Consider the following 144179-nt stretch of genomic DNA (forward strand, 5'->3'; position numbering starts at 1 on the left):
GAGAGGGGTCAAAGGGAAGGATGAGAAGGACAAGAGGGATGAGAAGAGAAGGGATGAGAGGGGATGAAGGGAAAGTTGAGAAGGGAGAGGATAAGTAGGGTCGAAGGGATGGAATGATAGAGATGAGAAGGGTAGAAGGGAAAAGATGAGAGGAATGAGAGGGATGAGAAGAATGAGAAGGGTTAAAGGGAGGGGATGAGAGGAGAAAGAACGAGGGGAGTCGAAGGGAAAGGATGAGAAGGGTTAGAAGAGAATGGATGAGGGGGCCGAAGGGAAGGAATGATAGAGATGAGAGAGTCGAAAGGAAAGGATGAGAAGGATGAGAAACGTCAAGGGGAAGGGAAGATAGAGACGAGAAGGGCAGCAGGAGAAAGAATGAGAGGAATGAGAAGGGAAGGGATGAGAAGGATGAAAAGGGTCAAAGGGAGGGGATGAGAGGGGAAAGAATGAGAGGGGTTGAAGGGAAGGGATGATGGAGATGAGAGGGGATGAAGGGAAAGATTGAGAAGGGTTTGAAGAAAAGGACTGAGGGGGTCTGAGAGAAAGGATGATAGAGATGAGAGGGTCAAAAGGAAAGGATGAGAAGGATGAGAAACATCGAAGGGAAGGGAAGGGATGATATAGATGAGAAGATCAGAAGGGAAAGAATGAGAGGAATGAGGGATGAAAAGGGAAGAGATGAGAAGGATGAGAAAGGTCAAAGGGAGGGGATGAGAGGGGAAAGAACGAGGGGGGTTGAAGGGAAGGGATGAGAAGGGTAGAAAGAAAGGATGAAAGGATGAGAAGGGTAGAAAGAAAGGATGAAAGGATGAGAAGGGCCAAGGCATGAGAGGGGTGTAATGTAGATTAAATGAACCCAAGGACTGAGACTCATGGAGGAGACACATCTCAGGAAGCTTTGGCTCCTGGTTCCTCTGGTTCCTGTGATGAAAAATGAAAGAGGAAGAAAAGAAAAGAGGAGAGAGAGAGGGATGTGGAGGAGGGCAAGGGCTAAGCTATAACAGCTACATTACGGTCAACACTTATAGATCATCCTACGAGTTTAATTCTGTGGCACGAACCAATGAAATGAGAGGCGGAGTTAAAACCAGAGAAAACAAACAGGATGACAAACAGCTCTGAGTCACTCTGACAAGAATGATGTCACTGTTGTGAACACGAGGACGAGTGTGTGTGTGTGTGTGTTGTGTCAAGTATTCTGGCATACAGTACGTGTGTGTGTGTTTGTGAGTGTCTAATTATAGTGAGTGCTTTGTGGTGCGTCTCAGTGTGATTGGTCCTCACTGACTCTGACATTCACATCAATAGAAGCCTGACGATGATGGATTTCCCTCCGCAGCGATGCCAAACACACACAAACACACACTTTCACAAACTCACTCGTGCACTATCCCTGTGTCCCTCAGGTACACACTCGCACACACACATTTGCTGCACATGTGCACATCAGACCCGTGCAGAGTGTTCTCTTTTCTGCCCCTCCCTACCTACACACCTCCACAAAGGCATCACCTTAATTAGAATTCGGCGGTGTTGCTCCACAGAGGACGACTGGCAACTGCTGAATGGTTGGAGAGAACCAGGGCAGACCTGCACACACATCGTGTTTACAGTAGCAGAAGTGTACAGTAAGCCTCTCGCAGGCTAAACATAGTTTTGCTGAATTGCCTCTCTGTTGCTGGCAGGATCGCTTTGAGTTTGTTTTCAGGTGCTCGCCGTCTCTCTTTGGTTCAGTCCTCACCCCCCCCATGAAGCTGAATCGTTTGGTTTGTTCCGTCTCTTCATCCCAATTTATTAGCTGTTATAGCCCGGCTGTTTTAGCATTCACCTTGTGAGGTGTTTACATGTCAACATGATGGTGTCACGGCTCTGAGATGATCTCACTGATAGAAGGGTGAGGTCTGAGCATCCATGCAAGACGGCCTCTTGGTCTTTTTCTAGATTAGACTGGTTACTAACCAAGACGACAGCTGAAAGAGTAGTTAAGTCATCAGGGGTCTTCACAAAACACACATACACCGATCAGCCACAACATTATGACCACTGACAGGAGAAGTCAATAACATTTAAACCATCTTGTGACAGTTCAATGTTCTGCTGGGAAACTTCTGGACCTGGCATTCATTGGTGTGGATGTTACTTAGACATGTAGCACCCACCTAGACCAGACCAGGCACCCCCACCCCATAGCAATGACACTCCTTGATGGCAGCAGCCATCCCCAGCAGGATGCAGCCTGACACAGACACACACACAAAAACACTTTAGGAACAACTAAAAAAAAAACATGAAGAACAGCACAAGGTGTTGACCTGGCCTCCAAATTCACTAGATCCCAAACTGATCAAGTATCTGTGGGATGATCCACAGAGGCCCCTCCCCTCAAAGGCCCCCCCCCCCACTAACAACATTCTGTTGATCAGCTGTTATACCATGAGGTGTTTCAGTTTAACAGAGACATGTTTTTTAAGTAAAAGCTTCCTGATTCCTTTTGTTTCTAGTGTTTGCTTTCCCTCCCTCGTGATTCTTGTCCAATCATCTCCATCTCCTGCTGCACTCCAGTCTGCACACCTGAAGCCCATGTACCTATCAAACCCTGCACTACATCTACCAAGGTCTCTCACCCACTCCTCACCAGCTCGTTGTTAGCATCTGCGCTGGTAACTCACTGTTTCTTGCAGATTAAGAACTAGAGTTTTTATCTGTACCTCTGTACCTCATGAGCTCAGCCACCAGCTCTCCAGCACCGCTCCACCTGCTCACGGCCAGCCAATTCAGCCTGCTCCCTACCTGCCCTCGGCCTCATCATTACCTGAGATTAAAATAAATATCACTCTTCACCGCTGAACCGTTCAGCCCGGCCTTGTGACAGACAGAGAGCCTTCACTCCGCCTGCTGAAGAGCCTGTTTTACCACTCGAACACTGATGAGGTCTGGAGGACGCCCTGCGTTTTACTGCGTCCACTTAGACGAGTACTCCGCGTCCTCACAGCTGTTATCTCGCAGTCAAACCCTGAGCCGTTCTTCTGAGGACAGCTGCCAGCGGAGAGGACCACCGAGCCGTTTGTTAGCACAGATTATTAAATCCACTCCGCTTGTTTGACGCAGCTGTCAAGGGCAAAAGTTGCAGCGTCTTATATCTCCTTTTCAAATATGAACAAGGGTCCCCCCCGTGCATGGGTGTGTGTGTGTATAAAATGAAATAAAACCGACACAGTGAGTAAACCTGTTATGTAATTCTTGCTGTCTATTCAGCTTAAGCAGAGGAAGGGTTTTTGACTAATAGCCATATGTTGCTTGGAGAAAGATGAGGCATGTGTGCAGAGAGATGAACTCTGTGGCTCGTTAAAGGGAAGAGGGAGTCTGTTTTCTCTTGACCTGAAAACAAACACTGGAAGTCCACCGCCGTCGTACAGTGCAGATAATTTATCTTAAAGGTAAAGATAACTGTGCGTGACTCCCAGAGCAGAGCCGGCGACACGATGACGCTGATGACAGGCGACAGATGACGAGGGCCCTCATTAAACGCCGCTGCTGAGGTGCCCTTGAGCAGTGCGGACGGTCCTGTGGGTCTCGTGGAACGCACGGGATGAAGCTGTTGTGATGCCTTCACGTCAGTCACTCTGGAGAATTGCAAAAATAATAGACTGTCTGTTTATGTGAGTGGCGTGCGTCGGCAGAAAAACATGTTTACGTTGCGTTTGCACACGAGGCATGAAGATCAGGGGAGTCCACTTTTAACCGTCCCGCAGCAAATTCTAAACGCGTAATGGAACATGGTCCACACGTGGAACTTGCACTTGACTGTACTGCACTATTTATAACAAGAGACAGGTAGAGGAGGACTCAAGTGCATGACCTAAGGCTAGAAAGTCTTTACTTGTGGAAACAGGAAAGAGACACAATCCAAAAATCACAAGATAACAGTAACTAAGTACACATGAAACAGGCTGTCACAGGAGAACAAAGACAAACTGGCAAAGTAGGAACACAAAGGCTAAATACAATGAGACACAGGTGAGATACATCAGGGCGGGGCTAACAATCAGAAGAAGCAACCACAGACAGAGAGTTTAGTAGCATTCAAAGTAGAACAGAGAAATGCCCCCAAAATGAGCCAGAGTTAACCATGACTACATGCAGCTGAGATGGATGTGACACTATTTGGTTTTAACAGAAGGTTTAGTTAAATACATGGTTGATAAATACCAGATGTCCGTTTCTTACACGGCCATGCTAGCGCAGTTCACTGTCAAGATGTAACTCAGGTTTGTCTTAGGCTAAACACAAAACTCATCTGTTAAATCTTTTGTTAGTTAAGTCCATGGACTGTATATAAATATGGACAATGTGTCACCACGGCCTTGCATCGGCTAAAGTGACGCTATTTCACTCACTTGTGTTTTAGTTTAATTAATACTACGCTCTGTTCTACCTCCACCAGTTACAAGGAAATGTTCTTCTTCGCCTAGTGCTCCTTCGTGGAGTGTCCAGTTGTTTCCATGTCATACCACACTGCTTGATGTCAGCCTCAAGGTCCCTGTGCCAGGTGTTCTTTGGTCTGCCTGCCTGGTGTTGTGCTTTCTGAGCGTGTGGCCCATCCATTCCCACCTCCTTCTCTTGATCTCCTCTTCCACTGGTGGTAGACCAGCTTTCCGCCAGAGATCTTTATTTGTTATGGTGTCTACGTTCGTCAACAGCTGCCTGAGGAGAATCATGGGCATCCGCTGGCCAGACACCATAACAAATAGAGAATGTTGGATTATACACTGGACTTATTTTTTTAATTCTCTTTTAATTGAATTGAAGCTTTATTTGTCATTGCATAAAATACAGAGTATCAACACAACGAAATTCAAATTGCCACTCTTGGTCAGTGCTTTTTAAAAAAGTGCAATAAATAATAAATAAATAAGTAAACATACAGAAAAACATCCCCTAAAAGTTCCACACTCACTCTTCCTCTCACACCCCCTCTCATCCGCCCAGCCCCCCAACGCAGCACAACATTTACACACAGAAATACCCTCCAAACCCTCCCAAACTCTCAGGATTCCAGTGGGACCTCTTTATGGAGGGGTTGGCATGGCAACTGGTGGTCGCCATTATGTTACATCCTGTTTCTATAACGTCAAATAACTAACTAAAATGAAACTTAGCCGAAAAATTGACTACCTAAAATGACAGAAACCATCCTTGAAAACAATATGTGACGTGTATTTTAGTGTTTTATTTCGGCCCAAGTCACTAACATGGAGGGGGTGGAGCTTATGATCTATACTGCAGCCAGCCACCAGGGGGAGCTCTACTTGATTCTAATTCACTTTTGAAAAGTTGTTCCGCCGTCCATCTTTATACTGTCTGTGGTTCAGTCTTGTTGATGACCATTCAGGACATAGTCTAAGGATTTTATGCCTTCATCATATAATCTTCTCAGATCCGTCATCCATTGTATTGTTGTCTATACAGGTCGGTGAATCTGGTCTTGTCGGTTAAACCTTTTCAAGTAACACTCGTGGTCTTGAGGAGTGAGTGACTGTACATATTCAGATATAAAATCTTGTGTTTTTTAACAGAAAGAGGGTTTCCTGTCCTCTAGAAAGAGATGGGCGATGTGTGAATCACTTTATATGTGAACGGGGCTCTTGTTACCTGTAAGGTGTGTGTGTGGGGGGGTTACTCTCCATGAGTCTTCCAGATTATCTTTCAGTGGAGTTGGTGGAGACCAAACAGTTCAACTTACATTCATCTTCCAAACAAAAAACCAATTTAACCTGAAAACTAATCAACTTCAGTCGTTAGAGACGTATTTCCAGCAGAGAGAGGACACCAGGCTGAGGTGCAAGTAAAGGACAAAGTCAGAAGAACTGATTTAGTGGAGGGAGGGATGTGAATCTCCTGAGCAGATTGGTTCCCTCTCCTTCTCATAAATACACTTTTACAGTGAATTACACTGCGACCGGCTCTGCCAAGAGCGCACCCTGTTAGCCTCCACTCTGGCTGCGACTTGTCTGCTGGAAAATTGTACATTGTATAAGCAGCTGTCTGCATCCACGTACCATGACGTACAGTTAGCCTCCGAGGCCCCGAGAGAGATGTCAAGAGGAGGGCGCCTGTTCCTGCGCTGCGACAATAAAGAAGGGAGGGGAAGAGACAGAGAGGAGAAGACAGAAATGGACCTGAAGGACAAATTAAAGACATGCAACAAACAGAGGAAAGCTGCTTGAGATGCTAATTGAGTTAAGAGCAGGTCTACAAAAAGAAGGTTACATTTAAAGACATTAGTAAAGATGAATCGTCTTAGGAACCTTGCTGTGTACCAATACACCGATCAGCCACAACATTATGACCACTGACAGGAGAAGTAAATAACATTTAAACCATCTTGTGACAGTTCAATGTTCTGCTGGGAAACTTCTGGACCTGGCATTCATTGGTGTGGATGTTACTTAGACATGTAGCACCCACCTAGACCAGACCAGGCACCCCCACCCCATAGCAATGACACTCCTTGATGGCAGCAGCCATCCCCAGCAGGATGCAGCCTGACACAGACACACACACAAAAACACTTTAGGAACAAAAACAGAAAGCAGCACTTCTGCAACTACACTACCGTCAAAACATAAAAACACAAATTGGTGGTACAGATAAAAGGCAACGTCCTTCAAGGGAAATATGAAGCTCTCAAATGATGGTCTGCACGTTATATGCTGTAGTACTGGTTAATGATGATTTCTCAAGGCAGCAGTTATCTATGAGTTTCTGAGAACTAATCCATGAAGCAGACACAACAGACATATACAGTATACTTTCAACTTGTCGCACTGAAAACATTATGATAAATAAACAGAAGAAGAAGTCAAAAACTCTAAGCTCTGGTGAAAAATAAAACTACAGTAGAAAAATGAGCAATTACCGAGGGATCTTTGAGATGTAAAGTTTGAATCCTGCATTAAACGTCACCTTTTTGCAGACTGGTGCATCTCTTACTCAGCTGTCGATACTCTTTGACCAGATTCAGTACTCTACAGCTTCTAATAACATTTATTTTGTATTAGTTATACCTTGTTTTCCTGCAGGACGTGCAGCTCTGCAAATTGTCAGCAGATCAAGCTCCTTCAAATTTTGTATTCAGGTTGAATCCCATGAAGATTTCGATGAATGAAATTTACAGTTTTATACCCAGCATCTGTTAATTGTGCAGACCGTGCATGCAGATACTTCAGTAACATTTATCTTTCTGGTTGCAGTACAGAACATCTAACCACGCGATGCAGAGCACCCAGCTACCAGCAGAAACTTTCAGCTCTATAACTCTATAACTTTCAGCTTCTCTGTCAGCAGGAGTCTTGTAAATGAAGCCATCACACTCTGAAGAGCTGGATCTCTGACATGTGCCAGCTCGTTTGGGTCCCAGACAGCAAAGCGAGCGACGGACGGACAGACAGACAGAATGACTCTGCAGAGTTTCTGCGCTCGGAGCTGCCAAATGAGGATGCATCCCACAAACACGGCGGCATCTGCTGCGTTGTAAAAACGCCGTTATTGCTCTCTTTTATGGCTTTTTTTTTGGAGGGCATACAGCAACGGCTGAGGGCTGACAACATCAGGGAGAGAGAGAGAGAGAGGCGAGAAGGAGAATGACGTTGTTGAAAGTCCCTCTGAATGACTTCAACGCCTTCAAGGGATTTGACTTCGTTCCCTCGTTAAGTTTCTCTGCTGAAAGACGCCAGATACATTTTTGACTTTTTCTTTTCAATCTGGCAGCAGTAACCACATTCTCTCTTCCACTATCTGTCCTGTATTAGTGCTGCAGCTATTATTTATGTGAATACCCTTTATGGGTAAACATTACGCTCAGACAGATCAAGTCTCTGCAACAAAACAAATGTTCAGTCAGACTTCTGGATGCTCGAGGACATTTATGTTCGTCAGCAAGCTGCTCCATCTATGACGACGTCTCAGTCATAAAAAAGAAAGAAAATGGTGCTTGACGGTAAACGTTAATTGAGAAAGCAGGATTTGTTACCATGGCAACACCTCAATTTGGCTCCTGACTCCAGCAGCAGCAGCAGTAGTTGGAAACAGTTTTTGTTCCTCTGTGTTTTTCCCATTTTTACGTCCCATCTGCCGTCATCACAGAAAACAACAACACAAAAAAAACAACTGCCCGTGAAACGCACAAATCAGACTCTCAGTGTTTTTGTTTTTCCCCCGTCCGAGATTCAGGATGAGACAGAGAAACCGTAAAATAGATCCAGGAAGGTTTATGATTCAGAGACTTTTCTAATGCGTCAAGTGAAAAATGCAACAAAAACAACAAGGGTTCAGATAAACTAATCAATTACCCCGAGGGTGAAACTCCACGCTGTTACAAGAAGAAGCATCAGTTTGATTCAGAGAGAGGAGCAAAGATACTCAGACAGAATAGATACAGAGATATGGAAATAGCACCATGCATGAAATGAGCTTTGGACGAGTGTGATACACAAAACTGACCAAAACAAGATGATTTACCACCGGTCATCCTCTAATATCTGATACTTCATCACCTATATGTCTTACAGATTTCATATATATCCTAATATTGTGCAGGTCTCCCTTGGTGTGACTCATCAGAGAATGGACATGGGCCTTCTGAGGGTGTCCTGTTGTTAGTGGGGGGCCTTTGAGGGGAGGGGCCTCTGTGGATCATCCCACAGAGACTTGATCAGTTTGGGATCTAGTGAATCTGGAGGCCAGGTCAACACCTTGTGCTGTTCTTCATGTTTTTTTTTTAGTTGTTCCTAAAGTGTTTTTGTGTGTGTGTCTGTGTCAGGCTGCATCCTGCTGGGGATGGCTGCTGCCATCAAGGAGTGTCATTGCTATGGGGTGGGGGTGCCTGGTCTGGTCTAGGTGGGTGCTACATGTCTAAGTAACATCCACACCAATGAATGCCAGGTCCAGAAGTTTCCCAGCAGAACACTGAACTGTCACAAGATGGTTTAAATGTTATTCACTTCTCCTGCCAGTGGTCATAATGTTGTGGCTGATCGGCGTATGTCTGATATCAAGGGTTTATACATGCACACTTATATAGAGAGGACATAAGTAAGTGAAAACCAAATTGCAGCTACTGTATCATTGAGCCTCCACTACATCCATCTCCAGTCTTCAGGCGTCTAATTCAGATTCATTTGGAGCCACAGATTATTATTTGCACATGGAAACTGATCAGCTGTGTAGAAATCAGTGGATTTCTCCTTTTAAGAGTTTTCAGAAAACAGCAGTGCAGACATGACTATTAAATTACGTGGCCTCCAGATATAAAAATAACCTCAAACCTTTAAATAATAAAAAGATATTTTGAAGACGGCGTGCCTGATGTTTTAACTGGCCTTGAAACCAGACGAATCTGATCTGAGCTCGTGTTTCATTTGCTCTGGTTAAAAACAAACCTGAACGCCGTCCTGTTCAGACAGATTTAGCTTCCAGTGTCGGGTCAGTCACAGACATCTGAGTGAAAAATTGTACTAAATTGAAAATTAAAAAATAAAAAACAAGTTGCAAAAGACAGGGCCTAGTGAAGAGAGAAGTTAGCACAACATATTTCTGTGCTGCTCACTGTTAATGTTGGTTCATTTCACTTTGACAACAATTAATGTTCTATAAGAATCAGTGTGAAGATCAGATTTCTTTTTAACCTCACATTTGCAGAGTAAACTCTTTAACCATTTATCGATTCCGTTAATTACATTGAGGGCCTCTGGTGCATAATCAGCAGCTCATCTGCATTTTCTCTTTGCTCGGAGACGGACGTGTGGACGGGACCTCGTTTATCGCAGACTGTGGGGAATTCTGTCGTCTGACAGCAGGAACAGCAGCAGCAGCAGCAGCAGCAGCGTTTAGGATCGATGGGACATGAGCGAGGAAGGAGTCGTTTCCAAATGATTGATTAATCTTTTTTTTATTTATATGATCACCGATGCAGCATCGTAACGTTTTGGAGAAACCTGAAAATGCATTTTTATTCAGCTGTTTGTGGTCTTCACTGTGGTTTCCAAAGAAATCCTGGAAAAAATTATAAGTCTGTTCAGCAGGTCCACAGCTCCGCTATAATCAGGAGCTAGTTGCTAACAATAATCATCTGTGGTTGGACAAGTAGGTCTGTAGTAGGACTGACTTTTTAAACTTGGTAACTTCCCATTGCCGAAAAATCCTAACTTGTCTTTATATATATTTATGTTCTCTCTATATAAGTGTGTATATATATATATATATAAAACACAGTGTGTATCAGACATAAACCGATCAGACACAACATTAAAACCTGATGAGTCACCACAAGGGCGACCTACACGATATTAGGAAGGTGGTCATAATGTTATGCCTGATTGGTGTATGTAACTATATATTGTATATTCAGCTAATATTTACCCCATACTTTCATATCCTTTTACATTGCATATACATACTCTTGTATATTATATCCTTATACATGGATATAATATAGAAGAATTAAGCTGCAGATGTTTCACTAAATGTTTTCACGTTGTCGTTTGATGTAGTTTTACTTTGAAATATTCACTAAAGCTCCTTCAAATGAGTATTTTTAGCAGAAAACAGCTCCAAACTGACACTAATGGGGCTTTTAAAGAAAGCTGCGTGTTGAGATTGAGCATCAGATCGTTCCCACATTAAGACAGTGCCGTTAGTGTAATGGCTGTAAACAACTGTAACCATCAGTAAAGACGAGTGCAGCCGGCAGCAGCGTGAAGCCGGAGCACGGAGCCGGCGTCGCTGATGAGACTCCTCCGGTTCAGAAATAGAAAACAACTTTAACCTCGACAACGAGCAGCAGCCTCCATCCTGAACGCTGAAGTTGTTTCTATGATTTGGGATTGTAAGCATGCTTGCACTTTTGTTTTTGTGGTTTGTGCACAACAGAGAATATTTTTGAGGTCACTCCGTCTGAGATTAATGAGCAGTTTCTCTCTGTGAGATAATTGCTGGAATCACACTTTGGATTCCTTTCCTATTTTTTTACGTCCATATACGATGCAGATACACATTCTCACACAGTAAATACACAAAACTCAGAAAATCACAGCCAATATTTCCACAAAGCACTTCATACTTCATTTGGACTCTATTATTAAATGTTTATTGATCATATGTTGGAACAGAAAAAGCTAAATTGTGCTTTTAGGAAAGATGCAAAGAAATCCTGTGCTGGAGTCTTAAAGTCCACAGTTCAGGAAAAGACATCAGCCTTCTGTATGAGACAGGACCAAACTGGCAAACTGCACCCAGCTCCAAGTTACCGTGTGACAAGACTTTTAAATCAGGCTGCATCACACAATTCACTGATGTTCTTTGTCTCTAATCTCAAACTTGCACACACTACAGGATTTGAAAATAACACTGCAGAACACAAGATATTATTTTGAACAGGGGTGCCCAGTATTTTGATCGTGGTTGACCAGTAGATCGGGAAGGTAGGGCGAGTAGCCATTCAGTAACAAAAAGTATTTTAGATGATAGTTGTCACGACTGTCGGTTGGGATAGGACACAGATTCAGCTACAGACCAAGAACCCAGAGGTTGTGGTGATTTAACCAGTTTATTGCCAAGACAGAGGTAGCAGGTGGGAGAAAATCCTGGAAATCCTGACAATAGTCTATCATCTGTCCTCACTGTGGCATTGACTTGGTTGACATACAATACAATGACAGATTAACGGAGGGCCAGTCATTAGAGCTAGTCATCTTAGATCTTCCTACGCATGCGAAACTCTAGTGAGCTAAGTAGTTAGCCTTCCAGTTTATATTGACTAAAGAAGGCGTATAAAGCTGAGTAGGTGCTGGAATATGCTGACTCCATGCACATGACAATAAATGACCTCAAATGCAAGGTGTCGTTGTCCCTGTCGTTGTAAAAGTAGCTTGCAAGCAAAAAAAGCTTGGGCAGGCGTGGATCAGGGACGACTGAACGCACCACCTGACCAGCCTGTTATCAGAATCAGAGTAATCAGAGTGGTAATATCAGGATTTCATTACGGGGCATATTTGAACTGATACAGAGAAGAACACACCTGCATGCAACTGGACAGTCCTCCAACCAATCATTAAGCGATTAACTGTTCGTCCTCCAAAGTTATTTCTCTGTTGGTATTTTTTACAACAGGCATGATAGCTAAGCAGCTCGTTGGAAACTAATTCAACTCTATGCCACTGTATATGACTACATGACTACTGTTTCTCCTCCGTCCATCATGTATAAACCCCCGCCCCAAATGATTTGACTGGGCCGAAGGATAATCAGTTCCCAGCGGAGAGGTTCCAGATCAGAAAAAAACTGTAGGCAGGGAAGTTGGTCTTGTTTCCAAGGTACCACCTGACATGATTTCGTCTTCTGAGCCACACTCCCGTCAGGCAGAGGGAGGTAATGCACCTGCAAGACCTGCAAGTCTGGATTTCTGATAAATCAGTTAAAGATGATGTTTTCTTCTGATAAGCCAAAGAAGCACATTCTCCCAAAACATCAAACTGTTGCTTTAAGTCCTTCCCACACTCCTTCAACTCTTTATCGCCATCTCCTCCTTTTTAATTATTACAAATTTAATGAGACAACTTCATTAAGAGTCATGGCTCGTACCTGGATCTTCCTCATTAATGTAACTAATGGAGTCAGTGTCTGGACTATTTTATACGGCTGTACATCATCTTTAGCGTGGCAGTATTTTATATTAAGCCCTTCATATTTTATAACCTTGCAGATTCATTAGAGGAATCGATAAACGGCTTTTTATACACGCATGCATCGAGACATGCTGTGACACAAAAACGCCACGTCAGCCGACCGCACGGCTTGAATCTGGGGCCCGTGGAGTGTGTTAAGGCTAATGTGTGGGTGGACGCCTCAGAGTGTTAATGTAACCTTGTACAGGGTGATAGTTGGCTGATGATTTGGCTCAGGTTGAAGGCGAGGCTCTGCGTGAGGCAGGCGCCGTGCCGCTGCAGCCCTGCACAGGGATGAGCAGGAAGCACATATCAAGATGGAGCTTTTGGCCACTGACCAGATCCCCATCACACAAACCGGTGTCTCTATCTGTGAAAGGACTTCCCATTGATATAAAGCATTCTTACTAAGAAAAGTGCTCTGGAATGCCACTTGAAGCCAGAGGTCCTACTAGCGAAGTCGGGGCAAATCGATCCACCCCGACTTCACTGAGATGAAGCAACCCGACATCACAGAACAATGGCGGCGCCCATGGAGATGCACACCGTGAATGGTAAAACATAATTTACTAGACTATAAAATGCATTTATCTGTTTTTTGGGGGGAGGGTCACACTAGATATCATCATATTACACAACATGACTGTTGCGTGACGATACGTCGCGATAATTTCTCTGCATAAAGTTAATAGATGAAGTGTAGCCTGAAAAAAACAACAACAAACGAGTCTGACAAAAAGAGAGGAGGTTTGTTGAACGTCTACCGTTAGCTTTCAACACAGAGAGAAGTACATTAACTATTGCTGGTGGAAAAACTTTGGGAGACATCAATTTTGATCATTGTCAGTAACAACCCTAACCCCTAACCCTAACAAAACAAAGATTATCTTATCGTGGTCGGCCATGTTTATTGTTTATGTTCAGCTTGGTTCTCCTGCAATGCTTTGAAGTCGCATCCAGTACACTCCAAGTAGGATGAATCAGACATCCCAGCTTTCTGGAATGCAGCATAACCCTAACCCTAACCCTAACATGTAGCCCTAAACCTAACCCTAACCCTAATACGTAGCCCTAACCCTGTCCCTAGTATTGGGGCCTAGAGAAATGGCTGCAAGAGTCTGGCTCCCACTTTTTCATAAAAACAAGAACACACACAGACTCACTCACAAAGCGCCGTAGGTGGCTCTTAATCATATTATCCCTGCGAATGTGGCGCCCAGCATGATGCCCTAAGTACACTTCAGCAAGGTGTGTCATAATCAAACACACTGCGCGCTGAGCTACACACACACACCTACACCTGCATGCAGCAAACACACCGACAGATTCAAACAAACACATATAAATGAGAAACATGAAGATACTGTGTCCATAAGTATGGACAGCTTCAAGCTGTGAAGGTTTTTCAAGTCCTCATCAGAAACAAAGACACACATTTTCATACCATTGTCACCTTTCATTTGGGATTGAAATGACCAGGAAGAGTTTAACATTTTACACATGGTGACCTGTACATGCTCTGTAGACTGAACGAACCAGTAAAAGTAGGGAGAACTCATCTTAAAGCATCTGTTTGTGTAAGCATTCAGGGCTCTACTTTGTGTGCTGAGCATCTGTTCAGTTTCTGATTTAAGAGCATCAAAGTTGAAGTGAACCTGTCTACAGGCAGCTGGTTGGATTTGGGTTTTCTGGAGGATTTCTTTCGCTCCGTGGCCCTTCACTGTGGAGTCTAGCTGTAAGACGGTGAGACGTATCTTGTGTTGCCTGAATCTTGCGAAAAACACCAGTGACTCTTGTAAGTCAGTCTGAAAGTTTCCTTGATGCCCTCTCATACCCGTACTCATCCCTTACTCCTTACAAGAACTGAAGAAGCTGCTACTCTTCAAGACGCCCAACAAGTCCAGTTGTCCTTTTTTTTTTTTTTTTTTTGTTTTTTGGATGACAGAGAACCTTCAAGGACAATAATGAAGAGTGCTGAAGAACTAAAGCTGAACATGCCCACAAAAACAGTTGGGTTTCCAGAAGATGTTTCATCCAAGTACCTTCTTCAGTTCTAAAATACTTATGGGGAGTTGTAGGATGACAGAAACACAAATTTCTTTCTTTACAAACAGGGTATAACATGGTGCACTAGGACAACACCATCACACACCTGGATATCCAGGAGAAGTGGGTGAGGAACCTGTTGGATAGGGGGCTTTTTTGGTTATACCATGACCTGGTTGACTAAGAACCTTTACAGAGAAAATTTTGCGTATTTTGAATAAAACATTTTTGTTTATTATATCCATATCTTATCCTTCATGCATTCTAATAAAATACATTGATAAATACATTTGTAGTATCTTTGAAACTTAAATCTGGCTTGGGAAAACCTCAGGATAATCCTGGAAGAACTGGAATGTGTTGCTAGGTAGGAGGACGTCAGGAATTCCTTGCATAACCCGTTGGCACCACGACCCCATCTCAGATATATGTGAAAGAACATCCTTCAAACAAAACATTTAAATACAAAATATGATGAATAATAAGACGTTGAACGTTGTGCTTACTTTTGACTTTTAAGTTGGATCTATCTTTATTTTTTATTTTTGTTAAAGAATAATGTTTCTGAATCATGTTTGTAGTCATCGAGCACAATCCTTCAGCCAAAGAATCTAAATGCGTATTTGCCAGCAAGTAACATTTTATTGAGAGGACAGCGGTCTCACTTGGAGGCTCCCAGGATTTTCCCCTGATCCCCAGAGATTAAATCACACATACAAACAGTAATAAGTGTTAAATATCGCCCAGTGCTGCAGCTGCTGCTGCTGCAGTGAAAGATGTCGGCAGGCAGTCTGCTCAGGTGGAGCAGAACCGCAGGAATTTGATCATCTCTTCTCAGAGAAAACTCAATAGTCAATTCACCAGCTCAGTGTATTCCCCCTGCACCCGTCCACGCTGCCAGATCAATATGTAATTTATCGGCGATAAAGCTGAGAGCGTTGCCTCGGGCTGGGTGTGTGTCATGTGAACACAGACACACTCTTACTGTGACCTGGTTAGCAGTGCCGTGGCCCGTTATCCCGGTCAGCGGGGTGTGCTGTGAGCGTACAGGACGGCTGAACATCTGAACTGAGGTCAGATTGTTGGGTTGTAAATTAATCCCTCTGAGGATCTGCAGTTGAAGAACTAACACCTCATTAGAAGATAAATTGTTGTACAGTTTTAGTAGCTCTTTGGGAAAGAGATCAAACCGGAGAAATCAATACGATCCAAATGAAAACTAGAATTACGGTTATATGGATCCACCAACAGGTCAAGTTGTAGTTTACACTGTCACGTGAAGTTGAGTTTTGATCTTGTGGATATATAATCTCACAGTTTCATAATTTTATCTGAGATTATATTTTTGAGTTTGTGTCAAATTTTAATGATTGCGTGCACAAGCTTGGGACGTACAACTGAAAAACATAATTCGTCATGGCTCTTGGGACGAATTATTCCGGACGTCGCTCCTCCTGACAGATGGCAGAGGAATCCAGTATTGACCTGGCTTGGTACCGAGGTTCAGATAATCTGGTAATGTTCACAGATATGCTCTTAAACCTCCTGAACCACTTGCAGACTCATCAAGGCCCGCCCTGATTAATACGAATATCAAGTCTACGAAGACACAGAGCAGGTGATGGTGTTGGGAAGCAACGGTAAACATTCTAGCCTTCTAGGCTAACGTTAACTAGCATCCTAGTTAAAGTCTAACCTTGAGTTTTGGCTGAGGAACACACCCAGACATTTTATAATCTGCAAAGTTACAACCAGTACTTCTTATTTTTCCTCTTTTGGTTTGATCGGTGAACCAGCTTGCGTGTGCATTACTGCCACCTACTGGGCTGGAGTGTGGATCACGAGATGTAGCCAGGTACTGCATTTGCATTTTCCTTACATCAATTCCCCAGTGAGATTCTATGCTCCCTGATGTGGCACAATAATCTTAATTATGTCCTGTGTGTCGTGCTTTTATTAAAAATCTTGTAGTGTGTGCTACTTTGAGATTAGAGAGAAGAACATCTGTGAAGTTTTTCCCGTAAGTGTGAGATCAAAGAGCTTTTTAGTGTCATTTCAACCCTATATACCTGGTGCAACACATAGTGAGATGAGAGGACGTTCCGCCAGGACCATGGTGCTATATGAAGACATAGGACTAAGTACAATACAAGGGATCTGTGCAAGCTGATGTAGACAATACAAAACAGTGCAGATGGTGCGAACAGTGCAGACGGTGCAGACAACAGTGTTAAAACAAACCAACATCTTTACTTGTTTCTGCCTCTCAGTCAGCATTTAACCTCATTCTGCACATCTAACCAACAATCTCCAGTGATAAAATCTCAGTATTTTTCTTTTAAATTGTGTTTGAGAACGGCGGGAAAACCGTTCCAAGTTAAAGTCAATCAAGACTCCTTTAGGAAGCAGCTGACACAAACCAAGAACCACAATGCCCCTGGTTTGCTTCTGTCTGGGGACTTTTGTTCATGTTGCTTTCCTCATTTCTTGTTGCTGTATTTTCAGCTCTCACATTCATATTTCTCAAGCTATTTCCATCATGTATCCAACTTCTCCTTAATTCCCATCCCCTAATTCACTTTTTCTGGTTGAGGGAACCAACCAACTAGACCAACTAAACATAATAGCTCTCTCTCTCTCTCTCTCTGTCTCATTCAGCATCTTAGCCTCCTGTTCCTGCCAGGCAGCTCGACTCTATCAAGCTGTTTGTTGTGACTGTATTATGGGAGGAACCCATCTCGCCTCAGCTTTCAGTCGGGCTGTTTGGTGCGTGCCATGGCGACCCGACGGGCGTTACGTGATTGATCGCACCGTTGCAGGGAGGATTACTATGCCATGATGCAGAGGCAAATTAATCATTCTGACACCGTGGCTGACATGTAATTTCTCCCCTGCAGGCGTTAGCAGGGTGAAACCTCCAGCAGGTGGAAGGCACAAATATGAGCAATGTTTACCCCATGGAGGTGGAGTCGCATTCAGGCCTCGGTTATTTACATGTGGCATTAACTTTTAAAGGTAAAGACAAAGAGGTAAAGAACTTTATTGTCATTGTAGCAGAGCAACAATGAAACTGGAGTGGCGTTGTTATCATTGGGAATATCGGGAAATGACAGAGACAAACAAAAATCAAGGTATAAAAGGTAAAGTTAAAAAGAAAAGCTAAGTTAAAATGTCAATCTTTAAAGCAAGAAATAAACATGTTAGGAATCTGGTGCATGAAATGCTTTTGGTCTCTGAAGCTAATTTCTCCTTTCACGACATCTGTACGGGGGAGAATCTTAATATAACCTACCTGTTTAAATTATATCATAGCTTAATGTTGCTGTTTGAGAGACAGGTGGGTGTGTCAGCCTCAGCTTCACCTCTTTAACCACTTTTGAATTAGCTGGTAGTTAGGTGGAGTCAGGTGCTGACGGCCGGAGACGCCACTCTGAGCTTCAGAGTTGATTTTCAGAAAACCTTAGAAGTCTTGTCTAACCTTCTGGGCATTTGTGCAACTTTGTTAGATAAAGACAGTAGTTTGAGTTTGGGACGTATATCGTTTTTAGGTTAGAGGACATTGTAAGGGAACAAGGTTGCCGTGGTTAAAAGAACTGGAAGAAAACTGTTTTGGCAGAAGTTTATTTGAAATAGTTTTGAATGTTTGCATTTAATCTTAAGATGGTCAGTAAGGGGGCGGAGATAACATTTTGACTTTGGGACTTTTAAAATCAGTCAAGGATATTCCATAACACGCCCAAGGAACAAAGAAGAAAAATGTGCTGCTGATAGATACTGGCAGGGCCAAGGGCCTTTTCTGAACCAATCAGATTATATTTTTCTTTAGTCTATCACATACAGAGGACCAGTAGCAGAGCTCTGTGATGTTGTCTTTGTCCTCTCAGCTGTATCGTTGATAAAATAGAGCAATGTCTTCTCTTGGTTTAATTCTGCCAATGAAACGGTCAAAAACTTTCACTTCAGAGGATTTTCCCATCATTCTTATATGCAACGTGTTCTCCAGTAGAGTTTCACTGACTCAATGTCATTTGAAAAGTCAGCAGCGTCTTCAGAAAACGTCTCTGTCTGCCGTCCTTTGTCACAGCGTCCCCGGCACTCAGCAACAATATGATAAAACGTCCCTTCCTTTCACCAGCCTGTCACAGAGTTCCTGATACGGGCTAACAGGGCCAAAGGCCACATTCAGACCAATCAAAAACGATTGTGCGTCCTGTCCGTTAGATGGGAGACGGCTTGTATCGGTTGGTACTGCGCCTTGGTGCGGCTGGTCTGTTCTCGGGTGAAAAATCACTGTCATTTTCACTACGATTTGTTGCCTGAAGCCTGCAGCGTCGCTCGTTCTTTATTTTGTCTGGTTGTGGAATGAGGGCAGCACGTGAAGGGTTGATCCTGTCAGACAGCAGTAGACGGTAAAGCAGAGAGAAAAAGACGTTGAGAGCTGAGATGTTTCAGATGGTTTCATGACCTGAGGTGATACAACTCCACGGAGGACGTCAGGTGAAGGGATGACATTAAAATCACTGCTGTTCATTGACTGGTAGTCAGCCAATCAACAGCAACAAATAGCCAGGAAACTAATCAAACTGCCACCAAGCACTCAACCAACAAGTAAAACGGCCTCTCAGCAAACCCAACCAACACTCTAGTAAACACACCAGACTGTAATCAATATAACCAATAAACTGACCATAAAAATGTTGGTGTACAATCTAGTTTTGTCTCAGAGTCTTGAAGGCAATGACCCCATTTAATAGTTGCACTTTGATTTCACTTAATATTTCATTTTTCTTACCCTTCAGCAGAGTAAAACCTGCTGGAAAACTGGCTTTCTTCTACATTACTGGAAATACCAAAATAAATGTATCGCTCAGGTATACTGGTTGGTTTTTCTTGTTATCTGTAAATGTCACAATATATATCTGACCCTACAAACCCATTTTTGAGAGAGGTAAATAAGGAATACCAAGGGATAGTGTCTCAGTGGGCAATGGGAGGTTGGGTTGAACCTAACCAGCATGTCTTTGGACGGTGGGAAGAAGCTGGAGAACCTGGAGAGAACCCACGCAGACACAGGGAGAACATGCAAACTCCACACAGAAAGGAACCAGTCAGCCTGGATTAGAAGTGCTGTGAGGCATCAGTGCTAACCACCACACCACTGTGCCGCCTATTTTCTTCATAGACCCCAGGTGGACAAATTAGGAATAGGTGCCAATTTTATTGAAAAATTGCAGTTAATGTTTTCTATGTAATTGTATAATTGTGTTGTATGTATTTTTGCACTTTGCAATTTCATCCAGTGGGACAGTATGTTTGACAGCCCTGATTCAGACGCATCAAAAAACTGAAAAAAGAGGAGAAAACATCTCAAGCATTAAAATACCTCCATCTCCCAGGAGAATGAATGAACAGACTAAACCATTATCTTATCTTCCCACCTTTTCTACCCATACACCTGGTCTCTGAGGGCCAATCAGGGACGTCCTCAGGAATTAGTGCCACTTATAACCAGGTGAGAACTTTTAACCCTCATTTGGAACAGAACAGGAGTAAATGCTGTCAATTGTTCAAATTTGCCCTTTCCAAAGGCAAAATCAAAACGCATTCATACAGTAGATAGCAAAACAAGCTACAGCATGGACTAACAGAGCATCATTTTATAGGGACAGGCTGCCCAGAGAATTCAAAAGTCAACATTTTATTCAAATATCAAAAGGTCCAGATAACCTTTATATGAGTGACAGGAACGTGCACCTTCCTCTTGAGATACACACTCACAAACATTCAAGGAAATTACTCTTTAGGAATGGAGACAGCTGGCTCTTTGACAGATAAACAAATACGAATCAGTGAAAGAAAGGCTAAAGAGAGAGGCTAAAGATACAGTTAAGGATGAAACAGGAGAGTAAAAGAGAGATAAGAAATGAAACATCTGTTTCAAAGACGGCTCTGTGTGCAGCATGTCTGCCTGAACACGAAGCTCTCCAACAGCATCACAGATAAATGCACACGGTCATGCACATGGACAAACAGACAACATACACACATTTACAGTCACACTCCATCGCCTGTTCTGAATAATAGTGTACATGTGAGTATCATGCTACTGCAGCTACAGGAATGAGGAGCTTCATTTAGAACCGCAGACTTTAGATGAGAGAAACCTGCTGCGTTCACTCGTCGTTCATCTCTTCGTAGCCGACAGTTGGTCTCTAATGGACATCCCAGGCAGGCTCTGGTTGCCTAGGTAACCCCCTCATGCATTTTGCCATCCCAGATGTTTCCGATAGAAACAAGCGGAACATAAAACTGCTGCTAGCGTATGGACGGGGCTAGCTCTGGCCGTTGGAATCAAAATCGTGGGTGGTGTTTCCGTGTGGTAAACGGTAATTGCTCTTGCATCATGTCAATCAACCGCATCCGACACTCCCATTGGTCATTGCCTCAAACTTGAGATTGGTTGCCCTTTAGGGTTTGCTACTGTTTTCTTTGTTGGTCCCTCCATCCACCCTGACCTCCTCCCTTTTGTCTTAATGGCTCTATAACAACGTCACACCATTTCCTCCTTTGCTCCCAACGGACCGGAGTCATAATGACTTTGTCACTTCATGTATGCATGTTGATTCGGGGGCATTTGCTGAAATGACTGATGCTTTTGTTTTACTTGGGGGCGGACGACAGCGCCATAAATTACGCCTAAGTGATATAAAATGTTAATTACATTAATATTGTAACACTTTCAGAGTTAGCAGTTTCTCTCCTCATCTGTTTCCTCATTTCCTCTTCTATAACACTCTTGCAGTCTCTCTCTCTCTCTCGTTCTCTCTGTGATATATCAGCGTCCCTGAGAGAGGCAGCAGAGCCCCCAAAGTAATTTATAGATGCACAGAATCCATTCTGCTTTCGCTGAATACATATTTCCTTCGTAAACAGACCACCCCATTAGCATACTCCTACAGTATTTCTTACTTTCTCTTTGTTCGAATCTTTCTTTGTGTTTTCATTCAGCTGTTGTCCGTGCAGCCACACACACACACACACACACACACACACATTCATGCAGGCCTGCACGCATCACACATGAATGTATGAAATCCCCATAAATATGCACATGCATGCATAAAAGGTTAATTTAGTCAGGGGCAGTGGCATACAAATGAATCCGTGCACACAAACATACACAAACGCTCGTCGATAAGTAATTACACTGCAAGAAAATTATTTATTTATTTTTTTCTCCAGGAGGTCATAATTCAGTCGAGCCTTTCTAATACACCACCTGGTTTGTTTACAAATGTGTCGGCTCGTAAAAAGTGGATCGGTCAACGGGACGCCCCACGACGCTGAACTGCGTTCTGGGTGGGGTTTCAGGGGGAAACGACATAGCAGTCTCAGTCGGACTCACCAGTTAAACCCAATCACCATTTTTCAAAGGTGCCTTTCGTCCTTTGAGTGTCTGCAGATCATTTGAGATTCTGTCATCATTTCAGGCTTGGTAAACAAACAGCGGCTGCAGCAGATGTTCTGAATGACAAATGCTGGTGGAGGTGTGTGTGTATGTGTGTGTGTGTGTGTGTGTGTGTGTGTAACTGTGTGTTCTGAGCATAATATAACCATTTGTGACTGCCCTGGCAGGCTGCTTGGTTTGTTAGGATTGGGTAATTTGTTTCAGTTAACCTTACTGTATGACTGGCTGGGTGGATGTTTTGATGTTCAGTTGATCGCGATGAAGTCTAAGGTTGTTGAAAGGTTACAGATAGTTTTGTTTTTTGTTTTTGGTCTTTACTAACCTTTATATTCAGGCTGTCTCTTTAGCTGTTAAGTTATCCGCCTCCTAAACTCTCTGTCTGTGGTTTATTGTTTATTGCTGGGCAGACATTTTTGAGCAGATGGGAGCTACTTCAGGTTCAGGTGATCATTTTCTGCGGGTTCCTCACTACAAGCCACTTCAGTTGACTTCTTGACATTGTAACTTGATGCATTGTTGGTATAAAAATACTGATTAAATATTAACCTAACTCCTCAGTACTGGCTCTTAAAACCAAACGAGACCAAGATATAAGTAGAGAAATTAACAACGAGCTATGGTACAAAGGCCAAGCGTAGTCTAATCCAGTGTAAAATCATATACCTCACTCACTGGACGAGACTCTACCGGGTTTATTCTGACATTAACCCAATTGGTGCCAGGATGCCTGAACTTCACTGATCTGGTCTCGCCCCTTTCTTTGTAATTATTAGTCCAATATATTTAAAACACTTTCACAGGTACTCCAGTTCTCTATATTGCTCTGCTTGTACAGCACTTTGGGTCAACTGAGGTTCTTTTTAAATGTGCTTTAGAAATAAACTTGACTTGACTCTCTTGATCCAGTTGCATCAACAGAACTTTTGGAATAATACCAGTTGCAGCAATTTTCCTACAGATTAAAGCTGGTAGTCTTCCTGACCCTAGTAAAGAGACAGCTCAGACTACTTCATTAAGACACTCCTTCTCTTACATCCTACGAGAACACAAATGTTCTTCGTTTCAGTAAATTGGAAAAGATTAAATGCACTTTGCGGGTGTTCACGGATCAATTTTATGAAGTACTACAACCCCTTTTTCTTCATATCAAATCTCTACAGCTGGTCCAGATTCAGTGAGGTGTATTTATTCACTTTTTGTCAGTTCAATTACTTGCTGAATGTAGCCCTGAGCTCGTAGCACTAACAGTGACACGTTTTTTATTTATTTTATTTGTATTATTAGTTTCTGTACCATGTCTGGTAAAGGTATTTCAATTAGTCTGACTGCAGTTGGACTGCTGTGTAGTAGGTCTCCATTCTTAACATTTAGCTAGTCACTTGGTCGGTGTGGTGGTTTTTTTGGGTTTCTGTCTAAAGGTAGGAACAAACCAAACCGGCTTTAAAGAACTGCCAGCATCAAAGGCCAACTGTGACAGTGTGTCATATCCTTGGGTACTTTGCTGTTTCCTTTACTTCACCACTTCAGTTTCTGTCCTTGTGCACTAGCTCATTAAGCTGATCCCCAATCAGAACTCTTTGACCATCCTGTTCTGCTGCCGATGTAACATGAATGCTGAACGGCTAAAAAGCTGCAGACAAGGGGTCCAACAAGTGCTAATTTTGCAGGACACACAACCAAAACAAGAGTCATAGATAATAGAAAATGGCCGACTTACAGCTTGATGTATGAAGGCCCTCAATGTTTGGCTGTATCTGATATTAGCCTCAGAACAAGGCTAGGTTTAGTCTTCTTAGCTTGCTGGTTTCATAGTAGACTGGTTGGTTGGGTAGTTGGTAAACTGTCTTTCTGGTCATGAACTATGGCAAATGAACAAATGAGAAAAAAACTCATCAGTTGTGTTTAAACAGTGACAAAAAATGGTTAACAACTCATATTCTAGCTCATCTCTAGTAGCATAGACAGACTACTCCTCCTAAAACTCCTCGCAGTGACGCCGGGCGTGCTCGCTGATATAACAGAATCAAAACTTATTTGTAACTTTGCTTGAGATTTAAACTGAACCAGGGAAGGGTCAGTGATTCCCTCGAGGTTGTACACAATCACGTCGCAGCTCACAAAGACTTGAAGGCGTGGAGACGAAGGAGGAGATGAGGATGGATGTGTTTTATTTGAAGAAAGTGGAATATGAACGTGGAATGTGACAGCAGCGTTAGTCCGGGGTCTGACTGGATGGCAGCCTAATTGGCTGTCTGCTGGCTTTCCTGCGTGGCTGCAGGCTGCTTGGTTATCTGGTTCCTGCTCTAGTCGGAGATGATGAGCAGTGTCTTGAGAAAAGATTCTGGCAGCTCTGAGTGCAGCACAGCGCAATCTGACAAACCTGCCTCACGGAGGAAACTGATGTCGCTAGGATGTGCCGCGCATTGCTCTCTCTCTCTGTCTGTCTGACACCATGGCAGCAATAGTTGATCGGTTTCTGTTTATTCTGGTGACTCAGAATTAATCCAAAGAGTCATCCTGAAAGTTTGGCTATGACTCAGTGTTTTCTTGTTTATGTTTGTGCACAAGAAAAAGTTATAAAACTTCCATCATGCACGCCTTTAGACCAGCTACCTTACCTCAGCAGAACCATATAAGACAAAGAATAAGAGCAACATTAATGAAATCAATGAAAGTCTGATGTTTACACCATTAGAACATAAATGCTGATTCAGGCAGTTGTCAACATTATCACATTTGACAACATTAGGCCATTTCTTCTTCGTGGTACCGTTATGCTCAGCGTTCACGAGGTGGACCTTGTAGACCACATTTGACCTGAGGATGTTGCTATGATCTTCTCTGATTGGCTGAGAGCAAACCACATGCTTCTAAACCTCACTGGTAAAAAAAACGTCTCTGATTGGTTGGAGGACTCAACTCCATCAAATGTGGAGTTAACAATTATTAATTCAAAAAATAGACCTTTTTCACAGTAGATAGCTTGACTTGTCACAGCAGACCAAGGCTTAGGGTTGGGGTTAGGGTTACAGACCACTTGTACTCTCTCAGTTCCATTTAGTGTTCCAGTAAACCATGACAATGAACTAGCGTGTATGAAAGCAGGACCTCCTCTAAGTCCACAACAAAGATAAAGCTAATAGGCGGTTTAGACTTCTGTGTTAGGTTGATGCCGTAGCTATGGCGACAGTGCAGACCCTACGTAGACCCTAGCGTGTAGCCTGAAGTGCACCTCCCCAAAAAATGTAACTATGCATTGCAGCGACGCAGTTTGCAGCTCTTCAGTATTTCTGTCTGCTTCTCCATCTCCGCAATTTTCGAATTGATTGTTTCGGATTAATAAAGATGGAACACATGGAGGAAAGGTTAACTGAGGAGGTTCAGATATACAAACATTTGTAGGAATCTTCTTCAGTCTCCATTGTTGAAAGTGAAACAGGAAGTAGAAACAAAAATGAACCTGACAGGCAAAAAAGACACAGCGCCAACTAGTGTTTGGGTGGAGTTGTTACAGAGCGAGACAGACTGACGAGCGCACAAGTATAAATCTATGTCCCGTAGTACTTGAAAAGAGCCTTAAAGCTTCTGGACTTGGTTGGGTTCTCTTGAAGATGTTTCATCCATGTGGCTTCCTGGTGGATAATTGGTGAAACATCTTCACGACCATGACCCGGGAGACTGAGAATCTACACAAACCTCCTCAGACTTAAATGCGTCATCATTAACACGCCTGCACTATGCTCCCGAGACAAGATTAATCTTTAATCTTGAATATTGCAGCCTTGTTTCCATCTTGTGAACTTCTTTGCTCTTGTTCAGGGTTAACCCTAACCCCTAACCCTAACCCTTATTCAGACGAGATACTAAATCCACAACTTTTGATTTTACAAACCCAGTTACAACTTTAACCTCATGAGGTGAAACGTTGTGAAGCTTTTGAGACTAAACCGACCGTCTAAGAGTAGCTCAGGTTGCTAAAACGAAAAACTTTATCATATAGTTTTATATGTAAGTCAATGTAAGCTTTGCAACGTCATAAATCATCCCAAACTTTAATTCCTCGTTCTGTTTGTTTCACCTCAGGAGTCAGATCGTGTGTTTAACATTGCAGCCTAGTTTTTTTTTTTTTTTTTTTACCTCGGAACATCACAGCCTCATTTCTGCGAGCGAAACATTATTTCCCCATTTGCATGCTGTAACCTCGTTGGTCCATGACGGATGAAGAGTGTATCCGGGTCACATCCTGGAGGGCACGCAGAGCCAATTGCTGACATATATACGTGTTGGGGAGAGATAGCCGAGGCCCCAGGTTGGCTGCAGATGAGGCCCTGGGCTCCTGTATAGGCAGACGGACGGATTGTGGGAAGCTAACTAGAGGTTAAACAGAAAGGTTTTTCCGACCATCTTGTGTTACCTCTCCCCACAGACCGGCCTCATGCCACAAAGCATCGTCTGGCCTCTCCAGCATTAGACGCACAGACCCCTGCTGTGTTTCCGGTTTCATAAACCTCCAGCTGGACTCAGCTCATGGTCAGGTAAGAGTAGCTTCAGTGTCGACAGTAAAACTAAAGCAATGTTGTGAGTCTAAATGAAGCTCATTCAATCTCAGTGAGTCACTCCATCACCTCACCTCTTCATATTCTACACTCTTAGGGTAACCTGGAAGCCACATCAAAGTATCATTGTCTACAAATTTTTCACAGGGTAAATTTTGGTCTGCCGGGCCAATGAAATTGTTTTTTTCTATCGGTTGAAACATGCCCCATAAATCGAGTGTTAGTAGACTCATATTTGGATAAGTATTGAGTCAAGGGCTCAGGAATTTGGGCAACATACCTTCATTGCGTTTTCCCACAGGCCTTTGAGCAGGAAGATTTGGTTGCAGAGAGGTTCTTTGGAGGCAGCAGGGATGAACAAATGTTGTTTCCAGCAGGGATTGGATCAATGAGAGCACACCAAAAATATACACTGATCAGCCACAACATTAGAAGTGAATAACATTGAGCATCTTGTGACAGTTCAGTGTTCTGCTGCTGGGAATCTTCTGGACCTGGCATTCATTGGTGTGGATGTTACTTAGACATGTAGCACCCACCTAGACCAGACCAGGCACCCCCACCCCATAGCAATGACACTCCTTGATGACAGCAGCCACTAACAACATTCATGTTGCCAGACACCACAGGACACCCTCAGAAGGCCCATGTCCATTCTCTGATGAGTCACCACAAGGGAGACCTACACAATATTAGAAAGGTGGTCATAATGTTATGCCTGATCGGTGTATAGCATGCATATAGCTGCTGGCTATTTTTTTCACTTAATATACATCTGAAAAGAGAAAAACTGAATTACAGAAACCAACAGTGATTAAAGGATTTGTTAAATAGACTATGTCACGTAATTTGTTTTTGCAGGACCATCCTGTTGCATGCAGAGTTTTCTTTTGCCTCTGCATCAGTTTAAACACGCCCCATAATGACACCATGTCATATTCTGTCTACAACGGTTTCCTTAACTCACTTGTCCTCTGGTTGATAAACTGATTGTCTGATCTGTGTAACGCTTAGCCGCTGTCACATGTGTGGTGTACGACTCTCAGCCAAACAGACTGCAGCTCAAAGCTCCATCAGTCACCATGTATCCATGTGCACTAAATAAACCCAGTGTGTGTGTGTGTGTGTGTTTAGCCACAGAGCAAGAGAGAGAGAACGTGAGCAGGCTACCAACAGCTTGATGAGCTAATGAAGAAAATGGAGCGGACCATGAAGTGGAAGTTTTACACAGACCACAAGAAAAACATTCCAGCTTCTAAAGTAAATGAGAACGATGCTGCAACGGCCCACTGGGCTCCTCACCTGTCCTGTCAGAGGTGTCACGTGATCAGGTGACATGATGCTCAAAGCGTTAGCCCCTAATAAGTGAATGCAGCATAAACTCCCTGTGCCCTGTTTCAATGATTCTCATCCTCCAGACAAAAACTGACAATACTTCAACGTTTTCACTCAGTGTTTTTAATTAGAACATTATTCAACTTTACATAAAATTGACTATAATCACATGCTCAGTGGAAAACTCACTTCACAGTTTCTCGCCTCGTTGAACAGGACTGTAGCTCGCGTTGCCGTTATTCATAAATTAACAGTTTTTCCCGTTGCAGCCTCGCTCATTTAGCCCCGCGTGCATCTGCACAGATCACTCATTTAAATATTTAAATGGTTAAATGGTTAAAATGTCAGGAGCGTATGTTCTGTTTCTGTGTTTATGATGTAAAGGGACTACTCTGAATGATGTTAAATAATACATTTTAAAACCAGAGCTGAAACTTGAGCATAAGATGTCTTTGCTGCCCCAGGTCTACTCTATATAATGTACATCACTCTTCCTCTTCTCTCTTTCCTCTCACCATCTTTTAAAACAACCGTGATCTCTCCTCCTCTCTTTCTTCTGTCCTTATTAAATGCCCTCACTCTCTTTTCCTTCCTCCTCATCCCTCCATTCCTGGCGTCTTCTCTCTCCTCTCTACTCACTGTTGACCCTTTATTCTCACCTTTTTTCTCTCCCGCTTCCTATTTATCTCGACCTCCTCTCCCTCCTTTCCATTTTCCCATCTCCCCACTTGACATCTTCTCTACCCCTCCCTCCCTCCCTCCTCCCTCCATCCTTTCCCCTCTCTTTCTCTCCTCAATGACAGACCATCTGGCCTCAGCCAGGCATTTTTAATGGCTTCATCACGGGCCGTGGGATTCTGTTAAATCGAGAGCAGTGATTGGCTGGAGCTGCTCGGCCGCCCACCCCAACCCCCCCGAAGTCTGGGCCGTCCTACCCTGAGAGACGCCATCTACAGTGCAGTCAGTCAGCTCAGTTTAATGCAGACAAACTACAGCTGACCTCCATTCATGTTTAAATTTAAAAACAAACTAAATAAGAACAATTCTAGGGTTATATAAGTTTGAGCCCTGATTCTATGTTATAACGCCAGCTAACATCAGCCTAAGCAGACGTTTAATTAGCATGGCTACCTGGCACTAGTGACACACCTGTGAAGCACTGGTATCTGACTAATAATCAGAATAAAATGAGCTCCCATCAGAACAGACTGACCTGATCAGAGGGAGTTTTTACTAATCAGATATAAAGGTGGTGGAGTAAACCTTTAATAACCATGTAAACACCAAGAAAAGTTGAATTTCTTGTCTTTGATGACTTCAGACAATAAGCTAAGCATGTTAGGGCCAAGAGAGAAATCATTCTCATTCTAAATCTCTCCAGGTTCTCCAGCTTCCTCCCCCTGTCCAAAGACATGCTGGTTAGGTTCATTGGTGATTCTAAATTGGCCGTAGGTGTGAGTGTCTCTCTATGTTAGCCCTGTGATAGACTGGAGACCTGTCCAGGGTGGACCCCACCTTCATCTTCTGTAACCGCTTGTCCTGTGAAGGGTCACGGTGGGGCTGCAGCCTATCCCAGCTGTCATTGGGCGAGAGGCGGGCTAAACCCTGGACAGGTCTCCAGTCTATCTCAGGGCTAAATGCACCAAGTCTTCTGCAATAATTAAAGTGTCTATACCGGAACAAATAATCCCCTCATTCATGTCCAAGTTCTCATTATTACTTAACTAATAATAAGAATTAAAGACCTCATGTACTCACCTCAGTCAGAACAGACTGAGCTTTTAAAACCAGACATGAAAAAAATGTAAAAACAACTGTTATCTGATTTTTATTTTCAAAGCCAAAAAGAAAAAAATATAATATAAGAAACCTTTCTTTTATTCTTTAGTGTACAATAAAAAACGACAATGTTAATATGAGATTTTTTCTTTCTACTAATGAGATTTAAAGAATAAATGTGCAACAAGTCAACAACAGCCGTGTATTAAACAGGAAGTAAACTACATCTGGAAATCACAGCGCTGTCTCAGGCATGGATCATTACCACAGCCTGAGGGCATCTTCAGGGTTCAGCCAACATGTTCAGACCTGGTGTTTCTCCAGATCCAGAAGACAAAAAGACTTGTCGTGTAGCAGACGATGACAGAAGTCTCTGAAAGGGGCATCGCTCTTCAGATTTAAATTCACTTTAAGCTGGCGCCCTTGTATTTGCTGCACACTGCCTCATGTTGTAATGTCTTCATGTCTGTGTCTCTCTGCAGGTACAGTTTGCTAACACATACTACCAGCTACCTGCGGCTTCCCTCCCGCCAACACATCTGCAGGTGAACTACAGGAGCTCTATCCTCGTCTGCAGCCGAACCGACTGAACTGAAAGTGACCCGGGGCCTCGGTGTTGAAGCAGAGGAGCCGCTAATGATGAAGGGCAGAACGAAGGAGATAACCACACTTCTAATTAAGGACAATGGCCCTCTGGAGATGGGCACTGATATTGCACACTGTACTTTGTACCGGAGCATGTACTGAATCAGGGACAGAAATTAACAGGCTCTCCAGGCAAAAAATAAAAAAATAAAAAAATAATAAATCTCCTTGAAAGTTCATAAGATGTGAATGAAATTAGAAACGAGGGAGAACGATTCACTGTGATGAGATTTTACTGCAAGGTGGCAGAAATGGAGGAGTTGTTCTGGATGCGTGCTGTTCATGTTTAACACTGGGAAAGAGTTTAAGTTACTAAATAAAATATTCAGTTTGCATCTCATAGATGATTTGTACACCTGCAGTGTTTGAATAATCCTGCAGTATCACAACCAGCTGGCTTCATGCATAACCACCTTCTGTACTGTTCTGTAAGATTCTGTAATTTGGCTAGGATGATATTTATTTCCTCAATCCAACTGAAATCAAGAATTTAGTTAACAGGGCCACGAACATTAATTGTAACACAAATAGTTTGGTTCTGCAGCGACAAAAAGACAGAAGATATAACAGAAGTAAGTTTTGTTGTCACAACGTTTCCTCGATCTTTCTCTCCAGTCCTGAATGTGTAGAGTCTTAGAAGACGAACCAAGATGTCTCCACGTCTCCAACGTCTCTGTCTACATGGATTCCAGCTTGGTTCATCTTGTTTTGCATGTTTCTGTCCCTCATCTGATGTTTACTGCTCAGAGAGAATGGATTTATTCCAGTAACCAGAGAGAAACCAGCTGGTGGTGTTGTTCAGATTATTAGTGGAGCGCTAGTGTCCATTAAACTGGTATACTGAAAAAATGGAGAGAAAACATTACATCATGACTCAGCTCGAGGACCACTACATGAAATGGAGACTGGACAACAGAGTTAGAAAGAAACAGGGCTTATAAGTCACATTAAAAACTGCCAACAGGTGACTAAATGAGGCATGACGAGCTTCTGCAGCCCTAGAGAGAGTTTCTTTCATCCACATATTCTCAGGTGTGGCCGATTGGGGTAATTAAGTCCATGCACCACCCACAGACACTTCCACTGCAAAACCACTGGAGGAGCAGAGGAGTTTATCAACACCAGCACCTCTACATCTGATTATTGAGAACTCCTTCTGATCAGGTCGCTCTGTTCTGATTGAGACACTTTAATTCTGAGGAATACTAGTGTCCATGTGAACGCGGTGTATGACTTTAAATGTCTTTAAAAGAATAGAAAGACCAAAAATGAAATAAAAAAGGAGTTTGTTCTGAGGTAATAAAGAGCAGTGAAACAGAAGAAGAATGAGAAATAATGAGCTTCTTCTTTCCAAAATAGTGGACTTCAGAGGAGCGGTCTTAGGTCAGCTCTGAAAATACTGGGGTTGTACATTTAGTGAGTTCAGATCTGATTTAAATGTCACCTTCTCAAAAATATCTGGATGGAAAAATAACACGGAGGGCTCTAAAATTGTCCATATTTCCAAGATCCTGATCTGACACAGGCGTAATCAGACTAAAATGAGTCTACTCTGAGAATAACAGAGTAAAACACAAATATGTATCCACGCTGGTATCCATGCTTCATTGTCTCTGCAGCTCCTCGTCGGCTGCTGTGAATATCTGCGAGTGTAAAACAGGACGGTTTGTCCTCAGCTTGTTAGTCTTTGTTCAGGATCCGTCTACCAGCTGCCTGGTGTCAACATCGTGTGACATGTGGAGGTAAAGCCGACTTAAATGTTGGCCGTTAAGAGTTTCTTGTCATGGTGAAGATACTTCTGGAGGCAATTATGAGACAAAACCTCCCACTACTAGACCCAGACTGTTAATAATGAGCTAAAACAATTCAGCGTTTGTTGTTAACAAGTTTTAAAATGCTGTGGTGGCAGACTGCTGCTGCTGCTGACTAAGACTAAGCCTCGTGTGTTTGACATCCAACCTACTGTCAGTGTATGAGGTTTCTGTTGAATAGTCTCTCTTTGCTTAGTAAGGTTCTTTACTCCGTGAAATGACCCAGAAATATTTAAGAGGCGTCCACGACACCGTTAGAGCTGCTTGAATTCCCTAAATACTAAAGAAAGGTGCTTTCTCCTTTAAACTGAACAAAACCACAGGAAATAATGATGTCCTGCAATTTCTTGCAAGAGCAACATTTAATCCACTCAGCGATGGAAAAAAAGGTACTTTATTAAGCTCACTATACAAAACTTAGAGAAACCATTACATGATTCTTTCCAAATCTACAAACAGCATTTTATTCTCTTTGAAATCAACCGTTAGGAGTAATCTGTGGAAGAAAAAATAAAATAAATTTCTCTACTTCAAGTATCTTGCATAGCTAATAGTGGCTCTTCCTAGCCTCCTAGCTAATAGTAGCTCTTCCTAGCCTCCCAGCTAATAGTAGCTCTTCCTAGCTTTGTAGACTCTCAGCTAATAGCGGCTCTTCCTACCATCTTAGCCTCCTAGCTAATAGTACCTCTTCCTAGCGTCCTAGCCTCCCAGCTAATAGTAGGTCTTCCTAGTCTTGTAGCCTCCCAACTAATAGTAGCTCTTCCTAGCTTGGTAGCCTCCCAGCTAATAGTAGGTCTTCCTAGTCTTGTAGCGTCCCAGCTAATAGTAGCTCTTCCTAGTTTTGTAGCCTCCCAGCTAATAGTAGCTCTTCCTAGCTTTGTAGCCTCCTAGCTAATAGTAGCTCTTCCTAGCCTCCCAGCTAACAGTAGCTCTTGCTACCTTCCTAGCCTTTTAATCTGTCCGTTTCTTTAGTCTTCTTAGATCATCATGAATTCACCTCCACCTGTTTCCTTGACTTCATGATGGAAACGTGTTTAGGGATATTCATAAGTCGCCATCATGTTAAGACTACATGACACTACGTAACTTGGGTTTTCTTGCCTATACGGCCTCTAACGTGACAATGACACAGGACACAACTTGCTGTTTTTTGCTAAAGTCATCTTAAACACCAGTGACAGGACAAACTTTAAATACAATGTGAATTAAATAACTTTTTCTTTTTATAGTCACATTATCTGACAGCTGTAAGTGGGAGTTAAGCAGTGCAGAGAAACCTTTAACCAATAAATGAAACGTAATGACAAGAGACATCCATCACATCAGCATCCAGACGCAACTGAGGAAAACTTCACTGAAGATGAAATTTGTTTAGTGTTTGTTTTTTCTATCCAGAAGAACTGACTTGTAAATCTACAGGCATTTAATACACTGTTGCTATGACACCACACATATTTTGGTTTTGCCGGCTCCTCATTTTCATTAATTGCGGGATCATTGTGACAACTCATTTTCTTTATTCATGTCCCTGACCCTTCTTTTCCTTCAGTTTGACTTTCCTTTTCCAGGAACACTCATGTTTAGAGACAGAGAGAGGAAGGAAAAGGGAGAAAGTGGACCAGGTAGAGAGAGGAAAACAATAAATCATCCTCCACTATCTGAGTTTGGGTGTTGTTGCTGCTCTCCTCCATCGTTGATGAATCGTCCTCCTCCGAGAAAAGAAAGGTATAAAAACAAGAAAATGAAAGTAATAAAATAAAAGAATGAAACAGAAGGCCATTTCAGTCTCTCTCAAAAAATAAAAGAAAAAAGCCGCAGCACTGGCCGGGACGGGCTGTCTGTCTGAGGGATGCTGGGCTGGAGAGAGTGAGAGAAGACGTTTTCTGTTCTTCCCGGGGGTTTATGGGCCGTGAAGAGTTTTCATGGAAGCTGAAAATATCGCTGCAGTCGTTCATTGTGCACTTTCAAGGATTCTCTGATCCGTTCATTTCATCATTAGATGATCAGTCTATGCTTATTTTTAACTGCTAATCCTAACCCTCACTCCATGGAGCTCCTAATAAGAAAGACACAGGGCTTATGAGTCACATTAAAAACTGCCAACAGGTGACTAAATGAGGCATGACGAGCTTCTGCAGCCCAAGAGAGGGTTTCTTTCATCCAAATATTCTCAGGTGTGGCCGATTGGGGTAATTAAGCCCATGCACCACCCACAGACACTTGCCCTGCCACTGCAAAGCTACTGGATGAGCCGAGGGGTGTCACAGATGAGATAAGGTGTGTTACGACGCAGCTCTGGTACTGAAGCAACATCAAATCAGGTGAAATTGGCTTTTTAGGGTTTATTATTAATGTGAAGCGATTAAGACAACAGAAAGTGCAGCACTAAGGCTGGACAAAGGGCAAAACAAAACCAAACTAAACCTATAGACCAAGTCCTTGTTAAAAACCCTACCTCCTAAACCAACATCAGAACAAACCAATAAACAACACCCCAAACCTAAATGTGTCTATACAAATTGAAACTAGCCAGAAATATGTATAAATGCAAAGTCCAGCTCTAAGGCAAACAAAACCAAGGGCTTAATTAACAAGATTTTCACAGAGTAAGTAATTCAAAAGAACAATAAGCACAGATTCACAGGTGGGCAAACTGCAAGACAGTTTCCAGTCGCCCCAGAGTGGTGGTAGCACAACGTTTAAATGGAATCCCCCAACCAATCGGTCCTTCAAAAGATGTGGCGATGAGCCTCCAGAGGGAAATCTGCCTCACCTGGGAACTGACAGACAGAAATGGCAGGGTTGGGGTTAGACAAAGTGTCTACATATGAAATGGGTGAAAAAAGTGGTTATCTGAATCATATAAAACCAAACGTTTTTGTTTTGTAGGTGAAGAAGAAGATGAAAACTTGAAATAACCAAAAATGCATGAAACATCAGTTGCTACAGACGCCACTTCAGGTGTATTTTGGGTGTCATGGCTCATTTTAAATATTTCATGTGCTAGATTTGGCTCTAGAGGGACTGGCAGTACTTCATCGAGAGCATCAGCGTACACAGCATGCAGCATTGCAGGTTAAAATATCTTCAGATGTGTGTTAATAAACTGATTTGATAGTCAGAGATGATAGTGACTGTCATAGCACACACAGGATTTAGTAGTGATGTATCACGTGCAAAAGAGCCGATGCTTGGTAGTGAATCAGAAGAGCCGATTCCCATCAAGTGAGAGCCGGCTCCCCACCATTTCTTTTTCCTTTTGCTCGTTCATCTCTGCTCTCGTGAAAATGAGGACAGAACTTTGTTTTGATGGGCACGCTATGTGGCCAATCACATGTGAGGATCATACCATTTAGTGAAAGCAGATAGGCGGACAGATGCTGTGGCTGACAGAGTGAGACAGTAGACAGCGGTGAGGAAGAGAGTACTGGTGCACGTAGTTATGAGTGACACCTGGAAACGAAGCAGCATCAGGCTGAGATTTAAAGCCAGTGTGGAAGGTAGAGCAGAGTGTCTTCACTGCAAAATGGAAATAATATTAATAGCAGGTTCCATCACGAACCTGCACAAGGACATTTATACCGTTTGCAAAATTAAAGTTTCATTGAAACATTACACAAAAGTAAGAATGCTTTTGTAACAGAATAACTGCAAAAAATGAGACAATTACTAGGCTTCTCATAAAAACATTGAATGCAAAAGTGCCTGTCAACACACAAACCATATGTATTTGCTGTGTTGGGTTAAAATATTAAGCTATAAACGATTCTAAAGCTGAAAGAGCTCCTCTTTGGGAGCCGTGGCAAAAGAGCCGGCTCTCAGAAAAGAGCAAAACTGCCCATCACTCTTCTGGAGAACTGGTCTGGAGTCACTCCGTTGGGAACTGACTATTTTCCTGCAGAGACTCATATTCCAGTACCATATTTTCTCCTTCCACCTTTCTTCATCCCAACAATAATTGCCTTGTCTTCAGCTTCCATGTGTAGATGCCAAAGCATAAAAAAACAACAACAACAGCATAATGGAAAAGCCCGGTCTCAGTGGAAGAAAAACATGTTGCATTTCTGGAGAGGTCGGAAAGAATGACGGCTCGTTTGGCTGCTTTGCACGGAGGCAGGAGAACAGCAGCAGCCGCCGCCGTTGGGCTCAGGTGAACGCTCGCCACAGGGGAAATAACACTCGTCTGAATCCTGGAGGAGAGGGATGACTGGGAAAGACGGAGGGTGAAGGAAGACGGAGGTGAGAGGGTAGAGGAGTGCACAAGAGAAATGAAAAACAATACGTGAAACAGTAAGAGCAAGAAGGAAATAAAAACGAAAAAGGGCTTGGAAGCAAATGAAAAAGTATGACGAAGAATAAAAAAGAGAGTCAGAAACAGAGAGAATAATTCACAGGGACCCGAGAGGAGAGGATAACAAAGGGAAATACGGAAAAACAAAGACGGAACAAGTGAGATCAAAAGGGCCGACACGCAAGGATACAGAGAACAAAATCAAGTGAGGAAGGCCACAGAGGAATGAGTCAGTGGAGGAGTGGAAAGAATAAATGAGGAGAAAATCAAGAGTAAAAATGGCCGGAGATGGAGTGAGATTAAAGTGATGGAAAGGAAAGATTGAGTCTTACGAAGTTTAAAACTTGGCAGCCGAGATAGAGAGAGAGAGAGAGAGAGAGAGAGGGAAGGATGACGGAAATAAAGATGGACGCGAATAATAGAAAAAGCAGCAAAAGGAAATCAGACAAAAGCGATGGAGGAAATGAAGAGGGAGACGGAGAAATGGAGAGAAGGCAACGGAAAGTAAAAAAGAAAATGACAAAATCAGAGAAAGAGAGAAGGAGTTTAGAGAAGCTGAAGAATTGCTGGAAGAGAGGAAAACTAGGTGGAACATCCCACAGGTGACGACTGCAGAGGGAACGGAAGCCTTCATTAATTAAAGTGTTAATTAACAGTGAGAGTGGTGCGCTGATGAAACACTTGTCATAGCAGTTTATCATCTCCTTGTCCTCATGGCGTTGCTTCTTTTCTTGCTACTTGTGGTGTCCTTGTACACCGTTGCTCCAATTAGCTTTTAGTTGATAATGATTATTATTCAATGTGGGATTCAGGTAGAAAATGTAGAAAATTCTGAAGGAAGCCACTTTGGAATTCATTCCTGGTAGAGAAGCAGCTTCTGAAATCCACCCATCTATTGTTACTCTTATGGTGCCAGTATGTTTGGCGTTGTTGACCATCTCTTGTAGAGCCTTGTTTCAAAGGTATCACCATTTTATAGTAACAGTCCTGTCTGATTAAATTATGTGAAAATAACAGCAGCTTCTATATTTGCCGGTATTCATATCATATCACCCTTCCTCCTCCTCCTCCTCCTCCTCCTCCTCCTCCTCCATCACTTTTTCCAGCTCCATGAGTCAAATGAACATTGACCACACAGACAAGACAATGGATAACTTTAAGGATAACTTTAAGCTGAAGTTTAGAAATTTTATTAAATTGAGTTTCAAAAACTTGTCATGACGATTGGAGTTAAAGAGAAGAGAAACGTTAACATATGGTTAAGGGGCTTATATTCACCACTGAATTAGCTTCTTCCACACTGACTGGTTATGTTTCATATCTCATATCAGCGTTCTCTACGTACATATAGGTCAGGTTCCTTTTTGGCCGAGGAAGAAACGTAAACGTGGTTCAGAGAGAGAGATAATTTATACTTATTCAACAGGAATGAGAGGACCCAGTGTGCGTTTTGACAAAAGTGGAATGAGACTACACAAAAACAAATATTTAAAACCAAATCTTAACCCTTTATAGGGCAGGGTTAGGGTTAGTACTCATTGAAATACTTGGAAATTCTAAATTTCACCATATATGGTTCCTTTTCCCTTCAGTGGTAAACACATAATTCACATAATCACATTAGATCACATTAAGCCACTTCTTCTTCTTCTTGGTACCTAATAAAGCAGTTACACTCAGCGTTCATGCAGAGGTGAACCTTGTTGACCACTTTTGACCTGAGCCTTGATCTTCTCTGATTGGCTGAGTGAAAACCGTATAACCCTAACCCATGGTTCCTCACCCCATAAAGGGTTTAACATAATATTAAGTTGTAAAAGTTTTATACTTTGATTATTTGATCCATTTTTATGCATGTTATACACATACATGAAATATATTACCTTGACTATATGGAAAGTTAAGACGTACGATAAGAAGTCCAGTCCGTCCTGGCTGAGGCTCAGCTCATTGCTGCATTTAAACAGGTTAAGACTCAAGAAAGATTCAAGAAATATTTTTATTGTCAATTCTCTGTATTTTCGGGACACTGAAGGATCAAAAAGCTGTTTCTATCTCACCTTAAAATGAAATAAAATATATAAAACTGATGGTGATCAGCGAGTTTGACTATAAAAATGATCAGAATAACTGGAATCATAGAGATTACATGTAACGCACAGACCAATGGACAAATAGCATAATTTATTTCAGTTGCTCATTTCAGTTGGTCTTTTAAAGATGATGCCTCCCCTGAAGAAGAACCCGTACTGAGCAACTGTACTCTGTAAGTTGCTCTTCACCCTGACAGTCTTTACATGTGACGCTTTTCATGTCTGTACAATCTGAGCAGTCAACAGACTCCCACTGGGTGACTCAAGAGTTGCTTTTTCTTTATATTTTTCTTTTTTTTTTGCATAACATCTCCTCCAGCCTCTGGGCATCTCTATACTCTCCTCTCTTTTGTGTGATCTGGGAGAATCCCCGTGGAGGAGGAGAGTCTGGAGGTCGACTGAATGCGCTGAGTGGCGAGGCCGAGACGTCCCCCGAGGGCCGTGCACTTAGTGTGGTCAGAAGGACACACGTGAAACATACATGTGTTCCTTCTGATTCAGCTCTCTTCTTATCCTGCTTCACAACCTTTACATCCTGGACGTGTCGGTCTAGTGCTTTACCAGCAACATTTATTTTATTTAATCCTCCAATTTGGCATCTTACATATAGTTTTATATGTTTATCTTATTCTGCTCTGCCGCTTTATGGGAGCAGCTGCAATGAAGCAATGTCCTTAAAGGATCAATAAAGTGTTCTGGTTCTGTTTGTTGCCTCAAATCCTACAGTTCATTAAAGCTGTAGACCAAGCAGAACGTTATTTGTTGGTCAGTTGCACAGTGTCTGAGCTTAATGATTAATTAGCCCGGTGTCACTCTGGACCATTTTCAAAAACAGTACATTCTAGGACAGTTACATATGCTTTTCTGTCATTGGTTAAGTCAGTGAATGTCTCTGAAGGTTCTCAGCCATCCAGGTCATGGTATGTCCAAGAAACAAAGCTGAAACAAGGTCAACTGGATTTGTCTAAGATGTTTCATCCGAGTCTTCAGTTCTAAATGACTGGTGGGGAGTTGGGGTTTAAACGGGAACATCTGTAGGTGTTGTCCATGTAGTTTACACATTCCAGTGCAAAAAGGAATGTACGGACTTGGCAAAACAAAACAAGCCATTCACAAATGCATGGCTCAACACAGAACAGCCAGGATCCAGTTGCCCACCTTAGCCAAAGAAGACAGATGGTTTGAAAGAGGAGTAAAAGGAAGCCATCTGGAAAACCTCCGTTCACACCTTCAGACTGGAGTCTCTGTCCGTTACTGAGTCCTTCATTCATTCATTAAGGAATTAAAACAGTTTTCTCCAATTACAGACTCTAGTCATGTGAGCTTCTGATGAGCAACACCCACAGATGTTCCTATTAAACTCAACCACCAGTCTTTTAGAACTGAAGACTTGGGTGAAACGCCTCTAAATAAACTCTAAAAGTCCAGCTGCCTTTGTTTCAACTTGTCTTTTACGATAAATTAATAATCTCAGTGCAGGAGAATCAGGTACACAGGGCACCTCACTGCTGTGTTTCTGTGCTGCTGCCAGTTTACTGTAAAGCTGCCAGTCCCGGTGGAAGGCTTTCTGCCTTTTCTTTGGATGTCGGTTGTTGTTTCTTCATCTCACGCCAGGCAGAAAGCGCTGCCAGATAGACTGCTGTCTGCAGGAGATAATTATTACTAGATGTCTATCACAGGAACTGGCTCAGGAATCATAAACATACAAGGTTGGATATGTTGACAGATGGAGACGGTGCACACATCAATATTTGTACTCTTGCAGACAAGTTCTTTCAGTTTCCCCTAGACAGCAATGAAAAGACCCAGTATATATGGAAGCTATTGTTTCCTAAAACAATGTGCAGCTTCATAAGCATACTCTATATGGACTGTTGTTGTTTTTTTAGCTGAACTGAATTGAATATGACAACTTGAATGCTGCACAACACTGTAAACTGAACACATGGCTAGATTTCCACAGGTAAATGTGCTCTGAATGGATCTCAAACTACACCAACCACTCAGCAAATAAGAGGATGGACACTATGTGCATGAATAGAAACTGGTACAATTGAGGAAGCTGTAACCTAGAGTAGTCAAAATTCCTACTGAATTTCATCGACTTGGCCAAAAGAAAAGACAACAATCTATGAGGGAAAAGTTAAAATCCAAGGCCAGCAGTGTGTTCCGGGCAGAGTTACACGTTTTCGATTAATGTCCTCTGGAGATGGAGGTAGTCAGGCATGGTGGAAGCAGCAGCAGCAAGAGTTGGTATAAAAAATACAAATCAATGAAATGAGCAACAGCAACAACGACAACAACAGGACGTTTTCTCCAGTTGCAGTTGACATTTTTGAAAACTGTTGGCAAGGAAGTTGAGAAACTTTTGGTCACATTTTTGCCAAACGCACTAAATTTAATTTTACCTACACAGCACTTGTTAGATTAATCGTGTGTATTTTATTGAGAAATACGATTTATTAACAGTCTGGAGCAGTGACTATGATTACATGGATAATATTTCTTCAGTCCGATTGAAATCGTTTAGAACTTTAACTTTTAAAGCTTGCAAGGTGGTTCGAATCTACTGGAAATACAAGACAATACAACTTTGACAACGCTGAATTGATTCAGTATTGTCAATGAAGAAGGAGGTTGAGGAGGAGGAGGACGCAAGAAAATAAGAAGAAAATGGAACAGCAGAGATAGGAGAAGAAGAAGATGGATGAGGAAGAAGAAAGAGAAGCAGAAGAAATAGTAGTTTCTCCTTCATCTTTGTCTACAGTCCAGAATGTCTAGACTTGAAGAAGATGACCAAGATGTCTCCACGTCTCCAGTGTTGCTGTCCACATGGATTCCAGCTTGGTTCAAGAAGAAGGTGCTGAATGAGATGAACAGGGAGGAGGAGGTGAAGGTGGAGGAGGAAAATGAGGAAAGAAGAGAAGAAGAGTGAGGAGAATGACTAAGAGAGTGTGGGAGAAGGAGAAGGTAGGGGAGAGAAGAAGAACAAAGAACGAGCATGAGGAGAAGGAGGAGAAGAAGAAAGTGGAATAGGAAGAAGAAGTAGTTTCTCCTCCTTCTTTCTCTCCAGTCCTGAATGTGAAGAAGATGAAGATGTCTCCACGTCTCCAACGTCTCATGGATTCCATATTGGTTCACCTTGTTTTTCTACCTCCATGTTTCTGATCCTCCTGGAAACTCCTCACCTGATGTTTACTCCACGTGGAGCAGACATGCTCAGAGAGAATGGATTCTGACTGAGGTGGTTTTATTCTGATCATTAGTAGACATACTAGAGTCCATGTAAACACAGCAGCTGAAGTGAAGAACTACAGAAGTAAAGCAACAACTTCCAAATCTTCTTAATCCAAATAAAATCAGATATTAGATATTATGTAAGCTCTTGTTTAGAGACATTTTACAGTAGGAAAATAAATTAATATAATGAAATTACTGATGAATTTTTAACGATCCTGACATTGTTCATGCAGGCTTATTAGTAGAATAGGTCATTAGGCAAAAGGCCCGTTATAAAGGATGGTATTATTTAAAAGGTATCAGGAGACACGTAGACTATCAGAGTCCCAGTTCTGCATTTGTGGCCGTGCAGATCATTGTTTCCATTCTTCTGATTAAAAGCTAACAGCCGTTGAGGACGCCGAAGGACGAATAGCCACTCAGATCATCTCCTCCGTAGCTTTCTGGGGTTCTGCTGTAAAAATCGGCCTCGATGGCTTCATTAGGCGGAGTGACCCGTGTGGCTCGACATGGATCAGCCTTATGCAGATGCGACGCGGGTCATGCTTTCTGCAGCTGCTGCAAAACGGCCGGTATCAATCTCCATAAAGAAGACACGCCGGTCAGAGCCCGGCCATTCGGCATCTGCTGGTATGAGGCCCATTAAAAACCAAGCAGCTGTTCACACAGGGGAGCAGTCAATACAGGGAAGGTCTAAATGTCCAAACAGACCCAAAAGATGCTTTGAACTGTGTTGTCCTTTAGCAGATGCAGACAACACATTTATATCTGCACGTCTGCTCACCCACACCCGCTCCCATGATCACATCACTCCTGTCCTCCAGAAACTCCACTGGCTCCCAGTTCCACAGCGTATTCAGTTCAAAATCCTCCTCCTCACACACAAAGCCCTCCATAACCAGGCCCCTTCCTATCTCACTGACCTGCTCCATCGCCACAATCCATCCCGCAGCCTCCGTTCATGTGACGCAAACCTCCTTACTCCACCACTCAAGACCAAGCATCGAACCTGGGGCGACAGAGCCTTCTCTGCAGCTGCCCCCTCCCTCTGGAACTCTCTCCCCAAACACATCCGCGACTGTACCGACCTTCCTACCTTCAAATCTCTGACAAAAACACACCTTTTTAAAATTGCTTTTAATGTTTAGCTCAGTTTATTGTGTTTTTGATGTTATATTTCACATTGTTTTGCTAATTTGATGTCCTTTTTATGTAAAGTGTCTTTGAGTATCTTGAAAAGCGCTTTTAAATAAAATGTATTATTATTATTATTATTATTATATCTGTCAGACGAAATGAGAGCTTGACCAGCTGCCAGCCATTGTCATCAACTACAGCTACAAATGCTGTCAATCTGAAACATCATCAGTTCCTGTCCCGGTGCAGCTCCAATTCTAAGTACCCATCTGACCAAGTACCGTTCAGACACCTGGATGTGTTCCAACCCCGACCGGTTTCTCTAGGATGCATCAGGACAGCCAGGTATCCCAGCAAACCTTTCTTCCGCGTCTCTTCCACTTCCAGAATGAATGTCCTTATCTTACCGTCCTCCAGACTCCGTACTTGATGAACAAACTATCAAGTCCCCAAGTCTGCATACTTGGTATTGATAAACACCCAGAGTCTTCCTCAGACCTCTTCATCAATTCCTTTCATTGACACCTTCAAAGGTGTGGCTGATTACGATAATTTATCCCAAGCGCCAGCCAATGACTCTTGCATTGCCACCACACCTCAACAGTTAGTCTATTCGAGCTTCTACACCGCACCCCTGGATGGTCTCTACATACTTGATGGACACAACTTTGTATTTAGTTACAGGCTCCAATTCTCCCCAGAGCTGGTGGTTGGGAGGTAGAGGAAGTTATAATCCTAGTTTCTTATGTTCTCTCCCTCAGGTGAAGCTAATCCAGATTAATCAGCAGGATCCAATAAATAGGAGGAGGAACCTTTGCTGCCTTTCTTAACTTCTTCCTCCAGCCACAGTAGCAGGAGCTGTGGTGTTTGGTGGCGTTTGAGTTGCTGATTTGTTGTGTTTGATGCATCTTTCTTCTTGGTTTTATTGTTAATGTATAAGGGTTAGACACCAGGGATGAGGGTCCTTTATAGGCTGGCCTGAGTGGCTTCTAAGTTATTTTGTTCTGGTTAATAAATCAAAGTTTAATACAACTTCTGTTTGAGCTAGACCTCTTTATTGAGAGCCTGTTGCAGGGGGTCGTACACTACTTGATGCTCATTTAAGCCTGTGTTTCCTTTTCCTTGTCTCTCTCCTGCTAACCTGTTCTTGGTTGCATTTGTTGTCTCTGGACATTTTCAAGCCTACATAGCATTCCATATCAAGATCTGTTTAACAAACACCTGAAAATAAGGAGGACCCTCATTTGTGTGTCCTGCATTTGGGTTCAGTCCCTAGCTACAAATCCAGACAATCGATGCAAAGAAGACAATTTTAATGAAGCAAGTGGCACAGATTGGTAGCAAGGGTTCACCAAATATAGACTCTTCAGGTGCATGTGCAAGCGTATCCGTCTGCTGTGAGCTGTGGTAATCATAGAAACGTACACACCTGGTTCAGCTGCATATTACTGTGATTATGTGCTTGTGTGACCAGATTTTGAATGTGCAGTGGTGATTTGATTAACTGTACCTTCTCCAGACTTAACATTCGTTTCAGATGCTAATTTGCCCTTTTAGATTTGCTTAGCTCTTTGCTGGTATGACTGACAGGTGATTAAGGAGACAGTGAAGAACCTTTTAGATGGGTCGTGAAACACCCTAAACTCAGAGAGACGCTTCATGAGCCTGGGAGCTGAACAACAGCATGAATCAGTGTAATTCTAGGACTAATTAGACGCCTTGTAAAAATATTAAAAATGGAGGAATTCACCTGAGGGTAATGACTTTAATGCTGTAACTGGTTTGACAGTGAAGACATAGAATATCAAAATAGGACTTTTATAAAAGCCCATTTAGAAGCAGAAAATGGCTTGAATTGGATCCCCCCCCCCCCCCCCCCCCCAAAATCCTTATCTACACAGAAATGGAATAAAATACATATGGTACAAGCATTATGATCTATACAATGATAAATTACAAGCAGAAGCACTGGAGCACACATGCACACGCCGAAGATGGTTTTCAGTGAGGTGATTTCTCTTATGAATAATTCAGGAAAGATAAATTGAATTAAGACTCTGGCTGTGGAGCCATGTTGTACTAAGTGTGTGTGTGTAGGTCGGGTCAGTGGGTCTACATATTTATTCAGAGAGCCTCCTCAGACAGAGAAACAGGAGGGAAGAGCGAGAGAAACAGTAAACAGGAGCACAATGCTGAATTCTATCACCAACATGTTTCTGAATAAACTGTCTAACATTCGCAGTTGCATAATTTACCTGCTTACAGAATGTGCAGATGAGGCAAATGTTCAATAAGGAAGATCTGTGGGCTGTTTCTTAATTTCTTCCAATTTCCCAAGCTGTCAAAATCAATCCTCACTTGCTACGTCACTACGTTCATCCTGCAAACTGTCTTCCTGCTCTCTCTCCAAGCCAATCATTCTCTCAACCATGGTCATCCCAAAAAAGACTCTTCATCTCCGTCTTCTACTCCTCCACCACCAGTGTCCAGACTCTGGGGAGTCCTGTCCCTGAGATTCAGCTGTGCAACACTATCCCTCTTGGAGTTTAACCACCAAAACACTTACCTTGCATGTTCATGTTCATGTTTCCACTTGATCTCTCCTTACTGGACTATGTTAAATCTGACACTGCTACTAGGATGTATTAAAACTCAGAGAGGGAGGAGAGCTGCCCAAGATCCTGGCTAAAATGTACATCCACTTTCTCATTGGGCCAAAGTGAAGCAGGTCTGGTATGAAGGAGGAGCTGAGGCAGATCCACACTGGAGTCCAGGGAGCAGGAAGATGATTGAGACTCTGCCTGCCTTTCTTTTACGTTTTTGGGTATACTACAACCTGGATGACTGAGAACCTTCACAGACTCTGTTATCTAAAGTCTTTAGAATCAAACCTAAACTGTAAACTGTTGTAAACCAGCCTTGCAGAGTTTAAATGGACACATGGACTTGTTCTGCTTCTGCCTCTGGGTCTTTTGCTGCAGATCAATTAGACTCTCTGCTAACACAGACAGGAAGTAGCTCCTAGACTAAACTGAAAACAGTTCAGTACATCAAGGAGATGTGCTGACAGTTTCATGTCTATTTGTCTGTATATAGTGTGTTTGTGTGTATACTCATCATTTTTAAACCCACTTGGTAAAATAAAGAGAACTGTGCACCAGAGCCATCTTCAAAGTTAAGAGTTGGGTGGCCTTTGTCTTATTGACTGCACTTTCTTCAAATATTTAATTATGCCCAAAGAGGCGAGGATGTGTGTGTTTGTTTGTGTGTGTCTTAGCGTGGATGTGTTTGCAGTTGGAGGGCTATGAAGGAGGGAGTGGAGCCAAATGGGAGCTTCCTCTGTGCCTCGAGGCAACTGTTGACTGTGGCGGAAAATATCGGACTCTCGGAAATAGCTGACGTTTCTGTGTGTCTTCAGCACTCACACACACACTCATAACACACATTTTCTTCTGCTCTCTCCCCCTCGTAAGCTCGGAGGCGAATGAGGATTGCTCTTATGTCACATGGCTCAGATTTTTTTTGTTGTTGTTGTTTTGCTCAAAAAGGCGCCATCACAAACACAGACGAATGACATGACGAGGGCACTGCACTGAAGTGAAGTCGGTCCTCGTCTTCTTACAAACGATCAGCAGCAAGAGCAGAGCTCGCTGTGAGATGGAGCAAAGTTAACTTTCAGGAGATGGAGCGTAGAGCCAAAATGTCACACATAATAAATTTGTATGACTGTTGAACCATCAGACCATACTCTGTAGTAAAAGTGGACACCATGACCCCCACCCCCTCCATGTTAGTGGGCGGGACTTGGGCCAAACTAAAACACTAACATGTCAAATACAGTTTTTCCAAAGGTGGTTTCTGTCATTTTAGGTAGTCAACATATTGCTGATGCATGTTTAAGTGTCAAGTTTTCTGAGAAGTTGTTTTAGTTTTGTTTCCGTGGAGAACAAATAAAAAAAGAAGTGCAGTGCATAATCCAACATTTCTGTGTAACTGGTGGAAGTAGAGCAGAGTGCAGGATTAAGGAACCCCAGATTTTGGCCAATGGGAGGAAGTGAAGACATGTCGTCCATTTTTTCTTACAGTCCGTGCATCAAACCAACTCAGAAATTTAAAAATATAAAAAGTTCAGACATGGGATGATGTCTGTTTAAAGGTATTTTAGGAAATATTCCAAATCTTTGGAAAGAACCTTCAGGAGAATCCAAGAGACAACGACTACTGCTGTCTGTTGTTGTAGCTGCTCTTAAGTTTAGTTCAAAGGTATTTATTAGCATCATAAGAAAGACATTTTTATACAAAACTGATATGACCTGTCAGTGACAGCACAGAAAAATATCTTTCCTATTTCTCTAATTTAAAAATGCCCAACCTTTGAGTTTTATGTTAAAAACCTACAAAGCCTCCTTTCAGAGAGCAGCGTATCATTAATGTCTGCATTAATGTCCTGAATTATGCAGATGATTTTTGCATAACTACTACAAGGAATATTTTGGTACCATGTATAATTAATGAGATCTGTGTTTAAAGTTCCTAATTATGTTATGTTCAAACAACAGATGGGAAGAGCGCAGCAGGAGCTGCATTAACAGAGACTGAACCATCCAAGTCGTCTTTTAATTGGATTCCCCCCTGAACTCAGCACACTCTGTGAACTTATCACTGGAGCAGTCAGTGAGTTATGTGCTTTTTATACTCTTGTTTCAGACACATGTCAGTCTATGTTTCGATTATCAAATGCAGCTGCAGTAACCTTAATACATATGTTTGTTTGTATGTGTGTGAATGTGTGAAACAGTTTCTTCCCTCAAGCCATCAGACTCTTGAACTCGCTGAAACTGGAGTAAACATTCACAAATAGACACACTTACCCACAACCACAATAATATCATAACCTGTCAGCCCTTTGCACACATTATGCTACTAATCAGTCAAATGTTTACAACCACCCTAACTCATACTCTGTTAGTCTGCTTACTAGTCGGCGCTGCTCCCTGTTCTGTGTAATGTCTTTTTATAGGCATGCATTGTCTCCCAAGTGTTTTGCATTGTCTGTATTGTGTTTTTTTTTGTCTATGCACTGTCTCTTGTTCTTTCACTGTTGTCTGCACTGTCTGCACCATTTACACTGTTTTGTATCATCTGCATAAGCTTGCACATGTGCATATTATTGTATTGTGCTTAGTCCTATGTCTTCATGTAGCATGGTCCATCCTCTCATCTCACTACGTACTGCACCTGCTATATGGTTGAAATGACAATAAAAACCTTTTTGACTTTGACAATTTATTGTTTGTGTTTTGCAAAATCTGTGAAAAAAGCTAAGAAACAGCTAAATACACGTCCACAGAGAGAGGTGAACTGAGAACTGACTAGAAAGTGACCTAGCTACGTTATACGGAAGCCTTGTATGTCTAGCCTGAACTGTTAGCAGCTGTTAATTGCCTTTTTAAGAACCTGTACCCCATTACAAGCTATTCTTTGCAGAAATCATAGGTGACAGAAAGGAATCTTTGCATGATTATTAGCTGCATTAATTCTGTAATAGGAGGTTTAGGCTTCTGTGTCAATTTGCAGACCCTTTACGTAGACCCTAGCGCCAAAGCCTGACGTGAATCTCCCCAGAAATTAAACTACACGCCGCAGCGACGCAAACCACAAGAGCTGGGATTGGTCTGCTTGGTAGTAGCGTATTTCCACTTTGGTATTTTGGACTGCTTCTCCATCTCTGCAGTTTGATTGTTTTGGATCAATAAAGATGGAACACATGGAGGAAAGGTTAACTGAGGAGGTTCAGAGATACAAACATTTGTATGACTCGTCTTCGGCAAAATTTCAGTAAAATTAAATCACCATTGTTGAAAGTGAAGCTGGAAGTAGAAACAAAAATTAACCTGACTGGCAAAAAAGATACAGCGATGACTAGCGCTTGGGTGGCGTTTTTAAAGACCAACCAGACCGATGAGGCACAAGTATAAATGGCTCACATCGGCGTAGGCTACGTACGTAGGTTAGAGTTAGGCTTAAATGAGCCTTATGGCAGACCAGCCAAACAGGCTTGCTGCTGCTATCCTAATTATTTTACGATATTTGCTGTAGCATCTGTCCTACTGATATTGTTGCTACAGATGAATTAAAGACCTACTTTTTGTGCCTGCAGCTCTTCTGGATTGTCGTCTTTGCTCTACATAGGATTGATTTCCCCAAAAAAGGGGGGTGTTCATGAGGACCTGCTCTGGATGACATATTGGTGGTCAGATCTATGGTCAGATAGATAAGAGAGAAATTTTAAATGAAAAGGTAGCTTACTCAGCGTTAGCCCCGATGGTTGTACAAACCAAAAACTACCATATAAAATGAGATGTTTCTCACACCTTATGATTAACAGAATGCCAAAGCACCAGAGCAGCCCTTCGAACAAGAACCTTTTATATTCATCTACAATGCAGACATACCCACCGCGCCCCACAGTGTAATATTGGAGAACAGAGAAGAGCCAGTAGTAATAATGCAGGACTAAAGCAGGAAGAATAATTGAAAGGGAGCTTTTAGTCTCAACATGCAACTCATATTAATTAACCGAGACAGCTGGGAAAAGAGCATAATCGGTTGCGAATTACCTCTGCAGAGGTCACTCCGAGGCAGACAATAAAGATATTATCGGTGCTGTGTCAGGTGAGCCGGCTGGCGCATGAATGCAGATGAGAGGGAACGTGTTAACGGGCCGATCCAAGGTGAGCATTTACATTTTAAAACGGCCCTCAGACTGTCTCAGGTGTTTAACTCGTAGCGTGAATCACGACAAGTGCAACATTAAAAACACGTTGAACTTTCTAGAGGAGCAGTATTACAAGCTGCCAGGTGTGTGGAGGTCAGAGGTCACAGCCACGACACCTCCTGCTTCCCATGTGGCTGCAGAGTGACTCTGTATGGTGGGAATATGCTAAGATACAGCATCTGAATGTAGAAGAGGTTTCTTTCTTCTTTCTTCTCTGGTTATGAGAGGAGAATATGTTTCTAAACCCTCAACAGATGATGCTAACTTTGCTCATCGAGGTTCAGTCAGTACAAACCGTTGAAATCATTGACTGTCTCTGAAGGTTCCCAGTCATCCAGGTCATCGTATATCAGCTGAAAACAAGAGCAGCTGGGCTTGTAGAGTTTCTTGAAGATGTTTCATTACTCGTCCAAGGAGCTTCTTCAATTTTAAACGATTGGAAACATTCTAAAAGACTGCACAGTTTATAAAGATGGACAAATTCTCCCTGTAGGTTTCCTGAAGAGCAGTTTTAAAGCTCAGTGTTGTGTCTCCGGTTGTCTCCATCATGGCAGGGCCTGACTCCACCTTAACTCCCAGCTAATTCAAACATGCTCAAAGAGATGGAGTGTGAACGAACCTGTCTCTCATAGAGGCCATGCTCTACATTATTCATCCATTATCATCGCCTTATTGCAGGTCGGGCCGCCAACCAATCAGGGAATTCTGAGAACCGATCTCAGCAGCACTACAGCGTTTCCTGGGGGATCCCAGAGCGTCCCCATGCCAGTCGAGATGTATAACCCCTCAAGCAAATTCTGGGTCTATCCCGGAGGTCTCCTCCCAGCTGGCCTTACCCGCTAAACCCCCACAGAGAGGCGCCCAGGAGGCATCCTCACCAGATGCTGGAACCACGTGAACTGGGCCCTTCAGACGCTAAGAAGCAACAGCTCTACTCAGAGTTCCCTCCAGATGTCTGAGCTCCTCGACATATCTCTGAGGCTGAGCCCAGCTACTCTACAGATGAACCTAATTTCAGCCGCTTGTATCTGCCATGCGGGCGGCACAGTGGCATGGTGGTTAACACTGATGCTTTACAGTAAACAAGAAGGTTCTGGGTTCAATCCACTGGTTCCTTTCTTTGTGGAGTTTGCATGTTCTCCCTTCGTCTGCGTGGGTTCTCTCCAGGTTCTCCAGCTTCCTCCCACCGTCCAAAGACATGCTGGTTAGGTTCATTGGTGATTCTAAATTGTGCATCTCTCTGTGTTAGCCCTGTGATAGACTGGAGACCTGTCCAGGGTGTACCCGCCTCTCAGCCATTGACAGCTGGGATAGGCTCCAGCCCCCCAGCGACCCCATAGAGGACAACCTGTTACATAAAATGAATGAATGAATGAATATATCTGCATTCTTAAAGTTCATAACCATAGCTGAGTTTTGGAACGATTGGTAAATCAAAAACTTCAGCTCCCTCCTCACCTTTAGTGCAGCTGTTGCACCGAACCACCTGTCCATCTCTTGCTCCATTCTACCATCACTCATGCACAAACCTAACAATAGCTTAGTTGCTTAGCAGCTTTCAGTTATTCTGCTCCTCACCTGTGGAACACACTCCCTGCACACCTGAGGTCCGCACCAACTGTTCATTCATTTAAATCAGGCTTGAAAACATTGTTATTTGCTGCAGCTTTTTCTTAGACACATTTTATTATTTTATTGATTTTAAATCAGTCTTTTATGATTCCAATTACTGTAATTATTTTATTTAAAAAATTTGTTTTTATTTCCTTTTGTGTTTTCTATATTCTATGTTCTATGCTTTTAAATCTGCTTTTATATCTTCTGCTTCTGTAAAGCACTTTGAATTGCCTTGTGTACGAATTGTGCTATACAAATAAACTTGCCTTGCCTTGCCTTGCTGAGGTTTGGGGAAGAGGTTTGCTTTTCAATGTTAGACAGAACCACCATTAGCTGACACCTGATGTTTAAGTTATGTGGTTTGCGTTATGCATTCGGCCTCCTTGAGACTTTTTACTACGGTCACCTATTAGGAAAACATGAACTATTGTAAAGACAAAGTTTGGTGCAAAAAGAAACCATTGCATGGGTGAAATCTGTAATCAGAGCTGGTAGATCAGACGTCACTGTTATCACATTGCTCACCACTTCACTAATACAACTGAAAAAGAATCTTCAGAATAATAAACGAGGTGATGCATTGGCTGAATATTCTTCATTCTCATCCTGAGGTGTAAATACATGAGCAGCTCTGATAAGCAAAAGTTTGAATAGAAGAACGTCTTTAATTTGCATTCATTGGACGTTGTTAAACAGTACTGCGTGTGTGTCTATATCTGCTTCGAGACAGACGTTTAAATGTATTCTCCGCATGCCAGCCATCATCAAAACACAATTCACCAGACAAGACGCACATCCATTGATACTGCTGTTTTTATTTTAGTGAGAACAGGGGCTGTCAGCCATGTATCTGTGTGTGTGTGTGTGTTTGTGTGTGTGTCAAGACGTATCTAAATATAATTTCACAGACTTGCCAACGTCGCTGCCATTCAGAGAGAGACGAGGGAAGACTCGGCTTTGCATCAGAGGGAGTGTTTTGTCTGAGTGTGTGCAGAGTTGTCTAAGTGGTGTGTGTGTGTTCACTGTGTGTGTGTGCGTGAGTGGGTGAGCGAAGATTGACAATGAAATACACCATGTGTATCACCTTTTGCGTGGCCTTTTCTTTGGCTTCATCCAAGCGTTGTGACCTGGGCGGCAGTCCAAGATGAAACACAGAAGAATTTTATTCACAGGCGTCTCTCTGAAGGCAGACGCACAAAGACAGCTACACAGACACATACCACTCATGTGCACACTGATCTGTACAGCACACACACAGATATATTTGCGTACACTCTCAACTTTTGTTTTAATCTGATAACGTTGTGTGCAGATTAATGTAACGTCAGTTTTAACTTTCTGTCAGGAACAAGCCCTTGAATTGATTTATTTGAAATTGTTTGCAGAGCTGCAGAGAGTCTGGGTTGCCTGTACGTTGTGACAGTTCGAACACAAGTGGCCACCTGGAATTAAAATGCGTCCAGATGTGTCTCCTATTGAGATCCGACCTTTGTTTCCCATGCTGTATGCAAATAAACACTGACGTCATTTAGCACGTAGTCTCTAATGGATCTCTACCTATTGCTGTTTCAGAACCATGAACACCTGGTTGTTGTGTGTGTGTAGTGTTTTGGAACAAGCTGTAGCGTCTTTTTTACTCAATAATTAACCACACGCTAAAACATTTATTTAATAACAGAATCTCATAAAATAATTTCATTTGTTAATTCTAGTTCAGATTAGTTTCTAGTTTAGTTTGGTTCTCAGCTCCAAGGATCCAGGATCTTTTACAAGGCTATTACTATTGAACAGACATCACTTATTCATGTGATCATTTCTACACTGTAAAACCTAACAGTACATGTTAATAAAAGAAGAAAGTTAACGTAACTCAAACTCTGAAAAAAGTTAGAGTCACTCATTTCCATGAATTAAACTAACTCAAAAATGAAATGTTGATGTAACAACTCAGTTGCTTTGAGTGCACTTTAAGTTTTGGAGCATTTAAGTGTTGGTGATGTAATTCTATTTCATTCCACTAACTCATTTTCTATAAGTTGTGTTTATACTATTATTAAAAAAAATAAAGTCCTGTTGACCATGGGCTGCCATTTAGCATTTTTCATTCTATTGTTGTTATTTGGTTCAGAAATCAGTTTATTGTGAACAAGTAAACCAGAATGCATAAAAAAAAAATTCATTTTTAAGCTCTCAGAAATCTTTCAAGCTATTATATTTTTTTGTAAAAAAATATATTTGTCAAATAGGTTAAATACATTTTAAGAAATTCAGTTATATAGATGTATCAAAAAGAATTGCCCACCACAACTAGATACAGTCTCTATTTGTACTGGGCAGCTAGTTGGAGCTTTTCCAGCTCTGGTTTTTTCACTCTGTCCCACCGTGAAGCGCTCGGACTCAACCTTTTACAGTCTGCACTCAACGTGTTTGCACCTTTTGCACACGGCACCGACGCCACTCCGCCACCAACTTCAACCTGAGAAAGACTACGTCGCTACGTCGCTCACGAAGCATGATGGGATACCCGTAACCTGCCGCAGTGACCTAAAGTGGGCTCCACAGTGCACAGCTCGTGTCTCTCCTGCTGACGAAGAGACGTTGTTGTGTTATTTTCTTGCTGATTTTGTACGAGTTCACCTTTTTTCTTCTTCGGCGAGCTGTTCGTTTATCGGACTGTTTGGATTGAAAAAGCAGAACGTGCACGCTGGAGTGAGGGTAAGTTAACTTAGCTAACACTTTTCAAATGTTATGCACTAACGTTAGCTAGCACGCAGCGTGGTTCAAAAAATAACCGTCGTGCTTTTTATTTGTTGCGTATGTCTGTTCAACTGCTTGCAGATACAACTTAGATGTTAGTTTTCAGGCTTCCCGCCTAGCTACCTTCAACTTAAACTTAAGCGGGACTCGGGAGCCTCGACTCCATTTGGCGCTTTCCATAGGGTCTCCGCTCTGCTGGCTGATAACTACCGATAAAAGTCAATTCATTTGGTCAGTGAGAAAAGTACATTTCTGCAGTGGACAGAAAAACGTGTTTACCGAGCAGCCTTGTAGAAAGACGTAATTGTTTGATGAAAATATGTGGAAATGTAAATTATGTGAATTTTCTAGTTGCTTGAAAGTACAATTATTGAGACATTACAGGCTCTACCATGGCCAGTATTCTACGGTTTCCCCTTTGCCTTGCCTGTATACCAGTTGCATGTGCACATTTACTACGTTTAATTCACTGAAGGTTCATTTGTCCAGAAATCATTCAGCTGGAAGAGTGTTAGGTGGTGACGGTCATGATTTGATGTTTGACCGGGCATTTCATTGCCCTGTTTGAGATTAGCAACAAAATTGATTTGATTGCATTAGGATTTTTTATGTAGTACCAGATACTCCCTCTGGACACCTTTGTGGCCAAAAATGTACATACCCCAAAACTAGTAATTAAACACTACATTCCTAAATTAGTCCATTCAGTTATAGTTTAGAAATTCTTTCTTTAGTTTTTCTTAAACTTTCTTACCAAAATCTGGAAGGGATAATGTTATGGGTTTTTATCATCAGACTTTTAATAAGCTTCATTTGTAAAATTATACTTCATTCCTGACATTCCTTTCTCCTTTTTTTTTAGGAGGACTTGGAAGCCACCCAGGAGGGAGCAGTGGCTCTGGTGGCAGTGGTGAATGAGGAGGAGGTGCTTCAAGTTCCCTTCGAGACCCAGCATGTGTCCATTGTTCTTGAAGATATGGTTGTCATGTCACATACATCATGGACCGATTCGCTGGTAATTTTGTTTGCATTGGTGTATGCACTGCATTTGAAGTACCCGGAAAAGCTCAGTGGCTTCTTCGAGTTCATTCAGGTTATCCTCCTTGACCTGGATGATGGCAGGAAGCAGCTCAGGCCTAAACTACAGGCCTTAAAAAATGAGCTGGAGTAAAGTTCTACAGTAAAGTTGTAAAGCATTTGTTGTCAGCAGTTTCTAAACAAAATACCATGTGGCTGGCCAGCTGATTTATTTTGTTTAGACAAGTGTTTAGTGTAGTTATGGTTAATTGTTTTACTGTGCATATTTGTATGATGTCACCAGTCCTATTAAGATGATACTGTACCGTGATTGATCTGAGCCCCATAGAGGCAAGTCTGTTTTGATTTTGAGTGTTAAGCATTCAACTTAGTAAAACCTTTTAATGCTTAATAATTTTACTTTGCATGTAAGGTGTCACCAGTTTCGACACTGTTAAGATACTGTGACTGAGCTGAGCCTCAGAGAGGCAAATCTGTTTTGACTTTGTTTTGGGTGTTAAGCATTGAACTTAATAAAAATATTAAGTTATGATACACATTTTGAGTTTGTATTATGTTAATAGAACTCAAATTGTTCAAGGCAATTGGTTTCCTCAAATGTACTGAGTTGTCAAAACTAGAATGTAGTAATACATGTAGTGAAAGAAAACAGAGTAGCTTCAACTTAGAGGGTAACATTTACGGGCAAAAGAGCCATTTAAGTTACTATTATTTAATTCTGATCAATTCAATTAACACATTTTAAATTAGTTTATAGAACTGTTACATACAAGTGAAATATACTTATTAGTCTTAAGTTCATTGAACTGAGTAAACTGGTACTTATAACTTAATTTACCCAAGGTACTGTAACAATAAATACTTGAGTTACTAGAACTTAAACAATTCAACTACAGAAAAATATTTGATTTAAGTTTGCCAACTTAAATGGTTCAAGGCAATCGGTTTCCTCAAATGGTTTGAGTTCAACTAACTTATCAGGTTTTACAGTGTACTAGTGGTTGAATGAATGAGTTAAACTCCTCTTCCTCAGATCAGCCCTGTTGAGTAGGTGGTCTTTAATGTGACCCAGGACTCATTGTGTGTTCACACTACCAAAGGAAGGAGGTCACATGTGTCCCAGACCACCTCCACATGTGGACTGACACCAGATCAGTGTTCACACCTGGACTTCATGCGAGGTCTGGACGGGGCCTTAAAATTGCTACTGAAAGCCTAATTAAATTCAATTCAATTAAATTAACTACAATATAATAAACTACTGCTTTTTCCTTTTATGAGATGGTAGCATTTTATGAGCTAACTCCAATGTTGAAATGTGGGAATGAATGTTGAGAGTCTCTTGGTGGTGAGAGAGTGGATGTGTTAGCGCTGTTAGCACTGTTAGCACTCAGAACTCACACTTGAGAACTCACAGTAGCTCAGCTCATTATTAATGTACGCTGAGTTTCAGTATCAACCTGAGCTCAGTTTAGCTCCTGTACCGACCTTTACAAGCTTTCAAACGCATGAACAAGCAACAGCTCACACGCACACATCCGCAAGATGCAAAGCTGCAGTATTTTTGTCGTCCACACATGCCAGCATGGAAAGGTGCATATAAACAAACACCACACAAGGATGAGAGCATCCTTAAATGTTCATGTTTAAACACACGGCGGGTGAAAGAGGGATGTCGTCTGTGCTGACGCCAGGACTGATCTTTCCTCCACACTGAGCCGTGACGCTGCTGCAGTCTGAGGCTGACGGCTCGGAGATTTAAGGCTCGCTGCTGCACTCAGCTGCCTGCACAGGATTTTCTAATTAGAGTTGGCGACTTGGCTTCGGCTTTGCCTCGCAATAAATCACCGAGCCTCTCAGGTGCATTCCACTCCAGCCCCGCTCAGTGGCATTTCACTATCAGCAAGCTGATTGAGTTCCCCCGATATTTTCATCCGGGAGAAAAATAGGAACAGTGTGTGTTTGTGTGTGGTGGTTCAGGATAAGCATCTTCAGCACAAAACTCCTTCAAGACATTAGAGGTTGGTAAAGGGTTTAAAAAAAATTAAATAAATAAAAACAGCAGCGAGCCACAAATTAGACCCATGAGCCCCAACAATACTGTGAGTAAATCAACGAGGGTAAAAGTGTCAAGTTTATCCTCTCTTGTTTTAATTTACATGAGTAATTCCCTGATTGCAAAGATGCACAATGTTTATCCAGTTTTTCCCTTTTGCTTTTTTGTCTCACTGCTCCGAATCAGAGGTTTAGTCGGCACAGAATTCAGCCTCAGCACTTTCTCTGTCCGTCCTGCTAACCTAGCATTAACATTAGCATTAGCAGCTAGCGTTTCTCTCCACTGCAGAGAGGCACCTCATCCAGAAAACAGTGAAGAGGCTAAGTCTCTTCTGGATGTCTATTTGTCTATTATTATTATCACTTAGTGACATTTTTGGACAAAAGATGAAACATATAAATCTTAGTTTGAATTATTGCATTTTCCTTGTTGTTTTATTTTAATTATAAAATCCAGGTTATCAGTAGAGCTCCGGTCGCTGACGTCACCCTGCACCGACAATCACAACACCGCCATATTCGTAGGAAAGCACGCTTTTTGAATTACTACACGGTTGACAACTGCAAGCAACTACCTAACTTGTCCTTGTACCAGTTACATCCAACAATGGTCGACAGATGTTGTGCCCCAGGATGCCAGAATTGTTGGGGACAAGTAAAGGGGAAATCGTTTTATAGGATTCCCAAAGATCCTGCAAGACATCAGATGTGGATTACTGCAATAAAACGCGCAAAAAGCAGGCACAAGAAAACGGAGCGGTGGGATCCCTCAAGAAACGGGTTTGTCTTGTGTAGCAATTACTTTATATCAGGTACAGAAATGCAAAAAAACTGAAGTTCCTCAAACGTCCACTAGATGCTGTCTTCAAAAGTGAGTCGTTCCCAGAAGACCTCCAGAGTAAAATGTCCAACTTCACAGCAGAAATAAACATGGCTACGCATCAGCTCCAGTCACGCTCCACCTCTCTGAACATGTTTGAGTAGCTGGGAGTTATGTGGAGTCATGAACTGTCAAGATGGAGGCGACCAGAGAAACCACGCTGAGCTTCAAAACCGCTTTTCAGGAAACATACGTGTGTTGTCATAGAGGGTTCGGCCATCTTTAAATTTAGTCTGTGACAGGTGGAATCAAACAGGCATCTGGCAGGATGCAACGTCCTGGCATCAAACCCGCCGTCCACTGCAGCACATCACTAAACACTGTGCACTGAAACACAACAAACACATTTTGTACTAATTTGTAAGCTTCAGTCTTTAATTTATGCTGAGTCCTGCAGAGCACTTTATTTTGTTATTTTATCCTCTATAAGATTTCGAATTACAAACGTTTTCATGTTCAACGAACCGATCACTTTGGTCTTTGGCAAAGTCTTCAGGAAATAAGATCAAGTTGATCAATTTTAATTACATTTAGATCGAGGATGCAACATAATTAGGCCAAAACAAAACGCCCCTGTCGAACGCAGAGGTGGCAGAAATCATTTTAATGCTCAGTGATGTTCTTTAACGCCTCCGGCAGATGTTATTACCTGCCACGTCTGAGCGCGCTGCCACGGCAGTGAAGAGCTGCACTGCAGACGAGGCCAAAATGCAGAATGACCGGAGAGCTCTCACTGCTGCCAAATATCAGCGTAACTGAAAAATGACCGCCTTCAGAGGTAATTTACTCGGCCCGATGGTGACACGATTGCATCCCACTTACAACGTCTTTGTAGAGATAAGTGAAGTGTGGTGGGAGTGAACGAGAGCCGCAGCGATCGCACACTTATTCACACACTCTTCTGATGAGTGAGACACTTCTGCAATGACATGAATGCAAAACGGATCCGTGGTGCTGATTGTGACTCTGCAGTGTGTGAGGTCTCTGGATCTCTGACTTTAGACCTTGATGACAGTGAAGCTTCCCAGACCTTTAATAATGACAGATTTGATTATGGTTGAGTAATATGAGGTCAGGACGGTCATACACTGATCAGCCACATCATTAAAACCACTGACAGGAGAAGTGAATAACATTTAAACCATTTTGTGACAATTCAATGTTCTTCTGGGGAACGTTTGGACCTGGCATTCATTGGTGTGGATGTTGATTAGACATGTAGAACAGCACAAGGTGTTGACCTGGCCTCCAAATTCACTAGATCCCAAACTGATCAAGTATCTGTGGGATGATCCATAGAGGCCCCTCCCCTCAGGCCGGACTCAGCTCTGTTCATTTGTTCCAGGACGGAGAGAGACCGCTGTGTCCACTTCAGCCCAAACTAAACCAAACTGAGGGATAAACGCTCCCGGTTTCAGAATATAAGACCAAGCATAAAAGCACTAGCGTCCCAAAACAGTAGCATGGAAGCCAGCCCTGCTTCCCCTGCCCACAAAATGTTTGTGGCAGAAAGTTCATCTGGATTAATTGATTGCTGTGTTGTATTTAACCTTGGTTCAGTTCGTGTTCACAGGGCAAATCATTCTGACACGTCCTCAACTCTATGTTCTTACAAACGGTTTTGTTACTGGTTATAATTATGTGGGAAAACTGGATTTCAGGTAATCAAGAAACAATCAAATCAAAAGTGGAGCATCAGCAGTGAGTGTAGTCACCGTTATTTATTTCTGTTCTGTGGTTCATGGAGCAGAACCATCTAGGCTACTAGACTAGGCTACTCAGGTAGTCACTACTTGGTTATGTCATTATGAGGTAGTCGTATCGGTCTGTGGGTAACATGTGTTCACTTTGCAAACAAACAGCTGCAAGAAGAGAGAGCTGAGACCAACTCTAACCGGCCTCAGCTCGGTTCATTTAGTCCCAGAATGGAGTGAAGCTGCTGTGTTCACACCAGAACAAACTAAATAAACGTGGCCGGTTTTGAAATAAAAGACTTTGGCTATAAAATCATTATCACCCCAAAACATCAGCTTTTCACACAAAAAAAAAACAAAAAACAAAACACTTGCCTGAAAGCCAAGTCTCTCTGTTGGGAACTGATTATTCTCCTGCAAAGATTTGGGCGGGTGATGAACGGAAGACAACATCGACATAGTCATACACATCATCTGAGTGCCGTGGAGTTTAATTTGTTGACAACAAAATGGCTCTGATTGGTTGGAGGATGATCCAGTTGATGCAGATGTGTTATAAAACATAATGAAATAATAAAAAAAGAACACATGATGCCATAGAATGGATGAATCAATCACATTCATAACGTAAGAATAAGTAATAATCTTTATCTGCTGAAATGAAGCAGCAACTATCTGTAGCTAAGACATAAAGATAAAACCACATGTATTAACATATATTTAAATTGCAAAACAGAGTGCAGTCAAAATATAAAAAAATTAAATTTACATAAAACACAAAAAGACTTGAAAGGCTGTAAACTGATGTCACAGAGAGTCATTAATCATCCTGATGCATAAATCAGAGCTGTTGTTTCTGTTTTCCCGTCTCACACTCAAACACATATCCGTGCTCAGATGATAAACTACCGTCCGGCGATGTCCGGTCGCAAAAAGCCGCTCACGGCCAAATGTGCTTTTTAGTCCGAGCCGTTCACTTCGTTACCTCGAAACTAGAACTCACGAAGCAGCTGGAGTGAGAGATGTTGCTTCTACGGAGGCTTTTAATAGCGAGAGTCGAACACTAAAAGCTCTGCAAATTGTTTGAAAGCCGCAGCAGATGAGGGATGTTGCTGATGACGCACTAAAAATATAAAAATATAACCTTGAATACGCCAGTAGAGTCGATTGTGTTATGTTCTCTAATGGTTATTCTAATTAAGCCTGCTTTGATTTGTTTTCTTTCTTTGCTTTCTTTTTTATTAAATTTAGAGGATTGACACAGTTTTTTTCTCTTGTCATGAAGTTACACAATCACTACTGTTTATTTTAACTCTATAGTGCTTCCAGAATAACTCGCTAAAGACAGATATGAGAACACAAATATCTCCATATAGTGGGAGTGAATGGGGCACCGAAACGAAGCCTCTAAATAACGCATTATCTGCCGCGAAACTCGTTCATTTCACCAATATTTTGTTATGATACGCTAGTGCTATTCCCCGTTGAGTCCAGAGTTACCTGTTATCATCATCTGGAGTCTGTAGATTGACCTACTAACCTCTGACCTGGATGATGTCATCTCTGAGCGCCACGCGGGGTTTGCCTGTAATTTGCTGCTGCTGGTTTTTGGCAACATGGCTGAATATTTTTCCGATTCTGAGGTTGTGGACGATGACTTTGTTTATGATGGACGTCCTGACCGTTTTGAGCCAGAGTATACGGATGAGGAGCTCGTTGAAAGGCGGATGTGGAGGCAGAGAGAGGAACAGCTGGCCAAAGAACAACAAACCGCTGCACGTCCGCGAATATCACTAGCGTATCATAACAAAATATTGGTGAAATGAACAAGTTTCACGGCAGATAATGCGTTATTTCTACGCTGCGTTTCGGTGCCCCATTCACTCCCACTATATGGATATACGCGGCACTCCACTGGATCTAAATATCGTCCGAACGACCCCAAATAACACCAAAGTTATATTGGTGAGTAAACGATCGTATTTTATGCCAGAAATAAGGTCCAGGTTGTAAAAAACAGTAGTTCCCCTTTAAAGGTGATTTCTAGAACGTGCACTGCATAAAAAATAACTCAGGGTTTATGAAACCAATAAACAGAGACAACACATGGAATAATAAAATAACACTTCATATTAAATGGCTTCTTCTTCTGCTGATGCTGCTGCTCTTTGTTATTCTCTCCCATGCAGTGTGTCATGCTCCAGTGAGCTCTGAACCTCACAGTTCACGTATCACAGCCAAACCAAATCATTGCCTTCAAGTCTCTGAAAACCCAATTTCCTTCTGCAAACACCTCAAAGCACCGTGACAACACACCGTTTTAGAGTCAGAATTGAGTCCTGCTAAACTGTGTTTCAATGTATAGGCGGGAATCAAGTTTCATTTTCATTTGCAACCTTTGATCTCACAGCTGCTGCTCGAGCACAGACGTTGGTTTTATAGCCAGACCCAGATCAGCGTCTTCACTTAAAAGACTCCAAAATTTGAACATAATCATCAAACTGAGAAATAAATCTGCAAATACTGACCCGTTAAGCTGAAGATCAGTCTTCTATAAGCAGCAGAGCGGTCTGGCTTTGGCAGCGGCGTGGAAACGAGGCCTGATGGTTCTCATCAACGCCGTATTGAGTCAGCAGATCTGGACGTGAAGGACACTAACTCAAAAGCTTTGACTCCTGGCTAATTGTATGGATCTGAGCTGATCAATCCGACCGTATTACTGCAACGGGAGGTGTGGGGGGGTCCCTGGGGGGTTTACGAGGAGCATCTGATCAGGGAGGGGGAGATGTTCATCCATGTGCAGGACAGAGAGAGAGAGAGAGAGAGAGAGAGAGAGAGAGAGAGAGTTGAAGGCTTTTCGCGTTTGCAAAGATTAACATTTGTAAATATTTTCTACTCAACTAATAAAGACAAGACTGTTCATTTTTATGCACTTAACTGATTTCTAATTAAATTTATATTCGACTCGTCCTTTCTTGCCGCCCAATCCTGGACATGGTGCCACAGCAGAGATTTCACTCGTTTCCTATTAGAGACCACTGAATGGAACTGAGCCGTCGTTAATGTCATTAGTTCTTTAGTTGTATTCTTTTTAAATCTCGTCCCAAGGTCATTAAATAATAATCATCCATCACTGACGATTCAGAAGATTAAAAGATCTGGTGTTAAAAGGTTGTATTATAAATGACAGTAATGTTTCAGGCTGCATTTAAAGCGATCCCTTTGTCGTCCATCTCTTTGGACTCTAACTCTTGTACATTTTTATGAGTCAAACGTGCAGAACATAAAAATGTTGCTAGTGCATGGGCGGAGCTAGCTCAACGATGCAACCGCTCCACCTGGGTTCATCCAGTCATTCACAGATTCACTCCTATCTTTGTGTTCTTGTGGGACAATGATACAGGAATGTGACTCCAGCAGCTTTAGACACACTGCAAAAAAAGGTTTCAAATTAGGAATATATTACTTAACTAAATAAAGTGATCTGCCAATAGAACAGGAATACTTGACTTACCAAGATAGAGAAAATCTATCTATCATCAATGAACCCACAAATATCTCCAAACTAGTGCTTTAGACTAAAAACAAGTAGATTTGTAAAATATGAACAGAACAGTTTAGTCAGTAGTAATAGTTGTGACTTTACAGTCATTAGTACTGTCATTGCTCTGGACTGGATTTCATCTATGGACATATGTCAGACTGACAATAAAACAGTGAATTACATTTGATCATTATCTGTTTTAATATAATTATTATTATTATTATTATTATCATTACCTTACTGATCCCACATGGGATCAATAAAATTCTTTTTCTGCATTTGACTCATCCATTCGTTCACACAGTGGTGCTTGCTCAAGGCACCTCAGCCATAGACTACTCCACAGCTCCCCCAAAGGAAATGGCAGTGGTGGGATTCAAACCCACGCCCTCAAAGACACTGCTACCATAAATAACATAATGTGTGAAAAGAGGAAAAGATGACGAGTGATTGACAGCGTAGTTTTGCCACTTGTCTTTGTTCATCTAAAATACTCCTTTTGAGCATTACCTTACTACACGAACCAGTTAAATTTTATTTTATTTATATAGCATTAATAACAACACAAACTGTCTCAAGACGCTCTATAAAATCTGGTCTGAAACCCCCAGAGCGAGCATGAAATCTAACTTTTAACAGGAAGAAACCTTGAGCAGAACCTTAAGCTCATATAGAGGGACCCATCTGCCTAAGGCCACGTAGGTTACGGCGTCTATGTCCCGTAGTATTTTAAATGAGTGTTAGTATCCGTCACTAATGTCATGATGTATTTCATGTTCATCCCCAATCTTTCAAAACTCCAGAAAGTCTTATAAAAGTATTTTACATTATCAACTTCACGTGTCCTCACCGCTCACCTTCATAAATCAGCCTCTATCTCTTTCCCAGCCATGCCTGATCCATGTTGTCCTACCGCAGCCATAGCCGAGCGGACAGGTTGTACGTAGGATCAGTCCCAGCGTGAGGAACTGGTTTTGACTTGTCCTTCTCTGGGTCTGTCAAAGCACGGCCACTTTGCTTCCATTGTTTCGCTCGCAGGCATCTTTGCAGCAGCTCTGTGCCTTTGTGCAACGATCCCGTCAACTTACCCACATCTTTCAAAAGGCATCACGGCTCCAGTGTGAGGAGGAGAAACGCTCCCAGTCGTCCTCCGTATTTGTCGAGGAGGACGTGAGCGTAGATTTCATGTCGATGCATGTTATCTTACAGCGAGATGACTGTTACTGCACCTGACTGCAGCAAATACATCCTTCACTCATGATTAACATTATACTGCAATGCATAGAGATCTACATATCAGCCTGAATATACAGTTAGTTTAGCTTTCACATTATTGTTTAAAACTGATTCTTTATCTTTTAGATGTTCAGACGTATTTCTTGACTCGAGTACAGAATTACCTGGATGTGCATAAAATATGGCTCGTATCGAGCAATGACCGAGATCTTCTGACTATTAATCTCATTATAAACAGCCGATGAAGATAATGTGTAGATTTATAACCAAAAGGAAAGGCGGGCTGCAGGAAATCATTAATGTAAACTAGAGATTATATGATGCTCAACAAATCCTCCTCCATTCAGTGTTAGAAATGCCACAGTGAGGTTTTTCAGAACATTTCCAGGCTCCTCCGTCAGCCAGCGATCCTGTTAGCTGAATGGAGTTAAAGCTTCTCTTTGCTGTCTCTGCGGTGAATGCAGCTTCCTCTTCCTCTTCCTCCTCCTCCTCCACCATCACCGGTGTCACGGCTCCCCAGAGGCAGATCTCAGAAGTGGCTGCAATTTATAGGATCTTACCCAAAAGCATTGATTTTATTGACGAGGTCAACGTCAAACATCTGCATTCTGCTTAGCTCTGGTGTCTTTATTGATTTAACAGCACACTTGATAACACAGTTAGAGGCAGCTCACAGTGTGTATGTGTGTGTGTGTTTGTGTGTGTGTGTGTGGGTGGGTGTGTGTGTGTGGATGGGAGACGGCTTCATTCCTTCACTTTTATTACCAGCGAGCTCCGCCTGCATTAAAATGCAGAGCAGCACTGCCAACGAATTAAGATAGAAGATCAACATTTTTGCATGAAATCCCTTTGCTATCCTTTTACGCCTCACAATCAGACACATTTTCACTCCACGCACACATTCTCTCTCTATCTCCCGGGTCACACGCCCGTTCTCCGGAGAGGCGCCTGTCATTGCCTGACATTGTGCGGTATTGTTATTCAGCTCCACGCTCATGACACGTGAAACTGCGCCGTATCCACTGCAGCTCGGTTTACGATCATCTGCAAACGCAGTGGGGATGCTGGTCTGCGGGAGAGCCATCTGTTTTTATGGCGACAAGCTGTGGGAGCGCAGAGAGGTCTCAGAGAGTAGGAGACAACGGAACCGCTACCATATGAACGTGGAAAACTCAATCAAGGAGGGAGCAGGACACATGAACGGATATCAGCATGGGTTGTTGTTTGGTCTTTTAAATGTATAGGCTGCGTTATGCTTGTGCACAACTAGGTCTAGGTGTAGATTAGAGGACCAAAAGCGTATCAGGAAAATATCTCAGACGTGTTGAGACTTTAGAAGACCTCTGAAGGTGACCTGTAATATGTGGCACCAAGATCTTAGCAGACCAGACTCCACATCACCACTGTTGGTGGATCTCACCGTCACTGACCAAGTTATCAAGCCATAACATAACCTTACACTCTCTCAGGTCTTTACACCTGCACTGACTGCAAGAGCTGTCTGTTAACACATCTAATACTCCATCTCCAGGACCTCTCCATGTGTTTCTCTTATAAGAATATGTGATTTGCTCCATCCGTGATCATGAGTGTGTATGTCTGTGAAGATCCTCTGTCATCCAGGTTTTGGTATACCCCAAATTAGACTTGGGGTTAGGGTTCTTGAAGATGTTTTTTTCCAAGTCTTCAGTTCTAAAAGACCGGTAGGGAGTTGGGGTTTAAATAGGAACATCTGTGGGTGGTGCACACTTGATACTCACATGACTATGGTCTGTTAAGGACCAGACTGCAGAATTGTCATGTACCAGAAACAGGTGTTCATGGGCTTAAGATGGAGCTCAGTGTGGCAGCTCAGTGAAGTTGACGGTGTCTAACTTCATCGAACTCCTAGCTGATTTACAAAAAGGCAACCTGTAAGGATACCTACCTGTCACTCAAAGAGACCACGCCCTTAATTCTGCAGAACGTTCATCCTTGATATCATTTAAACATGTAAATACAAAACATGTTTATTTCTTCTGTGACGTTTTAACATGGAGGTCTACGGAGACTGATCGACTCTCATTAAGATCCAGCCCCGAGAGACACATTTGGCTTCATTTTCATGCCTGCAGGTTGTAACTTGATCTTCACAGATTGATTAAGTCATCAACTTGAACTGGTGTCATTTAAGGCTGCACAGTCACAGTAGCAGCTCTGTCGGGCTGTAATTAATTATGCACAGCAGTGCTTTAAGCTAAACGCTGGTTTCGGCTAGCCTGGCGTAGCCGGACTGGATTCTTATCAGAATATGAGTCAGGTTATTGCCTTTTCAGAGAAAAACATATCTCTAAGTGCAGCTGGATCGGTCTAAAATCAACCAGAACCTTTTAGTTGTAAACAAGTTCAACTCAAATGATGTGTTTGACTACGAATCAGTTTCATTGGCCCAGCAGATCTTTGCAGGAGCACAATCGGTTCCCAATGGTGAGACTCCAGACCAAATGTTGGTCTGGTTTCTAGGCTATATCTCCTCTGTCATCCCACTACTTCCTCTCTCTCTCCATTAGCACTCAATCCATAAAAAAGAAGAAGTTATTTACTTCACAAGAGGGCGGCGATTAAATGGACTCTACTCGAGAACACGGTAAACACAACCCATTAGTTCTGTTCTGGCCACAAGCCAAGATGAAAACATGAATAAAACAAGTTTTACGTTGCATGAAGACGGCAACTCTCCCCCAACGTGGAACATTGTCTACTGAGCTTCTGCTTCCACTGATGAAAGAAAAACATGCGGCCTACGTGGAGCCCGTCCTCAAATGAAACTCACTAAAACCAACAGAAATATCACATTTCCATCATTTTCCATCGGTAGCTCTCGTTTAATTGACTCATCTCCTTCTTCTTCGGTTTAATGATCTGGTTTAATCGCACCCAGCTGGAACATTAATGCCTCCGACTTTACCTCCGTCAACAAACTCCTTAAACGTGCAGTGATGGACTTCTGCTTTGGCAGTTTCCTCAAAATTAGTTTCAGATTTTCCCTATCACACTTTGATTTGGTTTTAGCTGCAAGGTCAGTGTGGGAAAGGTGTAGATATATGCTGATTAAAAAGCAGAACTCAACAGAGATCGCTTTGGAATAAATGGAGGAATCTGTAAGTTAAATAAGCGTTTCTCCTCAAAGCATTAATATTTCATTTTCATATAATCGCAGACGTTCAGCTGCAGCAGTGATGACGTTTACAGAAAAAGAAGCTGAAATAAATAAAATTATGAAACACCCCGTGCCATCCCTGTTTAGTTCTGGTGGCTGTGCAGCAGCAGGGCGTCCCGTCAGAGCTGCTGCGCTGTTTAAAATTCCCACTAATGAAAAGTGAAGCGCGTAACCAGCCGACCTTTTGCAGGCTTGACCCCTGGTTCACCCGTCGCTGGCGTTTGACACACTGATCGCTGCTCAGACGACCGACACAACGTTAATGATCCGTAAAACCAGCTCAGCTCTCCTCTCCATTGAACGCTCAAACGTCTCACACACCAGGTTTCGACCATTTCCTTCTGGTCGTGACGTTAAATTTTACCGCGGGCATCATCTCGGTCTGCGTGACGAGTCCTTGAACGATGTGCGTGAGCGATTTTTGCAAGTAAACACATGAGCGGAGGCTTGCATGCAAAATGATGAGTAGCTCTTTGTTCTCATTATTGTGGGCGAGCTGCTAATTTGTTTGCTGATTCCTGAATATTGCAAACAGGCATTAATGAGCTCTGGGTTTTTCATGGACTCGTCCCCCTAGGACTTAACTCTGTGAGCAAACGCTAACAAATAAACTTTTAGAGCCATTGCACTGATACTATCACTGTTTGATTTTAAAATCTTCCACATAGGAATAGGTTGTCTCTCAACAGGGCATGCTCAAGGAAAAGATGATTAATTTATGTTTTAATCTATTTATATTCATTATTTTTAATGGAGACTGTGAAAACAGATTGAAAAGAATTCTACATTATGATTATTACATGTTAAAATGTGCATGTTTTTTATGTAGATCTGGATCCAGATGCAGATTTGACACTTTTTTTAACACACAAAATTGCTTAAATTCATCCCTGCTAAACATACGTATGTTAGATATGCACTAAATGACTCTGATTGGTTGGAGAACTATCCAGTTGTGTGCAGAGGGATTTTTTCACTGTATCATTACACTATTGTGGATCATCCCACAGATACTTGATCAGTTTGGGATCTAGTGAATTTGGAGGCCAGGTCAACACCTTGTGCTGTTTTTCATGTTTGTTTTTTAGTTGTTCCTAAAGTGTTTTTGTGTGTGTGTCTGTGTCAGGCTGCATCCTGCTGGGGATGGCTGCTGCCATCAAGGAGTGTCATTGCTATGGGGTGGGGGTGCCTGGTCTGGTCTAGGTGGGTACTACATGTCTAAGTAACATCCACACCAATGAATGCCAGGTCCAGAAGATTCCCAGCAGCAGAACACTGAACTGTCACAAGATGCTCAATGTTATTCACTTCTAATGTTGTGGCTGATCAGTGTAGTTTCCTAGCAGAACACTGAACTGTCAGAAGTTTCCTAGCAGAAACTTCTAGGAAACTTCCCAGCAGAACACTGAACTGTCACAAGATGGTTTAAATGTTATTCACTTCTCCTGTCAGTGGTTTTAATGTTATGACTGTAAAGTCAGAGTGTTACTTGACTCATATTCTGTTACAAAAATAAAAGATCTACAAAAGTGACGATTCCCTTCATCAACATCTTCAGGTGCAGTCTATTAGGCTAATGATGCCCATGCACAAGCCAAAGACACATGCCCTGCAGCTGAGAGGCCAGTGAAGGTGCAGCGGGGGTGTAACAGGTTTCTAGACGCCAACAGTTACTTAGCTTCAGTTACCACTTGTAAAATAAGAAATATTAGCTGGACTCATCCACTCACGCATGCTGCCGCTGGTCTGTAAAGGACATCGGCTCATTGGTGCGACCAGAAGCTCATTTGTAACACATGTTAACATCTGTAACTTTGCAGATTTGTAAGCAGAGCTTCATTAATTCACGTCTTTGTTTGCTTCTCTAGAACGCCACCGAACAAGGAGAGGAGAAGAAGGTTGTTGCCTCCGCGTACAGAGACCTGTATCTCTGTTTATTGTCAATAAAAGCTGCAAACACACATGATTTATCTAAATGGACCGTGTGGCTGTAAAGGCTCAGCAGAATGCATCCACTGCACTGATCAATACTCACATGCTGTTTACTTCTATTCTAAATCAGATTAGGGATTGTACAGTATTTTTTTTTATTACTATTTCCATCAATTAAATTTATTGCCAACAACGATTGACACGAATGCAGCAACTGGTACGTCATTAAGGTTTAACAGTATCATTATGTTTTATACGTTATCTGATAACAACCTGAGGTCAACATAGAAACAGCTGCTTGACTGAAATATTAATATATAGACAGTTATGTGATCAGGGGGACACATGAAGCCCAATCTGATCTCAAGGGGGTTGGACCAGTTACAGAAATAATGACAACTCCAGATTTGTCCCTCTGTTTTAATGCAAAGAAGTGCAAATACATTCTGAAAACGGTTCATGAACAGAAAAATAATGGTAAGGGTAAAAACATTGCTGGCATTTGCTGTTTAGTTCTGGGTCTCTGTGTCACGTTATGTCCACAACTCTGACCAAAACAGTGTGGCCCCTAGTGGACATATTGGGAACAGCACTTATTTTAATTGAAAAATTGCAGTTAATGTCTTCTGTGTCATTTTCACGCCACTGTTCTAGGTGATAGGACCTCTGTTCAGGCTGAAGGTGGATGAAGCTGTGCTGAGAAGGATGTATGGAAGGAGCCTGTGGCCCTTCGTGTCTGGAGGAACATTTCCAGGTGATTCAGAGTCAAAAGAAGAAAGGAATAGATAATACTTCCACCATAGGGCTGTCAGTTACTGATTTGTCTCCGTATTAGTGCCACCAGTAGATTTTCCAGCAGGGTCGTAGTAATCTGACAGCAGTATGCAACTTTGTCAGGGGAGATTTCCCCTCCGAGAACGTAATCCCTCACTGCCATGAACACCTTCATGTGTGTGAGCTTCTCCAGGGCTCTTCTTCAATCACATGCGCCGGCATGTGCACGGTCCATTCAGCAACTTAGTCATGTATGACTGAAGCCATGAGGAAAAAAACAACATACGACTGTGAGTCCAGCTCTGACTGCGAGGTCCCGTTAAAGCCTCTTGCAGGCACGCTCTGCCACGGGAAGCCGCTGCTCTCAGCTTTGTGGTGCACGCTCCTGAATCTACATAATCCTCCTGCCGGATCGCGCTCACGCAAGTCTTTCAAACACAGTCGGGATTCAGTGCTGTCACTCCGCAGACTCGTGGAGCAGCTAGTTAGCTCAGAGTTCTGACTTCCTAATCAACCGTTTCATTCTTCGTCGCTGGCATTGAGTCCACATCCACAGTTTGTGACAGCAGCTGTGACAAGCAACATCCTCAGGAGGATCTAAATAACATCTAACATTTCAACTGATCCTGTTTCTGAGAGTCAACAGAGTCAATTTGTATTTCGTTGTATTTCTACATTATGTTGTGGTGGTTAGCGCTGATGCCTCACAGCAAAAAGGTTCCAGGTTTGAATCCATTCTGTGTGGAGTTTGCATGTTCTCCCTGTGTCTGCGTGGGTTCTCTCCAGGTTCTCCAGCTTCCTCCCACTGTCCAAAGACATGCTGGTTAGGTTCACTGGTGATTCTAAATTGGTGTGAGTGTGAATGGTTGAGACCCTCCAGAGGACAAGCGTTTACAGAGAATAAATTAATGGCGTTTCTCTGGTAAAGAACGGGGCCATCATGTGTTCTTGTCTGTACTTGTCGTGTTCTTGTGTTACCTCATCAGTTGCTGCTCAGTTTAATTTTCCCAATTTAAAGTAGCATCTGACCAAGTACAGTATCGAGGATGCATCTGGACGTAACTTGCATGGACTTGGTCCAACCAGGTAACCCAGTTAATGTACAGGTAGGTGGAAATTCCTGCTAGGCATTGCTGCCTGTCACACCTCCTCTGGTGCCCATGGGTCAGCTGCAGGGTCAGCTGCAGGGTCATCAACCAGGAACCACCATTCACCAACATTTCACCCCTTTAATCCTGGAACGTCTCCTGGTGGCGGGGCAGTGAGAGGGACGTCTCCCTGTCAACCCCTGCAGCTGGTAGCTGCTACGCCCTGCAGCTGTTGTTGGAGTTAGCTGTTTTTTCCCCAGCTCCTGTCCTTCCTCCTCAGCCAGAGCCAGAAGCTGCCTTTCTCGGCCTCCTCTGAAAGTTCTTTTATGGCCTTTCTCAGCTTCCCTCCCGTCACTCCCGCGTCCCTCAAAAGGCGTGTGGTTGAGAGTCCCACGAAGCCTCGGCAGCAAACCTCCACAGGGTGGACGGTGGTCTTCCACCCAGCCTCTCGGCATTCAGAGGCCAGGTCCGAGTACTTGGCCTTCTTCCGCTCAAAGGCGGCCTCCATCTCCTCCTCCACTGGAACCGTGAGCTCGATGAGGTGTGCCACTCTTGCTCCCGTGGACAACACCACAATGTCTGATCTCAGAGCTGCCTGTCGAGATCAACCCTCATGTCCCACTCATGGTCGGGGGAAAAAGGCCTTGGTGTCTCTCTTGGCCTGATGTATCTTTGTCCTCCCCCTTCCCTGACAAAGTTGGTGTGGTTCACTGGTGTTGACGGTTGTAACCCAGAATACATTTCATGTACTTTTATTCCAACTCCAGAATGTCCTTCCTGTGTCCTCCCATCTTCCAGAATCTAACTTCTCCAAGGTACCAAATATGCAAACTTCAGACCTAGACTCTCTGTTGGGAACTGATTCTGCTCCAGCAAAGGTCTGCTGAGCCAATCAGATCGTTCGGTCTTTGCCATAGTGAAGATTAATATACATAAAAGCGTGCAGACGACATAAAACTATCAAATTTCATCAAATTTACTTCAAAGTGATTCTTTCCATTATGAATATCTCCCAGGAAGCCGATCACCACCACAGAAATTGGGCATGCCCATTAATTAATCATCTCTTTCTGGTGCCGTATTCAAACGGAATGCGAAATAATCATTTTAGACACAAAAAGGACTTTTAATTGAATGAAATCTTATATTTGGTTTACTGAGTGTAGCTGCTAGAAAAAGAAGCCATCGCTACGAAGTGGATTAAACCGGACGTGTGCTCTCTGGATGATTGGTGCAAGGCAGGAAATAAATTTAAAAGACAAACAGTTAACACTGATTAAAGCATATGTTGAAAATTCATTAACGTCACAGATTTTGTTGCTCTGATCCAACGCGCCTCTTAATGAAATCCAGTGGACGTGTTACCAGACTACACCAGGCTACGTATCTTGTCGCTGCTCGTCTCTTTCTCTTTCTCTCTGCACCTTCAATGATTAATTCTCCATTTTTAAGTACAGATTATGTATTGGCCACATTTTATTTTTTGAATGCAACTTTTGAAAGGCCTTCTCTGTCTCAGTCCAAGGATATTTTTACTCTTTATGAGCTGTGAAATCTAAACTATTAGTTCGGCATTAAGTGAGATTTCATTTTAACTTGTGTCCTCCAACTGAAAGGACACGTTTGAGGACATAAGTGCAGTGGAGTGAAGTGTGGTAATCAGCCAGCAGAGAGCCAGCAGACTCAGTGTACACTAGAAACCCAGCTATTATTGTGATATATGAAGTGTAACTCCAAATATAATCTTATCTTCTGCAGCCTGCAAAGTCACGGCCGTCCAGCGCGCCCTCTGAGTGTGTTTGCTGCTGCCTTGCCCCGAGGCCGCTCTGGCCAAGTGTCACGGCGAGCGCATGACATTGGGGGACGAGCGATTTGGCATCGAGTCACAGGAGGGAATCCTCTCCCCTTTGCTCTCTTCTGCGACCACCCCCAGTCGGAGGAGGAGAGAGTCGCCTGCCACCCAGTCCCCGTTGACAGCACCAGAGGCTGCAGCTCTGCGGTCCTATTTATAGGCATACCCCAACTACTGCTGCTGCCGTGGCCGATCTGCGTGACTGTGGGCCGGTGGCGGCGGATTTAGCCGCGTGTTTCCCTGATGGGATTAGCGGTGACATCAGGTTTGGATTCCCTGGAAGCAGCCAGGAGGGCCCTTTGCTTCATCCCCTCCGCCTTGCACACCGAGCGGTGACGCTCATGTACACTCACGATCTGCTGAGAGTTTGCCATCTGCTCCCCGCGACTCGTGGAGTGAAGCCCATTAATAATGAGCTAAGTGTAGCCACATCGAGCGTGACAGCAGATGACGCCGCGGCTCATACGACTGGCAGTGATGTTGACTCTGTTTTGACACACGTTCAGCCCGTCTTCTTCTTCTTCTTCTTTCTTTCTTTTTTTCTGGGCCGCCTCGTTTGCATTTCAAAGTCACTTCTCCGTCACTTGATTGCCGGTAACCGAACAAGACAAACATCAATGTTGTAGTAGAGCTAATTGATTCTCCTGTCATTAATCAGTGTCATATTCGCACCGGCTTTAATTTTTATTCTATTTTTTTTCGTGGCGTCTGTGAGCGATCCAGTCTGACCTGACGTGGTGAGGAGGGGACCCTTACTCTGCCCTTTCACCACGTTCATCCATCCTGACTCAACAAACAGCTTCACGACGCACTCGTTTTGTTTCGTCAGGCTGATGCACTCCCTCGCAGCTAGTTTTTAAAGACAAACCTAGAGTGACTGATGAATGAGCCCCTGCTGCGCTGCACAGCCCCTCCACTACTGTCTCTCTGGATCTGCAGTCACGACTACGTGAGCTTTGTTCTCCTCTGTGGTGAAAGCTTGTCATATCAGTGTTACACAGGCCTGTTATTTCCTTAGAAATGCTGAACAGACACATTTTGGTGTTGGAAAGCTGTTTTATATTTTAAATGTCAAGAAGAATGGAAAAGCTATTGGTAAAAATGAAGAAGTGAGAGTGTAAAATCATTTATATTTGTATATTTATGTCTATTTCACACATTTAACATTTAACTAGCTTTTTGCCTTATTAGGCGGGCCACTAAATTAAAATTTTATAAAGAATAAAATGAACATGGTGCATTAAACATTAATTTGATGGGTTCATTTGTGATTTTGCATATTGTAGTATTGCGTTAGTAACGAGGAAGCCAGAGCAACTTCCCTGCCCACAGTATTTCTTTGTGGTGGAGAGTTGGTCTGGAGTCTCTCCATTGGAAACTGATTCTGCTCCTGCAGAGATCTGCCAGAGCCAATCCAGTTGTTTGTGGGCGGGGCTTTATGTGGTGATGGAGAGAAAAGTAACACTAGTCATAAAAGTCATCTGAGAGACATGTTGAATTAGTTTACAGAAAAATGGCTCTGATTGGTTGGAGGACTATGCAGTTGATGCAGAGTTTTTTCTCTATCAGTTGAAACACATTCCATAATGAAATCCAGATGGATCGTTACCAGCTTTTTCTAGCTTCCTAACCTCCCATCTAATAGTAGCTCGTCCTAGCCTCCTAGCCTCCCAGCTAATATTAGCTCGTCCTAGTGTCCTAGCCTACCAGCTAATAGTAGCTTGTCCTAGCCTCCTAGCCTCCCAGCTAATATTAGCTCGTCCTAGTGTCCTAACCTCCCATCTAATAGTAGCTCGTCCTAGCCTCCTAGCCTTCCAGCTAATAGTACCCTGTCCTAGTGTCCTAGCCTACCAGCTAATAGTAGCTCATCCTAGCTTTCTAGCCTACCAGCTAATAGTAGCTCATCTCTTAGCCTCCCAGCTAATAATAGCTCTTCCTAGCCTCCTAGCCTTCCAGCTAATAGTAGCTATTCCTACCTTCTTAGGATCCTAGCTAATAGTAGCCTGTCCTAGTGTCCAAGTCTCCCAGCTAACAGTAGCGCTACCTACCTCTTAGCCTTCTAGGTAATAGTAGCTCATACTTGCATCCTAGCCTCCCACCTAATAGTAGCTCATCGTACCTTCTTAGCCTCCCAGCTAATAGTAGCTCTTCCTAGCCTCTCAGCTAATAGTAGCTCATCGTACCTTCTTAGCCTCCCAGCTAATAGTAGCTCGTCCTAGTTTCGTAGCCTCCCAGCTCTTTTTGAGTTTTCTTAAGCAAACTGTCCAGTTATTTCAGGTTGGCAAAAATTATGTTAGCAGACACCGAATTATTCCTGTTTCATTTTATTATAGTTTAAGCCAGAAGTTCAATAAATATCACAACATGCTTCCATATTGTTATTTAACATAAAAACAACAATTATTATCATTATTATTATTACTTTGTAATACGTTAATGTTACTGAAACCAAGGTTTTGCATCAGGAAAGTGTGGCTTCTTTGCCCCTGGTGCAACATTTCCCATCATCCTCCTTGCTCTCCTCACTGGCTACTTGGTTTTTTTGCATGGCAACATCGACCTATTGGACAGACTGTGAAACGCTGAGACTTATTGCTCCTCTGCTGATCTCACTGATATAACTCTCAGAGATAGATGGCTGTGGCCTGACCGCAGCAGAGAGAAGCCAGACTGAAGCTCCGTCCAGTTGGAGGATATGTGTTTGGAGCGTGATTCACAGTCTCCACGACGACATAGATCTCATTTTTATTTTATTTCTCTGAGCTCGATTTGCATTTTAATGATGTGTGTCAGGGCTGCTGCCGGAGCCGCCGGCTACTCCATTACAGTTAAAGCCTTCTAATTAATTATGCAGAATGTTACGCATCACAAAGGGGGGGCGGGGCATCGGCCCTACAATTAGCACGGCAGCCTTTAGATCCCACATCATTACTGAGGAGCAGAGGAGCTTTTACGGCTCGGATTCAGCCGCCGTCCTTTGCAAAGGAAACTGGTTTAATTATTTCCTTCATATTTAGAGATTAAGACTTTCATGGCTGAACAAAGAGGGGGATAGCTTTTAATTAACTTTGAATATAATCACGGTAGATTGTTGTTTTTTCTTCTTGCAGATAACACGCCTCCCTCTGTATTTGAGCTGGCAGCGAGCCTTGATCCCTCTCAGCGATAAGAGCAGCGTAGTTCATGAATGAACGAGCCTCTAATCCAGTGAACTTTAGCAGCGAGGATAGTATTTACTCAGTCAACACTCCAGCAAATGGAAGAGATGTTTCTGCTGACTCTGTTAATCTGCCCCAGTCTCTTTGTTAATGAGAGACATTCAAATGATCGCTTTCAGTCCTTTTAAAGCTTTTTTCTGATGAGTTTTGAAACTGCCTCTATAAAGACAAGTTTGATGAACACAGTTAAAAATGCCTCAACTTCCTAAAAGTTCCCTCTACTTCAGGGTGACCGACAGTGGTAAAAATAATTTACATTGACATGCAGGATAAGAACCAATAAGACGTTTTAATGGTTTGTTCTGCTGTAAGAGGGACATACATACATCTACCTCATACATCTACATTTAGCGGTAAAAAGAAAGATGGTAGTTTGTCTCCTCGTTATATTGAACTTTCATACATTCATACATACATAAAACATTTGAAAAATATCATTTTATATTAAATAATGCCATGTTAAAATGTACATTAATGCAAGAAAAGAACAGCAACACAGTTAAATACAATTTCTAGAGGATCTCCATGGCAACAAGTGCTATTTTTAGAACATACCCTGTGGGCGACCAGGCGCCTGTGGGCACCGTGTTGGTTACCCCTTCTCTAGAGGTTAAAGCAGTAATAAGTAATGAATGAAGAGCAGATTCAACTCCACTCACTCACGTTCAGATGACGTGTCTGATAGGTTGCCCATCCCCACATAAAGCCCTACCCCAAACAATTTGATCCAAACTTTGCTGGAGCGTAATGAATTCTGAACGGAGCGGTTCCAGATCAACCTTTCCCCACAAAAAAAAGTTAGAAGTGGGGATATTGGTCAGGCTTCCAGGCTCCTGACTTTATGGAGTTCATTCAATCAGAGAAAGAACTAAACAAACAAACTGATGGTGTGAGTCAGTTTCGAGCAGATTTACCCATAATTCTATCCTATAATATGTATGTGTGTGTGTGTGTGTGTGTGTGTGTTTGTACAAAATATGTGTTACTGTGTTGTTGAGGACATACAACCCTAAAACATAAGTCCACTCCAATGCTGGGATCAGACTACAGGAGCTATGGGCCGATAAATCCTGATGGTTGGCAGAGACATACAGAACCACTATTAAACTCCCAGAACCGCTCTCACAGCCATCTGGAGCCGTCCCGATTAATATTCATATCAATTTCTTATTGAGGATTTAAAATCTGAATGATTACATGAATACTTTCACAATAAACAATGAGAGAAACGAGTCTATGAGGACGCAGAGCAGCAATGGCTCTAGTCCTGCAGGCTAACGTTAGCCAGCATGCTACTGCACCGTTCTATTCAGTCCTGATTTGTTTAGTGGAACGTGGATCCGACCTGGAGCAGATTCACACCAGGTTTTTGCCACAGCAGTGTTTTGTTTACATCCATTTTCCTGCGAGATTATGTGAGGCGGTGCGTTTAATGCTCCCTGATCTGACCTGATGATCTAAATAATATCCTGCAGTGTGTGTATGTGTTGCACTATGAGTTGAGGTTGCAACCTGACAATTTTAAAACAATTCACACAATTTACAAGTGCACCAATTCTGTCTTCTGTCTTATAGAGAAGTCACGTCTCCTTGTTGTTGTGTTTAATACTGTATGTGTTGTCGTATTGCTACTTGACGTTTGACTAGCGTCTCCTTTGCTTTTTTGGAAACAAGCTCTTTTGGACCAGGCTATTTGCTGGAGGCATTGTGATGTCCGGTAAGCTCATTTTGCCAGTTTCATTACAGAGCATCTGTGAATTTGGGCATCGCCATTTGTGGGTCCGCTAGCTGTTGCCAATTGTAGTGATTATTTGGAAGTGAAGAGAAAGCTATCTGGACTGAAACACAAAATAGCTTCCTGGATTTGTTTCCCGACCATATGGACAGTTATAGTGACGGGGTTATATGTTTGTAAGGGTTTAGAGCTGGATGAAAGGAGAAATTAGCCTGAAGGTCACATCAGCTTCCCCACCCATATATAGTGTTGTTGTTGCCTGATTCTTGTCTGGAGTCTCTCTGTTAGAAACTGATTATGATCCACCAAAGATTTGCTGGGCTCTGATTGTTAGGGTGGGCTTTGAGGATCTTTAACGGTATGTGGGTAACCTCTGTACGTACTCTACGTCAGTGCGTGTCATTTATACTTGTGCATCGTCAGCCTGGCGCATTTTGTAACTCCACCCAAACTCTAGTCGGCGCTGTGTCTTTTTTACCAGTCAGGTTAATTTTTGTTTCCACTTCCTGCTTCACTTTCAACAATGGCGACTGAAACTTAAGCTGAAATTTCGCCAAAGACGAGTAGTACAAATGTTTGTATCTCTGAACCTCCTCAGTTAACCTTTCCTCCATGTGTTCCATCTTTATTGATCCAAAACAATCAATTAGTCCAAACTGACCAATCAGAGCTCTTGAGGTCTGCGTCACCGTGATGCGTAGTTACCTTTCTGGGGAGGTGCACGTCAGGCTACGGCGTTAGGGTCTGCGCTGTTGCTGTAGCTACATCTAAACCACCGATTAAGCGTTAATAGATGGAATAAATGGCTCTGATTGGTTGTAGGATTGTTTATTTGCGTGCAGAGGCATCCAAATGGCCTGCTACCAAAATCTACACCTTGCTAAAGCACTATTTGCTCTAGCTTTACTTTGGGACGTCTGGTAATTTGTTGTGATTGCAGAGGTTGTTTTTGAGTTAATTATAGTTTGGTAAAAAGTTACGTATTTCTTCCAACACAGACGTCCTCTGTAAATCAGCATCTCTGTGATTTTTTTATTCAGAGTTTTGTTTCATTTGAAGCTTCTTATTTTTCTTCCCCGCCTCTTTTCACTTAAGAATTATAACGGTTGGGTAATAAATCAAAGTTTGGACAGCCGCTTGGGCGCTAAGTCAAGAAGTTGCTGCGTAGCATTCAGATCCATTCACAGCAATAAAGCTCAAAACCCTCAGAAGAACTGAAGGACGCTGAGATGTGTGGCAGCAGATTTAGATGTGTTGGATTTTATTTAGTGATGCATTAATGTGTTCATCACATCAGTAAAGGTGGAGCTGATTTAAATTGTGACAGGAAGTTCATGAATTCTCCTCCAGGACCAGTCCAGTCCCATCACATCATGTTTTAGTTTTTAAAATATATCTTTTATTATTAATCTAAATCTGCAAAGTAACTGTCAAACAATGTAGAGACGTAAAAGGTGGAATATTAACTCTGACATGTAGTGGAAGCAGAAAGCAGCAGACCGGAGATAAAGTCAGTAATCACATGAGTGATTAGAGATGAAGCTAAAGAAAGTAAATAATCTGTGGAATAAAATATGTGCTTTAGTCTAATTGTATCTTCTGCTTGCACAAAGAAAATGATGAGAACTTCTGTCTTCTGAAACAAACTATACATCACATGTTGTGACGCACCATCATCTAAGGTAAGTAACATTCATCATAAGAAGAGTCAGGAACGTCTCAGCCCCCCCTCCCCTCCTGCAGCTGTGATATCCATCTCTCGCGAAACAACTTTATCTTAATACGGCTTCATTAAGGTTGGTCTTAATATCTCCGTCTCTGTCGTCTAATTAAGATTAAATGACGCGGCTGTCGAGTTTGGAGAAAGGAGGCCGAGACTTTCGAGGAGGAGGAGGCTGTGCAGTTCTGTCAGGACGACGTCTCGATGTGAGTATGAAGCTGAAGATCATGTCGTTCATTTGTGAGCGTTTTTTTCTTGTGGACCTTCACAGACAGCAGCGGATCTGTCGGCGTGTACGTGTTTGTTTGAACAAAGATGTTTTATGAATTTAATGTTCTGAGTCTCCGTGCGAGCGTCACGACTCTCTGCTGTGTGGGGACATAAATTCAGAGTATATCGCGTATCAGCGTCTTTCGGGCGACTCGTTCAATTACAGCACTCCATCTTTTTTAAATGCCTTCCTGTCTTCCGAGCACGCTGAATTGCCGTATAGATCACACCATGATATAATGATCAGTGTGTGCAGCGCAGCCTTTGTTCTGGTCCTGGAAAATTCTCATCAAAAATCTTTTTTATTTAATCACTGTGTGCAAAAGTTCAGTCTGTGTGTGTAGACTGATCTCAGTGATCTGTCAGGAAAGGCAAACCAAGCAATTGTTTGGACCCTGTGGAAAGAAAAATGGCAAAGGTGGCCCCGAGATGGCTACTGACATCAACATCAACGATACTCCAGACCCATCTTTGCCTCCTATCTATGGCCCCATTCAGACCTTTAATTAACATCCACCCTAGGCTATCCAATCACAAGTGGTTGTCTTTAAGTACCTGTCTTTACACCAGGTATCTGTATGTAAATAAACACAGACATCATTTAGTGCGCAGCGGAATACTTTAACAGCACTGTCCATGGTTCTGAAACCTGCTGTTTGAGAACCACGGACAGCGCTGTTTTTGTTCCGTGTGCGTCAGATTACACTTATCGTGGAACAAGCTGTTGTCCATATCGATCAGCCACAACATTAAAACTACTGACATGAGAAGTGAATAACATTTAAACCATCTTGTGACAGTTCAGTGTTCTGCTGGGAAACTTCTGGACCTGGCATTCATTGGTGTGGATGTTACTTAGACATGTAGCACTCACCTAGACCAGACCAGGCACCCCCACCCCATAGCAATGACACTCCTTGATGGCAGCAGCCATCCCCAGCAGGATGCAGCCTGACACAGACACACACACAGAAACACTTCAGGAACAACTAAAAAAAAAAAAACATGAAGAACAGCACAAGGTGTTGACCTGGCCTCCAAATTCACTAGATCCCAAACTGATCAAGCATCTGTGGGATGATCCACAGAGGCCCCTCCCCTCAAAGGCCCCCCCACTAACAACATTTTGTTACCAGACACCACAGGACACCCTCAGAAGGCCCATGTCCATTCTCTGATGAGTCACCTGCACAATATTAGGAAAGAGGTCATAATGTTATGTCTGATCGGTGTATAGCAGTTAGGTAGGCAGCTTGCTGGGACCAAAGATATAAAACAGTGTGGATTTCCTGGAAAATGTTCAAATCAAAGCAGCTGATTATCTTTAAAGATACAACCACATGGAGGCTGTAGCAGGAAGCCGTGGAGCTGGACCTCAGCCGGTGTGTGTGTGTTTGTCTTGGTATCCGTCTGATGGATGTTTTCCAGTTCCACCTGTTTTTTGATCAACCTTCCAGTCACATCTGGAGCCGGTCGGAGGCTGCGGGGCGGCTCTGCGGTCGATCCAGTCCTCAGGCCTCCTCCCTGTCTCGGAGGCCGGGCCTGTCCTGGAGCTCTGCAGTGGGCGCGCTCAGTATTCAGCTCAGAGCCCACAGCGGACGGCCGGGGAAAGAAATACGACTCCACTGTCACACTTGGCTGATGTCCCTGTGCTCCTCTACTCCCTCCCTCATTTCTTCTCTCCCTCCATCCCTCCCTCCCTCCCTCTCCCCTCTCTCCCCCCCTCCTCTTTGGCTCAATATCTAACTCATGTCCTTTACGAATGGGCCTGTGGGGAGTGTTTCTGTACGTGTGCAACACAGACAAGAGGCTGTTTATTGTTGTGTGTGCAAGCGAGGACGACCAGAGAGGGAGAAAGAGATGAAAACGATGCAGGAGACGGAGGGAAACAAAGATAAATATACAGGAAAGCGTCGCAAGAGAGAGAGAGAGAAAGAGGTGGTGGCAGATGGAGAGAAATTAGGCCCTGCGTCGGCGTATAACCTGCTTTCCCGTGAGCTATTGTTTCCCTCGGCGCTGCCCGAACGACCCACATCCATCGTGTTTTTCCTGCGAAGGTAAAGCAGGAAATGAAGCCTTCACACACCGCGGCTCCATATGACAGACCTCTAAAGTGCACTTATATGCGACTGAATCACCGGTGACAAAATTTGAGAATTTGTAACCTCAATAAACGGCTCATACATGACCTACCGCCGCACCAAGGATCCAGCTCCATCGAGCCTTCACGTCGGAAACAGTTACATCTCCCCCACATCTTTAATTCAATTTCTCATATCGCTTAATATCTTTTTTTTGTGTGTGTGTGCGTTACCCATTGCTCTCCATCATCCTCGGCTTTTCTCTCCGCCGCCGTAATGACCCAAATTCTCCCCGGAGGATCAACACAGTTCACTTTATCTGTATTTGCCGCAGTAATGCTGATAAGTGCTGAATGCAGACGGTTAGAGAGGAAGAAGTTTCAGGTTAGATTTAAAAAAATAAATAAATAAATAATACTACAAATAAAACAGGCCTCTGCACGTATTGATTCATATCTCCAGTTATAATTTAGTCATTATGTGCAGCAGTTAACAGACTGAATGCAGTTATTTATTATTCTAAACCTCAGCAGTTTTTTTATTTTCTTCTATTTAACAGGGCTGACAGTAAAGTAATTGAAAATACAACGAAAGAGTGAAAATTTATTTGTGTGTGTGTGTGTGTGTGTGTTGGGTTTTCATGCAGCCGTACTTTAATTTAAACAAATGCGATAAATTTACTGGCACTTTATCTTCGTGACAGCACAGGAACACATTAACATCTAAAAAAGTAGCAGGTCTGTAAATACAACGTTATTATTGTTCTGTGTTGTACGGAGCAGGTATGTGGTGACATAAATGTGCCATGGTTCAGTGTTTACGCTGGGTTTGGATTCAGAAGACAAAATAAAAGTGTATTTTCAGGATGGGATTAATATAAATCTCAACTTTACTAAAGTTTACTGACAAATCCACGCGTATGCTAATAAGTTAGCCTGGAAGTACGGTGGCCAAGAGAGCTTCATGCGCTGCAACTTGACAAATGTAAAGATGGACGGTGGAACAGCTCCTCTAAAGTGAAGCCAAAGCAAGTAGAGCTCCCCCTGGTGGCTGACTGCAGTATAGGTCATAAGCTCCACCCCCTCCATGTTAGTGGGCGGGACTTGGGTCAAACTAAAACACTAAAATACACGTCAAATAATTTTTTTTTCAAGGATGTTTCTGTCATTTTAGGTAGTTAATATAATGTTGATTAATGTTCAAGTGTCAAAGTTTATGTTTTTGACACAATAAGAACAGGATGTGACATAATGGCGACTACCAGTTGCCATGCCAACCACTCCATAAAGCGGTCCCGTTGGACTGTGATCACCAATGAACCTAACCAGCATGTCTTTGGACGGTGGGAGGAAGCTGGAGAACCTGGAGAGAACCCACGCAGACACAGGGAGAACATGCAAACTCCACACAGAAAGGAACCAGTCAGCCTGGATTAGAACCCAGAACCTTCTGGCTGTGAGGCATCAGTGCTAACCACCACTCCACTGTGCCACCCTACTCAGTTACATCAGCTTATTATTTGGGTATTTGTCCTGTTGGCATGCTTCGTCAGCTGATCTCCTGCATTCATTATTTGTCACTTGCCCACAACAAATGTACATGAAGAGATTCGACACCCTGGTTTCACAGGTCCTCATTTTGCATTTGTATTTCTTTAAAGACCGGAGACACTGGCTCTTCAAGAAGTAGATGCAGTGGAGACTTTTCATGCTGTAGCCTTGTGGAGCAACGTCTCCAAATTACAGAGAGAATGAAAGTTGAAAGGCAGAAATCTCAGCAGCTGGCAAAGTAACTGCTGAGTCATTGCTATTGATCAACAAGCCCATCAGGCCCTGCAGCTATAATACATCCTGGTCATTTTGTCCAACAGGCAAGAAAAAATATTACCTAATGCCTCTTTAAATATTCTCGGAGGTGTTTGAAACATCGATTTAGAAGCGTGTTGCGCTGCGACCAATGATCCCAATCAGCCTCTTCAAAGCAGGAGCTGTGATGGACAACCAGAGCTGGAACAAACATCACATCTGCTTTGTTCCTCCTTCTTAATCTTTCCTCCGGTCTCTGTCTGTAACTTTCCCCGCAAGACGTTGACAAGCAGGACGCTAACGCCTGCCAAGAAGTCTTCATAGAGACTGGCAGTGTTTAAATCTGCCCTCACATTTTTAATACTTCCTCACTGCAGCAGATTGAAGTCGGAGCCTCAGCAACAAACAAGGGCTTTCTGCCCATTCCTCCAGCCCCGCCGCTGCCTGCCTGCCTGCCTGCCTGCCTCTCCGCCTGCCTGCCTGACTCTCATGGGCCGATGATAGATTGCTCTCTCTCTGCCTTTGTGCTGGGAAATTGCTTTGTTTTGTTAACAGTCCGCCTCTCTGTTCCAGCCCAGACAGCAGAGATAGCAGGCCTCCTTTTCCTCACTTATCTGCCGAATATGTTTGCGACATCTCCAAATGAATTACAGTCGAATGTGTACAGGTGGAGGAGAAGTAGGCACGTCCTGAAGCAGAGGGGGGACGGTGTGTCTGCATGTGAGCAGGACGAAAGCTAATAAAACATACACATCACTAACGGAGGTGAGAGATTACTGCGTGTGTTCCTGCAGCGGAGCGGCAGAGGAGGGTTTTTAGATTTGAAGGATACCTTTTGAGGACATTGTGTGGAAAATGATCAGACTTCTAAAAGGTTTAAGTGGAAGTCTTTGCAGAGTGAGGATGTATTTTGCACAGGTTGAGTCTCCTGGAGGACGAAAGGGTTAAACACTCACAGGAAGTGACTTGTTTTAATGTGAAACTCATCAGTCTCTGCCCAAATACTGTTCCAATTCAGAGCACTATCTGAACCAAGGACAGTCCAAATACCATGATGTGTTCTTGCCCCACCCGTTGAACCAAGGATGCATCAGGAGGTAACTTGTGTAGACTTGGAACAGCCAGGTGTGTGTCATCTGGTAAGCCACTCTTTCCAGTTACAGAAAGGTACTTCAGAGTTGAACTGGTCAAGTCCAAATTACCAAGTATGCAGGCCCTAAACCTGCTAACTTGGAATTAATAAATCCACCCAGTCTTAACTTTGAAGTGACAGGATTTATAGGCGTCCCAAACATTTCCCTAAACACCTTCCACAACTTTGGTTCCCACATGCCGATAGCGCCAGGCTTGGAGCGTCGGTTGAATGCGGATGGAGCGAACGGATCGTTGACAGTCTTTTCTTTTCTAATAGAGAGCAGCGAGAGTAGAAATATCTCTATGTTCTGCTTGTTTCAGGGCAAGAAAGGAGAGATGTCCCACGCCTTCAAAATAATTATGTCAATGAAGTTCCTTCCAGGTATAAAAGAACAATAATATATATGTGTGTGTGTGTGTGAGGTCTAAAATCATTTAATATCTACATCTGCCCCATTGACCTCCACACATACAGGTGATAGCGGTGTAGAGAAACTGATTACACAGCAACGTTGATCTCCTCTCTGTCACACTAAACCTTTGCTTTGATGCTTTGGCAATGCGGGATTTTACTCAAATGAGTGATAATAAGCGTTTCTTTTAACTGCATAATTCCACTGAATTGACAGATGGTGAAAAAATGCACAGTCTAAGGGGAGAGCGATGCCAACTGGTCGAGCTGGGTCGGTGTTTTACAGCTGGCGGGGCGACCAGGCTGCTAACGGGGCGATTTTATCAAGGCCGTATGTACGAAGGTAGAGCTAAGAGAGACTAAATATTTAGGATGGAGTCTTTTTGTTTTGGCTTCTTCTTCTTCTGAATAAAAACAGATGAACTCACCACATGTAGACAGTTGAGATGAAGCTCTTCTGGCTTCTCTGTGAACTGTGCATGTTATGTTAAGGTTCAGCTGGTCTGCCATGTCTTTAGTCTGCACAAACCAAATGTGTTCAACATAAACTCAAAGCTCAGGTCAAACCTCCGAGGCCTCCGTGTTGGTGCGAATGTTTTAAAACTTAATAAAAGAACAGGGGAAAACCAGAACAATGAACAAAGTGAGTGTTGAACTTCTAGAAAAAGCAGCTGAATGGAGATGATTTTTGTCTCAGAGGACAACAAACTGTGATACAATACACCGACTGATATTCGGCCTTCTGGACAGTTTGCAGCACAAACAGAATCGATAACGACCGACACAATCGGATGACAATAGGGACTCGGTCACAGAGCTCCATAAAATGAGGTGAGATGAATTAAAACCGACAGAAAGCAACACAAACAACAATGATCTCGTTGGGGCTAATTAGTCTCTGTGGTAATACTGGGACTGGAGAGCAGTGTGGCGCTCTGGAAGCAGATTATAAAACCATTAGAAATGATCTTCACACAAACAGCAGTGAAACACCTCGTCACTCACTCTACAGTTCCACATAACGTCTTAAAAATAATCTTCGTCGCGGTCTCGTCACAGAGCAGACGACACTGACAGATTAAAGAAGCAAGGAAACGTCACGTACTGCAGAAACTGAGTGTGTTTGTTTAGTTTTAGGGGATTTTTGAAGTTGTGCAGTGACTGTAGTTTAGCTATAAAATGCAAGTGGATGTGACGCCTTTTCTTCTAATTTCACCCAAGTTACATCTTTAGCCCCCACGTGTCCTGCACTTGAACTTTTGAATCAAAAAACACCAGCTTTCAGTTCAGACTAACATCTGCATATTTGAGTGGATGATTAAATGTCTCTTTCCTTTTTTCCCCTCCACATAAATAAATAATATCACAGCACAAAAGCACCAGATAGCTGCAGAACATTTGCATCTGTGCACAAGTGGCGGTGACATCCATGCCCCTCCATTTGTCCTTAACCGCTCTGATCAGTCCATTGGAAACAAGGATCGTAGTGATAAATGAAATAACTGTGATCAGATATGTTCACTGTTATACACACCTATATACACCTAACCCTAATTTCAGGTGTGGTTCGCCCGGGTCGCCGCTCACTCAGTGTGAAGTGAGTTTACTCTTTACAAGCCATCGGGTCCATCTATCAACCCCTCATCCCACACACCCGCTCATCCATCTACCATCCATCCATCCATCCATCAACCAAACATCTGACCCTGCATCACAACACTGGTATCTGAATACAAACACTCAAACCCAACTTATAGGGAGTGCAGCAGATGTTAAGTTTGTGAAGTTGATCTAAAACAATTTGTTCCGTACAAGGAACTTTTTCAGTTTGCTGACTCCACAGTTTAGAGAGTTTATTTGAACTTTAACATAATTTGTTGTCGGGACGGAAGAGAAAATGAAGCAGCTAAACGCAGGACACACACAGGAACCAGTCTGCTTTATAGCAGGAGGAGAAGGAGGCAGTGACTGAAAGATCTGGACCTCATGTGTTTAATAAAACAAAATAAAATCTATAATCAGCTTCATTTCTTTGATTCCTTAAATTATTTTTACATTTTCTCTCAGTTGTCATTGTTTTGTTGCATTTGTGTGAAGCTCATGTTTGAAATGTGTCAAGATGATGTGATCATTGAACCATCCATCCATCCATCCATCCATCCATCCACCCATCTACTCATCCATCTACTTATCCATCCATCCATCCATCCATCCATCAATCTATTCATCCATCCATCCATCCATCCACCAATCCATCCATCCACCCATCTACTCATCCATCTACTTATCCATCCATCCATCCATCCATCCATCAATCTATTCATCCATCCATCCATCCATCCATCTATCCATCCCTCCATCTATTCATCCATCCATCCATCCACCAATCCATCCATCCACCCATCTACTCATCCATCTACTTATCCATCCATCCATCCATCCATCAATCCATCTCCTCAGGTCTCTTCCTCTAATGTTTACAGACTCTTTGTCTCCAGACTCTCTCTCCTCTGCTGCTCTAATAGCTTAATTGTTGTTGCTGCTGTTCAAGTGTTCACATAAAACACACACACCTGCTGATTCTCTGGCAACGAGCTCCAAAGTGGGTCTTCACCCAGCGTGGGGCCGTCATTCTGGGTTGTGAGGGACTGTAATTGTGACAAAATGTGAAAATGTTGTCTTCAGACGGACAGCGCGTGGAAAGCAACCTGTTCACTCTGCAGGTATTACCGCATACGAACGGCTTCTAGGTGATGTAAAACACAATCAGGCCGCCATGTTGGAGGTCATCAGTGACTGCTGGAAGCTCTGAACAGGAATGTCACGGAAATACTTTAGGTCTGTGCTGCTTTTGAATATTGATTTGATAATTAAACTGCAATCAAAGTTATCTTTAATTATGTGTTTGAATGTTGTCAGATACAACAAGAGACAATAAAACAGACAATAAACTAATTAGACTCTAGAGTAACACCTACAGATGTTCCTATTTAAACACACCAGTCTTTTACGAAGAAGCTACCTGGATGAAACATGAAACTCTTCAAGTCCAGTTGTCTTTATTTTAGCTTTTTCTTTTTTAGGGTATACGATGACCTGGATGACTGAGAACCTGCACAGACATGTGTTTGAATGTTGTCAGAATTTCAAAATGAGGGAATATAAAAGGATAACAAACTAATTAGAGCATGTTAAGCCTGCTACACTCATTGTTTTTCCGGTTTTATTTTGAAAAGACACTTTTAATTAGTTGTACTTCCTGTCCTCCCTGTCTTTGTATTTCCAGTGTGCTCCTCCCTCCATTAGTTTCACCTGTGTCTCGTTTCTCAATTAGATCTGCATGTGTTGATATAGTCCTGCCTCTGCATGTGGCTCCTATCAGTTCGTCTGTTTGTTTCTGCATGTTTCCACGCCTCATGTATTTTGCCTCCATAGTTCTTTGTGTTTTGATAAAGCTTATAGTTTAGCCTGGATCAGGTGATACTGAACTATCCCTGCTATACATCTAGGCTGTTGGGGGGAAAGAGGATTTTCTATGATGCACCAAGCACCTGTCCTCTAATTTCTTCTCTATTTCTACACGTGCATTTGTGTGCTACTACTGTTTAGCATGTTATTAGCTGTGTGTCCCACTCTCCACCTACTTTCCCTCCTCTCTGCAGAGCTCCATGCCACTCATTTGTGGTCCTGGTCTTGTCAACCTGCCGAGTCTTCATGGCCTATCCACTCCTACCTGAATGCATAATTCTCCAACCTACTTATGATACCTCATTACAGCAGCTAACTTTAATACTATTCTCTCATGTAACATGCATATATTGTATTAAACTGAATGGAGAAGGATGCCTCAACGTGAGCTTTAAATTAGGACACTGTCATATTGTGTGTGAAGGATGAACAATTCTCTAAAAACAAATCCATCCACAACATCCAAGACGCACAGAACAATCCAGGCAGGAAAAAGCTTCTATTTATTCGCTGTGTGTATATAAACATGAGCTCGTATCGCTTCACATTCTTTGCATCCACAATTTCACACCTCACACGTCAAATCACAAACACGGGTAATTTGTGAAATCACAAATATATGTATGATGTGCAGTGAGTATTGTCTCTGGGATGTGCTTGTTCTTGCAGCATTAATTTCCCACAATACTGTGCATATAGGCTATATGTATGTATGTGTGCGTGATGTCCTCCTGACCCAGCTACCTGTGTTCAGGAGCATGGAAAGCAGACGGTGCAGAGGGACGACCTCCGCTGCCATCTGTGACTCTGTGGCAGACTTCCACTCTGCCGACACTGATAGATCCACCCATCTATCTGTGGATGCTGATCATTGTTTTAATCCATCCATCCATTACCTGCTTATCCCTGGCTGGGTTGGGTGGCGACACGTTACAGTTCTTCCTGGAGGATCCCAAGGTGTTTTCAGGCAAGGTGACTTCTGGACCGACACTGGGAATCAACAAAGACACTAATGTTTTCTCAACATGATGATCTAGAATTAATAAACTGTAGACCAACTGATCATGATTCAGGTGAGGACAGCTCTATACAACAGTTTGTTGTTCCTCCTAGCTTCCCAGCCCCCCAGCTAATAGTAGCTCTTCCTACCTTTCCAGCTAATAGTAGCTATCTCTGGCTTCCTAGCCTCCCAGCTAATACTGGCTCTTCCTAGCCTCCCAGCTAATAGCAGCTCCTCCTAGCTTACTAACCTCTTAGGTAGTACTAGCTTTTCCTAGTCTCCAAGCTGAAAGTAGCTCTTCCTAGCTTTCCAGCCCCCGAGCTAATAGTAGCTCTTCCTAGACTCCAAGCTAATAGTAGCTTGTGCTTTCTAGCCTCCCAGCTAATAGCAGCTTATTCTAGCTTACTAACCTCCCAGCGAGTACTAGCTCTTCCTAGCCTCCAAGCTAATAGTAGCTTGCTCTTCCTCGCTTCTCAGTTAAAAGGAGCTCCTCCTAGCTCAATAGCCTCCCAGCTAATAGCACCTCTTCCTAGCTTACTAACCTCCCAGCTAGTACTAGCTTTTCCTAGCCTAGAAGCTAATAGTAGCTCTTCCTAGCTTACTAACCCCCCAGCTAACAGTAGCTCTTCCTGTTTTCACTTTTGAATAATAAGAATACAGACTATTTTAACATATATGGTTGTGACTGTCACGCACGTCACCTTGCCATAAAAGCAACTGTTTAATCACATTTGTTCTCCAGCACAGTCAAAATACTTTCACTATTCTATGTCCTTTGTCTTATAGTCTTATAGTTATGGAGTTCCTCAGGGTTCTGTGCTAGGACCAATACTCTTCACGTTATACATGTTGCCATTAGGCAAGATTATTAGAAAACATGGCATAAACTTTCATTGCTATGCAGACGACACCCAGCTATATTTATCTATGAAACCAGATGAAACTAATCAGTTGGTTAAACTCCAAGCATGCCTTAAAGACATAAAGGCTTGGATGACCTGTAATTTCCTACTCTTAAACTCAGACAAAACAGAAGTTATTGTATTTGGTCCTAAGCATCTCAGAGATTCATTATCTAATCACATGGTGTCTTTGGATGGCATTACCTTGGCCTCCAGTACTACTGTAAAAAACCTTGGTGTTATATTTGATGAGGATATGTCCTTTAAATGTCACATAAAGCAAGTGACCAGGACTGCCTTCTTTCACCTGCGTAATATCGTCAAAATTAGGAACATCCTGTCTCAGAGTGATGCTGAAAAACTAGTTCATGCATTTGTGTCGTCCAGACTGGATTATTGTAATTCATTACTGTCTGGCTGTCCAAATAGCTCTTTAAAAAGCCTCCAGTTGATTCAAAATGCCGCAGCAAGAGCATTGACAGGAATTAGCAAGAGAGATCATATTACTCCAGTTTTAGCTTCTCTTCACTGGCTCCCTTTAAAGTCTAGAATAGAATTTAAAAACCTCCTCCTTACATACAAGGCCCTTAAAGGCCTAGCTCCATCGTATCTTAAAGACCTTATTGTACCATATCATCCCAGCAGATCACTTCGGTCTGAAAGTGCAGGCCTACTTGTGGTTCCTAGAATTTCAAAAAGTAGAATGGGAGGTAGAGCTTTCAGCTATCAGGCTCCTCTCCTGTGGAACCAGCTCCCAGTTTGGGTTCGGGAGGCAGACACTCTCTCTATTTTTAAGGTCAGGCTTAAGACTTTCCTTTTTGATCAGGCTTATAGTTAGGGCTGGACTAAACCATCCCTTAGTTATGCTGCTATAGGCCTAGGCTGCTGGGGGACGATGCACCAAACACATGTCCTCCTCCTTTCTTCTCTCTCCTCTCTCGCATCCTCCACTTTCTTTTCTCTGGCACAGAGCTCTTGCCCTCTAATTTCCTATATACTACTAGTCATACAATTCTGTGCTATTACTATGTAGAATGTTTACTGCTGTGTGTGTCCCACCCCCCTTCCCCCCCTTCCCCCCCTTCCCCCCTCTTCTTGTGAGTATCTCTGGCCTGGAGTGGTGTGTTTCCCGTGGAGCTCTATACTACATCTGTTGTCGTGGTCTCATCAGCCTGCCCAGTCTTCATGGAATCCTGCAGTTCTCCACTCCTACCTGAATGAACAATTCTCCAACCTGCCTATGATTCCTCTTACATTTTCAAACTGTCATGTAACATCATCAGTTTGTATCATAAGATTCCTCATGTACACTTTAGTCAGATATGTGTATCTATGACAGATGTATGTTTATCTTGCTGTTCTCTTCTCTCTTTCTTCTGTCTCTACCCGGCTGGCCTTAGGCAGATGGGTCCCTCCATATGAGCTGGGTTCTGCTCGAGGTTTCTTCCTGTTAAAAGGGAGTTTTTCCTTGCCACCGTTGCCTTCAGGCTTGCTCTGGGGGTTTCAGGCCGGGTTTTTGTAAAGCGTCTTGAGACGATTTGTATTGTTATTGACGCTATATAAATAAAATTGAATTGAATTGAATATTAGATATCTGGTGTTTGCAGCTAAATGTTGTTCCCTCTGTATATTCTTTGACCTGCAGTTCAGAGACAGTTTTAATTCATGCACAAAGCTTTATTTGAAGGCTGCAGTGTGTGCTGATGCTGCTGAATTCTTTTGTCAAACTAACAGTTTTTAATTAAAATTGAATCTCAGTGATATAACTGGATAAAAGTTTCTCTTATACACTTATAAACCAGTACTGTGTATTTAAAGGAGATGAGTGTTTGTGTGTTAGACTGGGAGTAAGTGATGAGATGGAGAGTCGGAGCGACAATGGCGTTTGACAGTTTAGCCCCGTGGTGTTTGCATATAATGGCCTGTGTGTCGCTCTCTGCCGGCTCAGTATCTCACCTTTTGCTCTCATACATACCAATGGGCGGCCATTCTCATTCATGGCCTGTGCAAACTGACTGAGTCAAGGGCAAACGTGCTTACGCAGCGGAGGGAATAAGAATTAATCAAAAAAAAAAAAAAAAAGGGAGACTCTGGTTACAGCTGAGTGCACTTAATGAGTATTTATGCCGTCTAATGGAAAGCAGAGTGTGAAATGAATGCTGGGAAAAGAGCTAGCTCCACTAGCATAAACAAAGAGCTGGTTTGTCAGTGGAGCTGGACTGACTGTCACACATCTGGACAGCTGTGGATTCAAGAAGATTTATAGCAGGGCTAGTAGGGCTGCCATAAGATTAAGATATTTAATCACGATTAATCGCAAATTAATCTTACTTTGATCACGGAAGGGAACTCTGATCACATCAACATTGAATTCTCATTTGTTTCTGTTTGCTCTCTTCTTCTTCTTCTTCTTTAGAGATTTCTGTCAGTTTTGAGACAATAGGTCGTGTTACTGCCCTCTGCAGGTTAAGATTATTTACTACGACCGCACTTCAGAGTCTGCTTGCTTTCCAAAGTGTTACTAATAACACTAATAATAGAACTTGTGAGCATTTATCACGCAAATAATAGGACTGATGGGAATAAAAGGAATTTGTGTTAATGTATTATTAATATGGTCATTTTGAAAGCCCTAGTTAAAACAAAATTAGCATGAAAAGAATAAAATGTTAAAGAGATCCCACCTTACTCACCTATATCAAATATGAAAAGAGGGTAAAAGAGGGTTATCTGTGTCTCTCTCTCTCTGTCTGCATTAGTTTGACTTTGATTCCATCCGTGCTACTCAGCTTTATCTCCCCATCAAACCATCTCAATCAGCACTCGTTCTGTCTGTCTGGCTTGGAAATATATATCTCACTTTGTTTTAGAATCAACACTCCGGTATCTGATGGGATGGCTGAAGTGCACACCACTTGTAAGAACTGCTTTTCAGCTAAACCTTGCTCCATGCTCCGTGTCGTACCCCCATGTCAGTGTATTTCCTGCCCCCACAAAACTGACAATAATAATAACCAAAAACAATGAACAATGAACACTTTTTGGGACTGGACTGATTTGCTTCCCTGTACTTTCTATATTTTTTCATCAAGTTCTATTGTTGGGGCCTCATTTCTATCAGTAACAGTACAATTATACCTACAAAGTCCTTTGCAGGTTAATGTAACCCAGCGGAATAGGACGATCTAAACAAATTAATAAATTAAGGTCGAAACAACAGAACCGGGTCAACTTGGGTTTTGATCTGATGCTTTTATTTAGTTTTTAGATATTTCATGTGTCTTTATAGAATCAAATCTTTTGTTTGCAGAGATTTTTCAGCTCAGTTTTTATGAGCAAATAGAGTAGATAGAATAGAATAGAGTGCATCTTTCACTGCACAGGATAACTACATGTCAAATACATTTCCAAATACACTCAAACACATTTATTTTGTTTTATTTTTTCCATGTTTCCTAACTTGGTGAATGTGATTAAACTACGCAACGGCCAAAACAAAGACGCACATTAGGCAGATGTGTAGGAGTCCACTCACTGGAACGAGTCTGTGCAGCCGTTTTGTATATTTTAAGTTGTAGCGCTGCAGGTTGACAGCTGTGAGACAGCCTGCCAGACATGCAGGTATCTCTAATGGGCTTTTGAAACTTTTCCCCCGGTGCCGGCTGCCGTCCCGTTTGACATTTCGGCCGACCATTAGGAGAACCTGAGATTTTCGTTCCCGGCTGTCTGTTTCCTCTGTTTCCTCTGCTTCTGTTCTTTCAGCCAACAAGTGCTAAACTTTGTGAATGCTGTTTTGCTGCAAGGTTGACTGAATCTGTCAGACCGTCCAAACTCTAAAAGCACCTGGCCTCCGTCTAGTTATTGTTTTATCTAAAGTTCTAAACTTGAAATATATCTTTTCTTTGCTCTGCTGCTTTTCTCCAAGATCATTAAATTAGTCCAAATAATAAAATAATAAATCACATGTACATTTATGTATCTTTTATGCTCTTGTTTTGATGCGAACTGTTAATATCAGTTTCTCACTGTGATCCTCTTTCTCCTGTCTGATAATAAAGTTGTATTTTATTCAGACTCTAAAGTGTTTAATATCCCAAGCTGTCTGAGACGCCGCAGCGTGCTGACGTGAATTATTCCTCTGAGGGAATGATCGTTCATCATGAGCATCTTATTCCGGCTGAGAGAAGGCCGTAATATGAAACATCTGGATATGCAAATCGCTAACTGCAGCTCTGACATTAAGTCGGGTAGCAGTGCGTACGCGTAACAAGCCATCCAGCCTCCCTGCTCTGTGTTCTCACACTTATTGGCTGTTGTGCTCCTTAAATAACAACCGTAGTTCAGGCTGCGAGCGCTGGGGTGACGATGCAACAAACACACATGCGTCCACACGCGCAGTCACATAAGACACAAAAACACAAAGACGCATACAGGTAGCACTGTGCATGTACACCGATCAGCCTTAACATTATGACCACGGACAGGTGGAGCAAATAACACTGATTATCTTGTTAGCATAGACAGCGAGTGAACATTTTTGTCCTCAAAGTTGCAAGCAGATTTGAGTTGGAAGCAGGACAAATGGACAAAGGGAAGAATTTAATCGACTTTGACAAGGACTAAACTGTGACAGCTAGATGACAGCAGCTCTCATGGGATATCCCCGGTCTGCAGCGGTCAGCGCCGATCAAAAGTGGTCCAACGAAGGAAAAGAGGTGAATGGCCAACAGGATCAGAGGCAGCCAAGGATCACTGATGTGTATGGGGATCAAAGGCTGGCCCTTGTGGTCCGATCCAACAGGAAAGCTACTGCAGATCAAACTACTGAAAAAGGTCATGCTGGTTCTGAAAGGAGTTAGAAGGAAGGTAAAGGTAAAGGAAGGTAGGCAGATGGGTCCCTCCATATGAGCTTATGGTTCTGCTCAAGGTTTCTTCCTGCCACCGTCGCCTTCAGGCTCGCTCTGGGCGTTTCAGACCGGATGTTGTAAAGCGTCTTGAGACAATTTGTATTGTTATTGACGCTATATAAATAAAAATGAATTGAATACAACGTCAGATTTAAAGAACATATTTTCCTCCAATCAGATCTAAACGCTAAAAGTAATACTGCATTATACTGAAAGTTTCTGAAACACAAAAGTCGACAGCTGTATTTTAGTTAATGTTTTATAGTTTAAATACAGTATGTACCACAGATGCTTTCACATATGTCTGGATGCATACATGTGCTGTCCTATCACTCCTCCAGCTCCTCTGTTAAATCCCGTCCTGGAGTGTGTCTCTCAGCTGGACGCCCACTCACTGTACAGCAGCAACCCCCGGCTGTCAATCATAACAGCAACACTGCAGACATTATCTCCCATCTCCTCCCAGACTCTCTGACTTTAAAGCCTGAAACAGAAGAGTCTGGAGAAAAAGAATATATATATATATATATATATGCCAGTAGCCAACGAGGATGCTATCGCCCCGACCTGTCACTCAGGTTTATACCATTGTTCTGCACAGGGATGCTTGACTGACTGCTTGCGTTTCGCTGCCTCAAACCCTACATGCCAATAAATGTCATGCAATTTGACTCGTGGCTACTTGGAAACGTCTAAACAATTAAATAAACTGGGCTGCTTGAGGTCAGATTTATAACAGTAACAGATTCCTCCTGGTTAACAGGTGTCGTTATAGGAGTCTGGATCAATGAGACGGAAAATGGTGATCAGTTTTCTGTGAGTCACTTACAGACTGGTGAAATCTGATCACTAGAGGGACCACATATGGAAAGGTAAACGTTTAATCTAGCATCATGGTTCTTTGGAAGGCAAAGTCAAATTAGTCCACATTGAAATACTGGAAGAGCGTCTCATCCAGTAAAGGATTTAAACCAGGCAACCTGTGTCATGATGTTCTGTCGCCTCAGTTGTAATCCTGTTTGGTTTTATTTGGGTTTCCTGTTTCTGTTCTAAAAAGTTTCTTCTTTGGTGTTTTTGTTTCTTGCTTTACATCCTGTGCCCCCCACCCCCTTGATTGGTTGATTGGTTGATCAGTTTCTCCTTGTGTGCTCCGCCCCCTCATTAGTCTCACCTGTGTCTCATTAACCCCTCTGGACATGTGTGTTTATACACTGCCTGGCCAAAAAGAGAAAAGTCTCCACCTGGACTTAACTAAGCAGATAGGTAGGAGCCTCCATTTTGTTTATTTATTCATTTTATCTATTTATTTTTACTCTTAGTATTTCATTCCTATTTTAATTCCCTCTTATTTTTTTTAATTCTTTTATTCATTTTTTTTATTGTAACTTATACCTATTTTTATTTTTATTTATTCATTTTATTTATTTATTTATTTCATATATATCTTTACATTTAGTACTTAATTTCTATTTTAATCCCCCCGTTCTTTTTTTATTTATTTTATTCATTTTTTTATTATTATTATTATTATTATAACTTATACTGCTCATTTTTATATAAACTCATATGTCAGGAAATGTTTTGTAATTTTTTTTTAAAAAAGTTCTAAAAAAAAATAGTCAACATGAGACATGCTAAAAATATCTAGAACCCTTTAAAGGACAAAAACACTTGAATTCAGATAAGAACCTGGAGGATACTGGACTTGATGTCTGAATTTATCGGTTTGTCCAATCTAAGATCAATCTCCTTCATCACACTGGTTTTTAACAGTAGGTTTCACTCATGGAATCATAATTGGGTTGATGCACATTTATTCTGTTTGGTCTAGTTCTTAGTTTCAGGTGTAAACATGAAGTCCTGTGGAAGAGTCAAGAGTATACCACAATACTCCAGTATTGTGGTATACTCTTGACTCTTCCACTAGTGTCGCAATATAAAAAGTACATCTCATCATCTCTGCAAAAAAACAAGCCAGAGGGAAAACAAACAAAAAAAAATCTATTCTTCTGTGTTTGACTTCCTGACTCATATTTGGCTGACAGAAACAACATTCACCCCCAACAGCTGTCTAAATACAGAAACCCTAATAACCATGGAGCACCACGACCTGTCAGTCAAGCATTAATAAAATAAAGAAATAAATCATTGTTCCCCACCCGGCGTCCTCTGCAGCCTGCGTCATCGTGTCTCTTCGGTTTCATTACAGCAGTTTTATTAGTCTGCAGTTGACAGTTTTTAATTATTTCCTCTTTTTTTTTTTGTTTAGTTTCGACAACCACGAAATTAAGAAACGACGGTTCCACGTTTCAACGGATCAGGACACAAGAGGAATCCACACAATATTAGGTCATAATGTTATGGCTGATCAGGAAAACACACATGAATTAAAGATGTTCAATAACAGAAACTCAAATGGAAATTGTCGAGAGAAAAACAAAACCATTCAGATTTAAATCTGAAGAAATGATTTCATTTACTGCCTCCAGATTGTTTTCAGCCCACGTTTTACCCAGACGCTCCGTCGCATATTTTACATATTCAGAGCTAACTAACTGCTGGAGTGAAACAAGAGCAAAATTATCCCGTCTGCATCGTAATCACGGAGTCTGTGCTGTTTTTATATTTGCCAAGGGTTTAAGGCCAAGCACAGACACTCTGAGTACGGAAGGAAGAGATTATCTGCAACTAAGAATCAGGCAGAAATACCAGAGCACAAAGAAACAGACAAGGAATTAGGCACAAACTGTGACTGTGGTGCAGGGAGGATGTTAATGACACTTTCACTAAGTAGGTGACAATAAAAGATAAAGTATCTTGGTATAAACAAACAACTCACCATGTAGCGTGTCTTCATACTTAACAAAGAAAGTCGACTGCAGTAGTAGCAGGTTAAACTAAATAGTGAGGTAACGGTAACCAGGAAAAGGTATTGTTGCTATGGTAACACTCCAGATTTAACTCTTTCCCCAGTTCCGGTTTTCATCTGATATTATATACTTGTGTTTAATGTCTCTTGTAAATGTCACAGGACCACGGACGACGGCTTGGAATAAAGAAGAGACTTCTACAATTTATTCACTTCATTTATATGTTAAAACCATAGACTGTATATAAATATCAACGGCAGAACTGCTGCTCTAAAGTGAAGCCATAGCAAGTAGAGCTCCCCCTGGTGGCTGGCTGCAGTATAGGTCATAAGCTCCGCCTCCTCCATGTTAGTGGGAGGGACTTGGATCAGACTTATACACTGAAATACACGTCAAGGGTGGTTTCTGTCATTTTAGGTAGTTAATATAATGTGGATGCATGCTCAAGTGTCATTTTTTCGTTTTAGTTATTTGACGCTATAGAAACGAAACAGGATGTGACTACAGTTACCATGCCAACCGCTCTGTAAAGTGGTCCCATGGGGCCGTGAGATTTGTAAAAAAAACAAAAAAAACAAAACTGTATAATCCAACATTTCCTTGTAACTGGTAGAGGTAGAGCAGAGCGTAGTATTAATTAAACAAAAACATAATCTGGAGGAAATGTGGGCGGGGCATCGATATCACGGCTCCACGTGGCTCCACCCTCAGACCGTACTTATCAGACTCTGGCTCCAAAGTCACAAGATGGCGCCGCTCATATCCCCGGGAAAATAGCATTCGTTTGGCCAATGAGAGGAAGTGGAGACGCATTGTCCATATTTATATACAGTCTATGGTTAAAATATAGAATTGCTAAAGATAACAAGTATAAAAGTCTTTACATTTTCTGGTTCCCACACCTCTTCATCATAGCCAAGTAGTGTTTGGGGTAGATATAATGCAGTGGGTTGTGTGTGTCTTTATTACGACAGTGCCAATAAACTTCTACATTATCAAATTTTAAATAACATTAATTGATCTTCTGTAGTAGAAAATGCATTTTCTCCTCCTATCACTGTGTACTCTGCATATGAATGTGCATATGTACCATCTTTAGCCAACCTCCACACCCCAGGGGGCGCTGGAGGGAGAGGTTACTATATGTTGCTCCCTGAACAGGAAATCTGGAGGAGTCAGTGCGCAGTTCTCAACACGAAATACGCAAAATTTGGACTTGCATACATGATAACTGAGATTTTAGTCTATCTGCATAACAGTTGTTTTGTATTTGGACAACCTGACTGCCCCAAGTTCACACTAGTCACCTCTTAATGTATCCTGGGTAAAATTAGTAAAATGAGGTATTTGGATCGTACTTGGTCTGATATGTACTTTGAACTGGAGCAGTACTTGGACAGCAACTGATGACAATTCAGAAGATCATAAGTACAAATCGAAATGCATCAGAAATGAAGTAAACGTAGATTTAGCCTTGTGATATAGCTCCTCTGCTTTCTTTCCTAGAGTATTATTGTTGATTTTTTTTCCAGAGCTGCTTGAAGTTTTTGGTCTGAAACAAAACCAACTTCCCTAAACACAATTTATTGGTGTGGACTCCGTCTGTTGGGAACTCATCATGCTTCTGCCAATCAAATAATTTGAAAGGGGCTTTATGTGATGATGGACAGCAGAGTGACCGTAAAGCAGTCATCCCAGAGGCTAGGAAGCTACATAGAGCTACTATTAGCTGGGAGGCTAGCCTAGACATCCCAGCGCTGTGGAGTTGAATTTGTTTACAACAAAAATTGCTCTGATCGGTTGAAACACGCTCCATGATGAACTCCAAATGCCGTTTTACCAGACTCATACTGACTCATACTCCATGGTAGGAGTTTTGTGCAGGAATAATAGTAATTTAGAACGCTGACTGAACTGGTGATTGAAACTTAAACCTCTAAGCCACATAAAAAATAATAATTATTCTCTGAACCTGAAACATTACACACAGACATAGCATGAATTTCTTATATTCTGTCAAACACACAATGAGCTGAATACACGTTGGACGTAAAAGTGTCTGAGCAGCTGGGTAGACCGAACTGTACTTGAGCTGCCCTCTTTATTCTGCAGCTAAAAACATTTAAACAGCAGCTCGGCCAAGCGTTTTCCATTTCACAGGTCATTTCAGACGAGTGCATAAACCAATCAGACCCTTTATAAAATATTACACTTGCAAATAATCAGACAACGGAGGCTGCAGCCATGATGGAGATTCAGAAGAGCACGGCGTGTACATGCACACACAAAACAACACTCATGAATGCAAATACAGTTAGAGAGGAATAATAAAGGCAATGACTGAAAAAGAGCTGTGTTGTCGAAACGGTACAAAGACTAAGAAAAGAAGAAAGAAAATCAATTCAAGTGGCTGGCAGTCATCGGCCTGGCAGAGTGAAACGGAGGAGAAAGGTATCTGCTGAAGTTGACGGAGTTGGCTCAAAAAACAAGTAAGGAAGAGAAAATAAACAGTCTGAGCTGAACGCAATCAGGGAATCCAGTCATAGAAAATAATGTGTCTGCAGAAAGGAGGAGTGAAAAGAAAAACATAGGAATGGAGGTTGAAGTCAGCTAAAGTAAGTTTTCTCAATGAGTGATTGACTTTTGAAGTTAAAGCTAAAGAGGTTCTGTCTGCTGGTGGAGACCAAAACAGAGCTAAAAGAGGAGCAAAAACTGAGGGTATAATAAAGATGGACGTCACCTTAGCTGTGAGTCAAACCAAGATGGCGGCGACCGGATACGCCACACTGAGCTTCAAACCCACTCATGGGTGGAGCTAGCAAACTGTGAGGACACCCACCTGTCACTCTAAGCAGCCACGCCCCTTAATTATACTGTACATCATTTTAATTTAAACTAATGTATACACAAGTATACTTGGCCAATAGACACTTAATCTTAATCTAATCTTAATCTAATGATCTTTTATAAAAAATCACTCCAGTACAGTTGATGGAGAAATTTAGGCCAGACCAACTTCTCCTCCGAGGACAAATAGTTTGTGGCAGAACGTTGAGAGCTGAAGGACACAAGGTAAAGGGGAGTTTCAAAGTAAAACAGGAAGTAGATTCTTTGAAAATACAAACTAAATAACAGATAAAAATTACATTTATATATATATATATCAGTAGTATCAATCAAAATTGTTGTTGAAGATGCTTTTACAAAATCCAGAGCCTCCATAGCTGCCAGATATGGTGGAACTGCCTATCCCAGCTGTCATTGGTCTAGAGGTGGGGTCCACCCTGGACAGGTCTCCAGTCTATCACAGGGCTAACACAGAGAGACACTCACACCTACGGCCAATTTAGAATCACCAATGAACCTAACCAGCATGTCTTTGGACGGTGGGAGGAAGCTGGAGAACCTGGAGAGAACCCATGCTAACACAGGGAGAACATGCAAACTCCACATAGAAAGGAACCAGTCGACCTGGATTAGAACCCAGAACCTTCTGGCTGTGAGGCATCAGTGCTAACCACCACACCACTACACTTAGCCTAGCCTGGAAATCCGCCCCACTTCCCTAACCCACAACATTTATTGTGGTGGAGAGTTCTGGAGTCTCTCCACTGGGAACTGATTATGCTCCTGCAAAGGTCTGTTCGGGCCAATCAAATCTCTTAGGTGGGGCTACATGTGGTCATACACATCATCTGAGTGCCGTGGAGTTGAATTTATTTAGAACAGAATTTTGCCATTTGTTGTCAGGCAAGGATAAATTAGGTCTAAATATCAAAACAGTTTCTGTTCCAGACTGTGAACATGTTTATTTCTGCTGTAAAGTTGGACATTTTAAAATCTATGGAGTTTGAAGTCAGCCTCTAGTGGACATTTGAAGAACTGTATTTTTTGGAACTTCTACATCGACTATGGAGGTTGCAGCTTAAATAAAACATGATTCTGATTTATTTCCATGATTGTGTGGCGCTGTGTCTGCAGCACGTTTTCTAACCCAATGATAAACTAATTCTGTTTCACATCAATAAATGCAGCTTTAAGACAAGAGGTGATGTGTCTGATTATTTTCCACACACTGCACTTGCATAAATGAAAGATTAGAAAAAAAGACTGCACATATCCAGAGGCAGTTTAAACTCGTTCCCTGTCACGATTACAATATTCAATTTAGAGATTGTCAGAGCTCGGCAGAGAAATGTGCCATCTGAGAGCTTTTTAGTTTTCTGCTGTCCTGTTTCAATGTCAAGCTGTCGCCTGCTCTGTTTGTTTGTGAGGCCCATTTATTCTACCTTCCCCCCGTAAACATCACCTCATTTGCCTCTCAGACGCTGGGCTCATTTTCAGAGACGGGCAAGAAAAGCCAGAACGCAGACCCTGACAGCGACCGGCGGTCAGAATGCAGAATGTGTGTGAGTGTGTGAAAGAGAGGGAGGTGGGTGTCGGAGGTCGCGGCGGTGACTCTGCTGTCGACTTCAATCACGGCACCGAGCCGAGCCGCTCGCTGGTCTCATATGCTGCGCTGACTAAACCATTACTACCACCATTAATCACAGCCTCATGTCCACTTACATCACTGCACCGCGCTGGACAGCCGCAGAGGAAGAGGGACGCGCAGACTTTCAAAGTAAGAGCCTAACTTTGACTTTGAAGAGATTTGCTCAGGGTTACAATAAAATAATGCACATCTCCAAAACTACTGTCCTGTCTTCTCTGTCCCCATTACGGGATGGATTTTTCGGGCTAAACAAAAACCTCAAGGTTCACCTGAAGCTGAGAGCGAAAAATGAAAAATAAATCACATTTAACATCCACGTGGACTTCTGGGACACAGGGACAGGGAGCAATGAGGCTCATGGGAAGCTGGGTCTTAATTTGGAGCAGTAACAGAGGAACTGGTGCGAGCACAGAGGCTGCTAATCATCACCGAGGTGTCATATCCCTCCTCACAGTTATTAAACTTAGGTGGCACTACTAAAACACCAATTCATCACAGATTAAAGATGCTTCACAGAACGGCTGAGAAGGTTCAAACCACCCAGACTGTCTGCTCTGCCCGAGACAGATAAGAGGTTTATGGTCCCTATTTGCTCTCGGATGAAGGCGACGTCTTCTGGATGAATGCCTCTGTTCGTACACACACCTTACATCCCCAAAGCTCATACCAGAGCCGTGTAATGTACAAATACTATGGCTGTTTGTGGGGAACCAGGACGAGACCTTTCTAGATGCTGCAACGTTCTGTGTGAGCTGCTTGAAAAAGTCCTCAGATTCTTATTTGGCCTGAAGCAGACGCATGTAGGAAGCTTTAGTTATAGCTGGAGGTGCTGCTTTGCTACGATTAAATACATCTGTCTGAGGCAGGAGGCTGCTTCAATAAAACTTTGATTCTACTTTATAACTCTACTGCTCACATCCAGTAATGGTCCAGAAAATAAAGGGGACAAAGCAAAGACAAAAGAAAACCAAAGTGTTTGATGCAATACGTGAAATAAATATTTATACCAGTTGCAACATCTAAAACTACGACTAGGCGAAGCTAATGGTGCGTTCACACCACAGACTGTAAGAAAAGTGGACGCAATGACAGCTCCTCAGAAGTTGAAGCCAAAGTATGTAGAGCTCCCCCTGGTGGCTGGCTGCAGTATAGGTCATAAGCTCCGCCTCCTCCATGTTAGCGGATGTACATTTTATTTAAAGGATGGTTTCTGTCATTTTAGGTAGTTACTATAATACTAATGTATGTTTATGTGTGCATTTCTCTGAGAAGTTTTAGTTATTTCACGCTATAGAAACAGGATGTGACATCATGATGATAGACAGTTGCCATTGACAACCGCTCCGTGAAGTGGTCCTGTAGGAATATGAGAGTAGGAAAAAACACTAAAATAATAAGGGCAGTGTATAATCCAACATTTCTTTATAAGTGGTGGAGATAGAGTACTGATCAGACTCTGGCTCTAAACTCACAAGATGGCGCCGCTCATATCCCCAGGATACTAACGTTTGACCAATAGGAGGAAGTGGAGATGCATCGGTGATATGAAGCGATAAGCTGAAGTCCAACACGCCACTCAGACCAAGTCCCATCTTCTAAGATGGAGGGCGTGGAGCTTATGACAGATACTGCAGCCAGCCACCAGGGGGAGCTCTACTTGCTGTGGCTTCACTTTGAGGAGCTGTCATGGCTTCCACTTTTTTTTACAGTCTTATGGTCAATGGACTAGAAGTGTCATTAGACGTTTTTAGTTTTGCCACGTAAGACTTTCACTTTACACACAAGTTTGCGTCTATGCATAGATCTTAAAATGCATTTTATTCCCAGACCTACTCTTACGACCCGGTGTGCGTCCAGTCATTGCAACAGCTCCCAGGACGACAGGGACGCACATTAAGAAAGACAGTACGAAGAGATAATGTATTTTAAATGTCCAATATTCAAATAACATCTTATCATCTCAAATTACATTCTAGTCTCATCTCATTAATATTTCCTCGTAGTTTTATCATCAGATATTAGTTTTAGAGCATCAACATTTCGTCTCAGTCACAGAAAATGAGAGTCTCGGGGGCTGATTGATTCTGAAATGATGCCCTCTGACAATCTGTGAAGAGATATGGTCGAGGTTATCTGTGAAACTCATCAGGGCCTCCTGCATTTATATCAAACATGTCTGATATTCAGGAATTGTGGTAGAGAAACTAGAGAAACTCCTTTGTAGGACTTTTCATTGTCTTTTGTTGTTACTGGCGAAAGTCAACAGAATCCACGATGGACCCAGATGTGAACCACACCACCAATGTGGTGTATAGTCCTGCTTCTTCAATAGTGTCGAAAACAATAAAACACACACCATTAAACTTTAAGTTAAAGGTCTCACCTGCTGCTGTCCTTTGACTAGAGTCTGCAGCAGAACAAATGTCAAACCTTTTCTTGTGTTGTACCTGTGGAGTAGCCATTAAAATGACTCATCTGAACCTTTAGCTCTGAGACGACTGACAGGTCATCATCACCTTGAAGGTGTTCCTGCAGTTCAGTCTGAAGAGGGGACCTGATGGACAGATAGCCTTTTGACAAGGTTCATTGCTGTAATTATGTCACTGTCAGCCTCAAACACAAAGGTCACAGCTGACTTCTAGGTTGAATTGATGTCCCTTGCTGTAGAATCTTTTGTTTAATTAATTACCATAACATAAATTTTCCATCATCCACTGCTCATTGTCGCCTGTTAGGCTCCAGTTCTTGAGATTTGTTTGTTCTTGCACCGTTCCTGCATCAGTGACCCTCATGTTATTCTCAAAGCCAGAGTTTTTGTTTCCAGAACTCTCTCTGAATATAGTATAACACTCTGACCCTTATGTTCAAGCTGACAGCACATGGTGCTCCCACAGAGAGTTCATTATTTCTGTTTCTACTTGATCAAATAAAATTTTATTCTCTCTGCCTCGATCGGTATGACTTCATTTTAGGGTTGCCTCAAATAGGGAACATGGACGGATGGGTAGTGGATTTTTACTTCATGAATAAATATTTATTTAATAGTTGAAGAAGTAAACGTAGTGAAGTGAGACAGCAGTATTTTCTCCCGACACATATCCATGTGATGAAAGCTATAAAATCAGTACCTGTACCACTGAACTTATACAGTGGATTTAAAGGTCTATAAACTCTGTTAATACTGACGTTTTTATGGATTACATAAAAAGCAAACTTTACCAACAACCTCCATGTGCAAGGTAATCATGTATAAGACATATGTAAGTGTTTTAAATGGCAGTGGAGGGATTCGAACCCTCGCCTCCTTAGAGACTGGAGCCTTAATCCAGCGCCTTAGACCTCTCGGCCACACTACCTGTTGAAGAGCTGGTTCATGACAAAGAGATGGACCAGTCAGCTTTTCATTCATTCATTCATCTTCTGTAACTGCTTGTCCTGTGAAGGGTCATGGGGGTCTGGAGCCTATCCCAGCATTGGGCAAGAGACAGGGTACACTCTGGACAGGTCTTCAGTTCAAGCTCAAATTTTTTTTTGAACAATTTTTGCCAAAAGCTTCGTTAACGTAATTAACAAGGCTAAGAACTGACTTCGTCAGGAGAATGTTATTGGTAGGATTTATCTGATGGAGACTGACGATGATATTCTCAAAGATTTTTACCAACAGATCAACTGGCTAAAGACATAGTAATGGCAGTGGAGGGATTCGAACCCTCACCTCCTGAGAGACTGGAGCCTTAATCCAGCACCTTAGACCTCTCGGCCACACTACCTGCTTTTACAGCCACTGTGTCACATAGAAGTGACAATAATTCATCAATATATATCCCAGTATTAATGGTTGATAGTGTCTTTACATCAGTTAGGTACTTATAGGTCTGAACCTCCTCTACACACTCCCCGTTGATGGTTACAGGCTGCAGGTGGAGCCTGGACCTCCGGAAATCCACCACCATCAGTGTAAAATATCACTGTAAACCAATGTTAAACCAAAAATAAAAAGAATAACCCGACTGCATAAGTGTGAACACCTCTGAACTAGCACATAGTTGAAACCTGGCACATCTTGAGCTGAGTACCTCTTCCCATTCTTTGCAAAAATGTTCAAGATTCTTCAAGGTAAACATTTATGAATGAATATTGGACCAATATCCAATATTGGTCTTCAGTGGCATTGTATAGTTTTTTTAAGGATATAATTGTCTGATGAGTTTTATCTTTGTTTCTACACCACCACCGAGTAGAAACCTACAGACACAAGGGATGAACCTGTGGTCGGGACTGATCCACTCTGCTGCCCCCCTGAAAAATAAAACTCACTTTCTTTTTCAGGGGAAAGAAAAGAAACTGCAGATGTGCTCCGTGCCTTCCTCGGCCGATCTGCAGCCTTTCCGTGTTTGTGGCAGGCGAAGCCGTCGTGTTGGGTCTGTGCACCGTCGTGACTCACGCTGATTCACAGTGAGACGCTGCAGCTGAAGGCAGCGTTTCCCCCGAGGGATCCCCCAGCCTGTCAAACTCCTGCTTCTCATGTCATGAAAAAACAGACACTTCTCATCTTCCGAGGCGCACTTTCATGTACTTCTGCAGCGCTCAGAAATCAAACGCAGATGTTCCTCGCGACACACCAATCAACCAACAAAGTGGTTCCTACCCTCGCTATGTTGGTTGTTTTTTTTCTTCTCTCTTCTCTCAGGCTTCCAACACACATTTCAGTCAGCTGTCATGTTTTGGGAGGAAACTGCTTTTATTTATTTTTTATTTTCTGCACACAAGCAGAAAGTTGTTTGCTCTGTTGCACAGGTTGGCTCATATCCGACAGCTGCTGAGGCGAGAAACACTGCGGCTGAAGTGATGCCAGAGGATGTGATCACAGTTTATCAGGTGTCGACTGTAGCTGCCAATATTGAACACCTTGAAGCAGACACACACTCCAGAGACAAGCAGCAGCTTTCAAATATGAAGTCAGGATGGAGACTCAATGCAAACCTTATCAGCCAGTGGTGGGACGTCAGGGCCAGCAAAGCCTTCTCTGCTGGCCTAAACTATATGTCTTGTCTGTCTCTCAGCTGCAGTGTGTAACTTTACATTAGAGCTTTCATCCAGCCATAATGTGTTGCCGGAGTCTAAGAAATCTGCGTGGGCCTTCACAATTAAAACTGCAGGCGGCTGAAGCTTGAAACACATTGTAATGACGTTGTTCCTTTAACCAATCACATTTCAAGTTGGCCTTCTCTGTGGCCTACGCTAGCATCAGCATTGGAGAGCCGCTCCGTTTAAGCCAAGCTAGCGGTTCATGTTCATCTGTTGCTAGCTGCACAACGTCAACGTTCTGATAGCTATTTGTTGAAGCCACCATGGAGGAAGGAGGAGAGGCTATCCATTTGGTTGCAGATCTTCTTAGAAAGACATTTTCACGGCGGACTTTGAAGGAAAAGCTGGATATTGTGAGGAAAGGCTGCCCAACCCTGGAGCTAGCTAGCCTGACCCAGCTGGGGAAACTTTCAGGTCAGCAACTATGAGCGCTACCCTTGGTTGACAGGCTCTGAGGAGAACTCTGAATAGTTTCTAAAGTTCTGGTGAGTAAAATGAATTATATTTACATCTGTTATGTATATTTTTGTCATTTTATTGTGTCGACATTGATGCTTCTGCTGGATTTGACGTATGTGGCGCTGGTGGCTGCAGAGAGTGAGAGGAGACTTTATGAATTGTTCTAAGTGAGTTTCTTTCTTTAGTAATGACATTCATCTCTCTATATGAGATACCTGTCTATGATGCATTTTATTGCGTATGATGTTTTTACTGGTTTCTATAGCAGTGGCATCATAACGATATACAAATATATTAAGAGTTGGAATTGAAGGCGGAAAAAGCACAACGCGCCACTGTTGTGAGGACTGCGTTAGTGACAGGGTTTGTCTGCCAGAGGATGAGGATACTCAATCTTTTCACAACAGATGATTCATATAATCTCAGCCTAAAGACATAATAGTGGCAGTGGAGGGATTCGAACCCTCGCCTCCTGAGAGACTGGAGCCTTAATCCAGCGCCTTAGACCACTCGGCCACACTACCTGTTGCCCATGCTTTCATACTGGACAAAATGGAAGGTGCAGGCGACTTAAAAGAATTATTTATCCACAGCATCCCACAGATGCTCAACTAGAATGAGAATGGAGCACAAGTGCACTCACTGTGTTGTTCCTCAAACCATTCCAGGGAGCATTGTCCTACTGAGGGAACACAGACTCCATGAAAGGGTGGACATGATCTGCAGCAATGCGTAGGTAGCTGCTACCAGTCGAAGTAACCTCCTCATGAACGGCAGGACCCAAGATCTCCCAGCAGAACATCTCCCAAAGCATCACACCGCCTCCTCCAGCTCGTACCATCACCAGAACATTGTTGCAGACCAAGCACGCCCCTATGGAGTCCCCCCCCCTCGTGGTAACATGTGTTCCCCAGGTAAGCACAGCTGGGGGTCAGCATGGACACCCTGACTGGTCTGCAGCTACACAGTCTCATACGCAACAATGTGTACCAGCTGCTATATCGGCATAAACGCTCACTTGCCAAAACATTCGGTACACTAGAATGCATTCTAATATGACAGTCTGGCAGTAAATCCTCCCTCGTGACTCTTCTGATGTTCAGTTGTGAACCAGCGTCAGAAAGGTAGTGATTCACCTGGACAACCATTGTGGAGGATGTAGTTGTGGTGCTGTTAAACTAATTTGAATTAAACTCTAAAGCGTTTCTGTTATTTAGCCTAGCCCACTGACTGGGAACATTATAATACACTCCAATGATTGTACAACCCAAAGCCTCCATAATGAAAACCTGGTTGAATCAACAGCTGTCTCAGTTATTTCAAACCAACACCAGAAAACAAGATTTAGTGCAGGATTGTCACATTAATTAGTTAGTCAATACATATTTTTCCGTATTTCTTCTGCGTTATTAAACATTCAGACGTTTTTTATGAGACACATATTTCAGTGAGTGCACGGAAAAGCAGCAGAAATGTCACTTAACTAAACGGGACAGCTGTACTCAGAGGGCAGCATGACATTAAAAAGCATCAGTTTAAATCCCAGACAGCAAAGAGGTGTCTGCTGAAGTCACCCTGAGCAAACCTCAGCATCCCTTGTAGCTGCATCATTGTCCCTCAGTTCCTGACCTCTGACCTCTGTTCCGTCTCCTCGGGCCGCGTGCAGAAATGTCCCAAACATGGAGCTGCAGACTTGACTTTGTGTCTGTTCTCAGTTTCACTCTGAAAGGGTTAAATCAAACCAACCAGCAGGATTACAGGATGGAAAAAAAAAAAAACCCTGAATGATTGATTGTGTGATGTAGAGAAACAGCACCTCTTCTTCAGATTAATCATGAACATCATGCATGGAGAAAGGAACACAGCCTATGTGCTTTATTCAGAACTCGTCCAACTCTAATTGACAAAGCCTGTGTAAAAAATTAATCTAAATATAATTAAAACATCCATCTTGAGAGCTTCCCCCCTGCTGCAGTCTATCAGGGACACAGCGCCATCTATGGATCAGTCTGCAGCTTCTGGAGCCACTGAGTAATTTTCTTGTCCTCTGTAATCTTCCATTTAAAGGATATACTTTTATTCTATATATTCTGTATTCAGTGCACAGATATTAACTCACAGGACCTCAACTTTTTTTTCTTACAGATTTAAGATTAATTTTTAGACTAAAGCCCTATTTGCACAGGATTAGTTTTACCTGGGGACCTCTAGTAATTTGTAATAATGTCAGAGGTCGTCTGTGATCTTAATCCTGTGCGAATCGGCCATGTCCGTAATTTGCAAACTAAAAACCGCAAATGAACCGCCGCATTCCTCCTAACACAGAGGTCCTGTGATAAAAACTAATCCAATGCAAATTGAATCGAGTATATTTTAAAGAGTTTTGTTTGATCTGCAGCTTTTATTCTGCCTCTTTTCACTCAAGAACTATGAGTCTGAGTTTGAGCAGATGTTTGGGTGCAGAGTCGAGAAGTTGCTGCAGAATATTTGCAGAAAAAAAGCTCAAAGGCATCAGAAGAATGACATTTTGAAGGATGATGAAATGGATGAGATGCGTGGCAGCAGATTTAGATGTGTTAGATTTTATTTAGTGACGCATTAATGTGTTCATCACATCAGTAAAGGTAGTTTGTGAATTCTCAGTCTCAACACATAATTTGCTAGTTTTTAAAATATGTTTTTATTATCAGTTTGAACCAGAGATAAAGTCAGTAAATTTCAGTAAAACACAGAGTTTATTTATCCCGTGTGAATGAGCCACATGAAACACAGATGCAGGGGGGTCATTTCATAATCACATGACGTCCTCAGGTAAAAACTGATCCCGTTTGATTAGGGCTTCAGTCATTTTGTTGTATCTCAATTCACAGACTTATAAACTGAATGTGTTTTTGCGCAAACAAACCTAACCCTGTGACATTTAACACATAAAGAATGTGCAGAGGTGAGAGAAGCTGGATACTCTTTTCTAAATGTGTTACATGTAATTATTAATGCCGCTCACAGCCGCCTAAAGCTACTTTTGATTTAGGCTGTTGTCATGTAGTACGGATTAAAAACTAGCTCTGAAAGACCAGAAACCAAATAAACAAACCAAACAACATTCATTCATTTTCTGTAAGGGTTGCGGTGGGACCGGAAGCCTTTCTAGGTGTACAGGTCTCCAGTCTATGGCGACCTGTCACCTGACAGTGGGAGGAAGCTGGAGTACTTTACACAGAGAGGCCTCAGTCAGCCTGGATTCGAACCCGCATCAGTGCTAACCCCCACGCCACTACGTCGCCCAACCAAAGAACAATGTCAGCAAATGAAAATACCTGATATCTCTTGCGTTGTCATGGATACGTGCTCAAGCAGGTAGTGTGGCCGAGTGGTCTAAGGCGCTGGATTAAGGCTCCAGTCTCTCAGGAGGCGAGGGTTCGAATCCCTCCACTGCCAGTGTCTTGTGTCTTTAGCCAAATGATCTGAAGGTAAAAGTCTTAGTGATTTGTGAATATCATCGTCAGTCTCCATCAGATAAATTCTGCCAACACTCCTGACAAAGTGAGCGCTGAGCCTCCATCTTGTGTCGTCCTGACAGTGTTAATTACTTTAAAGAGGACGATAACAAAAACTATTCATCAACGTCCATTTTTTCTGTGACTAAGACGAGACGTTAAAACTAATATCTGATGATAGAAACTATGAGGAAACATTAACGAGACGAGACTAGAACGTTATGATAAGATGTTATTTGAATATCGGACATTCAAAATACATGATCTCTTAGTACTGTCTTTCTAAATGTGCATCCCTGTCATGTGATTGGATAGGGGATGTTAACCTATCAGATCTCAGGTAGCGTTAGCAACCAAGTTTCTGAAAATAAACTGATCTATTTTATCTACAGACGACATGTGAAATGAATGCTGTTAGCTGCAGTTTAAAGTTGTAAGTCTTTTTTAAAGGTTCCACATTTGGTGACAAACTCTAAATCTCTGGTTACGTCCAAGCGTCTCCGCAGAATCTGTAACTGACTCAAACTGAATCGAGCCCCTGGCGACGTGTTGTTCAAACTCCTCCGGCCTGACAATGCACGGCTCCCCGATGATAAATAGAGCTGCTAAAAACATCCAATTTGTGAGGCTGCTGGCTCCACAATTGAAAAGCAATCAATATGCCCATTAGCTCCTCTGCCATTAGTTTCCAAACATGTGAGCACTCTGCAAATGCCCTCGGAGCACAAAGTCATTCAGGCAAATATTTGTAGACAACCATCTCCTTCCCCACACACCAGCATCAGGCTGCAGGCTCAGACAGCAGGAAGACTCACCGGCGTTAACAGAGAGGGAGATTTTTATGTTTCTTTCAGTTTCGGGAAGATTTTTTTTCTGCAAAGTCATGACGCGGCCATCGATTGTTCCCTGAACTGTTTTATATTTTTATGCACGGGTGGTTTCTGCTGCCAAAAAGGAGAAAGAAATTCAACCACAGTGTTTGGCTAGCTGTCAGTGACTGTCACTGCTGCAGACGGTTCCTGTGCTTCACAATATAATCCAATCCAACCCGTCATGTTTGGGCAATTCAGTCTGCAGATACAGCAATGCAACGTGAATGAGCCCCGTAAGCCACTTAGCCAGCAATCAAGACATTCCTGCAGAAGGCAATGGGCATTTGTCACGGCCCAGAGTATTTCCATGTATGTGTGATCTGCTTTAAATTATCGGGGTGTGGACCACGTCGACCTCCTGGCTCCTCCCCTAATCCTCCTCCCATCTCCTCCATTGGTCCGGTGTTGCCCTGATCAGGAGCGCTGTGTGAAAAGGCTCGTTGCAAACGCCATGCTGTTCGAGGCAGCTGTGTCAGTTTGTTAGCTGCATGTTTCTGGATAGATGTTCGAGACACTATTGGTATTGGAGCCAGGGCAAGGTTTTGTTTTCAGTTTTTTTCTTACACGTAGGAGTTTTAGGTTAGAAACATTAGGTTAAGCCGTGCTACTCCCACCTGTGTTCTTGTGAAACGTCCTCACTCGCTGCCCAATCGATCTTCTCATATTTTAGTACATTTTTCTTCCACTTTTCCCTTGTGATATTACTTTAATTGCATAAATAAATAAATGCAAGACTGATATATGAAACTGGTTTGTCTCACATTTTAGTTAAGGATTCTTTGGATTCTTTGCTTGCGTTTGTGAGGCAGACACTGCTACTGGCCTAGCTTGCACTGAGCACCTGTCCTCTACTCTTCTTTCTCGCTCCTATCCTCAAATTTTTTTATTACTACTCATGCAATTCTTTGCTATTACTGTATCGCTTGATAACTGATGTATGTTTATGTCGTTCCAACTGCTCCTTCTCATCTTGGCTCCTCCAGATGGGTTCCTCCATGTGAGCTTAAGGTTCTGCTCAAGGTTTCTTTGTGTTCAAAGGAGGTTTTTCCTGCCTTCGTGCTCGCTCTGGGGGTTTCAGACCGGATTTTGTAAAGATGTAAGAGACAATCTGTATTGTTATCGATGCTACATGAACAAAATTAATTGAATTTGTTCTTGTTTTTGGATTTAAAAAATAAAAATCAAATAACAGTTGTTGTTTTTTTTCTTTCCAGTTTTTGTTTCTGGTTTTGAAAGGAAACTACAAATACTAAAAAAATGCACCAACCACAGACCCAGCCACTCCCACCTGCAATTACCTTTGACTATCTGCACACCTGACCTCCCTGCATTCCCTGCACACCTGCTGCTCATCCCCTCATTATTCCCTCTCTTATAAATTCTGCTCCTGTTTACTTCAGATCAGTTTGTGCTCTTCTATTTCTACCTGTTTGCTTTTTGTCTGTTTCTCCACCTCCCCTGAATTTGGGCCTGTGACTGCAATTCTATTCTATTATTTTATTTTTTTATTAATGCAGAAGGAGTCTCGTGTTTGTCCCGCCGACATTAGAAACGGATTATTAATCCTGTTATTCCGGTCCGTCCGGGAAAGCCTGATCTAATTAACGTCAGTGTTTGTGCGTTTAAAGGAGCGTAGCTGGTGAACGACTTGATAAACCTGCGTCTCTCTGCCAGCTTCCTAATGGAGTGATTCACTTCAGCCCTGTCTCATTAGAGCGGAGGGTAAACAGCTAAATAGCTCCACATCATTGCCCTCCCCCACCACTCCCCCCCCTCTGCTGTTTTGCTCACTCATGCCTTTTTATTTTTAAATTTTTACAGTTTTTATGAGAGCATTGTCCTCGCGTCCTCCATAGAAGCCACGTCTGGGGACTTTATTTTTTTATTTTTTTATTTTACGAGTACATTCCCAGTTTTATATGTCCAAGTGATCTCATTGGTCACCTTGGAAACGTGCCCCTCCCACCTGAGTGATGCTGCATAAGGTGACATAGCAACAGCCTCGGGATGCTGCTCATCAATCACATGTAGCCGCTGATGTTTATGCGCTCTCTTTCCAGCTACGTGTCCATAATGCCAAGCGTGGTGCTGCCGGTACAGGAAGTGTGCAGAGAATGACAATACATCTGGACGGAGGCAGGGAGACGCCGCCGCCGCCGCTGCCCGAGGACACGGCCCCTAATGTAGACGGAGAATCTGTTTAACTGATGGTGGCGTTAATGACTGTGGTCATTATGGGACACTCTGCTCGTCTCCGTGATGTGTTCTGACCGTATGAATATGTATGACGGGGCTGGTTTGGTAGGGATCCAGACAAACTCACCCAGAGGCCCTGTCCTGTCCTGTCCTGCAGTCTGGACCCGCTCCTGACCCGCTGTCATGAACTTAAATGTCATCTGTTCATGAAATCCCTGCAACCTCCCTCATGCAGAGAATCTCCTCTAATAAAGTCTGCGAGGAAATCGCTCTTCTCTGATTTTATTACATTCTTCTTCCATTTGCCCTCGTGATATTAGTTTTGTCACAGGAATAAATGTAAGACTGATGTAATGGAACTAGTTTGTTGGAGTTTCTTTGGATTCTTTGAGCCTAATATAAAAATAATCTGCCTGAACAAGTAAACTAGAGATGTAAACTTAAAGCTTCGTATTCTGGATGACCCAGCTATGGACGTTATTCTCACCGTCTTAAATTCTTTATGTTAAAGATACTGTTAGTAAAAATAATAATGTTTCCTTCATGGGAAATTCTTTGTCTTCATTTGACTCATCCATTCGTCCACACACTAGTCTGCAAACTCGTAGCAGTGGGGTGCAGTTTGGGGGTTAGGTGCTTGCTCAATGCACCAGCCATGGACAAGGCGGGATCCAAACTCATGACTCTTTAGTCCTGAAGCTGCTTCTGTAACCACTACATGACATTCACCCATTCATTAATTAATTTTTCTTTAACCGCTTGTCCTCTGGAGGGTTGTTGAGGGGGCTGGAGCCTATCCCAGCTGTCATAGGGCGAGAGGTGGGGTCCACCCTGGACAGGTCTCCAGTCTATCACAGGACAAACACAAAGAGACAGGCAACCATTCAAACCTAGAGCCAATTTAGAATCACCAATGAACCTAACCAGCATGTCTTTGGACGGTGGGAGGAAGCTGGAGAACCTGGAGAGAACCCACGCAGACACAGGACACCACACAACAACTCCCAAATAAACCTGTTGTTCATATTCCTACCAGTACTAATACATAACTAGTACTAAGAGTTTCTACTACAAATATACTTTCATGACTACGGCTGCAGCTCTTAAGAAGCCCCCACGTCCTCACAAGTTGCATCCCGATACATCACCGGTTTAAAACGGACGGGGAAAGAACACACCTGGGTTTTTGGACTGTTCTTGGTCAGATGGTACTTTCAACTGGGACGGTACCTTTGCTATTTTATTCGTCTCTGGTCTCCTCCTCTTAATCCTGTGGCCGATGATTCACGGCGTAACGCTGCACCAGTGCTACTTTCCACAGCTGCAGCACTTCTAGTTCCAGTATTTTTTACAGTACCACACCATTTTCATGATATAATAACACTATAATATTATAATGATATTGATCTGTTGTCATGGCAACGCAGCGGATTTGTAGAGGCTCAGGCTCAAACCAGTCAGATTCTGCCCACAGCTATCCCCCCTCCATCCATCACTCAGGTCCACGTCACTGTAGCTCCAGCTGGAAGATGGACTCTGTAACCCTCCATGTTCTGTGTCTGCACCGGGGGGGTCTCCACCCAGCTGGATGGGTCCATAATTGGTATAATAGGGGCATCCAGGAGGCGTCTCTGTTGAAGGGAGCAGCATCTTCCTTCCATATGACTGACCTCCTCAGCATCTCTCTCACAGTCAGAGGTCTGAAGGTTATTCCTGAAGTCTTATTCTTTCAGATACCACTCAGACCTTCTCACCATACATGTAATTGAAATTACAGAGATTTAAAGAGTGATTTAAACTAGATTTCTATACAATTCAGTGACTATAAAGAGTCAGGTTCATCAGAGCAAAAAGCTGGTGGTGGAAATCCTCTAGTTTGGTGATATTAAACCTTCACAGAGGAAGAAGATGGGCTTTTAAAGGAGCTCGAGTTGGATCTGAAAGATTAGAAAACTGATATATGATGTAGAAATTGGAGAGAGGTTACCGTTTCCTCACTGATCCCCACAGTAAACTGGAGCTTTACGACCACCATCACGTTTAGATTTTAGAAGACCAGCTTCTACATGTGCCCAAAATACATGTGCCATAAAAGTACAATGAAAAGATATCAAAGGGTTTGAACAGGCCGATGAGTGGTGGAGTGGTGAAGTGGAAAGTGGAAAATTAGGGGCTCTGTTGACCCAGTCAGGTAGATCAACAAAGATTTCATCCACAGCAGAAACACAGGAAGAGAAAATACTTAGTCTAGATTTACCTGGTCTGGTGTAATCAGTAGCTAACGACTCATATTCTCTTTCTGGCCTGATCCCAAATCGTGCTCTGTGTACAACATACAGACTTCAGTCCTTTTTTTTTTTTTACAGCCAGACCACAGCTGCTGATAAACCTCCTCCGGTCATCAGACCACGGGCTCCTTCATGAATAAATGAACCAACCGATGCTGACTTAACGCCGCCGCGGTGAGGAGAGGGACTCAGGGGCTCAATATGTTAATGTCCTCTGTATGGATTACAGCGCTTACTAATTCATGCAGGAGGAGGTAATTTATTGGGCTTTCATAGAGGTCCCCAATGGGAGATAAATGCTGTCTGTCCGGCCCTCTGCAGAGACCTCTGAGAATTCATCAAGTGGAGGGTAAATTGGTTTTTACTGTGCTCCATGGGGAATCCTTTTTATACACAGGGGAGCTTGTGCACTTTATTCACCCCCTGACGATGCAAAGAGGGACTTAAGCCATGAATACGATATTTATTTTATTTGTCTCGTCTCTCTTTAGTCTAAAAGTGAATCACATGACGCTGAGAGTGCAGAGGTCTGGGGCTGCAACACCCTGACAACAAACTGTGACCCAACCAGTGACCAGAGAGGTACGAAGCAGATGGTATGAACTTCATTGATCCCACAGGAGGAAGCTGTGCTGTGTGTGTATATATATATTATTTATGACCCACACTCTGACAGTGATGGGTTCAGTGTCATGTGCCCTTTACGCTGCAGGATGGATCAACTACCAAGCAGATACTCAACATAAATCATATAATGAATACGCTGCCATGCACCTGCTCAGAAGCTGAAATAACCTGGAGGATTCTGTAGGATGATCACCGTTCTTTAAAGAGAACACGATTAAACAAGCTACGCATTCAAGATTAATTCAACACGGAACAGCACGAGCATTGAATAAAACACTGTAGGATGTTTATTTAATTTGATTTAGAAAAGGACATACATAAAGTAATGTGCTTTGCATTAAATATGGGTTTTAGGCCTAGTTTAGGCCCCCTCATCGTATATATCCAAAAAACAAGCTGAAACGAGACTTGTAGGAACATCTGTAGGTGTTTGACTTCCTCATGTTTCACTTGTTCCTGAGTTCTCGTCTTGGTTTTGATCTTTAACTGCATGCCCTGCAGCCCCTTACGTTCTGCATTTTGTGAATTTTTATTAATCCCTGTGTCCTGCAATTGGATCCTACTTCATCAGAACCTAACAACTTGGGTCCATTAACAACCAGATACTCTCGTGCAGCTTCCAAGACTCCCACCAGGCTCACTTCTCTACAACGGAGTAGCATTCCTTCAGAAGATATTCCCTCAGTTGGTATCTTTAAGTCTTGGAGGCCATCATTTAACGCTTTGCTGCAAAGACTCTCTCTTAGCCTCCAGTTGAGCTGATTGTGAAGTCACTAAACCTTTCAGGGAACAATGTCGGTGTGTTTGATGATTACATTAAAGAGTTCCACATTGTAACAGAAACAAATGCTGCACACCGCCGGCTGAACATCAAATGTTAAACATTCGCTGGTGGAGAAAGGGAAGCGAGAGACGGATGGAAATAATGGATCCTGGACGGCATCGAAGTCAGTTGTGTTCAAACTGACCCAAGATGACTGTTGCTTGACCTTAAACTAAACACTTTTAGATCATTTTGAACCTTCTCCCAACTTGTTTACTTCACAACTTGTGCTTAAAGTTAAAAATAAATTACACCAAAACAAACTTCTCTGTGTGTTTAACAGCTGATCCTCAGAGGTTCCTGAAACACAATAAACACACTCACCTCCGAGGGATTTCAAACCTGATTACGTTTCGTTCAGAGGGTGGACGGCGTCTTGTCTTTTTAAGCTGATTGCTGGTGCTCCCCCGCCGCAGACGCGCATTAAAGCTGCTTGATTACCGCCGACTTCTTCTCCCAGTCTGAGTGGGCAGCGCGCTTTATTCGGTTAAGTGTTGAGGACGGAGTTGAGAAACGTTCCCCCCCCGGCCGACGGCTCTTTCCGATCGTTCCAGACTTTTCTTTGTGGGACGGTGGAGGAAAAATAAGGGAACGAGCGTGCAGCAAATGAGCTCATTACAGCAAAAGAAGCCGTTTATTTATGGATTTGGATTACACTGCCTTACTAAGCCGTTGATACTTTAATTAACATCATTAGTCATCGTGATAATGTAGAATTTGTCCTCTGCTCATTGTTCGCGTGTCGTTACAACAAATAACAAATAGTCCTCGGAGCTCGTTCTGTGACGAACATTTCTAAAGAGAAAAGAAGAAAGTGTGAAGGTAAAGATCCGTCTGCGGCGTTACCAGGGGAGGACGGTAATTTGTTCCCACCCCGGCACATGGGTAATATTTTCCACTGGAACATCTCGTTTCCAGAAAATATCTGAATCTATTTTAGCAGCTCGATTTGTTTCCAAGACTATTTCCAATTTGTGTTTTCCCAGTACTACGGTCAGCCTTTAGGCCTTTCTGAGCAGCGTTAGTGATACCAGGGGGAAGTCGGTAATTTGATTTTCCAAATAAACACCAGCTCATTGGAGTCAGACGTATATCTGCACGGAAAAATAATATAACCACGGACCCCTGAAACCACTTCAGCCTCAGTAAAATGACTCCATCAGCTGTTTTTAGCAAATTAATGCCTGAATTACAATGCAGCGCTGAAGCTGGTTTGTTTTCTTAAACATATTCTATTTAGAAGTCAGTTTCTGTGTATTTTTTTTTCACCGACCATCTTGTTTGTGCTGTAGCAGACCTGCCTCACCCTCAGGGACCAATAAAGTCTCCTCCAATCGATGCTGCTCTGCCCTTCCTCCAGTTATACGATCGTTACCATCCAGATGTTGGGTATACGAGTCGGTAATGACGTGCAACACCAGATGTTCATCGGAATTCGACACGTGTTTAAAGACATCCACCGATCAGCCACAACATTAAAACCACCGACAGGAGAAGTAAATAACATTTAAACCATCTTGTGACAGTTCAGTGTTCTGCTGGGAAACTTCTGGACCTGGCATTCATTGGTGTGGATGTTACTTAGACATGTAGCACCCACCTAGACCAGACCAGGCACCCCCACCCCATAGCAATGACACTCCTTGATGGCAGCAGCCATCCCCAACAGGATGCAACCACAAAAACTCTTCGGGAACAACTTCATGACTTATTGGTGTTTCAACAAAAAACATGAAGAACAGCACAAGGTGTTGACCTGGCCTCCAAATTCACTAGATCCAAAACTATATTCCCTGAGGCCCCTCCCCTCAAAGGTACCCCCACTAACAACATTCACTTACCTGGCAGGGGATACCGAGATGAAGAGGGCGGTTCACACAGGGCGAGGCTCAGCTATTTGCATTTACTGTGGGACTATTATTTTCAGAGGAAGGTCTGAAAAAACTAAACTGAAGGGATACATCAAACTGTGAATCACACGTTATAACAAGTCTAAGCTGAATCAGTTTATCCTGGATTTTGATGGAAAAAATAAGAATAAGCCTGTGTTAGAAATGATTATGTAAAGCTGCAGCATTAACAGGTTCCACATTAAGTAATTACTCAACAAATCCGAACATTTGAAAAAGGGGATTGATCAGCATGAAGCGCTTTGAACCATTAACGGTTTATTTGTGTGCTCTGCAGAGATAGGTATTAAACCGGAGGAGAAGATGATTCAGTGTCTCTCTCAGACTAGTAAACATAAATTTACTGAAGATGGTAACCCTGGGAAAGATGCACAGCTACTACCACTCAGGTCAAGGGAGCTCATAAATGACCAAAGAGCGGCCCCCACCAAGTGAAGCATCTTCCCAAGGGGACATCTCTGACTTGACTGAAGAGTGTGCGCATGCTCAGAATGAGTGTAAATCCTCAGTGATGAATGGAGCTGCTGACTAAACCCATTTAAATTCAAATTATTCACGAGTGGACCAGTTTCTACTGAGTCAAGTGTTTGTGTATATTGTGATTGAAGTGTCAACATTTACCCCCATAGAGCTGGATCTCAGATTATCTGGTAATGTGTTAACACATCCACTCGTAAAGTCCTCACAGAATCATCAGGGCCGACCAGAATACGTCAGTACTGTCACAATAGACTGATCAGCAGCATGATCTAAATAATAAGCTGCAGGGCATATTTGTTCCACTGTTACTTTCAAATCTTGTGGTGTGTGTAGGTTTGAGATTATCTGTGAAGATTATCTGTTAGGATTTTAACAAAGCTAAATGTCTAAGTGTAATGTCATGAGTAAATTGAGTTAAAGCATGACTCCATTGTCCCTCTCAGTTCTCAGGATTGGAAGAGTCAGACACCAATCAGGCATAACATTATGACCACCTTCTCCCTTGTGGTGACTCATCAGAGAATGGACATGGCCCTTCTGAGGGTGCTGAATGTTGTTAGTAGGGGGGCCTTTGAGGGGAGGGGCCTCTGTGGATCATCCCGCAGATACTTGATCAGTTTGGGATCTAGTGAATTTGGAGGCCAGGTCAACACCTTGTGCTGTTCTTCATGGTTTTTTGAGTTGTTCCCAAAGAGTTTTTGTGGTTGCATCCTGCTGGGGATGGCTGCTGCCATCAAGGAGTGTCATTGCTATGGGGTGGGGGTGCCTGGTCTGGTCTAGGTGGGTGCTACATGTCTAAGTAACATCCACATGAATGAATGCCAGGTCCAGAAGTTTCCCAGCAGAACATTGAACTGTCACAAGATGGTTTAAATGTTATTTACTTCTCCTGTCAGTCGTCATAATGTTGTGGCTGATCAGTGTATGCTCTAGTTTAAAATCACACTATATGGGTCAGCTAGTTTCAAATCTCTATCAAAGCTTTGCATTATTTTATACAAAAACTCTGTAAAATTAAAAAGTTTGCAATGACTGACCCAGTGGATTACATGTTTTTCTGCATCCACTTTAAGTTCATTGTATATTTTATGTTAATATTTTGTCTCTCATGAATGCACTGAGACGTTTCCAGGCTACAGCCTGCAGTTTAACGTTTGGTTAACGTCTCTTATAATATGAGCAGAAACTGTAATTCTGTAGTTTTAATTACTGGAGTTAGAGCTGGACGGAGTCATCCGAGCATGTAGAAGCGTCCAGTGTCTCAGTGAGAGGGAACAAGAAGTAAGCAGAATGGAAACGAGATAAGAAGAGAGAGAGAGAGAGAGAGAGAGAGCCTAAAGACGTCCTGCATCTTAACCCCCCCCCCAGCAATTTAGACGGAGCTCCTCACCTTACCACGTGTTTAATTACCCTTGACTGTTCACAGCTACATAATTAACATTCTCATATATTTCGCGGGCAGATGCAGAATCCTAATAGGTCAGGGCTTTGTGTCCAGGTTTGACTTTGGGAGGGGTTGTTGCAGGAGCTCCGATACCTGCAGGGCAATAACAAAGGCTTTAATCTTCCCTCAGGGGTAATTTATAGTTGGGGGGCTCCGGAGGGCAGTTCATAGATAAATCATCGAAATGAGCAAGGGGACTGTAACCTCACATGGGGCGTGGGGAGACCTCAGGGAGCTTCTAGGACCACGCCACAGACGCCTGAGCACAAACAAGGATCTAATTTACCAGCAAATGTTTCGTGTCGTATATAGTTTAAAAGTTTTTTGGTTTTTGCTTGCGAGCTACTTTTACTATGACAAAGTCAAAATGATCTACCTACATGTACACAGTGTGTGTGCATACATAAATTATATATTATATATTATACATATAATGACCCAACTTGCATAACTGCATGAACCTTTATGGCACAATACAATTCAATACATTTATGGTCTCTTACTTTACTCTGATGACGTTTCTTACTTGGTCCAACACTCCTGCTCCTTTTTACACCTCTGTTTCAGTCGATATAAACTGGAAGGCTTAGTCGTTGGTTTCTAATTGTCACTAAAACTTTAGCACATTGTCAACACTGTTGTTTAAAGTTTGCCCACCCTTGGGCCCCCCCTACTGGCCTGGAGGTCAAAGCAGTTGCCCGTTAACTTGCCTGTTAACAAGCTGCGCCTCTGGTCTGTGGAGTTAACGCGGCCACAAAAGCTTCAGGCAACTTTCAAAGGATATTTGTGCACAGTTTAAAATATTATTATTGTAGTGACTCTGTCTGTAACACTGCACAAGTTAATATTTTGCAATTTGGAAAGTTAAAAAAAAAAGCAAACATAAAACCGCCTTGAAGCCAGTTTTCATCCAACACTAACCCCAGAAGTATGCACGCTCATGCCCATATTTGTGCATCTCTGCCAGCTCTGCATCTCTTCCAGTTGGACTGGTCAAAACTGGCCACGAGCTAAACAGGATTTTCTTCTCAACCTTGTAGCCACAAGTCAAACTGGCACACAGCGGCACATTGGGTCTCTCTTTTCATAGCAGGCTGAGGTACAACAGCCCCAAACCTACATAATAAGAGGCTAATTGGCACACATGGATGGTGTGAAAAAAAACTTTGTGAGTGGAGGGAAACACGCCAAATGGAGGATTTGACCTACATCGGTTGGCGGCGGAGAGATTTTCAGCAAGCTCAGCGGCTGCCAGAGGCCGCAGGTGGAGCTGAGCTGGAGATCTGACATTAATTAGGAGGAAGAGGACAGTTTCCCTGAATCTGTCACGGCTGCTCATCAGCTGCATGACTCCCACTCTGTCCAAATATCTCTCTCTCTCGCACTCTCCAGGAAATATCTGCCTATCCATCCATCAGCGTGGAGAACCTGAATCTGTCCATCTATCCATGGAGCAGGTTGTTGATCTGGAGGGTGATGCAGCTTTGACAGAGCTCAGGGTTTTGATTAATGGCTTAGCTGTGAGTCAGAATCTAGTAATTGGCGACCGACATTTCCCACTTTCTCATTTTTTTTTTCCTTTTTCCCGCTGACAGAGCAGCAGCACGACTCTGCAATGTCTTCCGAGTCAGTGCCAAATCTGGAGCCGACCGTGGCCCCGGAATAACACTCTTCGTTCAGATCTGAGTCATATAACGCCCGAGGAGAGAGCACACACAGAACCACCACCACCACAGAGGTTGTTGGTGTTTATTTGTGAACTTGTCTGGTCCGGCTGCTGGCTGGTGATTTGATTAGCCTTGCTCTCTACTGCTAACTGAGCCTTGTCTGCAGTATAACCTCTGCTGCAACCTGCTTTAACGTCACATTCAGTTTCCCTTTAGTCAAACTTGGACAATTGCGACTTTCGTGTCAACAGATACTAAAATATCTTTACGCCAAGTGAATTTCTGAGACCTCTGCCCCACCCACATGATCAATACTTACGTAAAACATCTGCCCCCTGGTGGATTTATCCATGCTCTCTGCAGTGGCGGGGTTTTGGCAGCCTTTTCCAAAATGGTTGCTTTCCTGGACTGACTTTCCAGGTGTTTGCAGGAAAATATTTCACTATGTGACTTCTGAAGGTAATTGGTTGCACCAGAACTGGGATAGGCTCCAGCCCACCCGTGACCCTTCACAGGAAAAGCAAAGGTATAAAGCCAAGAATGGTGAATACTTTTGCAAGGCACTGTACTGGAGGGGTGGATTTAGGGGTCGGAGTAAGAGGCGACATTTTGTCAACAGTCACATTTGTTTGTGGGACTTCTTGAATGAACCCTGGCCTCTGTAGAAAGCTTCCAGCTCTTCTCCTGAAGACTCAAACTCAACTCCACAAACGTAGAGTTAAGGTCTGTACACACAGAAAGAGACTCGCAGCGACGTGTCGACCAGAGAGTTGTAGCGACAATAGTAGAAAAACTTTGATACAAAGTGGGAGGGCACCTTGTTGGACCTGGTGCGCCACAAACGTTTACCCCAAGGCACAAACGTCCCCAACTTTGGTTCCTGCTACCAAACCCACCATTCTGATAGCACTGGGCTTGGATCATCAAAAAAAATAAATTTTTTATGTTCTGCTTGTTTCACTCAGGAACATTTGTGGGAAACATATAAGATTATTACGGAGTCAACCAGAGCCTGGAACTTCCACTAATAGTTAATAATTGCAATCGCGTCAACTGATGTCACATATAAAAGCTCAACTGCTTTAGCGGTTTTCGGGCTGATGTTAAGGCAAAGACATTAATTCAGTCATGTAAAAAATAACTTTTTTTTTTTTGCCATACCACAAAGTACATGACTGAATTAATGTCTTTGCCTTAACATCAGCCTGAAAGCCGCTGAGCTTTTATACATGACGTCATACGACACGATTGATGTCTAGTGTTTCCATGGCCAATCAAGCAGAACCATTGCATCAACACCAAAGATGCTATAAAACAAAGACATCGGGCTCTTATTTATATTTTTTCTCACCCCTGAAACCAGCAGAGAAGACGTTATCATTCCATCCAGCACCTGCGCCTCATCCTCCTGTGATCTACATCCATATTATCTGACACTGGGGCTAAGTCCCTGCAATCCTCCAGTGTCGCAATTTGATTTCCTTTTTTAACCGTCGCAGTGTTTTCCTCTTTCAGCCGATTGGTGACGCTGAAAAGAAAAGCTGTTAAACGTAAACCGTGTTGGTGATGACATGAGCGCAGAGGTTGATCCTCTGTAATTGTATTTCATGGCTTAAAGCAAACAGAGATAGTCTGGGGCAGGAAGGAAAAGATGCTACCTTGGGAAGAATGTTTTTTATTTGTCATCACTCTGATGAAACTGATAAAAGAAGCTGCGTCATTCTGAGTAACACATCTTTAACATTTGCGGAGCGTTTTCCTGCAGGTCTGGATTTTGTTCGGGAAGCAGCTAAATAATATCTTTGTGTTGGGAGCAGGAGGCGGAGCAGGAAGGTACTTTAAGGTCAGTACTGAATCAGAGGCAGTCCTGGGTGATTCAGAGTGGTTTGAATAGGGGAGCATAAATCACACACGCCCCGAGGAGGGTTCATTATCTTGAAAATAAAGCTTTTACCGCTGATTGCATTTGGTAGCCTCGCACAGCTCCTACAGCCAAACAGGAGCCTTCAGAGTCGGTTTGCTTCGTCCTTGTTCGGTGTACGGCGACACACAGAAACCTGAGCTTTAATAGAAGAATAAAGCCTAAAAAAAATAAACGTTTTTATATGTTTTTTTTTTTTCTCAGCTATTGCCTGGTTAAGAGTCACAGTGAGTGCTCTTTACCCAGAGTCATTTCTCAAATGCCAGAAGAATGGCGCCGTGATAACAGATGTGATGCGCGGTGTGCGTTAGTATGCCAGGAAGACAACGGCAAGGTGAAGGTTTTCCAAAAGTCCTCACCTCGTGTCTTGTTCCCTCTCTTTGACTCTCCTCTTCAACAGCCCAGCCTCCCACTTAAAAATCGCAAGGCGACTGCTGACGCCCGTGCTCTCGGCATCGCATCGGTGTTGTCTCGGCGGCTACAAATCAATCTGTGCTCGGACAGCCTCTGCAATGCAGGCACGAGGCTCCCGCTTGGCCGAGGCTACGAGTGCAGCTCGCTGGCTGAGCTGCTCTGTGTGTTTCTCAGGCTGCGAGGGGGAAGGCGGCTTCCAACCTGAGGAAAAACAAAAGAGAAGGGAGCTTTTTTTAAGCATTAATCTTAACTAATTGCTCTCTCAGTTCTGAAGCCCTTAAACCTTAAAGACCCAAAGTCTTCACAAATGTAGGAATTCTCTTCAATATATGCACGAGCATGTGCTTTTAAAATTACTCAGCTGGTTCAATTAGCTCCTGCCAATGAGGGCATTTCAGTAATAGATATATACTTAACATTTGCTCAGGACTGGAGGGGTGGATTTAGGGGTCAGAGAAAGAGTCGACATTTTGTCAACAGCCACATTTCTTTGTGGGAATGAACCCTGGCCTCTGTAGAAAGCTTCCAGCTCTTCTTCTGGAGACTCAAACTCAGCTCAACAAATGTAGAGTTAAGGTCTGTACACACAGAAGGAGACTAGCAGCGACGTGTTGACCAGAGACAATGACTGAAATTCAGACAGTTGTAGCGACGATGGAGAAAAACTTTGACGCAAAGTGGGAGGGCACCTTGTTGTAGCTAGTAGTCATATCAGATGTAGTAGCTTCTGGTTGTTAGGTGAGTTTTATCCACGTCGTTGGCGCTACCTGGACCCCGATTGACGGGTTTTCAGCCAGTTCAGTGTGTTGAATCAGTGGCAAACGTGGTGAAAGTAAAGCTTAATGGCACCCAGAAGGCTCTGTTTCATTTTCATTTCACCTGAACATTTAAATTTATTTGAATATTTCTTTAAATATTTCCACAGCAACATGATGATGTAGAATAAATAAACTGTAGACCAACAATTATCTGCATGACTGAGGAGAGGCCAGATCTGTAGGCTTACAATGGTCTGTAGCTCTTCCTAGCTTCCTAGCCTCCCTGCTAAAAGTAGCTTTTGATAGCTTTCTAGCCTCCCAGCTAGCTTTTCTTAGCTGCCTAGCCTCCCCGCTTACAGTAGCCCTTCCTAGCTCCCCAACTAAAAGTTGCCTCCCAGCTAGCTCTTCCTAGCTTCCTAGCCTTCCTGATAGCTCTTCTTAGCTTCCTAGCCTCCCAGCTAACAGTATCTCTTCTTAGCTTCCCAAATAAAAGTAGCTCTTCCTAGCCTCCCAGCTAAAAGTTGCCTCCCTGCTAGCCCTTCTTAGCTTTCCAGCCTCCCAGCTAACAGTAGCTCTTCCTAGCCACCCAGCTAAAAGTTGCTCTTCCTAGCTTCCTAGCCTCACAGCTAATAGTAACTCTTCCCGTTTCCACTAGTGAATGATGAATACAGACTACTGCCACCTGCTGGTAGGAAGAGTTATTTCCTTTCAAACAGGAATGGATGGTGCACCAGTTGTTTGTTCACTGTTGTGTTTGTTCAAGTGCAACTTTCTGGACCGGACACAGTTGATGTCACAGTCAGCTTTCATTGCCTGTAGTTCTTTGATAAAGTTTAGAGGCATGGGCACATCCGACCAACATCAAAGAGTTTTATTGACTAGAAATAGATGGAGACACGTTGAAATATCATGTTACATGTCATTTCTTGTCACCGCAACTGTACTTCACCAGTCGGCTCACTTTTAATCAGCGAGCTAAAAATCTGTCAAGAAATCAACCTGGAAGAAAAAGAACTGCAGACTGCCTGACCTGAGAATCAACTGAGCGAACTGTCGAGGTGATATTTCATCAGATATCTTTTTTTTTTCTTAAGGACAGGTTTGTCAGTCCAGGGCAGGGATAAGCTCCAGTCAGGAGGAGGAGGAGGAGCAGGGACTCTGATCCCCATTAACTCTGCAATATGTGCACAGCGCTTTAGTTAGTAGGTGTTGAAAGCCTGAGGTGAAGAAGTTCACAGAGAGTCTGCTGAAAAGAATGAGCTGCAAGAAACAGGAGAATAAAAGCGCTTTGCACCGACAGAATGGCTTTACCCAAAAGGGAAGAAGAAGAAAAAAAGACAAGTAAAGCAGTAATTTGGCCTGATCTTTCTCTGTCATGTCTCCCCTGAGTGTATCACTGTGTGTGGGTGTACCACAAAGAAACACAAGCTGAGAATCCTCCACACAACAAACAGCTTCACAAATGGTTTCTGTCAAAGGAAATAAAACAAAATGTCGAGTGTCGTGGAGGCAAACTACAAGATCTGAGCACATTTATAGGGCTGAACACTAAACGTTCATAAATATGATGCTTATTTCATGCAGTTTATGAAATGTCTGCTTTGAAACGACAAGAACACAACATTGGTCGTGTTTTTTTAATATTTACCAAGTCCTTAAATTTTTGATGGATGTGGGAGAATAAATGACTCTCAGCAACAAACATAAATAAAATTCTGTCAAATACTTTTCTTTTATACATGAAGACGATCTGCTTCCAAAGTTTTACCATGTACTCTTGGGAGTTTATACTGCAGCAGACTTCGATCAGAGAGATAAACTATTGGGTAAATTTCGTTTTTGTGCAAGACTGTGCAGCATTACTGTGACATGCTAGTATTAATATCACTAATATTGTTCAAAAAAGTAATATTAGCACTTATGCATGTGGATTTTAAATCAGTAATGCTGCTGTTTGCACACTAATGCATGACTAGTATCACTTTATGTTTGTGTTTAAACTCCAACAGATTTCAAGGTTTAGGTGCTGTGGCCTTCTATGAGGTGATTACTCCTACAACCAGTCCTCCTTTCATTCATTCTTAACCACATTTTTCCAAACTTTTTTCACTCCCAAGCTTCTTATTTGGTTTTGCCATTCTACCACAGCTACAGTTCATCAGATCCATCCAAATCAGATCAAGCAAAGCTGAGCAAGAAAATGGACTGTCGGTGATGGCTGTGCAGATGATAAAAGTAAGAATAGGATCTCATGAAGCCGTGGCCTCGGGCGCAGCTAAATGTCTTCTGCTTGGTCTCGGGGTAAAAACCAGATTTCTCATTTGGTTCCCCACTGAAAAGCTTAAAAGAGACAAATGGAGCAGCTCCGGGCGACCGATGGCAGCTTGAGAGGCGTCCCTGTCACGGGGTGCTGTACAGTCACTGTGAGACATCTCTGCTCATTTTGTTTTGTCTGAGACTCAACAGCTTCCTCGGGCAAACTATTTGTCATCAGACCCGAAGCAGCAGCTGCAGACATTAGATGAGACACAAACTGAGCTCAGTATGACTGGAAAATCAACTACTACTGTACTGGACTCGGATCTAATCCAGTTTACTCCGCTTTAAAGTGCACAGCGAGGCTTGCACATGTTGTTAGAAGCAACAGTGTCAGTTTGAGAAAGTCAGATTTGCATGTATAATGTTACACTTGATCCATACATCCATTAGTTTGTTCTGAAACAACCGTGCAACATCTTCTATTGCTCAAACATCGCCTTAAGAGGAAAACCTTCACACACACAAACTATACTGGCTGTGTTCAGCATAATAAAGTCATGAAATCAAGCTTTATGGTTCAGTTTTGAATTAAAAAGTGTTTTTTTAAATAGATTTTTGGATAAGTTCTGTGCCACGGCCATTCCCAGAAATATGTAAATACTGTACATCAGAGTACTAGCTTTTTGTGATCAATTTCATTGTTTTCATTATTTATATACTGGTATCTGTAGCAACACTTCAGACCTATGACATAAAATATCATAAGCAATAATACTTTTCCCCCATTAAGCCTTGAAAAAGTAATGGGCCCAAGGGTAATCCCTGTGGGACGCCATAGTTAACGTAACACCTTTTTTTTTTTTTTTTTGCCTATTTTCCAAAATAAACTTAATTAACCATCTAATACTATAATACTGTGCTGTATACCTGTAGTTTGAATTTATACAATGATTTATGGTGGTGTGCTTTAAACCTTTAAGCCCAAAATTGCTAAACTTTTTGGATCCCAATGATGCTAAGCTCTGCTTCTCTAGACTGTCACCGAACCTGAGGACAAGATTTTTTTTCTCCATTTCCTTTTTCTACACAGTTGATATTCAAATAAAGCACGTCATGTTTAGCAGCATAATACTTTATTGAGAATCCCTGTTTTAGAGTTCCATGCTCATTTTATCAATCACCCAGTTTGTGTTTGCACTTAAAGATTGTAGAAAGAGATGCCAGCCAAAAGCTTCACATTGCTTTTTGTTTATTATAAACCCCTCCACCTTTCTGGTTGTTTGGCTCTTATCTTATCATACATGAACAAATGTCAGACCACGCAAAACTTCAACATTACACGTGTTCAAATAACCACCTCTGAGGGTTCCCTTTGAGATGCTTAGTAAATGAGCAAATAAACAACATGGTGACAAAGGCCCAAATAAAAGCACAATTAATTGAAATATAATCATAATTTAGCACAAATCTTTACCACGTCCAGAGATTCTTATTAAAAGTTTTTTGTTCTGGCCATCTGATCATCTAAGGGGTTAAAGACTGACCAGGCAGAAAAGCTGATTCAAGTCCAGGGTCAAGTCAATCCGGGTGAAAAGCGACCTCTCCATCTCCAGCCTCAGACTGTCCATAAAAGCAGAGAGGGCCTAATAAGTTCACATTAAAACATTACTCATGTTGTGCCGCCTGACAGAAAGGCTGTGACCTTAATCTGAAACCAGAGGTCACACATGCACACACACACATTCATAGAGCAGCGTTAACTCAGTCCACACACACACACACACATAAAGCCTCTGCCAGAACTCATTCCACACTCAATAAATGCTTGTGCAGCCAGGCAGACAAACCCTCTCACAATTTAACCTGTCAGAAATAGTTCTGTTGGGGCTAAACAACCTCTCTGCAGCTGTGCTCCACCCTGGCAGCCAGCTGGAGCTTTGGACCAACAATCCATTGACGCTGTTTTAAAGCCAGTTCAACATATTGCATTTTGCAGAGGTTCTGCCTCTGTGACCCTCTGGCTGGGAGCAGCATCTCAGGTTTGATTCGATCGGTATGTTCGCAATACATTGTCCCAGTAAGCACTTTGTAAAACAAAGTTGTTCTCTCTGAGGCAGCAGGTTATGCAAGAGCAAGAGGAGATAATATCTGAGTGTTGGTTCTTCTGTTACAGTAAATAGTTTGGAAGCAAACAAATGGTTTTAGATTTTTAAGAGATGTGGAAACATCTTGTGTCCAGCAGTTAAACTGTTGAAATTAAAGATATTTGCATATTTGATGATGCAATTTTGAGATTTTTACTTTTTAATGGCACAGTGGCGTGGTGGTTAGCACTGATGCTTCATAGTAAGAAGGTTCTGGGTTTGAATCAATCGGCTGACTGGGCTCCAGCTTCCTCCCACCGTCCAAAGACATGCTGGTTAGGTTTATTGGTGATTCTAAATTATCCGTAGGTGTGAGTGTCTCTCTGTGTTAGCCCTGTGATAGACTGGAGACCTGTCCAGGATGGACCCCACCTCTCACCCTATGGCAGTTGGGATAGGCTCCACGGGGCATGTCTTAACCAAAAATAAAGCCATACAGATCTATATGTTTGCAATTCAGTGTCCCAGCAAGCACTCTGTAAAAACAGCGCCGTTCCCTTTGCAGCAGCAGGATATGCAAGAGCAAGAGGTGATAATATTTTAGTGTTTGTATTTCTGTTGCATTTCCTTCCAGATGGGATACGCATGCGTCTCCTCAGAGCCTCCACACTTTGAATACTTTACCGCACTGTAAAACATTAAGCTTTGTCACAGGTAGTAAAGATAAAGTTGCCCATCGTAGACATTCTGTAACTTTACAGACACCTTCTTTATGTAGACGCATCTGTGTATATAAAAAGTGTGACAGGGTTTAGGTATTCTGCTCCCTGTACTTCCAAAGTTTGGCAGAAACATCTAAAATTTAAGAGTCAATAAATCACCGCTGCTTGATGGAGTCAAGCTACGGCGTTGAGCCAGACCTTGAGTCTAGTCTGGCTGGATGTTAAACATTTAATACTTTGTGGATTTATTAATCTATTAGAGGAGTTTTATTCTTGTTTCCCACAACTATACAGACGAAAAGAGTACAACTCAGCATTCAGAGGAGAGTCATCTGAACGGTTTGATGGTTTAACACAGCTATAGGTTTAATCTTCAGCCATAAAGACCTCCTATACTCAAAAATGCATTTTGCGTATATGTGGATGATAGATTCTCAGAGTTTGCATTTCTCCACTGTAGGGAGGAGTTCCAAAAATGTATTAAGATTAATACTCTTCATTTCAAATCATCCGTCGGTTTAATTTAGGTTTTTATTTGCTTTTAACCACATAGTGTTAGATGGGAGCACACACTGACAATATGAGGTTATTGGCAGGTTTTTTGTTGGTATTAATTAATCTTTATTTCCTTGTTTTTGTGTCACCTGATTGTCCTGGTCCACCCAGGTGAGTCAAAGGCGTGGCCGAGGGTGGAGCCTGAGTAAATAGGCGCGTTCGACTTCATGCAGATCTGTGCAGATCTGACTTGACGTGATGCATGCTGGGTTGTTATGCTCATAGACCTCGAATATGATTGGTTAAAATGAACTTGTTCGACCCAGCATGCATCACGCCAAGTCAGATCTGCACAGATCTGCATGAAGTCGAACGCGCCTAATGCTGGAGCCAGATCGTCAGGCTGTACCATGTGCTGACCAGGCATGGGGGTGGAATTTAGGTTTAGTTGGGTTTACTTTGTGTTTAGTCCAGGCGGCAACCTCCGGGTCTGAAAATTGAAGCCAATGCGGAAGTGCAAAAAACTGCAGTTCATGGAGTGACCGCTTGAGGCTGGCTCCAAAAGGGAGCAAATCCCCATAGACCGCCATGTTAAAATGCCCAACTTTACAGCAATATTAAACATGTTTACAGCCTGGTACAAAAAACGGTTTTAGTCTCAATGTCTTATTTCACTATTCGTGACAACTGTACGGGGGGTGAATTTTTTTCTAACGTGTTCGTTTATTTTTTATTAAGGTTTAAAATTCTGCATAATTAAGGGCGTTCCCGCCTTGAGTGACAGGTGACGTATGGGCCGGTCCCTTGGCGGTAGCCGCTAGCTTTGGTCTCTCCGCTAGTCTCCAGTTAGCTAATTAGTGTCACGACCATCCGGCCGTGCTTGTAGTCAGTTTTGGAAAATAGTACACACAAATACCACTGACAAATACCGAATAAACAATGGCTGCTTGTTCGGTTAATTGTTCTAACAGACCTTCAAAGAAATCTGCTCTTCAGTTTTTTCGGTGAGTGAAACACTGGTTTTATTGGTGGCCAAGCAGCGAAGCTGCGTAGGACACCTATTGTGTTTCTACGTTTTCTTCCCTATTATTATTGGTGGCCAAGCAGCGAAGCTGCGTAGGACACCTATTGTGTTTCTACGTTTTCTTCCCTATTATTATTGGTGGCCAAGCAGCGAAGCTGCGTAGGACACCTATTGTGTTTCTACGTTTTCTTCCCTATTATTATTATTATTATTATTGGTGGCCAAGCAGCGAAGCTGCGTAGGACACCTATTGTGTTTCTACGTTTTCTTCCCTATTATTATTGGTGGCCAAGCAGCGAAGCTGCGTAGGACACCTATTGTGTTTCTACGTTTTCTTCCCTATTATTATTATTGGTGGCCAAGCAGCGAAGCTGCGTAGGACACCTATTGTGTTTGTACGTTTTCTTCCCTATTATTGGTGGCCAAGCAGCGAAGCTGCGTAGGACACCTATTGTGTTTGTACGTTTTCTTCCCTATTATTATTATTATTCCGCCATGGGAGTCTATGGCAGCCCATAGAACCGTATGGTAAAAAGTTGTCAAATTTTGCACACAGCTTAAGGACAGTCTCAACATTACTTTGACTGAGTTTCATGTAAGCACTAACCACGCTCTAGCGCCACCAACGGGTCAAAGTTTGAAGTACATTTGTGCATGTAACTTTTGAACCGTATGTCCGATTTTTGAAAACAAGGTATCCTCGGTATCCTTGGACCACGCCGGGTTCAACGCACCATATGGCGTCAATTTCCGCCATGATGGATTTTCCGCCATTTTGGATTTCATCAAAAACCTTTCAAAGTTTTCACAGGTCACAAATTTTGTCCGATCGACGCAAAATTTCGCGCACAACATTTACCGACCATGCTCCATTAACGCATTACTTTCTGTCTTCGGAACTTTAACCGTTCGCCCGTGACAGCCAACCGAAATTTGCGGCGAAGGCGCCGTTTTCCATTTCAGCTCGTATCTCGGCAACGCTTCGGTGCGATGAAACCAAATTTGGTACCACGCTTCCAGATACTGTCCCGAGTGCACGGCAAAAATCTGGTGTCCTGTTGCCACTAGGGGGCGCTATAATTAGCAAAACATTGTTTTTGCTCATATCTCTTGATGCGTTTTTATTTGAAATGAAATTGCGATATCCGCACATATCGTGGGTTGCCCCAGTGACAGTTCATGCCGACTTTTCGCGTTAGCCGATCGCAGTCGGCGGCAACGCCGCCAAACAGGAAGTTTTCTTATATCTCGGCGACGCTTTGACTTCCGAAGACCAAACTCGGTCACGGGCTTTGACACTCCTTCAGAAGTGCGCAATAAAACTTTGGTGTCATTCGGCCACTAGGGGGCGATGTAATTAGCAAAATTGCGTTTTTGCTTATAACTTTTGACCCGTATGCCTGATATTCAAAAACTTGGTACTGTTGGACTCCTTGGATCATGCCGAGATCGACGATACCTATGATGTTAATTTCGCCCCATTGGAATTTCCGCCATTTTGGATTTAATCGAAAACACTTCAAAGTTTTCACGGGTCACAAATTTTGTCCGATCGACACCAAACTTCACACACGTCATCTACGGACCGAGCTTCATTAACGCATTACTTTTTGTCTTCGGAACTAAAACCGTTCTCCCGTAACAGCCAATCGAAATTTGCGGCGAAGCCCCTAACAGGAAGTGAGCTCATATCTCAGCAGCCCTTGCGTGTATCAAAGCCAAACTCGGTGCATGGACTCAGGACCCGATCAGGGGGACGCTCAAGAAATTTTGGCGACCTTTGACCTGTAGGGGGCGCTGCAATTAGCAACCATGCATTTTGGCCTTTAGCTGTTGATGTGTTTGGAATTAAAATGTACTAATGGTGTCCGGTAATACTGTTAGACGTCCTTAGGCCGACCCAGGTCAACTTGTGATGTCATCGTAATTGATTCGGCCGCCATATTGGATTCAATCAGAAACATCAAAACGTTTTCACAGGTCACAAATTTCATCTGATCTTCACCAAAATTGGAACAGGCCATCTTCAGACCATGCCTTATCAATGTATTTGCTTTCTGGAACAATTGGCAAAAGCGTTCGCCAAACAGGAAGTGACCTTATATCTCAACCAATCCTGGGTTTTTTGGCTTGAAACCTGCTGTGACTGCTTAATGCTTTATGTCTGATGCGACTGCATTGAGTTACACGGCAAATCTGCACTGCCGAACTTTCTGCTTGGCCACCTCAATGCTGCTTGCAGCTTTAATTGGTGGCCAAGCAGCGAAGCTGCGTAGGACACCTATTGTGATTGTACCTTTTCTTCCCTATTATTGGTGGCCAAGCAGCGAAGCTGCGTAGGACACCTATTGTGATTGTACGTTTTCTTCCCTATTATTGGTGGCCAAGCAGCGAAGCTGCGTAGGACACCTATTGTGATTGTACCTTTTCTTCCCTATTATTATTATTATTCCGCCATGGGAGTCTATGGCAGCCCATAGAACCGTATGGTAAAAAGTTGTGAAATTTTGCACACAGCTTAAGGACAGTCTCAACATTACTTTGACTGAGTTTCATGTAAGCACTAACCACGCTCTAGCGCCACCAACGGGTCAAACTTTGAAGTACATTTGTGCATGTAACTTTTGAACCTTATGTCCGATTTTTGAAAACAAGGTATCCTCGGCATCCTTGGACCAAGCCGAGTTCAACGCACCATATGGCGTCAATTTCCGTCATGATGGATTTTCCGCCATTTTGGATTTCATCAAAAACACGAAAAAAGTTTCAGCGGTCACAAATTTTGTCCGATTCTCACGAAAATTGGCACACACCGTCTTCTGACCAATGCGCACAAAAGTTATCAGAAGGAATCTTCAGATTCGAAACCGTTTGGCCGTAACAGCCAATCAAAATTGGCGGCAAAGGCGCCGTTTTCCATTTGAGCTCATATCTCGGCAACGTTTTGGTGCAATGAAACCAAATTTGGTACCACGCTTCCAGACTCTGTCCCAAGTGCACGATAAAAATCTGGTGTCATTTCTCCACTAGGGGGCGCTATAATTAGCAAAACATTGTTTTTGCTCATATCTCTTGATGCGTTTTTATTTGAAATGAAATTGCGATATCCACAGATACCGTGGGTTGCCCCAGTGACAGTTCATGCCGACTTTTCGCGTTAGCCAATCGCAGTCGCCGGCAACGCCGCCAAACAGGAAGTTTTCTTATATCTCGGCGACGCTTTGACTTCCGAAGACCAAACTCGGTCACGCGCTTCGACACTCCGTTAGAAGTGCGCAATAAAAATTTGGTGTCATTCGGCCTCTAGGGGGCGATGTAATTAGCAAAATTGCGTTTTTGCTTATAACTTTTGACCCGTATGCCTGATATTCAAAAACTTGGTACTGTTGGACTCCTTGGATCATGCCGAGATCGACGATACCTATGATGTTAATTTCGCCCCATTGGAATTTCCGCCATTTTGGATTTGATCAAAAACACTTCAAAGTTTTCACGGGTCACAAATTTTGTCCCATCGACACCAAACTTCACACACGTCATCTACGGACCGTGCTTCATTAACGCATTACTTTTTGTCTTCGGAACTAAAACCGTTCTCCCGTAACAGCCAATCGAAATTTGCGGCGAAGCCCCTAACAGGAAGTGAGCTCATATCTCAGCAGCCCTTGCGTGTATCAAAGCCAAACTCGGTGCATGGACTCAGGACCCAATCAGGGGAACGCTCAAGAAATTTTGGCGACCTTTGACCTCTAGGGGGCGCTGCAATTAGCAACCATGCATTTTGGCCTGTAGCTGTTGATGTGTTTGGAATTAAAATGTACTAATGGTGTCTGGTAATACTGTTAGACGTCCTTAGGCCGACCCACGTCAACTTGTGATGTCATCGTAATTGATTCGGCCGCCATATTGGATTTAATCAGAAACATCAAAACGTTTTCACAGGTCACAAATTTCATCTGATCTTCACCAAAATTGGAACAGGCCATCTTCGGACCATGCCTTATCAATGCATTGCTTTCTGGAGCAATTGGCAAAAGCATTCGCCAAACAGGAAGTGACCTTATATCTCAACCGATCCTGGGTTTTTTGGCTCGAAACCTGCTGTGACTGCTTAATGCTTTATGTCTGATGCGACTGCATTGAGTTACGTGGCAAATCTGCGCTGCTGAACGTTCTGCTTGGCCACCTCAATGCTGCTTGCAGCTTTAATTATTATTATTATTCCGCCATGGGAGTCTATGGCAGCCCATAGAACCGTATGGTAAAAAGTTGTGAAATTTTGCACACAGCTTAAGGACAGTCTCAACTTTACTTTGACTGAGTTTCATGTAAGCACTAACCACGCTCTAGCGCCACCAACGGGTCAAAGTTTGAAGTACATTTGTGCATGTAACTTTTGAACCGTATGTCCGATTTTTGAAAACAAGGTATCCTCGGCATCCTTGGACCAAGCCGAGTTCAACGAACCATATGGCGTCAATTTCCGTCATGATGGATTTTCCGCCATTTTGGATTTCATCAAAAACACGAAAAAAGTTTCAGCGGTCACAAATTTTGTCCGATTCTAACGGAAATTGGCACAGACCGTCTTCTGACCAATGCGCACAAAAGTTATCAGAAGGAATCTTCAGATTCGAAACCGTTTGGCCGTAACAGCCAATCAAAATTGGCGGCGAAGGCGCCGTTTTCCATTTGAGCTCATATCTCGGCAACGTTTTGGTGCAATGAAACCAAATTTGGTACCACGCTTCCAGACTCTGTCCCAAGTGCACGATAAAAATCTGGTGTCATTTCTCCACTAGGGGGCGCTATAATTAGCAAAACATTGTTTTTGCTCATATCTCTTGATGCGTTTTTATTTGAAATGAAATTGCGATATCCGCAGATACCGTGGGTTGCCCCAGTGACAGTTCATGCCAACTTTTCGCGTTAGCCAATCGCAGTCGCCGGCAACGCCGCCAAACAGGAAGTTTTCTTATATCTCGGCGACGCTTTGACTTCCGAAGACCAAACTCGGTCACGCGCTTCGACACTCCGTTAGAAGTGCGCAATAAAAATTTGGTGTCATTCGGCCACTAGGGGGCGGTGTAATTAGCAAAATTGCGTTTTTGCTTATAACTTTTGACCCGTATGCCTGATATTCAAAAACTTGGTACTGTTGGACTCCTTGGATCATGCCGAGATCAACGATACCTATGATGTTAATTTCGCCCGATTGGAATTTCCGCCATTTTGGATTTGATCAAAAACACTTCAAAGTTTTCACGGGTCACAAATTTTGTCCCATCGACACCAAACTTCACACACGTCATCTACGGACCGTGCTTCATTAACGCATTACTTTTTGTCTTCGGAACTATAACCGTTCTCCCGTAACAGCCAATTGAAATTTGCGGCGAAGCCCCTAACAGGAAGTGAGCTCATATCTCAGCAGCCCTTGCATGTATCAAAGCCAAACTCGGTGCATGGACTCAGGACCCGATCAGGGGGACGCTCAAGAAATTTTGGCGACCTTTGACCTCTAGGGGGCGCTGCAAGTAGCAACCATGCATTTTGGCCTGTAGCTGTTGATGTGTTTGGAATTAAAATGTACTAATGGTCTCTGGTAATACTGTTAGACGTCCTCAGGCCGACCCAGGTCAACTTGTGATGTCATCGTAATTGATTCGGCCGCCATATTGGATTTAATCAGAAACATCAAAACGTTTTCACAGGTCACAAATTTCATCTGATCTTCAGCAAAATTGGAACAGGCCATCTTCGGACCATGCCTTATCAATGTATTTGCTTTCTGGAACAACTGGCAAAAGCATTCGCCAAACAGGAAGTGACCTTATATCTCAACCGATCCTTGGTTTTTTGGCTTGAAACCTGCTGTGACTGCTTAATGCTTTATGTCTGATGCGACTGCATTGAGTTACACGGCAAATCTGCACTGCTGAACTTTCTGCTTGGCCACCTCAATGCTGCTTGCAGCTTTAATTGGTGGCCAAGCAGCGAAGCTGCGTAGGACACCTATTGTGTTTCTACGTTTTCTTCCCTATTATTATTATTATTATTATTATTATTATTATTATTATTATTTTTCCGCCATGGGAGTCTATGGCAGCCCATAGAACCGTATGGTAAAAAGTTGTCAAATTTTGCACACAGCTTAAGGACAGTCTCAACTTTACATTGACTGAGTTTCATGTAAGCACTAACCACGCTCTAGCGCCACCAACGGGTCAAAGTTTGAAGTACATTTGTGCATGTAACTTTTGAACCGTATGTCCGATTTTTGAAAACAAGGTATCCTCGGCATCCTTGGACCACGCCGGGTTCAACGCACCATATGGCGTCAATTTCGGCCATGATGGATTTTCCGCCATTTTGGATTTCATCAAAAACACGAAAAAAGTTTCAGCGGTCACAAATTTTGTCCGATTCTCACGAAAATTGGCACACACCGTCTTCTGACCAATGCGCACAAAAGTTATCAGAAGTCATCTTCAGATTCGAAACCGTTTGGCCGTAACAGCCAATCAAAATTGGCGGCGAAGGCGCCGTTTTCCATTTGAGCTCATATCTCGGCAACGTTTTGGTGCAATGAAACCAAATTTGGTACCACGCTTCCAGACTCTGTCCCAAGTGCACGATACAAATCTGGTGTCATTTCTCCACTAGGGGGCGCTATAATTAGCAAAACATTGTTTTTGCTCATATCTCTTGATGCGTTTTTATTTGAAATGAAATTACGATATCCGCACATACCGTGGGTTGCCCCGGTGACAGTTCATGCCGACTTTTCGCGTTAGCCAATCGCAGTCGGCGGCAACGCCGCCAAACAGGAAGTTTTCTTATATCTCGGCGACGCTTTGACTTCCGAAGACCAAACTCGGTCACACGCTTCGACACTCCCCTAGAAGTGCGCAATGAAAATTTGGTGTCATTCGGCCACTAGGGGGCGATGTAATTAGCAAAATTGCGTTTTCGCTTATAACTTTTGACCCGTATGCCTGATATTCAAAAACTTGGTACTGTTGGACTCCTTGGATCATGCCGAGATCGACGATACCTATGATGTTAATTTCGCCCCATTGGAATTTCCGCCATTTTGGATTTTATCGAAAACACTTCAAAGTTTTCACGGGTCACAACTTTTGTCCGATCGACACCAAACTTCACACACGTCATCTACGGACCGTGCTTCATTAATGCGTTACTTTTTGTCTTCGGAACTAAAACCGTTCTCCCGTAACAGCCAATCGAAATTTGCGGCGAAGCCCCTAACAGGAAGTGAGCTCATATCTCAGCAGCCCTTGCGTGTATCAAAGCCAAACTCGGTACATGGACTCAGGACCCGATCAGGGGAACGCTCAATAAATTTTGGCGACCTATGACCTCTAGGGGGCGCTGCAATTAGCAACCATGCATTTTGGGCTGTAGCTGTTGATGTCTTTGGAATTAAAATGTACTAATGGTGTCTGGTTATACTGTTAGACGTCATTAGGCCGACCCACGTCAACTTGTGATGTCATCGTAATTGATTCGGCCGCCATATTGGATTTAATCAGAAACATCAAAACATTTTCACAGGTCACAAATTTCATCTGATCTTCACCAAAATTGGAACAGGCCATCTTCGGACCATGCCTTATCGATGTATTTGCTTTCTGGAACAACTGGCAAAAGCATTCGCCAAACAGGATCCTGGCTTTTTTGGCTCGAAACCTGCTGTGACTGCTTAATGCTTTATGTCTGATGCGACTGCATTGAGTTACATGGCAAATCTGCGCTGCCGAACTTCCTGCTTGGCCACCTCAATGCTGCTTGCAGCTTTAATTGGTGGCCAAGCAGCGAAGCTGCGTAGGACACCTATTGTGATTGTACCTTTTCTTCCCTATTATTATTATTATTCCGCCATGGGAGTCTATGGCAGCCCATAGAACCGTATGGTAAAAAGTTGTGAAATTTTGCACACAGCTTAAGGACAGTCTCAACATTACTTTGACTGAGTTTCATGTAAGCACTAACCACGCTCTAGCGCCACCAACGGGTCAAAGTTTGAAGTACATTTGTGCATGTAACTTTTGAACCGTATGTCCGATTTTTGAAAACAAGGTATCCTCGGCATCCTTGGACCAAGCCGAGTTCAACGCACCATATGGCGTCAATTTCCGCCATGATGGATTTTCCGCCATTTTGGATTTCATCAAAAACACGAAAAAAGTTTCAGCGGTCACAAATTTTGTCCGATTCTCACGAAAATTGGCACAGACCGTCTTCTGACCAATGCGCACAAAAGTTATCAGAAGGAATCTTCAGATTCGAAACCGTTTGGCCGTAACAGCCAATCAAAATTGGCGGCGAAGGCGCCGTTTTCCATTTGAGCTCATATCTCGGCAACGTTTTGGTGCAATGAAACCAAATTTGGTACCACGCTTCCAGACTCTGTCCCAAGTGCACGATAAAAATCTGGTGTCATTTCTCCACTAGGGGGCGCTATAATTAGCAAAACATTGTTTTTGCTCATATCTCTTGATGCGTTTTTATTTGAAATGAAATTGCGATATCCGCAGATACCGTGGGTTGCCCCAGTGACAGTTCATGCCAACTTTTCGCGTTAGCCGATCGCAGTCGCCGGCAACGCCGCCAAACAGGAAGTTTTCTTATATCTCGGCGACGCTTTGACTTCCGAAGACCAAACTCGGTCACGCGCTTCGACACTCCGTTAGAAGTGCGCAATAAAAATTGGGTGTCATTCGGCCACTAGGGGGCGATGTAATTAGCAAAATTGCGTTTTTCCTTATAACTTTTGACCCGTATGCCTGATATTCAAAAACTTGGTACTGTTGGACTCCTTGGATCATGCCGAGATCAACGATACCTATGATGTTAATTTCGCCCCATTGGAATTTCCGCCATTTTGGATTTAATCGAAAACACTTAAAAGTTTTCACAGGTCACAACTTTTGTCCGATCGACACCAAACTTCACACACGTCATCTACGGACCGTGCTTCATTAACGCATTACTTTTTGTCTTCGGAACTAAAACCGTTCTCCCGTAACAGCCAATCGAAATTTGCGGCGAAGCCCCTAACAGGAAGTGAGCTCATATCTCAGCAGCCCTTGCGTGTATCAAAGCCAAACTCGGTGCATGGACTCAGGACCCGATCAGGGGGACGCTCAAGAAATTTTGGCGACCTATGACCTCTAGGGGGCGCTGCAATTAGCAACCATGCATTTTGGCCTGCAGCTGTTGATGTGTTTGGAATTAAAATGTACTAATGGTGTCTGGTAATACTGTTAGACGTCCTTAGGCCGACCCAGGTCAACTTGTGATGTCATCGTAATTGATTCGGCCGCCATATTGGATTTAATCAGAAACATCAAAACGTTTTCACAGGTCACAAATTTCATCTGATCTTCACCAAAATTGGAACAGGCCATCTTCAGACCATGCCTTATCAATGCATGGCTTTCTGGAGCAATTGGCAAAAGCATTCGCCAAACAGGAAGTGACCTTATATCTCAACCGATCCTGGCTTTTTTGGCTTGAAACCTGCTGTGACTGCTTAATGCT

This window comes from Chelon labrosus (genome assembly GCF_963514085.1).
Source record: "Chelon labrosus genome assembly, chromosome: 8".
Taxonomy (NCBI): Eukaryota; Metazoa; Chordata; class Actinopteri; order Mugiliformes; family Mugilidae; genus Chelon; species Chelon labrosus.